This window comes from Oryctolagus cuniculus, chromosome 10 (genome assembly GCF_964237555.1).
Source record: "Oryctolagus cuniculus chromosome 10, mOryCun1.1, whole genome shotgun sequence".
Taxonomy (NCBI): Eukaryota; Metazoa; Chordata; class Mammalia; order Lagomorpha; family Leporidae; genus Oryctolagus; species Oryctolagus cuniculus.
Window position 1 is genome coordinate 73,627,065 of NC_091441.1, and position 144,179 is coordinate 73,771,243.

The following is a 144,179-nucleotide window of genomic DNA, read 5'->3' on the forward strand; positions in this document are numbered from 1 at the left end:
TAAAAAAAATCACTATTCCAGAAGAAAATTGTGAGGTCAAAATAGGCATTTTGAATGAAGAAATGGCTGTAAGCATGTGTAGAAAATATGGAACATGATTGTTTTGCACTGTTTTCATTAGTGTCAATCAAGTGGTGCTTGGAATGCTAATTCAATAAGCACTGTATAATGCTGAAGATATTGTTAAAGATTTCCAACACGAAGCTCATAAATCTTCAGTTCAATATTGCACATGAAATAATATTTATATGCTTTAGTTACTAAAAAGCTACTAAGTGTTTTAACTCTCCTTCAAGTTCACTCTCATTTGCTGTCACACACACTTGCTTTCTCTATGTCTGACTTTCTGTCTCTGGATAAATGCAATAAGTAGATTTGTTCTCCTTCAAATGTCATTATACATACATTTGTAATTTTTCATCTGTTAGTTGAAGAAAACAAAATGGCAGCACCTAAGCAGTTGGAAAAGTCAAACTTATTCCCTTTGTGAGTGGTGGCATTAGGTTGTCAGTTTGCTTCTCTTTCTCCCAGCTGGCACATGCCCCGGACACCCAGTCACCAATGGTATAACCATGTGGGGCCTTTTTTGGCCTTTCTTCAGATACCACTCATCAGTTCTCACACATATTTGTCAGAGCCTGCTTCCCAAACCTGTAAGAGTTCTTACCCCCGCCCCCATAGAAGTTCTTGATTCATCTTTAGCAGCTGCTGTCTTTTCCCTAATGATCCCCCAGAAAAATGGCATCTTCATTTTCTTAGTGTCCCCTGTTCTTGACAGAAATTTCTTCTCAAAAACTAACCAATTGGGGCTGGAACTGTGGCTCAGTGGGTTAACGCCCTGGCCTGAAGTGCTGGCATCCCATATGGGTGCTGGTTTGAGACCCGGCAGCTCCACTTCCAATCCAGCTCTCTGCGATGGCCTGGGAAAGCAGTAGAAGATGGCCCAGGTCCTTGGGCCCCTGCACCCGCGTGGGAGACCAAGAGGAAGCTCCTGGCTCCTGGCTTCAGATCGGCTCAGCTCAGGTCATTGCAGCCAATTGGGGGGTGAACCAGCAGGTTGAAGACCTCTCTCTCTCTCTCTGCCTTTCCTCTCTCTGTGTAACTCTGACTTTCAAATAAATAAATAAATCTTTAAAAAATACCTAACCAAAACACTTCTTCCTTTCATTTACCTTTTTATCTTTTTACGTAGAGGTACACAATTTAATAATGATGATTGTTTTGTACACAAAAATGATCTACACAAATAGTGATTTTAAAAATAAACTTACTATTTCAGAACAGTTTTAATTTATAAAACAAAAATGATGAAGTAGTATGAAGAGTTCCTGTATGACCTATATATAGCTTCTCCTATTGTTAACATATTTATTTATTTATTTAAAAATACTTATTTATTTATTTGAAAGGCAGAGTTACAGAGAGAGAGGGAGAGACAGGGAGAAAAGAGATTTTTCCATCCCCTGGTTCACTCTCCAAATACCATAATGGTCAGGGTTAGACCAAGACAAAGTCAGGAGCCTGGAACTCCCTCAAGGTCTCCCACGTGGGTGGCAGAGGCCAAAGACTTTGAGTCATCTGTGTCTTTCCCAGGTGCACTAGCAGGGAGCTGGATAGGAAGTATAGCAGCTGGTACTTGAACCAGTGCTTGTATGGGATGTCAACACCATAGGCGATGGCTTAACCCCCTGCACCACAGCACTGGCCCCCTGTTGTTAACATTTCATATGAGTGTGACATATTTTTTACAACCAACAAAGTACCCAGCTTCTTCTATTGTTAACATGTCGTATTAGTGATACATTTTCACAATCAATGAATCACCTCTTTTGCCAAAAATATATACAGCTATGCTTTAAGATTAGCTCTGAGTAACAATTTTGTAATAATTACATTCCATAACATGGAAATGTAAAGTTTCTACTGTTCCGTCCAAGGGATGGAGAGTTGTTCCCTAGTGACCTGAATTTTAAGGGTACTTTTTGCTAAAGTATTTTATGCTAAAGTATTTCCTTTGCCTCGCTGTTCCAATAATTAGTCTTTCTGACTCCAAAAAGTCCCTTCTTCATAAGGACTCCCTTGGCCACTCTATTTCAAACTAGTTCTCCAATATTCCCTGCAATAGCATTATCTTTATTCTTTTTGAAATAAAGGAATATTCTCATTTGTCATTATAAATGAGGTTGTTCAGTTATTTTCGATTTTCCCCAATAATTTTCACAATTATGAGGGCATGGAGCAAGATCTTTTGTTCCCTGCTGCATACATTATCAGCACCATCAGAATGTTTGAGACATAGAAGATACTCAGTAAACATTTGTTGGGTGAATGAATCACAAGAGTTAATGTCTTCACTCAACACTGCCTAAATCAAAGCCAGGAATTCTCAACCCTGGATATTTGAGAATAGATAGCAGAGCTTGGAAACAATGCCAAGGCTGTTCCAATCTACTCATTCATAATCTAAAGCTCTAAACTTGAGCATATATGCATTTTGAAAGGATCTTAAGTGTTTCTAGTGCATGACTAGGGCTAAGAACCGCTGGTTAAAATGTGTGTAAAATCAACTTACTGGCTGGAATACTTTGGACAACTAATTTTTATTTCTCTCTGTCTCCAGTTTCCTCACTGGTAACATGGAAATGGTAATAATTTAGTGTTGCTTACTCATAAACTATCATAGATCCAGCATCTAGCAGTTGAGTTCTTGGTATATTGCAGGCAGTCAGTGAGTATTAGTATCACTCATTCAATCAAAATTAATATGTATTTTCACCTCTAAACCTTTAATTTGCCATGATGTTTCTAGGGTGTATCTGGAAAATGAGCCAAATTCGTTAAAAGAAGATTTTAGATACTTACTATAGAGTGTGAGGTTCTAAGAAGACTCCAGGAAGGGAGAATGGGAACAGTAAGGTTTATCAGCTGCTGTACTTAGTGCCAGAGTACTAGTACCAGGTTTGCCCTGGGGTTTAGACTACTCGTGTTAATTCATTTACTACCTCAAATCTTGACCTCCCCAACATGGAAATTTGGCAGTAACAAGATCAGATTCAGTTAAACTTTACTTTTCTTATAACTTTTTATGATCACGTTTATTTTGCAAAGTGCTAGAGGTAGATGTGTGTGCCCTTACTCAGAGGGCATCTCTTCTTGCTCTGAGTATGATGTTTCTTGGCTGTGAGAATGTGATGGGCTCTTCAGAGGAAAGATTAATTATGTTACCGAACACCAGGTGCCTGAACAGTCCTAGCCTGAGCACTTGAAAGAGTGCTCTGGGAAGGTTGTTGATGAGTCCTTGGTCACAGCCCACATCTCTTTAGTACTTAAGGATTGGCACACCTTCATACTAAATATTGACTAATTTAGCAATAAAATAAGCTTGAGGAAAAATATCCTGGCCTGCCACAGCCTATTAAAAAATCTTTTCAGGAAGAACAATCATAATGAGGAGGAACCTTGTGGGTGACCATTTATTAACTGGGGTGAACTATTTACTGGAGCCCACAGCATTTCCTTATCTTCTTCAGCATCATGTCAACTGACTTTGCCAGTAATACAACCTGACTGGTCACCTTTGCAACCTGTCCAAGCACGCCTTCAGCAGAATTCAGGCCATACAGTGGTCAAATACTAAGTCCGAAGACTCATGAAACAATGTTATTGAATTACTCACAAGGAAGCCTTTTGGATCGCCCCCCCCAATATAAGTGCAACAGGTATTTTATTATTTTATTCTTTATAGACTTACAGATGGTTAGGCTTTATAGTGCAGCAGGTAAAGCCGGCACTTGCAACCCTGGCATCTCATATTGGAATTCTATCCTGGCTGCTTTGCAACAAATCAAGCTTCATGCTAACAAACCCAGGAAGGAGGCAGAAGGTGGTCCAAGTGTTTGGACCCCTGCCACTCATGTGGGAGACATGGATGGAGTTCCAGGCTCCTGGCTTTGGCCTGGCCCTGCTCTGGGTTTTGTGGAGTGAGCCAGTAGATCTCTCTCTCTCTCTCTGTCACTCTGCCTTTCAAATAAGTAACTAAAACAAATCTTAAAAAACTGTAAAAAAAAAAAAGGAGGAAATAAAGAAAAGTATCTTTCAGGTAACAGTGCTTGTCATTGACTCTTATTGGTATCATGTTTTCAAATTCTATTAGGAATAGAGATTCTTTCTAGTTAATCTTTAACCCAGAAGAACAGTATAAAGGGGTGAATTTGAAGTAAAACTGATGTGGGTTAGGCAGGTAGTAAGCTTAGGCCTGCTGAGCTGGAAGTCACAAGCTCCTACATAATTCTATCCTCTTACATGGCAATTAAATATCCCTTTTTCCTGGGATGCATCTGCTTCATCTGGGACCCAAGTGGGTGGGGATGCCATGAAAATATGGATATTCTGCTCCATGTGGAAATTGTGGCGGTGCCATATAATTCCCAAGTGGCTTCACACCTGTAGAAGTACCACCCCTGACCACATAAAGGGGCCAACAAAGGGGAGAGGCTCTGGCGCGCTCTCTCTCTCTTCTCTCTCTCTCTCTCTCCCTCCCTTCTCTCTCTCTCTCCCTCCCTCCCTCTCTCCACAGCTGGAGGTGTACCTAGGACCTAGGCACCCTCTCTGTCTTCTCTCTCCCACTTCTCCTTCTTTCAGTTAATCTTCTGGCCCCCCGTCCATCATGATGGGTATTTCTCTGTGTGAGACAATCCATGTTCACATTTGTATGTGTGCTCACTTCCTCACTTTTTGAATAAAATTTGTTGTCACTTTTCGCATCTTGTACTTTACATGTGTCTGCATTTAGTGTGCTTTTCTGGGTGCAAGACAAGAGCCTGGGGTGAAATTCGCACACTCCAAGCCCACATCAAAATCATAGACTGTTTCAAATAAATAGAGACTTGTAGATAATTCAGTGCAAGTCTCTCATTTGACAGTTGTGGAAACTGAGGCCTACAGAGGGGAAGAGACTTGCTCAGTGTCACATAGCAAGTCAGAGTGGATTCGTTAGGTCCCTAGCTTCTTTTTGGTGAAATCCTGTGCTGATAGTCAGATGAGTGTCAAATTCTCCTCAGCAAATATGACTTCTTTATGTTCTGAAAGATATGACAATAAACTTGAATTGAGCCATGACTTCCTTATAAAAATTTCCAGAAAGTTTTCATGGCCATAAATAACATAAAATTAGAGAAGATAATCCTTGTTTCCTATTTATCTTTTTATTTTAGAATAATGAATCATCTCTATTCTGTCTACTTTAATACAGTTAATATTTTGCCTAGACAGAATTTTTATTCTTTTTTATTCCAAGAATTTTTTTTGTCTGCTTCACTTAGTTAAAACCTAGGCTTCACTACTAAACTTTGCTAGGTAGAGTTCTTTTTTTAAGATTTATTTTATTTATTTGAAAGACAGAGTTACAGAAAGAGAAAGAGACAGAGAGAGGTCTTCCATCTGCTCGTTCACTCTCCAGATGGCCACAATGGCCGGAGCTGCACCGACTCGAAGCCAAGAACCAGGAGCTTCACCCCATGTGGATGCAGGGGCCCAGGGACTTGGGCCGTCTTCTACCTCTTTCCCAGGCCATAGCAGAGAGCTGGATAGGAAGTAGACCAGCCAGGACTAGAACTGGCACCCATATGGGATGCCGGCACTCCAGGCCAGGGCTTTAACCCACTGCCACAGGTAGAGATCTAAAATGACTCCATGAATTTGTCCTGTGTGATTCCTTTCTCTTTTTTAAAATTTTTCTAAAAAAGATTTACTTATTTGAGAGGCAGAGTTACAGAGAAAGGGAGAGACAGAGAGAAAGGTTTTCCATTCACTGGTTCATTCCCCAAATGGCCGGCACAATGGCCAGAGCTGTGCCAATCCAAAGCCAGGAGCCAGGAGCCAGGAGCCAGGAGCTTCTTCCACATCTCCCACACAGGTGGGATCTTCCAGTAGACCATCTTCCACGGCTTTCCCAGGCCACAACAGAGAGCTGGATCCGAAGTGGAACAGCTGGGTCTTGAACCAGTGCCCATATGGGATACTGACACTGCAGGCAGAGGCGCAGGCAGAGGCTTTACCCACCATTCTGCAGCACTGGCCCCAATTTCTTCCCCTTTGAGTGCAGGTAGAAACTATGAATATGTTATCACCTCCATAATTAGGTTATGTTATGTGACACAATCGACTTTAAGTAAGGACTGATACACAAGTCCTGTAAGAACAGAGAATTTTATTCACTTGGCAACAGAAGAGAAAATGAGAGACCGAAGTTTACGGGGAATTTAATGTACAGGTGGTAGCTTAAAGATGGAGGGGCATCATGGCGAATGGCCCTCAGGAGTGATCTCTTGCTGATAACCAGTAAGAAAATGAGGACTTCAGGTCTACAACTACAAAGAAGTCAATTCCATCAATAATGTTGAATTTGGAAATGGATTCTTCTCCCAGAACTTCCATGTAAGAGCCCAGCCTGGTTGCCACCTTGATATTGGTATTGTAAGACCTTGAGCAGAGAATGCACCTTGCATCTTGTCAGCACTCTGGGCCTACAGACCAGTCAGGTAGAAAAATGGGTGTTCTAACTTGCTAATATTGTGGCAATTTGTTGTGCCACAATAAAAACCAAAACACACACACACAAAAAAACCACAAAAGACAAACCATTTTCCTCTTGTGCCTCGGCATCTTTTTGTCTAACACAATGAAAGTTACACTGCTATGAAGTTTTAGTTGTGAAGGCTGGCCTCCTAAGTAATAGGAGACCTGTGTTATGAATTTTGGTAGTATTACTAATGATGAGTCAGAGTCTCCCAGGCTTGTGAAAATCCTTTTGACACACAAATGAACAGTGAGAGTATAAGTTGGCCCAAGATGGAATTTCACACAATGTGATCTTAAGATACCCTGGTCATACGCCTGACATTATAGCTAAGTTTTAAAACTGGGGCTCAGAGAAGGACAAGAAGATTCCTATGGATTCACACTAGCTGTAAATGGGAAATTTCTGAGTAATTATGTGACCCAGCTGAACTTGGGTCTGCTACCCCAGCATATAGCAGGCCAAATACTGATGCCAGGGAAAGTAAAAGTAGGCATTTATTATTCAAAGTTGCAGGCAAGGAGAATAGGTAGCTGATGTTTAAGGTCTTACATTTTTCGCTGGCCATTACAGGTTTCAAAAAGTGATAGTAGAGGCCAGCGCTGTAGCATAGTAGGTTAAGCCTGTCCTGGCTGCTTCTCTTCTGATCCAGCTCTCTGCTTATGACGTGGGAGACCAGTGGAAGATGACCCAAGTGCTTGTGCCCCAGCACTCAAGTGGGAGACCTGGAGGAAGCTCCTGGCTGCTGGCTTTGGATCAGTCCAGCTCCAGCTGTTGCAGCCATTTGAGGAGTGCACCGGAAGATGGAAGAACTCTCTCTGTCTCTCCCTCTTTCAGTCTGTAACTGCCTCGCAAGTAAATAAATAAAAAATCTTTAAGAAGTGAGAGTATGGGTTAGGTTGTGTGGTTCACTCATGGACATTTTTCTGATTGGCTGATGGTGTTGAGGTGACCAGGAGATAGTTTGGGAGTCTCAATCGTCAATATTTTGTCTGTGTGCCTGGGTCAGCACCTTCTATCTGGTGGAACTCTCTGAAAAACTACTCAAGGACAGGTGTTAAGATAAGGGGAGCTCAGGGTCCTCCAATCTTAGAGTTATGTCTGAGAAAATGGTCAAGGCTGCTTTTTTTATTTTTTTTGACAGGCAGAGTGGACAGTGAGAGAGAGAGACAGAGAGAAAGGTCTTCCTTTGCTATTGGTTCACCCTCCAATGGCTGCCGCGGCCGGCGCGCTGCGGCCGGCGCACCGCGCTGATCCGATGGCAGGAGCCAGGAGCCAGGAGCCAGGTGCTTTTCCTGGTCTCCCATGGGGTGCAGGGCCCAAGCACCTGGGCCATCCTCCACTGCACTCCCTGGCCACAGCAGAGAGCTGGCCTGGAAGAGGGGCAACCGGGACAGAATCCGGCGCCCCAACCGGGACTAGAACCCGGTGTGCTGCTAGGCGGAGGATTAGCCTAGTGAGCTGCGGCGCCAGCCGGTCAAGGCTGCTTTTGCTCAATTCACCTTTTCTTTTTTTCTGGAAGCACCCATTTCCCAACCATTTACTACTAATCCAATTCCCACATTCTGAATTAGCTCCTTCTTGAGGAAATAGGGTTTTGTTCCTGAAGAGACAGACAGAGAGAGAAGGAGAGACAGAGAAAGAAATCTTCCACCTGCTGTTTCACTCCCCAAATGGCAACAATGGCCAGGACTGGACCAGGCAAAAGCCAGGATCCTAGAACTCTGTGTCTCTCATATGGATAGAAGAGGCTCAAGCACTTGAACCATCTTCTGTTGCTTTCCCAGGTGCATTAGCATGGAGCTGGATTGGAAGCAGAGCAGTTGGGACCTGAACTGGTGCTTTGATATGAATGCCAGCATTACAAGTGTTGGTTTAATCTGCTGTGCCATGATGCCAGAACAATCTCCACCTTCTTAGCTTTCATAACATTGGCATTATTTTAACAGAACGGTCTGCTTACATTGCACAATACGTGCCTTGATTTGAGTTTGTCATATTTTCCCTCTGGTTGGTTCAGGTCGTGCTTATTTGTCAGGAATGCTGCTTCTGGGCCCCTTGGTGTAGCACAACAGATGGAACTGGAAATTTACCTCATTATCTGTGACGTTAACTTTGACCATTTGGTTAACCAATATTCATGAGCCTTCTCAATAGTTAGAATGCAATTCTCCCTTCTGTAATAAACATGCACTTTTCGTGGGCAGATCTGTTGAGTCCACCAGATGCTGTGCTCCCCCCTCCTCTTCATAGAATTATTTATTGGTTTTGAAGACAGAGTGGCACAGAGATCTTCCATCTTCTGGTTCACTCTCCAAATGCCTGCAGCAGCCGGAGCAGTGCTCGAACTCCTCTCCAGTTCTTGGGCCTGTCTATAAAGAGAAAGCCACTTCATCTCTCTTAACAGACACCAACTCCTGGCTAAAAACAGCCTAGCCTGAAACAGGTGGTGGTGAACAAGGGGGATTGGTGGCCATGGCACGTCGACAGGGGGATGGCTCTCTTCACATGCATTCAGCTGGTCCTCAAGACACCCTGTCCCACGGGCTTCCACTTCTCAATTCCTCTGTGCCTCGGTGGGATGACTTCCAAAGACAGTTGGGGCCCTTTCCCCACTCACCCCAGACACATCCAAAATCACCCTCCCTACGGCTCCAGGGGCTCCCCCATTTCTGGGTGTGTTCATACGCATCATTTCTTGGGGAGGCAGGAAATTAGGGTCTTTGGTTTCCAGTGCCTTCCTGCCACCCACTCTCTCCTGCTCCGTCAGCCCCACAGCCTAAAAGTTCTGTTTGGAAGGGGAAGGGCACCCACGCTCCAGGTATACCATTGGTTTTCCGGCGCGGCGCCCCCCACCCTGCCCCGGCGCCACCCGTTCCCATTGGTCTAGTCAGTCCTTGCTAGGGGAGACAGAGCACAAACCAGCGCCATGGGACCCCCCACCGTCTCCACCCGCGCTGCCAAGTGTAACTGATATTGCAACCCACAAGCCCGTCTTGCCTCAGGAGGGCTCGGTAGACCCCTGGTTCCTCTTCCCGAGCCCCTCCCACCGCCGGCTCAGGAGTGCTCGCCCTTCCCCCTGGGGGGCTTCCCCTGTCCGAGAAACGGCTGAGGTGGCGCTCGGAGCTGCAGGCGGGCAACCTTCTCTGCATCTGCCTGGGCGCGACCTTGCCCTTCCTCGTGGTTTCCAGGCGCGCTTCGGCAGCGGGAAAGAGAGAAGCGCACGGAATTGAGCGGGCGCCAACGCGCCAGCGCCGGCTCTGCCGTTCCTCCGAGCCCGTCCCCGCCTCCCGCTTACCAGCTCCCCAGCCTCACCTCAGTTCCGCGACCCTGCTGCACGCAGGGCCCAGCGGCTGAGAGCCCGAGTGCTCTCTGCAGCGTAGGTGGCGGCCGGGGTGGCCACTGAGCAGCCAGGCATTTTGCCCACTGAGAGCCACAGTCCCTGGCCGCCATCGCTGCTGCCATTGCTCCTGGAAGCGGAGACCGTGGGACATCCTACTGAAGTAGGCAGGCATACAGGTTAAAATCCACTAGGTTTGTGAGCTGGAAGAGCACGCCTTCGCCACGCCCCGGTGTGACCTCACGCCCTACCTGACACCTTTGCCACGCCCCGGTGTGACCTCATGCCCCTACCGGGCCACACCTGGGTGGGTGCCCACCAGCCAATCAGGTTAATTAACCACTCCCCTTTGGAAGTGGGTTAAAAGCCTGGGACATGGTGTGTCTGCCTTCTCTGCCTTGGCTTCTTGCCAGGAGATGGCTGGCTGTAAGAACCCGCCATAGGGTTCCTGGCCTAGATGCTCCTCCACATGGCTGGTTCCTGCTGCTCTGTATGAACCCAGATTTACCTCTCTCTCTTAGATAAAGCTCTCACTCTCCTATGCATCTTTCACACTAAATAAAGCTGAAAATGTACCATGCTGCCTCGTTTATTTATGCTGGTATTTAGAATTCTTCTCTAAATTATTGGGCAAGAATCCTCACAGGCTTATTAGTATTGGGGATTTATTAATATGCATATGGTGATATCATATGGCACCCCAAATTTTGATAGCACCCCAGATGGGACTTCTGGGGAACATTAAGGGACCACATTTTCGTATAGATTTTAAGGGGTCATTGCAATATCACTACGGCGTGGGCGAAAGTGAGTCTGAGCGGCAGCGGGGAAGTTGGTGGCCTGCGCAGAGGTCCGCGGGTAGGACGCCTCCTGAGGTGTTGAGCAGGTTTCCGGGTGGAGCTGGATGCAGGCTGGTGGGTGCCCAGAGCCCAAGCTGCGGACCTGAGCCCTGGGCCTGTCACGCCTCACAGGGAAAGTGATCCCTGAAGCAAACAGGGATCTGCTGTCCGTTTCGGGCAGGTGGATGCGGACGGTTGGGGCACCCATGAAGACTGCGACTTGTGTGGGGAATTCTGTTTCTGCAGGAAACTGTCCCCGGTTTCTTTTCCCCCCTCCACGTCTAGGCCCCCCCCCCCAGCCACGTTTTGCCGCACTGGGGGCTCTTTTACAAAAGGAGGCACTGTTGGCCTTTTAGCCAGGAGAAGATGAAGCTAAAAGCGAGATTGTCTGTTACAGTGGAGCTGGGGTGCCATGGGAAAGAGAGGCCTAAAGCTGGCCAGTGCCAGCAATAGCCACCATGCAAGGGGCTCACAATGTGCTGGCTCTGACCATATGCCACTTGCTTGCAACCCACCTTCCAGTGGTTGCCAATAGTGGGTCCTTTAGAGGATTTTGGCAAGGTGGACTTCAGTCAGTCTGGGGGCCACATGCAGGTGACTTTTTGCTCTGGGCCTGGAGTTCCTGGAAAAGAAACCCTCAAGACAAGACAGAAGATCAAGATGTTTGTAGGAGAAACAAATGACCTTGCAGGGAGGCTGTCCCACTCCCACAATTCCCTGAGTGAGTTTTAGTAGGGGGTTGGTTTTCTGTCACAAAGGCAAGGATACCCTAAGCTGATAGAAGGAGGCTTGCAGACACCTAGGACTTAGCATTTGCATCCAAGGTATTGTGTAGGGACTTGGTTTTAGTGGGCCAAGAAGTGGTTCTGGGAGAGGTAGGTGTTACTGAGACTGACCATCCATGGTGAGGCACTGACCATGGGGCTCCATGTGGGATCCCTGGGGATGGCCTAACCCAGATCTAGGCATGACCTGTGTGGCTCATGTGCCTGAAACAGGAGCCACTCTGGGCCTCAGCAGCTTTCTCAGCAGCTTGCTGTTTTTGCTGACTTCTAGGAGTAAGGTATGTGGGGATTAGCACCAGACCTGGCCTTGCTCAGAGGGGGAGGAAGTGATGTCACTGTGCTGGACTCCACATGCAGCTTGTGGCCAGCCAGGACTCCCAGGCTGTGATCCCTAAGCTCAGGGTCTGCCTGGAACCCAGTATCTGCTCCAGTGACTGTACTGAGGACAGGGGTACAGGGGCTAGGAGCCTGGGCTTCAGGGGTGTGGCTGTCCCTGTGTCCTTTCATCTAGGCGTCTATTTTCCTTTTGTCCAGGATAAGAAGGCACAGTTAGAGAGGCAGTCCCGTCCCCCACACTAGGCTTTTCTCCCATCCTGTCCCACAGATCAGATCCCATCTCAGGGTCCTTCTCACAGCAGGGGAGGTGGGCAGCAGAGAACACAGCTGGGGGCTCACTCTCTTTGAGGCTCTGCCACTGGTGTGCTGCTCGCTGTCTTCCACATTCAGATCAGCACAGCAGGGCCTGGGGGTGCTCTGTTTTAGGCCGGGAGATGGGGTGGCAAATGAACACAGTTTACTCTTTTTATGAAGGTGAAGTCCATGTGACAAAAAAATCATTCATTCTCAAATGGACAGTGTAGTGATATTGAGCAGGTGCTCTGTCTGTGTGGCTCCAACACATTCCTGCTATCCCAGAAAGAAATCCTATGCTCAGACACAGTCACTCCCAACCTCCCCCAGCTCCTGGCCACTGCCCTGCCTTGTCTGTGGATTTGCTTATAGAGCTCACTCTTAAAGGTACCTGTGTGTCTGGGTTTTGTCACTGAGCACAGTACTCCCGTGGCTCATCGCTGTAGCAAGTGTCTGTCCAGCACGCCTTTGTAAGGTGCACCTTGCTCCACTGTGTGGATGTACCTCGTTTACTTAGCCACTCATCTGTTGAGGGGCATTTGAGTGGCTTTCACCCTTTGACTGCTGTGGAGAGTGTTGCTGTTGGCTTTCCTGTGCATGCATCTGGGTTCTTTCAGATGCATGTTTGGGAGGGAAGTTGCTAGGAACAAGGTGTTTTGTTGGAATTTCTAAGAATGGTTTTCACAAATGGCAGACTCCTCTACATCCTTACCTACCATTCATGAGAGTCGAGAGTTCCATTCCTCCTCATCCTAACCAACATGTGTTCTTTTCTTTTTTTCCTTTGTTTTAAATTCTGACCATGCCTGTGGGCACATGGTGGTGTCTTGCAGTGGGCTAGGTTGGCCTTTCCTGGGTGACTGGCATCTTTTCCTGTGCTCACTGTCCAGGTGTGCATCTTGTTGGAAGTCTCTTCAAGCCCTTTGCCTGAGTTTGAATTCAGTGGCTGTCTTGTCATTGGGTTTTCTTGATGTCCTATCTCACCCAAGTGTGACTGAGAAGCAGCTTCAACCAATGGAGTCTCTGTCAGTGTCTGGGTCCCTGGTCCCTGGTGAGGAAAATGAGGTTCTTCTGAAGTCCTTGGATGGGAACTGAGTCCTCTCAGTTGCTGGGAGCCTGAGGACATTCTCAGAAGACTGGGACTCTAAGGTTACACAAATGCCACCATCCCAGAAGTGATGGCATCACAGAGATGAGTGACTGGTACCCACCAGACAAGGTGGACCTGTGGGAACCCAGGGCTGCCCTCTCTTGTTGACCCTTGGTCCAGACTCTAAAACTGACTGGCACATCTGCTGTGATTGCACAGCCTTGGTCCTGGGCAGCAGCCGCCTCTCCTATGAGCTGGCTCTGGAGGCTGGCACAGGGCAGAAGGCCTTGACAGAGGTGTGGCAGGAAGACAAGAAGTCTCCAGCAGATCTGATTCCTGGATTGGGGGAATGACAAAGAGCTGAACTCCCTTAGCAGATGCTCTGTACCCACGCTACCCAAGCATGGCTTCCCAGGAGGGGGTCCTTTCCCACTCACAGCTGGGTACAGAACTAGAGAGATCAAGCACTGAGCCTGGCCACAGTGCAGAGGTGGAGGTTGTGCATCTGGCCTGCCTGGCCCATCTTCCCATTGCTCTGTGTCTCACTGCAGTCTCTCCTTTGTGTCTCAGCTTTCATCTTGCCTAATTACTGGGGGCCTTGTTGTCCTAATCCTGTTCCAGCCCAGAGAATGGGCTGACAAGTGCCCTGTTATGAACTGTAAGACCGTGGATGTATGTGTCTGTTTTTCCTGCCTTGTCCAGGCTCAACCAAAATGTTTGTTCCCTTTGCTGCTCAAGGAAGTGCTCAGGACTCAATCACTGAGACTTCTACCCAGGCAGGTGGGTCTATGAGGAATGGATGCTGGTTCTTTCCGTAGGATACTCCTCAGGATCCTGGGGGGCTGCTGTGAACAGGGACAGGGAGAACAGAAGTCCCCTTTTTGGGCACCTCAATCCTGTGCCAGGACTGAGGACACTGATTTGGGGAGCCCAGCCTCAGGGACAGACTATACATTCAGGGCACAGGGAGCCTGCCAGAGCCCTATCTTCCTAACTCCCTTACAGCCAGTGAGCCTACCTCTGGCTCATAGGCCAGGCTTCTGGAAGATGTACCTTGATGCTGGCTGCACCTTGCACTTAGAGTTGCCACCACCACCACTCCTTGTTATGTGGCCCTGACAGCTCATGAGCGCTCTGGGCTCAGCTCCTGCACCCTTGACACTGACCTAGTGAAAGTGGCCTTGGAGGTTAAGATGGTGAATGAGGTAGAGCAGGCCTGTGCTGGGAGGAGTGTTGGTTTACCTTGCCCTCTTGACAAGGGCCCAAGAACTAAGAGCAAAGGCCAGAGAAGTCTGGTTGAGGCAGGAGTTTTCCCAGGCAGCAGATAGGGCTCAGGCAGGTGGAAGGGATTGGCTTTTGTTCATTATGGAGTATCTTTGCATGGTTTTAAGAATTTTTGTCTATTTACCCATCTTTTAAAGAAATCCTTACTTAGTTTTTTTGTGGACAGGTACAGCTGATTAAACTGAACATCCTAACCACTTTTCAAGGTACAGTTCAGTAGCCTTAATCACATTTACAGTGTTGTGCAACCCTCACCACCACCCATCCACAGAACTCTTGCATCTTCCCAATCAGAAACTCTGTCCCCATCAAAGGATAACTCTCCATCTCCTACTCCCAGCCCAGTACCCACCATTCTACTTCCTGTCTCTGTGAACCTGATGACTCTAGAAGTGCAACTATACTGGATCTATCTTTTTGTGATTGGCATACTTCACTCAGCATGTTCTCCTTAAGGTTCATCCATGTTGAAGAATGTACCTTTGGGGACTAGCTTTTCAGTTGTGCAGGCAAAATTTACACAAGTTGCAATGCATATCTCATAGCTCTACAATGTTGACAGAGGACATGGCCATGTGGCTTTAGCCTATCAGGGTGAGACCATGACATTGCCCAGGAGGCTCCCCTCTGCCCTTCCCAGTCTGCCACTCCCACCTAAAATCAGTCTGGAGTCATGCAGTGCATACTCTCCCCTGCCCGGCCTCTTCCCCCTGATGTGGCATCTGTGAGACCCGTTGGGTTGCTGTGTGTCAAAGTCCTTCCTTTTTTCCTTGCAGTGTAGGTTCCAGGTATGAATGCACCACACTTTGATCATCAGTGTCCCATGAAGAATGCTGCGTTTTTTCTGGCTCTAGGCTGCTGTGAATGATTCCACCACGTGGATTAAGTCATTTCATTGATGCATGTTTTCATGTCTCTGGGAAGCAGAGTGGATTTGCCAGCTCAGATGGTACAGTGTGTTTAGATACAGAGTGATTGCTAGATTGGGGGTTAGAAATTAGCCTATGTGTATGAGAGGGGTCCAAGGAAAACAAAGCATCCTTGGAAGCGGCCTAGTATCTTACACTACTAAGTCCTACCCATACCCAGATAACTTTGCAGGTGGTCACAGCTTTCCCCCAAGGAAGGCACCCTAGGGGAATCTCCTCTACTGGTGCCAAGCGGGCTACCCAGTGTGATAACACTGGATAATAAAACCTTGGGAGGAATTTTATCTGTTTCACATCCAGCAAACCTTTTGTCCTGGAGAAGAGGGAGAAAGGGAAGGAGAAACTGCAGAAAGAACTGGACCCCATCCCCTTATAAGCCTCAGTCTGAATACAGACTGTGCACTCAGCTCTCAGCTTTTTCTTGAGTCACTCACCTGGTATGTCAAATGTATTCTTTGCATTAAACCACATAACCTTGTTAGCCCCAGTCTGAATGAGTGGGCAATGTCTCTTGGATTCTGTCAGGAGAAGTGACCATCTGTTCTGATGGCTGCTCTACTGCATTAAACCTTGCTACCTCACTCACCACTCCTCTCTGTCTCATGTCTGAATTGTTTCTTGAGCGAAGACAAGAACCTGTTCCACCCATCTCCGTTAACATGATAGATTTCACAGAACATGCAGTCTTGGTTTTCTCAGCACAGCGATGGTGGCCTGCCCTGCCTAGGTGATGGTTCAGAAGCCTGGCGAGCTCCTGACTCAGGCGAGGTTCAGGTGCTCATCAAACTCAGGCGACTGAGAATGATTTTGCAATGGATTGGTACTGCCTCCCTCTATTTCCTCTGTGTTTCTTTTCTGCTTCACAGCAATGCATTTCCAGTCAGCACAAATAACTGTGTTCATGTTCCTAGGATGAGACAGGGGAATTCTACAGAGATCGAAAGGTTGAATCTGTCTTTTTGTTAAAGAAGAAAGCATTATCCCTACCCACTCTCCTTCACTTTCTGCCTCCTGCAGGTCCTCTGGGCCTCTGCTTCTTGGGGGTATTTGGAGAAGCTGTATAAGGAGAGGGGCAGTAGTGGGCTGAGGATGCTACAGGCCCCAGCCCTGGAGATGCCACCCTCCTGTTGGGAGGAGGAGGAAGGGGAGGAGCACAGACTGATGCTCATGGCACCTTTCTGGGGAGGAGTGTTCTTTGAGCTGAATGTGAATGACAAGAGAGGTGGCCAGCTGGGGAGAGAATTCCAGGCCACAGGCCCTTCAGCAATGTGGGGTGATCAGCTGGAGAGCCAGGCCTGGAGGGGGAAAGGCCCTGGAGCTCCTGCCCTCCACCTGCCCTAATCCTGGCAGGTGTGGCTGAAGCCCCAGGAGCTGGCTTCTCTCCTGCAGGCAGCAGCTTCCGCCTGTACAATATCTTGCTGGGGCCCACGCCCCTGCAGGAAGGTGAGTGCTACTGGCCAAGCATTGCCCCTTGTCCTTGTCCTGCTCCTCTTTCTCAGCTTGCTGCTCCCTGGCACCAGGAAGTCTGCATCCCGGAGATGCCTCTCTTCCACATCCACAACAGGTCCCAGGTACCTTCCACCAGTTCAGCTGCTGCCCTCACAGTTCCTCTGCTCTGATGGGTGTGATTGACAGGCTCCCAGAAGGTGAGTGTGGCTTGTGGGTTGTTGCTTGGGTCCTGCTGTGTGCCCTTGAGAACATCCCTGCCTTCTGTGAATACTCCCAAAATATGTCGTGTGCCCTGATGCCCAGTTGATGTTTTGCGAGCTACAGATGTAACAGTGAACAAAACAGGCTGGCATTCTGTCTACCTGGAGCTTCCACTCCTGAGGGCAGGGTCCACCCAGGCATGAGGGATATTGATGGCTCTGGAAGGAGTCAGGTGGGAAGAAACCTGTGGGATGAGGAGAGGTGGAAACCGTGTCTTCAGTTGGGTGGTCCAGCAAAGTGCCTGAGCCAAGGTGGACATCCCAGGCAGGTGGACATCCTCTCAGGTGGCCCTGAGTGACTGGGATTCAATGAGCCAAAGCTGAGAGGAAGTTCCTGGAGAGGGCATGGATCTGGGGATGACTCCCGGGGATTCACCCTGAGGGATGTGGAGAGCCATGGAATGCTTTGGGGAGAGGGTGTGACAGAAACCCTTTATTTATTTTTTTTAACTTTTATTTAATGAATATAAATTTCCAAAGTATGGCTAATGGATTACAATGGCTTCCCCCCATACCGTCCCTCCCACCCGCAACCCTCCCCTTTCCCACTCCCTCTCCCCTTCCATTCACATCAAGATTCATTTTCGATTCTCTTAATATACAGAAGATCAGAAGATGGCGGAATAGTGAGGGCGCGCACCGATAGTCCGGGAAAATTTAGTTTAATAAAAGGGGAGTTACGGTAGCCGCAGAAAATAGAACCAAAAAAAAAAAAAATTGCAGGGGAAACCCTTCTGGATGGAGCAGCCGTGAATCGGAGGACCTACTGGGAGAACAAGGTCGCCCACCGCGCGGAAGCCAAGTCGCGGGACCGAGCCGCAGAAGCCCCAGGGTCTGCGCGCCAGTGCTCCAAGGGGAGTGCATGCCACACAGACAACAGCGGGGAGACTTGGGACGCTCAGGGCTCCGAGTCCACACATCGGCGCTGGAAGGGGAGGTGAGCTCAATAACCCGAGACATTGGTGGGGAAACGGGGGTCAGAATCGAGAGGGGGGCCGGAAAATGCAGCAAACTCACTACCGGAAAGAAGGAAAAAAAAAAGCTTCGGGGTTTCTCTTCCCCCTAACCTTGCAAAGGTTACAAGGCTGCAAGGCTTGAAGAATTCCCAAGAGACAAAGAGCAGGCCTCCTCTCTGGATTTACATATCAATGGGGGAGAGTTAAGGAACTGAGTCACTACAATTCAGTAGCCTAGGCAACCCAGTGGGAGTCCAGAGGAGCCAAAGACTGGAAGCTAAATACCATCAATTCTGCACAGCCCTGCCCTGTGGTGTTACTTACCCCCTGAATAAATAAAATAAATAAATAAATAAAAAGAGAGGTTTACCACGAATAACCTGAGGGTGTCACCTTTGCACACCCTTAACCAGGAAGAACCAGGCAGAGCTCTCAGGCCGCACCCATCTCAAGCCTCCAAGGCTCCTCCAACAGCAGGCAGTCCACTTAACACAGACACAGTATAAAAAAAAAAAAAAAGAAAAAAAAAAACGCACAGTGACGCAAGAAGAATTAACTATGCCGAGTAACAAACACAGAAATAGAGGGAGCAAGATCAACAATGACACTATGATGCCTCCAAATAAGCAAAACACCCCAAGCCAAGAGTATGAAGATGATGAGATAGAAGAAATGCAAGATACGGATTTCAAAAAATTTATGATAAGAACATTTAGAAGTTTTCAAAAGCAAATCCTTGAACTACAGAAATCCTTAATGGACAAGATTGAAAATCTCTCTCGTGAAAATGAAGTTTTAAGGAAGAGTCAAAATGAAACTCAGAAACTAGTAGAACAGGAAAGTGTAATAGTCAAGAGAAATCAAAATGAAATGAAGAGCTCAATAGATCAAATGACAAACACATTAGAAAGCCTTAAAAACAGAATGGGTGAAGCAGAAGAGAGAATATCGGACTTAGAAGATAGAGCACAGGAAAACATACAGTCAAACCAAAGAAAAGAAGAGGAAATTAGAAACCTAAAAAATATTGTTGGGAATCTACAGGATACTATTAAAAAAACCAACATTCGAGTTCTAGGAGTTCCTGAAGGCATGGAGAGAGAGAAAGGATTGGAAGGCCTTTTTAGTGAGATACTAGCAGAGAACTTTCCAGGTTTGGAGAAGGACAGAGATATCCTAGTACAGGAAGCTCATAGAACCCCCAATAAACATGACCAAAAGAGATCCTCACCACGACACGTGGTAATTAAACTTACCACAGTGAAACATAAAGAAAAGATCCTAAAATGTGCAAGAGAGAAACGTCAGATTACTCTCAGAGGATCTCCAATCAGACTCACAGCTGACTTCTCATCAGAAACCCTACAAGCTAGGAGGGAATGGCGAGACATAGCACAGGTGCTAAGAGAGAAAAATTGCCAGCCCAGAATATTATATCCTGCCAAGCTCTCATTTGTGAAAGAAGGTGAAATAAAGACCTTTCATAGCAAACAGAAATTGAAAGACTTTGTGGCCACTCGTCCGGCCCTGCAAAAGATACTTAAAGATGTGCTACACTCAGAAACACAGAAACACGGCCATCAATATGAAAGAAGGGAAAGGAAGAACACCTACCAGTAAAAGAGCATGGGAAGCTCAAAGCATATGCTAGAAAATATTTCCGGGAAAATGGCAGGGCAAAGTCACTACGTATCAATAGTCACATTGAACATTAATGGTCTGAATTCTTCAGTTAAAAGACACCGTTTGGCTGACTGGCTCACAGAACACAACCCAACTATTTGTTGCCTACAAGAAACACATCTCTCTAACAAAGAGGCATGCAGACTGAAAGTGAAAGGTTGGAAAAAGATATTCCATGCCAACAGAAACCAAAAAAAAGCAGGTGTAGCCATATTAATATCAGACAAAATAAACTTTAATACAAAAACTGTTAAGAGAGACAAAGAGGGACACTATATAATGATTAAGGGTTCAATTCAACAGGAAGATGTAACTATTATAAATGTATATGCACCTAATTACAGGGCACCGGTCTATTTAAAAGATATGTTAAGGGACTTAAAGGGAGATTTAGATTCCAATACAATAGTACTGGGGGACTTCAATACTCCACTCTCAGAAATAGACAGATCATCCGGACAGAAGATCAACAAGGAAACAGCAGATTTAATTGACACTATTGCCCAAATGGATCTAACAGATATCTACAGAACTTTCAACCCTACATCTACAGACTTCACATTCTTCTCAGCAGCGCATGGAACCTTCTCTAGGATTGATCACATACTAGGCCATAAAACAAGTCTCAGCAAATTTAAAAGAATTAGAATCATACCATGCAGCTTCTCAGACCACAGTGGGATGAAGCTGGAAATTAGCAACTCAGGAAACCCCAGAAAGTATGCAAACACATGGAGACTGAACAACATGCTCCTGAATGAACACTGGGTCATTCAAGAAATCAAAAGAGAAATCAAAAACTTTCTGGAAGTAAATGAAGACAACAACACAACATATCAAAACTTATGGGATACAGCAAAAGCAGTATTGAGAGGCAAATTTATAGCAATAGGTGCCTATATCAAGAAATTGGAAAGGTACCAAATAAATGAGCTTTCAGCGCACCTCAAGGACCTAGAAAAACTGCAGCAAACCAAACCCAAATCTAGTAGGAGAAGAGAAATAATTAAAACCAGAGAAGAAATTAACAGGATTGAATCCAAAAAAACATTACAAAAAATCAGCCAAGCGAGAAGCTGGTTTTTTGAAAAAATAAACAAAATTGACACCCCATTGGCCCAACTAACTAAAAAAAGAAGAGAAAAGACCCAAATCAATAAAATCAGAGATGAAAAAGGAAATGTAACAACAGACACCACAGAAATAAAAAGAATCATCAGAAATTACTACAAGGACCTGTATGCCAGCAAACAGGAAAACCTATCAGAAATGGATAGATTCCTGGACACATGCAATCTACCAAAATTGAACCATGAAGACATCGAAAACCTAAATAGACCCATAACTGAAACAGAAATTGAAACAGTAATAAAGGCCCTCCCAACAAAGAAAAGCCCAGGACCAGATGGATTCACTGCTGAATTCTACCAGACATTTAAAGAAGAACTAATCCCATTTCTTCTCAAACTATTCAGAACAATCGAAAAAGAGGGAATCCTCCCAAATTCTTTCTATGAAGCCAGCATCACCTTAATCCCTAAGCCAGAGAAAGATGCAGCACTGAAAGAAAACTATAGACCAATATCCCTGATGAACATAGATGCAAAAATCCTCAATAAAATTCTGGCCAATAGAATACAACAACACATCAGGAAAATCATCCACCCAGACCAAGTGGGATTCATCCCTGGTATGCAGGGATGGTTCAACATTCGCAAATCAATCAATGTGATTCACCACATTAACAGACTGCAGAAGAAAAACCATATGGTTATCTCAATTGATGCAGAGAAAGCATTTGATAAAATTCAACACCCTTTCATGATGAAAACTCTAAGCAAATTGGGTATAGAAGGAACATTCCTCAATATAATCAAAGCAATTTATAAAAAACCCACAGCCAGCATCCTATTGAATGGGGAAAAGTTGGAAGCATTTCCACTGAAATCTGGCACCAGGCAGGGATGCCCACTCTCACCACTGCTATTTAACATAGTTCTGGAAGTTTTAGCCAGAGCCATCAGACAAGAAAAAGAAATCAAAGGAATACAAATCAAGAAGGAAGAAGTCAAACTATCCCTCTTTGCAGACGATATGATTCTGTACTTAGAGGATCCAAAGAACTCTACTAAGAGACTATTGGAACTCATAGAGGAGTTTGGCAAAGTGGCAGGATATAAAATCAATGCACAAAAATCAACAGCCTTTGTATACACAAGTAATGCCATGACTGAGAAAGAACTGCTAAGATCAATCCCATTCACAATAGCTACAAAAACAATCAAATACCTTGGAATAAACTTAACCAAGGACGTTAAAGATCTCTACGATGAAAATTACAAAACCTTAAAGAAAGAAATAGAAGAGGATACCAAAAAATGGAAAAATCTTCCATGCTCATGGATTGGAAGAATCAACATCATCAAAATGTCCATTCTCCCAAAAGCAATTTATAGATTCAACGCAATCCCAATCAAGATACCAAAGACATTCTTCGCAGATCTAGAAAAAATGATGCTGAAATTCATATGGAGGCACAAGAGACCTCGAATAGCTAAAGCAATCTTGTACAACAAAAACAAAGCCGGAGGCATCACAATACCAGACTTCAGGACATACTACAGGGCAGTTGTAATCAAAACAGCATGGTACTGGTACAGAAACAGATGGATAGACCAATGGAACAGAATTGAAACACCAGAAATCAATCCAAACATCTACAGCCAACTTATATTTGATCAAGGATCTAAAACTAATTCCTGGAGCAAGGACAGTCTATTCTGTCGCTCCCCCTCTTCGTGGAGGAACGACACAGGACCCTGCGCTGTTCTTTCGTCTGCTCGGCCCTCCCCGGGTTTGCTGCTGGTTCTTCCCGGGTTGGCTACTATCCCTTCCACCTCCGTGGAAGGGCGGTTCCCCCTGGCCGCATTCCCCACTTCCGCAGGGGAGCGGCACACCGCCGGCCGGCTTTCTTGGGGGCTGCACGGGTTCCCTTAGATGTTCCCCATAGATGTTCCTTGGTGCATGCCGTCTCTCTCCTCCTTTATAGTCCTCCTCTGCCAATCCTAACTCGGCTGCCCACACGCCGAGTACGCTGCTCTCCAATCAGGAGCAAGTCCTACAGTTTATCAGTTGAACTGGAGGCAGCTGTGCGGAAGCTGTTTACTTCTCTCCCAACGCCACATTGTGGGAGAGCAGATGCATAGAATAAGTCTTAATTCCAGTAACAGTCTAGTCCGAGCTGCTCCCCACAGAGAGCAGATGCATAGAATAAGTCTTAATTCCAGTAACTTAGTCTAGTCCGAGCTGCTCCCCACAGATCCCCCTTTCTTTTTATTTTTTTGGCGTTGATATGCGCCTGTCTTCGGTGCCCCGCGGCACACACTCTGCTCTACTTGCTAGAGTTGCCACAGGCTCTTACAAGTCCTATCAATCAGGCAAACCGAATCCGGGTCCTCTCTTCGCCATGTTGTGAGGAGGTTTTTAGGCGCTGATGCGTGCCTGTGTTCGGTGCCCTGCAGCGCATGCTTTGCTCTGCCTGCAGGGGCTTACAAAACCTAGCAATCAGGCAAACCGAATCCAAGCCTTCTCAGCGCTGTGTTGTGGGGAGGCCTTATTGATGTTAATTCGTGCCTGTCTTCGGTGACCTGCGGCGCATAAGCTGCTAGCCGCCCAGGTGCTCATCACCTCACTTAATCAGGCAGACCGAATCCAAGCTCTCACATTGCAGTGTTGTAGGGAGGCCTTTCTATTTCTCTATTTCTCTATCTCCGGGCATTCCTATTTCTCCCATTTTACTTCTATCTTCCAGCATTCCTATTTCTCTTTTACTTCTAAACTTCTGTTTCTCTTATCCCTGCGGCTTTCCGGCGGCGCTCGCCCCGAGGCTGCTTCTCGGCACCTCGCCCCGCGGCAGCTTCACGGCTCTGCGCGGCTTCCCGGCGCCTCGCCCCGCCGGCGCCCGCCCCGCGGCGGCTTCACGGCTCTGCGCGGCTTCCCGGCGCCTCGCCCCGCCGGCGGGTTCCCGGCTCTGCGCGCACGCTCCGCGGTCTCCACGCACTTCGCGCCCGCACCACGGCCTTGCGCCAGCCTCGCGTTTCCTATCTGTTCACGCCCCGTGCTCTCTCTGCACGTGGCGGCTTCCGCGAATGTTTCCGCCACTACCGGCATTCAGTCCAAGTTCCCCGGACTAACCTGGCGAATCCTGGCAGCCCACGTCTCTGCCTCTGGTTCCAGATCTTCGCCTCTTGCTCCCTGGGGTGACTTGAAGAATTCCAAGATGGCTTGGCCTGCACTCGCGGCTTCATCCTCCCTAACATTTTTCTCTACCCGGTGTGTTTCCCTAAGTTTTCTTCCAACAATATTTCTCCCTCATTTCTCCTGGCCTCTCCCCACAGTCCGTATCCAAGTCTAAGTTTCTTATAGGTTTCACTTTCACTTTCAACCTGCAGTCCGTATCTGAGTCTAAGTTTCTTCTTGCTTTCACTTTAAATCCTAACTTCTTTCCCACAGTCCATATCCGAGTCCAAGCCTCCTCCAGGTTTCACTTTCGCTTTCAATCTCCTAGCTTCCCCGCCATAGTCCGCATCCGAGTCTATGAAAGCTTTCACTTTCGCTTTCAATCCTAACTTCTTTCCCACAGTCCATATCCGAGTCTATGCCTAGGCTTTCAATAGCTTCTTCCGGCACCTAGGCTCTTTGCTAGTCTCTCTCTCCGGTATTTTCCCACTTCTTCCCGTTTCTTCCCTCCTAAGTTTCCTATCCGTCCTAGGTTTCCTATCCGAGTCACGGCACCACTATGTCGCTCCCCCTCTTCGTGGAGGAACGACACAGGACCCTGCGCTGTTCTTTCGTCTGCTCGGCCCTCCCCGGGTTTGCTGCTGGTTCTTCCCGGGTTGGCTACTATCCCTTCCACCTCCGTGGAAGGGCGGTTCCCCCTGGCCGCATTCCCCACTTCCGCAGGGGAGCGGCACACCGCCGGCCGGCTTTCTTGGGGGCTGCACGGGTTCCCTTAGATGTTCCCCATAGATGTTCCTTGGTGCATGCCGTCTCTCTCCTCCTTTATAGTCCTCCTCTGCCAATCCTAACTCGGCTGCCCACACGCCGAGTACGCTGCTCTCCAATCAGGAGCAAGTCCTACAGTTTATCAGTTGAACTGGAGGCAGCTGTGCGGAAGCTGTTTACTTCTCTCCCAACGCCACATTGTGGGAGAGCAGATGCATAGAATAAGTCTTAATTCCAGTAACAGTCTAGTCCGAGCTGCTCCCCACAGAGAGCAGATGCATAGAATAAGTCTTAATTCCAGTAACTTAGTCTAGTCCGAGCTGCTCCCCACATATTCAATAAATGGTGCTGGGAGAACTGGATTTCCACGTGCAGAAGCATGAAGCAAGACCCCTACCTTACACCTTACACAAAAATCCACTCAACGTGGATTAAAGACCTAAATCTACGTCCTGACACCATTAAGTTATTAGAGAACATTGGAGAAACCCTTCAAGATATTGGCACAGGCAAAGAATTTCTGGAAAAGACCCGGGAGGCACAGACAGTCAAAGCCAAAATCAACTATTGGGATTGCATCAAATTGAGAAGTTTCTGTACTGCAAAAGAAACAGTCAGGAGAGTGAAGAGACAACCGACAGAATGGGAAAAAATATTTGCAAACTATGCAACAGATAAAGGGTTAATAACCAGAATCTACAAAGAGATCAAGAAACTCCACAAAAACAAAACCAACAACCCACTTAAGAGATGGGCCAAGGACTTCAATAGATATTTTTCAAAAGAGGAAATCCAAATGGCCAACAGGCACATGAAAAAATGTTCAAGGTCACTAGCAATCAGGGAAATGCAAATCAAAAGCACAATGAGGTTTCACCTCACCCCGGTTAGAATGGCTCACATACAGAAATCTACCAACAACAGATGCTGGCGAGGATGTGGGGAAAAAGGGACACTAACCCACTGTTGGTGGGAATGCAAACTGGTCAAGCCACTATGGAAATCAGTCTAGAGATTCCTCAGAAACCTGAATATAACCCTACCGTTCGACCCAGCCATCCCACTCCTTGGAATTTACCCAAAGGAGTTTAAATTGATAAACAAAAAAGCGGTCTGCACCCTAATGTTTATTGCAGCACAATTCACAATAGCCAAGACCTGGAACCAACCTAAATGCCCATCAATGGTAGACTGGATAAAGAAATTATGGGATATGTATTCTTTAGAATACTATACTGCAGTAAGAAACAACGAAATCCAGTCATTTGCAACAAAATGGAGGAATCTGGAACACATCATGCTGAGTGAAGTAAGCCAGTCCCAAAGGGACAAATACCATATGTTCTCCCTGATCGGTGACAACTGACTGAACACCAAAAAGGAAACCTCCTGAAGTGAAATGGACACTATGAGAAATGGTGACTTGATCAGCATAGCCCTGACTGCTAATGGACAACTTAATACATTATCCCTCTTAGTAGTTTTTTTTTTGTCTGTTCTACTTAATATGACTGGTTTAATTCTGTAATTATCACACAGTTATTCTTAAGTGTTGAAAATTAACTGAAATGTGATCCCTGTTAAACATAAGAGTGGGAATAAGAGAGGGAAGAGATGTATAATTTGGGGCATGCTCGGGCTGACTTGCCCCAATTGGTAGAGTTGGAAACATACCAGGGGATTCCAATTCAATCCCATCAAGGTGGCATGTGCCAATGCCATCTCACCAGTCCAAGTGATCAATTTCAGTTCACAATTGATCATAATGAAAGGACTAAGAGTCAAAGGGAGCACATAAACAAGTCTAGTATCTGCTAACACTAACCGATAGAATAAATAAAGGGGAGAGTGATCCAACATGGGAAGTGAGATACTCAGCAGACTCATAGAATGGCGGATGTCCTAAATAGCACTCTGGCCTCAGAATCAGCCCTAAAGCCATTCGGCTCTGGCTGAAAAGCCCATGAGACTATTTCAGGCATGGAAAGCCAAGACACTCTGGCAAAAGATCTCTGTGAGTGAGATCCCAGTGGAAAGAACAGGTCTTCAAAGAGGGAGGTGCCTTTCTCTGAAGGGAGGAGAGAACCTCCACTTTCACTATGACCGTGTCTAAACAAGATAAGAGTCGGAGAACTCAAGGGGCTTCCATAGCCTTGGAAACTCATGACTGGTGCATAGGGAGATTACTGATGCCATAAACAGGAGTGTCAATTGGTAAAGTCAACAACAGGAGTTACTGTGCACTTACTCCTCATGTAGGATCTCTGTCCTTAATGTGCTGTACACTGAGGCTTAATGCTATAACGAGTACTCAAACAGTATATTTCACTTTGTGTTTCTATGGGGGTGCAAACTGTTGAAATCTTTACTTAATGTACACTAAACTGATCTTCTGTAAAAAAAAAAAAAAGAAATTATCAATTCCCAACTTGACTCTCACTGGGATTAAACATGACAATAGGTCTGATCTGATTTCATCATCATTTTAAAAAAATCATCTATTATTTTTCACTTTATGTTTCTGTGTGGGAGCAAACTGTTGAAATCCTTACTTAAGGTATACTAAGCTGATCTTCTGTATATTAAGATAATCGAAAATGTATCTTGATGTGAATGGAAGGGGAGAGGGAGTGGGAAAGGGGAGGGTTGTGGGTGGGAGGGACGGTATGGGGGGGGAAGCCATTGTAACCCATGAGTCGTACTTTGGAAATTTATATTCATTAAATAAAAGATAAAAAAAAATAAGATAAAATTTCAAATATGTAAAAAAAAATATACAGAAGATCAGCTTAGTATACATTAAGTAAAGATTTCAACAGTTTGCTCCCACATAGAAACATAAAGTGAAAAATAATAGATGATTTTTTAAATGATGATGAAATCAGATCAGACCTATTGTCATGTTTAATCCCAGTGAGAGTCAAGTTGGGAATTGATAATTTCTTTTTTATTTCTTTTTTTTTTTTTTTTTTTACAGAAGATCAGTTTAAAATACATTAAGTAAAGATTTCAACAGTTTGCACCCACATAGAAACACAAAGTGAAATATACTGTTTGAGTACTCGTTATAGCATTAAATCTCAATGTACAGCACATTAAGGACAGAGATCCTACATGAGGAGTAAGTGCACAGTAACTCCTGTTGTTGACTTTACCAATTGACACTCCTGTCTATGGCATCAGTAATCTCCCTATGCTCCAGTCATGAGTTTCCAAGGCTATGGAAGCCTTTTGAGTTCACCGACTCTTATCTTGTTTAGACAAGGTCATAGTGAAAGTGGAGGTTCTCTCCTCCCTTCAGAGAAAGGTACCTCCTTCTTTGAAGACCTGTTCTTTCCACTGGGATCTCACTCACAGAGATCTTTCATTTAGGTTTTGATTTTTTTTTTTTTGGCAGAGTGTCTTGGCTTTCCATGCCTGAAATACTCTCATGGGCTTTTCAGCCAGAGCCGAATGGCTTTAGGGCTGATTCTGAGGCCAGAGTGCTGTTTAGGACATCTGCCATTCTATGAGTCTGCTGAGTATCTTGCTTCCCATGTTGGATCACTCTCCCCTTTATTTATTCTATCGGTTAGTATTAGCAGGTACTAGACTTGTTTATGTGCTCCCTTTGACTCTTAGTCCTTTCATTATGATCAATTGTGAACTGAAATTGATCACTTGGACTAGTGAGATGGCATTGGTACCTGCCACCTTGATGGGATTAAATTGGAGTCCCCTGGTATGTTTCTAACTCTACCATTTGGGGCAAGTCAGCTTGAGCATGTCCCAAATTGTACATCTCTTCCATCTCTTTTTCCCACTCTTATGTTTAACAGGGATCACATTTCAGTTAAATTTCAACACTTAAAAATAACTGTGTATTAATTACAGAATTAAACCAGTCATATTAAGTAGAACAGACAAAAAAACCAAAAAAAACTACTAAGAGGGATAATGTATTAAGTTGTTCATTAACAGTCAGGGCTATGCTGATCAAGTCACCATTTCTCATAGTGTCCTTTTCATTTCAACAGGTTTCCTTTTTGGTGTTCAGTCAGTTGTCACCAATCAGGGAGGACATATGGTATTTGTCCCTTTGGGACTGGCTTATTTCACTCAGCATGATGTGTTCCAGATTCCTCCACTTTGTTGCAAATGACTGGATTTCGTTGTTTCTTACTGCAGTATAGTATTCTAAAGAGTACATATCTCATAATTTCTTTATCCAGTCTACCGTTGATGTGCATTAATTTGGTTCCAGGTCTTGGCTATTGTGAATTGTGCTGCAATAAACATTAGGGTGCAGACCACTTTTTTGTTTGCCAATTTAAATTCCTTTGGGTAAATCCCAAGGAGTGGGATGGCTGGGTCGAATTATATAAGTATATAAGTATAAGTTATATATAAGTATATATATAAGTATATAAGTATATAAGTTCCATGCCTAAAACCAGATTTCATTTTTTAACTGCTGTGTAGTATTCATACTGTGCATATCGCATAATTTCTTCATCCAGTCTTCAGTTGACAAGTATTTGGGTTGAATCTATGTCTTAGCTATTGTGAATTTTTTTTAAAGATTTATTTATTTATTTGAAAGGTAGAGTTACAGAGAGGCAGAGGCAGAGAGAGAAGTCTTGCATCTGCTCGTTCACTCCCCAGATGGCTGCAACAGGTGGAGCTGTGCCAATCCAAAGCCAGGAGCCAGAAGCTTCTTCCAGATCTCCCACATGGGTGCAGGGGCCTAAGGACTTGGGCCATCTTCTACTGCTTTCCCAGGCCATAAGCAGAGCACTGGGTTGGAAGTGGAGCAGCTGAGACTTGAACCGGGACCCATATGGTATGCTGACACTGCAGATGGCAGCTTTGTCTGCTATACCACAGTGCTGGCCCCTTGACCCATCTTTAAGATGATCAGCTAGAGGACTGTGTTCAATGTGGTTATGTTGTGGCCTGGATATATTCTAATGTATTCCAAGCTCTTGCCTCACAGAAACAGGATTTCTAAGTGCAGACCTTTACATAGGTGTGCAAATAGGGCCAGGATTTAATTAACAGCGAGAGAAAACATACATTCATGCATGAATGTGGGCCCCCCCCCACCTTACAGAGAAACACCCACCATGAATGGGCCAAGAATGCCCACATGTGAGGGGGAGAGAGAAAAAACCTGGGTAACAGCTCTAACTGGAGGTCCATGACTGTCTTCGGCCTCTTTTGAGTTTGGGGGTAGTGCATCTACATGTGTGATGCCACTCCATAAATTTCACATGGACCCTAATTTTCATGGTGTTCCCGGCTTCTAGGTTCTGGATGAAACAGGTGCATCCTGGGAAAGGGGGTGCTTTGATTGACAGGTAAAGGGATGGTGTTATGCCTGGGCTTGCAACAACTTCCAGGCCACTCAGACCTAAACTAATGACCTGTGACAACATATCCATTTGGGGTTGTCCCAAGGAGACAGGAGGCTGTAGGAGAGGCCCCTGAGTGGGAGGCTGGGATTGGGGTGAGACTGGAGGCCCAAGGGACTGTGAGAAGCAGATCTGCAGGATTTTATATGGGGTGTCCAGGGAAGGAGTGACCAAATGTAGCTCCAAGAATTTTGCCTGACCAACAGCAGCGGCAGAGTGCCTCCTGCATCCGCAGGAAGGCGATTGAAGGGGTACTGTTAAGGTTAAGGTGCCTCCCCAGGCATAACTCCCTTGTGATACCTGCTTCTGAAGGGAGGGCTGTGGAGTCACCTGGATCTCCTGTGGTAGGCTGTGGGGTCTTCGACATGCAACCTTCCCTTTTCTGAGTCATTTCTGGAGGGCTGAAGCTGAGTGTGCAGGGGCTTCTGGCCACTCTCAGTGCTGTGAGTCACTACATGTAGACCTTTCATCATTTCATCCTCTGGGAAGAAAACTGAGGCACGAGAAGGCAGGTGATGTGGGGCAGGTATGCACGCACACCAGATGGCCGGAAATGTCTGTGTGTAGTTGATGCACTCCATGTGCATCAGGTTTGGTGTTAAGTGGGAGAGTGGGGCTTTATTTCTCATATTCCTTCTGTTGAGCGCAGATTGCTCCCCTAATTGACCAAGCCCCTACATTATATTTCAAAGCCTGTCAGTGGCTGGAGCTGGCTCTGAGGGCCGTCAGCCTTGCTCAATTGCAGCCCCCTCCCCATATAAGCCCATTCCAGGTAGAAGCTGGGAGCGGGGTTAGTTGGCCCAGCAGCACCGGGAGCAATGCAGTGGACTCCTGCATGGAGCACTGGGCTACCTTTGTGGCACACAGCACTGCAACCAGTGTGGGGCGTCCTAGCCCTGACCACAACTCCTCCCAGGCCAACCCTCCTGGTGGGCCCCTGAGAGAGGCAGATTTCCCTGTCCCTACCCATGGTCAGTGGGGGATGTGAGAGTGGGCCTTTCTGCTATGTTCTGCATGTCCTAGGGATGAGTATGCACTGGGCCTTGAATCTGAGCAGTGGCTGAATGCACCATGCACCATGTCTGCAGATGCATGTGAGGAGGAAGGTGATCATACCCTTCACCCTGACCTTGCATGACAAGGTGCAGTGACACTGCTGGTGTCCTGATTGAGTTCAGTTGGAAGATGTCTGTCTTCTCATGAACCAGCTTGTCTATCTGTCCTCCATGTTTTTTTTTTTTTTTATCTGCTTGCTTCCAGGTTGGGTGAGGAGCACCTAGCTGGCCTGACTTGGGAGGCTGAGAGTCCTGGGCACCCACCTGTATGTAGCCAGGTGGATGGGCCAAAGGGAATGTGTTGAGAGTGGACCTGTGCCACTGCCTGGGTGGGGCTACATCTACCAGGAGGGGACTGCTTTCTCTTGCAGAATGCCCCTCCCTGGAGCACTATTGAAGCCCTTTGAGAGGATTTGGAATTGGAGAGAGTTAGCCTCTAGCCTACAGGTGCAATGGAATGGTGGGAAGCCCCATGCAGTGCTTTGCTTTTTCCTGCTTCTCTGGGTTCACAAGGTGCTGTTTTGGTGGGGGTGAGTAGAGAAGGGGGAAAGCATGCCTGTGTGGAAAGACCCCATGAGCCTGGCTGGGCAGTCTTGGCATGACTGCAGGGGCCTGGTGACCAGAGGCCTGGGCTGCCCCATGGATTTGCTCACAGCCCCTCCAGCGTGGTGTGCAGATGGTGCTTAGGAGAGAGTGATCTGCTGCACACCTGCAATTGGTTCCAGGCTTTGCCATCTGTCTCTGTGTGCCTGTGAGCTAACCTCAGGGGAGATTAGTGGTGCTCATGCTGTTCCATGGGGACCTGGGTGAGTCCTGTTAGCACAGTGCCTGGGCATTTGCTCTGATTCTCCTTAGGAAGCCTGCACACCTATTGCACAGTCTGGATCCAGGATCTGCTTGTCTCCAGAACCATTCTTAGAGTACACACCAGAATCCCTGTGCATTATGCCAGGTCTTGCATCCCCCTCTGTGTCCTACAGGGCACTGTGGTGGCCACACTGTGTGTCTTCATTGCAGATGTGGTGCTGGTGGCTGGGGAGCTCATCAGCTGGTTCTTAAACACGTTGCTCCCTGGGGACACATGGCCTTCTCACCCAAGAAGACATTGGCCCTGGTCAGTAGCTGCCATGAGCAGGTGACTTTGCGTGACTATGGTAAGTGGGGTAGACCCCATGTGCCCACTTGGTGTGGCTCCTGCAGCCCAGGCTGCCTCCCCTGCACCTCTGCCCAGCCTTTTCTGTATCTCTGCTGGGCTTGTCCTCAGCTGGCCTGGTGGGCTTTTGTAGTCTGTTTTCTCCTGAGCTGACCATGGCAGACCCTAGCAGGGGCCTCGCTGCTGCCCAGTGTCTACTACACCAGCCTTATAGTTGATTGCAAACATGTCCAAGGCCTTCCCTGGGGACCAGGACAGGGCTCCATGCCTGCCCAGGCTGACCACACTACGCTTAACCTGCTTGGGTGCCCCAGAGGGGGCCTGAATGTAGGGGCTGCTGCCCATGCCAGCACTTCTACTACATCAGTCTTTTTTTTTTTTTAAAGATTTATTTATTATTTGTTTGAAAGTCATAGTTACACAGAGAGAGGAGAGGCAGAGAGAGGTAGAGAGGTCTCCTATCCACCTGTTCACTCCCCAGCTGGCCACAACAGCTGGAGCTGCACCAATCCAAAGCCAGGAGCCAGGAGCTTCTTCCAGGTCTCCCACACGGGTGCAGGTGCCCAAGGACTTAGGCCATCTTCTACTGCTTGCCCAGGCCATATCAGAGAGCTGGATCAGAAGTGGAGCAGCTGGGTCTTGAACTGGTGCCCACATGGTATGCCGGCACTGCAGATGGCAGCTTTCCCTGCTACACCACAGCGCCAGCCCCTCCTATACCAGTCTTGTCAGACATCTCCTTCCGATTGAACTCCACCAGGACACTAATGTCCTGCTGCTCCCAGCATACACCCATCATCAAGGCTTTGCTCCGTGGCAGCAATGCCTGCTTGTTGGGCAATTTCCATCTCTGCCTGGCACCCCATCTCCCCACATTGGTGCTCCCATTTCTTGAAACTATCTGTGCTTGAATCCGCTTCTGGGAGAATCCAGGATCAGGGAACCTTTACTCTGTTCAGCCTGGCCTGGTCCCCTGTGACCCTCAGTCTCCCTAGGCCAGCAGGGCCCTGCATGCCTGAAAGGAGGTGCCTACTCTCCTGTCTTTGTGGATTCTCCCCCATCATTCTGTTCCTGCTGACTGAAACTCAGAGCCACAGCCCATGCAAGTGCATAGAAACAGAAGCTCCAGGCCTGGCCATAGAGTCCTGGGCACACTGAGCTGCTGCTGTGCAGGAGCCCTGCTGATTCCTGGGGACCTTGAAGGCTATTGTACGGGTCTCAGGGCCCGGGCCACAGAGAAGTTCCTCCTTGTGCCCACATATTAGCCATGGGTTCATACACACACATACATGCTGCACACACAATACACACACTACCTACCCATGCCACACATATTAACACACATACTGTACAACACACAGGCCACACACATTGCATACACATACATACACTGAATGCATCCCCCCTACATACATCACATATAAATAACTGAAACATATCACATGCGTCTCCTCACATACACACATTATAGACATACATATCACATTCCTTGTATGTAAACTAAACCCATAAATGATTCTTTTCTACATACACCACACATATGACATACTGCACATGTCCCCTATACACACACATTGTGCACACACCACAATCTTACACACACGGGTGCACATACCACACCCACATCCTGTGGGTACTGCAAACATGTCCTATTCACATACCTGTACACACAGCACACATGGTGTAGAGACCCCATGTACACTTCATACTAACACACTTAAGCTATGCACATACCTCATATCCACATGAGGAGCACCTGACACATTGGTCGACATGCCTGCATGTACACTGTTTGCATCATCACCTGACTGTCAGCTGTGAAGGGCTGTTGTGGCATCCAGCTCAGCCTGGTGTCAACACTAACACATCAGCTGTCTAACACATCAGTGTCTGAGTACCATGTGTGTGGCAGCAGGTGCAGGACTGTGCATCTGGGACGAGGTGGGCTGTGCTTGGGGGAGTAGCCTGGTCCACAGCAGCTAGGTCATGACCACCCTGACCCATGGGTGGTTCTCAGGGGGCAGCCCCCAATCTGGAAGAGTAATGCCACACAGGAGGCCGGGCCGCTGAATCACTGGGACCTCCAGGGCTGGAGCCGGCACCCTCCCCCTGCCCTTCAGCCTGCACTTCCCAGTGCCTACTCCTTCTCCCTGACCAGGAGGGTCACCAGTGTGCCCAGATGAGCCCATTACCTGACAGTGGCAGGTGCTGCCCCTCCCAGGCTGCCCAGGTGTCAGCCCCTGGGACTCGGAGGCACTGGGAGAGCTCACAGCTGATAGTGCTGGGCCCTCTTTTTGGTCTTTTTTTTTTTTTTTTTTTTGACAGGCAGAGTGTACAGTGAGAGAGAAAGAGACAGAGAGAAAGGCCTTCCTTTGCCGTTGGTTCACCCTCCAATGGCTGCCGCGGCCGGCGCACCGCACTGATGTGATGGCAGGAGCCAGGTGCTTATCCTGGTCTCCCATGCAGGTGCAGGGCCCAAGCACTTGGGCCATCCTCCACTGTACTCCCTGGCCACAGCAGAGAGCTGGCCTGGAAGAGGGGCAACCGGGACAGAATCCAGCGCCCCGACTGAGACTAGAACCTGGTGTGCCGGCACCGCAAGGCGGAGGATTACCCTATTGAGCCACGGCGCTAGCCTTCTTGGTATCTTGAAAACACTTTATGCATTGAAATGAGAGCAACCCTGGGTAAATCTACACTTGCGACTTAGAACAGTGTTCTGGTGGATGCTGAGTGTAAGAGCACTTTGCAGAGATGTGAGCCTCCCATAACTCTGCTTGTGCAAAAAGCAAATCTTCTCCAATGGGAACTGCACAAGGCTGTGAACTCTGAAAGTGGCGCCTGGCGAGCACCTTCTTTATGTGCGGGTGCATCCAAATAAGCATCTTTTACTTCCATTTTCCACCAACTATGTGTGGAGTCCTCTCTGATTTGTCATCGGAATGTGCTGATGAGAAGTGGGAACACAAGAGGGAGAAATGTTCATTAAAGAAAGGAAGGAATGTGGAGTGATGCCCATTTTAGGGCAAATGCTTTTCTCAGGCACTTTTTAGTTTCCTTGCAATTCCTGCCTGCTGGCTTGAAGATACTGCTAGAGTGCTATGTGGCTCCCTCCTCTTCAGAGTGCTGTGTTTACGGCGCCCTCTGTTGGTCACAGTGGTTTTCCTGTTCCTGCAGCTGGTTCCATGCCCATGCCACATTCAGGCTCCCTGATCTGCAGCTCACCCTCAGCATTTGATCAGGAGTGATCAGTGATGGGAGTGACAAGGTACCAGGGCTGGGTGGGAAGGAGGATCACTGGGAGTAAGTCCTCTGCATGTCAGACTCAGGAGATGGCATGGCTTTGAATATGCTGTGTCTTCACCCCGTCCCTGTTTTCAAAGCTGAGGATTAAGGATAGGGATTTGGGACAGTTTGGAAATCCATGAGAAGGTAGACATGAGCATGCTTTGTAGGGGAAAGTGAGGCGGGCTGGGAAGCTGCTGTTCCTGTGGTGTCAGATGTGGGCTGGAAGGGGTCTGGATTTGCCCTTGGCCTGTACACGCCCTGCCCTAGCTTTGAGCACTCGTGGAGATCCAGATTTCAAGCTACTGCAGTTAGAACTTGTAATTTGAATGCCTGAGATGTGGATGGTTCAAATGGCCGGCCCTGGGCCTGGCATCCTCAGGGAGGAGAAGTGGCCTCTTCTCTGCCCAGGAGTGGTCCCCACTGCATTGCACAGCCATTGAGAGGTGAATCAGAGGAATTCAGTCACTCCTGTGCCTACAGGCATGAGCCAGTGAGAGGTGAGAGAGCTCAGCACCTCCCCAAAGGGTGTGCCTGTGCTGCTGCTGCCCTTAAACCTACCTCAGGATCCCATGTTCCTTTGAACTACAGCTCCTAACAGCATTGGTGGCTGGTGATGTGATTACCCAAGCAGAACTGTGCCCAGAACTGGGCAGGGCAGGTCTGGGGCAGGTAGGTAAGTGTGTAGGTTTGGAGGGGATGAAATATGGGCACTCAAAGTGTTGCCATCCATAGGACAAGTCAGGGACTGTTCCAAAAGTTGGTCCTGCTAAGGTGCTTGCTGTGCCCCTCCTAGACTGGGAACCTCTGAGTGGAGAATTTTCAGTTCAGTGGTGTCCACATTCAGTGTCAGCTGCTGCACCCTGGGAGTGGTCACCTCAGCCAAGGACCCTGCTTGTGAATCAAATGCTGCCCCTATGGTGGCCCGGGGTGTGCCAAGGTCTGGTATCAGGTGGTGGGTGCTAACCAGTAGACCTCTTGACAGGCACAGGCCCTGCTGCTTTTTGCAGTGGAGGGGACAAGTAAGTCCTTGGGCCTGTGGAGGGATGTGGGGCCTGGGGGCTTCCCTCTGCCCTCCCCTCCCACTTGAATGAGAACAGCAGTGCATATGGCATAGTCTGGCTGGAAAGATAGCATGGGCAGAGCATAAGCCAACCAGGTAGTTTGATTGTGAGGTTGGATCATGTTCCTGCCTTTCTCTGGGGCTTATGTGTGATTTCAGCAGATGCAGGTGATGGTCAAGCCGACAAGAGTGGGGTTGTGATGGTTCAGCCTGGGGGTCCATTTGTTCAGACCCTGGCTGCCCAGATACTGGCTGAGCACTCGTTCTGAGTGTGTCCATGGGGAGCTGCAGGGAAACACTGGGGGGATTCCAGGCCCTGTCTGGTCTCATCTGAGCTCCTTACTGGGTCCCACTCGCCACCTAAGTTCTCTTCTTCAGTTTGCCTATCTGAGCCTGCTTACAGACATTGTGCCCTTTGTCATCTCTCAGTTGGGGTCAAAGTCATTTAAACATATCCTGGGGCAGCTGCCCAGGGCATGGAGGGTGACTGGGGATAGAGGAGCCCAGCTCCGGTTGGGGAGGGGGGGTCGCTGGCTGGCCTGGCTCTGGGGGTCCTTGGCACTTGTAGTGGATGCCACCTCCCCCTGACCCTGAGCACATGGGGACTCTTGGCCCTCAGACCTCACACTTTGTTTCCTGTCTCTTGCCATTGAGTGGGTGACTTGCATGGGGGAGACACTTTGTGATAATTGAGCAACTTGTTTGAGCCTGGCAGCTCTTGGCTCCTACTCTCTGCAGACCACAAGGAGTTGGGATACAATGTGCAACCTCAGTATCGTTATTGCTTGCAGTGCCATGCAACCCAGCACCAAAGCATTAGGGGGCTTTCTGGTCTTCACTTGGTTGTTATTTGTTGGGCGTCTACCTTGTGATTGAGAGTTTCCAGGACACAGAGACTAGGAAGAACTCCCTCTGCCTGTGACCTTCAGGCCATGCTGGAATTAAGCACAAAAAATGGTGACTACACATGGAAAGGGCTAAGGAGCCTAAGACAGAACAAATAGGGGGCTGGTGTTGAGGTATAGTGGATAAAGCCACTATGTGAGTCACGGGCATCCCATATGGGCATTGGCTTGAGTTCCAGCTGCTCCACTTCCAACCCAGCTCCCTGCTATTGGCCTGGGGAAAGCAATGGATGGTGGCCCAAGTACTTGGGCCCCTGCTACACATGTTGGAGACCCGGATGAAGCTCCTGGCTCCTGACTTTGGCCTGGGTCAGCCCTGGCTGTTACAACCATTTGGAGAGTGAAGAAGTGGATGGAATACCTCTCTCTGTGTCTCCCTCTCTCTGTAACTCTGATTTTCAGGTAGATAAATAAATCTTTTACAAAAAGAACAAATGCAATGGCTGTGCAGTTTTAGGGGGTACACGGGAGGCCTCCCCACTCCCACCTCTGAGAAGATTCTTAGAGGGAGCAGCAGGTGATGTGTGGAGAGCTCAAGCTGTGGAAGAGGAGATGGTGATGATGGGACCCAGCCTGGGTTCATGGCTTGGGATGAGGAAGCTGATGGTGCATTGGTGGCAGTCAGTGCAGGATGTGCCTGGCTTCAGGGCAAGATCACTCTTCCTTATCCAGCCTGGGCAGTGCTGGCTTGGGGTCCCAAGCAGATGATCTTCGGTGACCCAGTGCCCTCCCCACACTGTCTCAGCAGGATTCACTGGTGTCCCACATGAAGCTGACGGCATAACTTGGTGGATGTGGGTTGATGGGGTCCCTGAGCCACGTGGGTCCTGTGCTGGGGTGAGGTTAAAGGTCAGAGGGCAAGAGAAGAAGTATACTAGTGAAGGGGAAACTGTACGCAGGAAAGCAGTGTCCTGGGTACCATGTGGGAGTCGGTGCTAAAGTGCCCCTGGGTGAGGTCTGAGCCACTGTCCCCAGGAGGAGTGGGCTTCAGAGACCCTTGGGCTCTTCCATGTGTGATGAGCAGGTGATGTCTCTTCGGCCCAGAGGGACACATACCTGGACCCAGGGAGTCTGAGGTCCTCACAGCCAGGATCGGGGGTGAAAGAGCAGGGGAGGGTGCATCCTGGGGTCTTGGGAAAGGGAGGGAGGGGCTGCAGTGACACCTGTACCCCGAGTCCCCTCTGCTTCATCTCTAGTGGCTTTGGCAGATGGCAGAGGTTGAGATGACAACAGGAGGGCCCCCACCTGGCATGCTGAGGGTCAGAAGCAGCATCTCAGAGTGAGTCTACTCCATGCCCTACCCCCATGCTGTGCTTTTTCAACCCCAGGCCTGGTCAGCAGAGCCTGGTCAGCTAGCTGCCATGGGATCTTCAGCAAAGTTTGGCTCCTTGGAGCTTCCTGGCTCCATCATCATGGAGGCCTCATCACTGCAGTGCCCTGGAGGGCTGCTGTGAGCAGGATGGGAGATCTAGAGGGTGTGTAGATTCCCGCCCAGCCAAGCACACCCTGCACTGCCTACCACTTGGGACCCACCTGGCTAGGGACATGCTTCCCCACACTGTGCCCTTGACCATCCCTCCTTCCCCTACACCCCAGAATTTCCCAGGGAATTGGAGAAGTTGGGGACAACCTGTTACTATTCTGATGCTTGCTGTATGCCGTGGAGTAGCATGTATGACTGCAACCTGTGTGCCTCCTGGGCAGATCAGGGAATACACACTCCCAATGCACATGCAGTGATCATACAGGCACACCTGGAGAGCAAAGAGCAGGAACCGGGTGGAACCTATGTGGGAGCCAGAATTCCCTTCCACTGGGATCTCACTGCCCCTGCAGGAGCTGGAGTGGCCCAGTTGCTGCTGATGACAGTGAGGCCTTGTGTCCCCTAGGTGTGGGTGTCCTGAGCCCAGCAGCCCCGGAGCTCCACCTACTTTGTGTGCTCCTGCCACACTCACCCTGGCTGGGTCATGGTTCTCAGCATTGTCATTAGCTGTTACCTGAGAAATCAGTCATTTATCTCTTATCCATTGGACTCCCTTCAGGACAAGGTCCTTGTTCCTTCTCCGGCCTGGGCGTTGCTGGTTTGCAGTCCCAAGCAGATGATCTTCAGTCACCCAGTGCCCTCCCCACTGTCCCAACCAGGGGAGGTGTGGGACAGGACACACTCAGAGAGGAACTTCAGGAAGCCAGGGGAGGCATGTGCAGAGCTCACTATATAACTTTAATTCAAAATGATAGGCTTAAAAAGTTGATGCAAAATATATTTGCAGAGGGAGAAAAGGAGAAGTAGAGGGCTTCAGGTGTTTGCAATTTTGATCTATGGTGACAGCTGGTTCTGGCACACCTGGGTCCATAGCACATCTGCCATAGACATGCCTTCCTCACATGGGCCTTGGAGAGATCACAAGATGTGCCTCTAGGGTTTTTTCTTTTAAGATTTTATTTACTTATTTGAGAGGCAGAGTCACAGACAGAGAGGGAGAGACAGAGAGAAAGGTCTTCCATCTGCTGTTTCACTCTCCAAATGGCTGCAATGGCCAGAGCTGGGCCTATCCGAAGCCAGGAGCGAGGAGCTTCTTCTGGGTCTTCCATGCTGGTGCAGGGATCCAAGCACTTGGGCCATCTTCCTCTGCTTTATCACACCATAAGCAGAGAGCTGGATTAGAAGAGGAGCAGCTGGGGCATGAGCTGGTGCCCATATGGTACCTGCTACATCACAGCACTGGCCTTAGGGGTTTTATTAGTGTTTTTTTTAATGTTTATTAACATTTTTGTTTATTTGAAAGGCAGAGTGAGAGAACAAGAGAGATATATATCTTCCAACTACTGTTTTATTGCTCACATGCTCACAAGAGCTGGGGTTGGGCAAGGCCAAAGCCAGGAGCCAGGAACTCCATCAAGGTCTCCTGCATGGGTGGCAGGGGTTTAAATACTTGAGCCATCATCTGCTGCTCCCAGAGTGTGCATTAGCAGGAAACTGGATTGAAAACAGGCAGGACCTGTGAGATGCAGGTGTCCCAAGTGGAGGCTTAACCTGCTGTGACCTACTACCTGTACCTCTAGCAGATTTTTGTCAGTTCAGAGGCATGAGAAAGAACCCTGACTTCAGGCCCTGCTGACCTGGGAGGGTGCCATTGTGACAGGGCTAGAAGAGCTCCATGATGTCGCTGTTGCCAAGCACCCTTCCTCCTTGCTCTGTAGTGTGTAGAGGACACTGGTTTTCTAGTGACCTACTAGTGTTCCTTTCCTAGGCAAGAGGCACATTATGCAGAGGCAGATGGATTCAGGACAGAGGTGACTGGGCTGCTGTCTTCTTGTCCTGCTTATGTGGGGACAGGGGCTCATGGGTGGGTGGTGCTGGTGCTGATGGTGATGCCAGCTGAGTACTCAGCAGTGCCCATTGTGAGTGCCTGCATAGTCATTTTGTTCCTTCCTCACCATGACCCTTTGGGGTGGGTGAAAATATGCCCTTTGTGTCTGTCCAGGAGCTGTGTCCTTGAAACATGTTCTGATTGGCACTGACCACAGGTGAGGTAGCCGGGCCTTCTGTGAACACACCAGAGACAAGGATACACTTGCTAGGTTGGAGTGGGGAGCCCCTGCCCTCCAGCAGTCAGAGACACTCTAGGATGCCTGGATTTCAAGCCAGGTAAGGAGAGCTCTTCCTGTGAGCTGGGAGGAGGGCCAGGGGCTGCCTCTGCCTGGCTGTCACCCTCCTTGCTGTCCACCTGGCTTTGGGGTTGTGTCCCCTTCTCATCAGATGGATGGGAGTAACTGTTATGTTTGTGGGGCCATGCATGTTAGGCCCCTTTCAACTAAGCAGGAGTCTCAATACCAAAGAATGAAAGAGGAAGTGCTGTATAAGAATCTCAGCATCTATTAAGGCAACTTAACATTCGTGCTTCCAGACCTGAGTGGCGAGTAGTCTGGGCATAGCTGCTGAAAGGCGTTCTGTGTATTCTATTGCAAAACAGAAGAAGAAACAGGGCTTTGCACTTTCCCACATCCTAGAGGAACTAGGGCTGGAACTTGAATACGGCATTTGTTCCTGCTTTCCAGTATAGCCCCCTGGGCATCTTGTGGCTGCCCCCAGTCAGTAAGGCCCCCGAGAGCAAATAAACTTTATGACTGGAAAGTGGCTCCTGGGTCCCATACTGGGAAGAGCATTGGGGCCTGGCATGGAGGAGTCAGGCCTCAAATCTATTCCCACAGTTGCCCCAGCGCAGGGGACATGGGAGCTGATTGTTTTTATTATACATGACCTACAGCGTAGCTTAATTTTCTCAATACCCAGTTAGAGTTCACCTCTCTCAAATGCCTTGTCATCTCTGAGCCATTCTGATTGGAAGCTGGGTTTTTTGTTGGGTAGCTGGGGGTAAGATGAGTGTTGGGGACACTGAATGGGAGTGATAGGAGTCTCAGATTGGGATGAAGGCAAGTACCCAGCAGATGTACCCCTGTGTGACTGAGAGGCCTTTGTCAGGGTTGGAGACACAGAGGGATGCTCTTCAGAACCCTGTGCCTCAGAGAAACCCCTTCAGAGGGGAGAGGAGGCCGAGAAGAGAGGTTTAACCCAGGCCCACATGAGGAGGAGCCCAGACAGGTAGGAATAGTGCCTTCCAGGAGAGCCACTCACTACCCCTGTGAGAGTTCTGCCATTTAAAAAAAATTATTTTTGAGGCCAGAACTCTGGCGTAGCGGGTAAAGCTGTTGCCTGCAGTGCTGACATCCCATATGGGTGCTGGTTTGAGTCCTAGCTGCTACACTCCTGATCCAACTCCCTGCTAATGTGCCTGGGAAAGCAGTGGGAGACCCAGAAGAGGCTCTGGGCTCTTGACTTCAGATCTACTCAGCTCCAACCATCATGGCCATTTGGGGAGGGGAATGAACCAGCAGATGGAAGACCTCTCTCTCTCTCTCTGCCTCTGCCTTTGCCTCTCTGTAGCTCTGCCTTTCAAATAGATAAATAAATCTTTAAAAATTTATTTTAATTTTATCTGAATGAGAGAGTGAGCAAGAGTGACTGAGAGGAAAGATGCTCCCAACATCCAGGGCTAGGCTAGTCCAAAGCCAGGAGCTTGGAACTCAGTCCAGATCTAGGTCTCCCACATGGGTGGCAGGGACCCAACTACTTCAGTCATCATGTTTCCTTCCAGGGTGTGTGCGCGAGGAAGCTGGGTCAGAATCAGAGAAGCTGGGACTCGAATCAGTTACTTCAGTAGGGTATGTGGGCATCAACCCCTCCTTTCTTGTACAAGGAGATGACAACCCTACTTCATTAAGAGGGGCTCTGAGCCAGCTCAGCCTGGGGTGACCTCATGACTGCCCTGGTCCCTGGAGTGTATAGCTTGACACTGCTGACCTCTGCAGCACACTGTGGAGATGTACTGGCCTCCATCTAATTTGCTTGTTGCCAGAGCCTGGAGCTTCCAGACCAAATGTCCAATGATAGCCACCCTGCTCTAAAGAATACAAGATAGAAGAGTGCAGGAGCCCAGGGTCCTGGTGTGTCACACATATGTGTGATGAACCTTCCTAGGATCCCAGCCTGGTAGCTCACCAGCTGTCTCTGCCCAGTCTGCATGTCTGTGAGCAGAACCAACAATGCTGTACACTGAGATTAGCCAGCATTGCCTGTAGTGGGCCAGATAAAGAGTTGTAACCGTAGGCCACATCATTACAGGTATCACCAGTCAGTCTACTGTGGTGGCTAGAGCAGCCCTACTTAGTATGTAAACCAGTGGCAGGGGCCTGGCTGCATTCCAATGGACCTGTATTTACACAAATCCATGACACAGCTGGCCCCTGGATGCTGACTCCTTCTCAAACCTCTGGCTGTTGGCACAGTGAGGGTGACTGTGCAATGTTGGTGTGATCAGCAGTCCAGCACAGGGTGAGGCCAGGTAAACTGAGGCAACAGAGTGAGCCTCTCAAGTCAGAGAGGACAGAAAAGCACCTGTTGAACTGAATACCATGAAGCTTACAGTGGACTTGAAACTCCACTGCAGTTTTTGATTTAGGATTGGGAACAAAGTCCCAAGTGGCTTGAACACTAAAGATTCAGGTCTGCTAATTTCATCACACAAGTCCTGGATAGGGACCAAGAAGGATAGGTCATCCAGGAGGATAAGAGTGGTTCCATGTGTAAAAATCCAACCAATAATATCTATCCATTTTGACACACACATACTAAAAGCGTATATTGGGAGGTACTGCATACACATTTGTCAAGATTCAGCATCCATTCATGATATTGAGACAGCAAACCGGAGCTAGAAGGGAATATTCTCATCCTAATGAAGGGTATCTGTGAAAAACACTAAGGCTACATCATGCTAAGAGGTTGAATGCTCTCTCCACAAGATCTGGAACAAAACAAGAACGGTCCCTCTCAACACTTCCATCAACATCGTACTACAGGCCGGCGCCGTGGCTCAATAGGCTAATCCTCCGCCTTGCGGCGCCGGCACACCGGGTTCTAGTCCCTGTCGGGGCGCCGGATTCTGTCCCGGTTGCCCCTTTTCCAGGCCAGCTCTCTGCTGTGGCCAGGGAGTGCAGTGGAGGATGGCCCAAGTGCTTGGGCCCTGCACCCCATGGGAGACCAGGAGAAGTACCTGGCTCCTGCCATCGGATCAGCGCGGTGCGCTGGCTGCCGCGCAGGCCAAGGCGGCCATCGGAGGGTGAACCAACGGCAAAAGGAAGACCTTTCTCTCTGTCTCTCTCTCTCACTGTCCACTCTGCCTGTCAAAAACAAAACAAAACAAGCAAACAAAAAAACACATTGTACTACAAGTCCCAGCTGGTGCAATAAAGTAAGGAAATACATATAGTTTGGAAATGAAGAAAATCTTGGGCCAGTGCTGTGGCGTAGTGTGTTACAGCCACTTCCTGCAGTGTTGGCATCCCATATGGGCACTGGTTCAAGGCCAGCCTGCTCCACTTCTGATCCTGCTCTCTGCTATGGCATGGGAAAACAGTAGAAGATGGCCCAAGTCCTTGGGGCCCTGCACCCATGTGGGAAACAGGAAGAAGCTCCTGGCTCCTGGCTTTGGATTGGTGTAGTTCTGGCCGTTGTGGTTATTTGGGGAGTGAACCAGCGGATGGAAGACCTCTCTCTCTGTGTCTTTCCCTCTCTCTCTGTGTAACTCTGACTTTCAAATAAATAAACAAACAAATAAATAAATCTTTAAAAAAAAGAATCTTTTTAAAAATCTTTTTAAAAAAAAGAAATGAAGAAAATCAAATATTTATAGATGGCAAAATTGTGTATGTGAAAATACAAGTGTTTCAAAAAAAAAATACTCCATGCTTCTTTATTTCTGTTAAGCTAATTCCAAGTTGGTCACAGATCTAACCATAACTCTTAATGCATAAAAGTTATAGAAGAAAAGAGCAGATAACCTTTTATGAGTTTTTTGGATGAATATCAGAAACATAGTCCCCAAAGTAAAGAAACAGTCAAACATTTTCACTCTGTGAAAGATACTGAGGTGCCTTTGTGGCACAGTGTTTTGAGCCACTGCTTGTGATGCCAGCATCCTACATCTGAGTGTGAGTTCTGATCCAGCTCTCTGCTTACGCCCCTAGGAAAGCAGCAGGAGATGGCCTTAGTACTTGGGTCGCTGCCACCACAGGGGAGACCATGATAGAATTCCTGGCTCCTGGCTTTGGCCTGGCCCAGCCCTGGATGTTTCAGCCATTTGTTGAGTGAACTAGCAGATGGAAGCTCTCTTTCTCTGTCTCTCTGTCTCTCTCTCTCACTCTGCCTTTCAAATAAATAAATCTTTGAAAACAAGAAATACTGTAAGAGAATGAATTGAAAAGCCCCAGAGTGGTAGATACTTGTATAACATGTGTCCGATAGAGGACTGGTATCCAAAATGTTCAAGGAACTCTTAAAACTCAATAATAAGAGCACTTCTGATCCTCTCTCAAGCTGGGCACAAGATCTGAAGGGACATGTCTTCAAATAAACACATGAGAAGCTAGTTGCTGTTAAAACTTAACGAGATACCACTGTGTGCCTATTACTTGCAGGCCCCCTCGTCCCCTTTGCTGGCTAAAGTCTAATAAAATGTTTGCTTTAGAACATGTTTGGTTCCTGATGGTCCTCCTGTAAGGCCACAGGAACTGAAGCCTCCACCCTCAGCCAGAGGCCAAGATCACATGACTGGCCAATGCCCTGCATGGGCCAGGAGGGGGCTGGGAGAGGACCAGAAGGCTGGAGTACCCATTGCATTGGGACAGTTCAGGACAGACTGTGTAAGAGGTCTGTGGTCATATCTGTTGTCTCTTGGGCTAGCTGGTCTGCAGCATTCCACCTGCCCTTCTTTGCTGTTTCTCTTTCCTTCCTACCTGAAACCAGCACCAATGCTGCTGAACACAGGTCAAGAGGCAACCAAGGCCAATGGTGCTTGTGAGTGGCTGCAGTGGCTTATCTGGGAGGTCAGGGATCTGCCTTCCCTGGGGTCAGGAGAGCATTCGGGGTGCTGTTGCAGTGGGTTTAGCTTCCCCAGCTTATGTTGCTGTATCAGCACATGTAGAAGGTGTCCCCTCCACAAGTGTCACCCTGGGGTCCTCTTGGTGGGCAGCTTCTAGCCCCTAAAGCTCCCAGAATCCAAAGCCCCCTACCCCCAACTCCATTGTCTCAGAAAAGGGAGCCAGGATCTGCTTATCCAAAGTCCCCAGGGCTACCCCCAAGAAAGCCCACCCCTTCCTCAGCAACTCTCCTGTGGGTCTCAAAGGCCCAGGCCCCTTCGAAATTTTAGATCCTTTTTAGCACTGAACTACCCCATTTTCAGCTCCTGTCTGAGCTGCTGCCAGTGACATCCTCACTGATGGCATGGGGGTCCTTTGGTTCTCTCTGGAGAGGAATACTGAGGCTAGACTTTGGCTAGCTATGGGGTGGGGAGCCAGCTCTCCTCACTCAGCCTCTCTGATATATCCATATGGGGAGGCCACAGGTGTGGACATGTCCTAAGCCTGCTGCTTGGGTCTCTGGTGCCTGTGGCCAGATCACACCTGTTCCACTTCAGAACCATGGACGTCAGTCTGCCCCTGCTTTGTCCGCTCCTCGTGTGGGGGAAGGAGTGAGTGAGGTAGTGGGCAGGCACAGCTGCATCCAGAGCATGCGGAGAGTGGAGGGGGAAGCCCCTGTCCAAGTAGTGCTGGGCTCCCTCCTGTGCCCATGCCCTGAGACCAGATTGCACCTGGAGGCATGCGGGTAGCTCACCCATGCTGGAGGATGTACTCAGAGGACTTAGTGTTGATGGGAACGCATGCCAGAGCCCTTCCTGTCCATGGCCTGGAGCCATCCTCCCCTGGCTCTTGTGCTCAGGGTTTTCCAGCAGGCACTTGTCCCTGTCAATGACCACCTGCCTTTGGTGGGAACCCTGTGTGAGGACACAGCTCAGGGATCTCCCTCCGGAAATGGATAGTTTTTACAGCACCTCCCCGCCCCAGGGGGGTCCTAAGATGAGAGACTCCCTTTTTCCAGAGCAGCCAGGACACAGGCACATGCCACTGTGTGTGGCTTGGGACCAGACCTGACCCAGGCCCTACTGGTCGATGTTCTGCCACCGAGAACCTGTCCTGGGGCTACCTGGGCAGCAATCCATGGTCTAGGAAAGGGCATCTTGGCTCACCTGTGTGCTGCTTTCACACTCACTCACAGTGTCAGCTGGAGACTCAGGGCAGTGCTCCCTGGGCTCCTGACACACATGAACATGAGCTCATGTTTCTCATTGTCCCTCATGGGCTTGAGCTCAGTACCCTCCATGGCCTCCTGTGTGTGGGCATTTGTGTCTATGGGGATGTGTGCTGTGCTGTGTATGTATATATAAGTACAGCTTATGTGTGCTTGGTGTATGTATGAAGTATGTGCATTTAGTGTATATATGTGAATATGGGGGATGTGTGTGTATATAGGTTGTATGTGTAATGTGCACATGTGTTGTATGTGTGTGTATATGTATATGTTATGTATGGTGTATGTTTAGAGTGTTTATGGGCCTACACTCTATACGTGTGCTGTCTAGTGTGGGGGGTTGTGTGGTATGTATGTGTGCACAGTGTGTGTGGCAAGTGTATAGGTCTGATTGGTATATGTAGGAGCATAGTGTGTGTGGTGTACGTATGGATGTGTGTGTGTGTGTGTGTGTAGTGTTTGTGCTATATGTGTATGATGGATGTGTGTATGATGTGTGTGTCACCAGGGCACCTCTCTGTAGCCCCAGGCCCTGGCACATATATACTAAACTGCCATAGCACCCAGCAGCTCTGTGCCCCAGACTCCATGGCCAGCCCTGTATTTCCTGTATCTGTGCATCAGTGTGTGCCCTGCACACAAGGCTTGCTCAGTGGAGATGGGACGATTGAGTGGGGGTGTTGTGGTCTGTCTTACACAGAGTTCACAGAGATGGCAGGGGAGTTTTCTTCCCTTGGGCAGGTGGGAGCCTGGTTCTCTGAGAGACTGAGGAACACAGGGGACCAGGCCAGGCAGGATGGGGTGTGGTTCCCCCAGAAGCAGGTCAAAGTTCAGATGGTTTCTTTACACAGTGATTCCAGGAAACAGGGATAGGCTGGGAGGGAGGCCAGGGTGCCAGGCAGGGATGGAAGATGCCCATCACTGAGTGAGCACAGGGCCACCTGAAACATAGCCCCAAGGGTGGGACAGTTGTGTCAGGATCCCTGACTCCAGCTGTGGCTACTGTGCTGGAGCTTCTGGGATGGCAGCAGCACCTCCCCTCCAAGCCTTGCAGGGGCAGCTAAGCTTGTGAGCCTGGCACGGTCAGTGCAGATTCATGTGCAGTCCTGAAAGGGTCCAGTTTGGAGGCTTCATGCCAGAAGATCTTGTGCAGGGCTGCCCTTCTTGCTGGAATTCTGCACAGTTGCCCCCGTGAGGCTGTCATTCACTGGGGTCAAGCTCTCCTTGGGTGAGTGCTGCACGCAGAAGGCCACCAGGCTCAGGTAACCCCAGGGAGCAGATCTGACTCTTACCACCACACCAGTGTTGAAGACATGATGCAGAGGGTGTAGTGGGGGTGGGAGTGATGTGATCTGGTATGTCCCAAGGGCACTCAGCTGCGTGCTGTCACATTGGTTGTGGAGACAGGCTGACCTGGGATCAAGTCCCCATGGGGTCTTTGGCTCATCTTTGCAACAGATGTGATGGGCATCCACAGACTTCCCATAAAGAGAATCAGAGCAGACACCTGGCACTGTGCTGACACAGCTCCCTGTGGAGCACAATGAACACTCCCAGTCTCCCCTAAGGTCATGGTTACTCAGTGACAGAAGGCAGAGCTTGAATTCAAGCCTGGAGCAGCAGAACCCTATCCTTCAAGCATTTTCTGCACACCGGGCTCGAGGAGCTTGGGCAAGGCCACAGGGCACTTTGGAGGCGCCACCTGTCAGGGCCCCACAGTCACTCAAGTGTACCCAGTCAGGCTCACAGGTGCATGCTCTCCACTCTTCTCCATGAGCCTCGTTAGCAGAGTGCCCTCCTGACAGCTATCTCCCAACTCGGGGCAGTGGCACCAGTGAGCACCAGTGGCCTTGGGCCTATCCCAATGCTGGGTGTCCTCCTGAGTCAGTGCTGGGTGCTGATGAGTCTGCTTCCCCTCTGCACCCTGGAGACAGGCACAGAGCCAGCAGATGTCAGACAGGCGGACCTACAGGCAAGCGTCTCTTGCTTTACTGCATTCCTCCTGCTTGATGTCCCAGGAAATGGAGGGTGCTGTCATCCTTGTCATGCATGGTTACAGGAGAGGGCACCATTACCTCCTCCTTGTGAGCTCAGGGGCACCAGGTACATGGCCACCAGCCTGTGGTCCAGTGCCTGAGGCTTCGTTCTAGGCAGGGACAGCTCAGGCATGCTGAGGAACCACCACCCTGCTGAAAATTCCACTCCAGCCCCACCTGGGACTCTAAGTCCCCTAGCTCCCTCTAGTGGCTCAAGATGGAGATGCGGCAACCAAGTGAGTGGAAACAGACTTGTGTTTCAGAGCCACCTCCTAGGAAAGCTTTGGGCTGCCCCTGTGGGAAGCTAGGGCCCAAGCTCCTCACCTTATGACCCTGGCTGTACATGGCAAGATGGGGAAATTACTCTGCCCATGCTGGGCATAGCAGCCTACTTTATTTTTACAATATAGGCTTACCTCTCAGCCTGGTGGGGCTCAGGCCATTGTGAGAGCCCAGTGAGAACAGGGCTCTGGAGGAGTGAGTCAGGGATGGGAGCTACTGGGTACCCCATGGTGTTCTGGTCCACCCCATACACACCTGGCATCAGATTAACACATGGCCTTGACCCTGGCTCTGACCCTTTGTTCTGACCACTTTGTTCCCTGGACAATTCTACCAGGTCCAAGTCCTCATCAGGTACAAGGTCAACCTGCAGCCACCTAGAAGACAGGCTTTCCCTGGTAGCTGCTATTCTTCCATAAAGTTCCAGGTTCTCTGCTAAATCCAAACCCCAGGATGTTTCCAGCCATTCTGACTCTCTCACAACCTATAAATGTTTGTTAACCCCAAGAAAAAGGTATCTAGCTCTGATGTGGAGGGAGCCCCCAGACTCTTCACCTGAGAAAGGCCTATGGGTCCTAACTTATTTTTGACCACACACCTGCACACACAGGATTTGTGGGGAACCAATCCTAAGTTCAGCATGGGCAGCTGAGATGGAGGAGCTGGAGGGAGTGAGAGGGGTGAGGTGTATGGCACTGCAGGGGCTGCTTGTAAATGCAGATGCTGCTCCCTACCCCCTGACTCTGTGGTTCAAGTAGAGGTAGAGAGGGCAGGTGTCCTCCAGGATATAATCCAGTCTCTCAGGCAGCTGTGAGTTGTAGGTGCCATTGAGGGGCTGGCCCTGATAGGAGCTGGGCACCTCCCCAGTTATGTTCCACAGGGTGTGCACTAGAGCAGGGGCCAGGCAGCCTGTCTATGGACAGCTTCTCCCAGTACTCAGCCCAGACGACCTGCAGGAGGCAGGAAGTGAAGGAGGGTGGATGGGGATAACGGCTTCTTTATGAGCAAAATGCCATTGATTCAAGCTTCTCATCTCAGCAGACTCCCATCTCACTGTAGGAATGTGAACACAGTTATTTGTGCTGACTGTGAAGCAGAAAAGGAATTTGGAGGAAAGAAGTGGAGGCAGCACCAACCCAATACAAAATCATTCTCAGTCATCTGAGTTTGATGAGCACCTGAACCACGCCTGAGCTTAGGCTCCCCCAGGCTTCTGAAGCATCACTGCAGTACAGAACTTTCAAGGGCTTGAGGCACTTCTGGACAACAGGGCAGGCCACCATCGCTGTACTGCAAACCAAGACTGCCCGTTCTGTGAAAGTCATCTAAACACATTCTTACCACGCGACCTGGAAATTCCACTCTGCCTCCGAGAGACAGAAACTGAATCCACACAGCAGGATCATTCACAGCAACCTGGAGCCAGAAAATACCTCGGTGTCCTTTGCAGAGGGACCGAGGATCAAAGTGTGGTGCATCCACACCTGGAACCTCACAGCCAGGACAAGGGATGGACTTTGACACACAGCAGTCCCCAGGGATCTCACAGACTCCATACTAAGGGGAAGAGGCCCAGGAGGGGAGAATATGCATGGCAGGGGGTCAGGCTGATTTTAGGTGACAATGACACCTGCTTTTTGGTGATGATGATGGCTGGAGGAAATGGAAAGTCCCATACCCTGCCAGGGCGTGACTCACATGTAAACACTGGGCAGCCAAGATTCAGATGTCTCAATCTGTGCAGATTTTGCCTAAATAACTGAAAGGTTAAGTCCTTTGGGAATTGTGAGAAGATGGAATTGCAAAGAAGAAGGCGGGATGCTGGCTTCGGTGTGGCTGAACCCATGGAGGAACTTACCACACTGCCCTGCTGACTTTGCATATTGTCCAAAGTATTTCATCATAAAAGTTTTAATAAACGCAACAGTCCTCCCTTATCTGTAGCTTCAGTTAGAGTCAACCAATGTCTGAAAATGTTAAGTGGAAAAATCCCACAAATAATTTGTAACTTTTCAGCTGTGTCATGTTGAGCCACATGAAGAAATCTTGTGCAGTCATATTTCATTCTGCCTAGAACATAATCACCCTTTTGTCTAGTGCAGCCCTAATGTATGCCTAATCTACTTGTTAGTCACTTGATAGTATCTCAGTTATCAGATTCGCTGCTGCGATGTCATAGTGCTTCTATTCATGTAACTCTTATTTTACTTTAAATAACCCCAAGTGTAAGAGTAGTGAGGGGCCGGTGCCGCGGCTCAATAGGCTAATCCTCCGCCTTGCGGTGCTGGAACACTGGGTTCTAGTCCTGGTCGGGGCGCCGGATTCTGTCCTGGTTGCGCCTCTTCCAGGCTAGCTCTCTGCTGTGGCCAGGGAGTGCAGTGGAGGATGGCCCAAGTCCTTGGGCCCTGCACCCCGTGGGAGACCAGGAGAAGTACTTGGCTCCTGCCATCGGATCAGCGCGGTGCACCAGCCACAGTGCGCCGGCCACGGCAGCCATTGGAGGGTGAACCAACGGCAAAGGAAGACCTTTCTCTCTGTCTCTCTCACTGTCCACTCTGCCTGTCCAGATCGTTATGGTACTTCCTCAAGTGAGAAGATAAAAGAGCTAGCGCTGTGGCACAGTAGGTTAATCCTCCACCTGTGGTGCCGGCATTTCATCTGGCTGCTGGTTCTAGTCTTGGCTGCTCCACTTCGGATCCAGCTCTCTGTATGGCCTGGGAAAGCAGTGGAAGATGACCCACGACCCACATGCTTGGGCCCCTGTGGGAAACCCGAAACAAGCTCCTGGCTCCTGCCCAGCTCTGGCCGCAATGGCCATTTGGGGAGTGAACCAGTGGATGGATGGCCTTTCTCTCTGTCTTTCCCTCTCACTGTCTGTAACTCTACCTGTCAAAAAAGTAAATAAAATCTTTTTAAAAAATGTTCTTGACTCAAGGGAAGAAAATATGTGCCGAGGCTGCCAAGACCAATGGTGATAATGAATCTTTTCTCTGGAATCTTTTCTCTGTGGAAAGCTAAAGTAGCAAAAAGAAATTCATGCTAGTTTTGCTATGCCAGTTACATACTGCAGAAGTAATTACAGCCACACACACAGGGCTGTTTTCTGTATACAGTTTCAGGTATTTCCTCAAAGTTTTGCAGTATATACTCTGAGGATATGGGCACCGCTGCTTTAAGAATGTTTTGGAGTTCTTGTACACTGTTGGTAGGATTATAAAATGATGTATTTGTTGGGAAAAGCAGTTTATCAGTTCTTCAAAAAATTCAAAGTAGATCTTCTGGAAACTTCCAAAAAGGCCAAATAGAGGTGTTTAGCATTTGCCTCATCCTCTACAAGGAAAGAACCAAAACAAAGAAACTGCTGCATCTTTGGGATTTGGCATTTGGTGCAGTGGGTTCAAGTCCCAGCTCTGCTCCTTATTCTGGCTTTCTGCTAATGCACACCATGAGAAAGAGCAGGTGATGGTTTAAGTACTTAGGTCCCTGTCACCCATGTGGGAGACCTGGATTGAGTCTAGGCTTCTGGCTTCTGGTTGGCCCAGCTCTAGGTGTTTCAGGCATTTGTGGAATGAAAAAGTGGACAGTAGAACTCCTCTATTTCTCAAATAAAAAATGAAAATAACTTCATCTTCATATGAATGCCTGATGACAAGCACTGGGGCTCAATCATGAATAATGGAAACTTTTAGGGGCACATAGACCTGGAATGGCATCATGGGGAGAGACACAAAGCCAACCAGCAACTGAGACCCCAGAGCAGTCGCCATGGAGAATCCCCTTTCCCCTGAATGAGAGAGCCTCAGTAGATCCCATCTGCATGATTACCTTACCAGACAATGCTGGATGCAGGAGGCATCTACAGGCTCCACAGACCAAGAGCTTAGTAAGGAGAGCTCATGGCTGATAATTTTGATTCAGAGAAGGAACTCACCGTATATCTCCCATAACCTGCAGAGCACAGGCGAAAGAATCTGGAGAAAGGAGTCATTTTGACTCTACACTGCCCTAGAAGACAGAGGTCCCCATCTATCCCCATAACTAGGGCTCTATAGACATTTCACAATACATAAGACTGCAGACTTGTGCATCTAAGTAGAGTTAGTATACCAGTAAGCCTTGCACCCAAATGCATGCAGTGCACTGTACCACAGAGGACAGGAAGTGAAAAGCAGCAGAGGGATTGGGACCCCACGACCCTAGAGTTAGGAGCACTTTACCCTCAGATATGGGCCCATCCTTCAACTCCCTCTCCTCCTCTGACACCAAGGGCATTTGTCACTGCCACTGTGAATCACACAGTGCAGTAGATGTGATGCAGCTCCACCTACTCACTGCTGCTTTGAACTGTGCATGCTCTCAGGACTGTGAATATGCCTGGCCTGCTTCTGGGGCTTTGGGTTCTCACAAAGTCAGCAGCCAAGGGGCTGTGTGCCCTACCTATTCTGGCATCAGAATGGATGCACGGCTTTGGAACCTGGCCAAGACAGTTATCAGGGGTCTGCATGCTCTCCTCATCTCAGTACAAAACCATGCCTTGTGGCTTCAGGCCCTCACCACCCATATGGGCTGCTACACTACTGATCCAGTTCTCTGCTATGGCTTGGGAAAGCAGTAGAAGATGGCCCAAGTCCTTGGGCCCCTAAACCCATGTGGGAGACCAAGGGGGAGCTCCTGGCTCCTGGCTTCGGATCATTGCAGCTCCGCTGTTGCGGCCATCTGGGGCGTAAACCATCGGGTGGAAGACCTCTCCCTCTGTCTCGGCCTCTCTTCTCTCTGTGTAACTCTGACTTTCAAATAAATAAATAAATCTTAAAAAAAAAACTATATACTTAAAACAAATGGACCTAACACATTTACAGAACATTTTATCCAACAGCTGAAGAGTACAGATTATTGTTATAATCACATTGAATATTCTCAAGGATAGATCATATACTAGACCACAAAACAAGTCTAAGCAGATTAAAAAAATGAAATCATTTTATGTATCTTTTCTGATCACATTGGAATAGAAATCAACAACAAAAGGGACTTTAGCAATTATACAAATACAGACTGAAGAACTGAAGAGCATGCTCCTGAATGAGACTGGGTTATTGAAGAAATCAAAATCAAACTAGTGAAAATAGAAACATAACATCCCTAAACTTACAGGATGCAGAAAAGGCAGTACTAAGAAGGAAGTGTATAGCAATAAGTACAGACATCAATAAAAGAAAGAAATTATGTAAACAAGATAATGATGCACTTCAAGGACCTAAAACAATTGGAAGAAACCAAATTCAAATTCTATGGAAAGAAAGAAATAATAAAAATTAGTGCAAAGGGCAGCATTGTTGTGCAGTGAGGTTTAAACCACTGTTGGAGATGCTGGCATCTGATATAAGAGTGCCTGTTCAAGTCCCAGCTGCTCTGCTTCTGATCCAGCTTCCTGCTAATGTGCATATGGAGGCTGTTCATTATGGTCCAAGTGCTTGGGTTTTTCCACCCATGTGGGAGACATGGAGTTCTTGGCTCCTGGCTTTGGCCTGGCCCAGACCTGGCTGTTGTGGTCATTTGGGGAATTAACCAGTGTAGGGAAGAGTCTCTCTATCTTCCCCCAACTCTGTCTTTGAGAAAAATAAATAATCTTTAAAATTTTAGTGTGGAATCAAATTAAGTCAAAACTAAGAAAACAACAGAAAGCATTAATGATATCAAGAGTTGGATTATTGAAAATAGAAAATTGATAATACTTTGACTAGGCAGCTAAGAAAAGAGAAAAAATCAAATTAATAAAAATCAGAGATGAAAAAGAAAATATGGTAACTGCTGTTATACAAATACAAAGGATCATCAGGGACTATTATGAGCAACTGAGTGTGGGACATTGAAAAACTTGTGTGAAATGGATAAATTTCTAGATACATATAACTTTCCCAGATTGAACCATGAAGACATAGAAAGTCTGAAAACTTCAAGAACTAACACTAATTCTTTTCACACTATTTCAAAATTTAAAATTAGGAAACTCTTCTATATGGCTAGCACTATCTTGATTCACACACACACAAAAAAAATTACTGACCAGTATCCCTGATGAATAAAGATGCAAAAAAGCTCACTAGGCTAATCCTCCACCTGCGGCACCAGCACCCCGAGTTCTAGTCCCGGTTGGGGCGCCAGATTCTGTCCCGGTTGATCCTCTTCCAGTCCAGCTCTCTGCTGTGGCCTGGGAAGGCAGTGGAGGATGGCCCAAATACTTGGGCCCTGTACCCACATGGGAGACCAGGGGGAAGAAACTGGCTCCTGGCTTCAGATCGGCGCAGCGCGCCGGCCACAGCACAGTGGCCATAGCTGCCATTTGGGGGGTGAACCAATGGAAAAGGAAGACCTTTCTCTCTGTCTCTCTCTCTCTCTCAATGTCTAACTCTGCCTGTCCAAAAAAAAAAAAATTCTCAACAAAATACTAGCAAATAAAATCCAACAGCAAATCAGCAAATTAAAAGAGCATTCACCCTGACCATGGGGACTTATCTCAGGTGTAGAATGATAGTCAAACATGTGTAAATCAATAAATGTAATATATCACATCAACAGAATGACAGACAAAAAATCATATGATCATCTTGATAGATGCAGAAAATACATTTAATAAAATTCAACATTCATTCATTAAAAACGTTGAACAAATTATGTATATAAAGAATATATTGGGGCCAGTGCTGTGGCGCAGTAGATTAATCCTCTGCCTGTGGTGCCAGTATGCCATATGTGCGCTGGTTCTAGTCCCGACTGCTCCTCTTTCGATCCAGCTTTCTTATATGGCCTGGGAAAACAGTAGATAATGGCACAAGTCCTTGGGCCCCTGCACCCTTATGGGAGTCCTGAAAGAAGTTCCTGGCTACTGGCTTCGGATTGGTGCAGCTCCAGCCATTGTGGCCATTTGGGGAGTAAACCAGTGGATGAAAGACCTTTCTCTCTGTCTCTCCCTCTCACTATCTGTAACTATACCTCTCAAATAAATAAATAAAGTAAAAAAAATACCTCCACATAATAAAAGCTATTTATATATGACAAACCTACAATCAAAATCATATTGAACAGTAAAAAATGAAAGCCCTTCCTTTAAGATCTGGAACCAAAGATGTGAACTTTCACTACTTTTATTAAATTTAGTTTTAACCAGAAAAACTAGGTACTAGAAATAAATTAAAAGGCATGTAAATAGGACAGAAAAAAATCCCACTATCTCTCTGTAGCTGATATGAATCCTTAAATTTTTTTTATTTAAAAATTTGACAGACATAAAAATTACATATTTTTGTATGTGATGTTTTGCTACATGTATCCATTGTGTTATGTCCAAAGTACTTATATTTCTCTTTTCAAGAATTTAATGTTTCTTTATAGTGAAAGCATCTGAAAAATCTTCACCGAGAAACTATTAGAATTGATAAAGTAAAGTTGTAGGATACAAAATCAATACACAAAAGTCAGTAGCATTTTTGTAAACCAGTAATATTTTTTTTAAAAAATGTTTACTTATTTGAAAAGCAAAGAGAAAGAGAGAGAAATATCTTCCATCCACTGGTTCATTCCCCAAATGACCACTATGACTGAGGCTGGGACAGGCCAAAGCCAGGAGCCAGGAGCTTCATCTGGGTCTCCCATGTGGGTGCAGTGGCTCAAGGATTTGGACCATTTTCTACTGCCTTCCCAGGTGCATTAGCAGGAAGCAGCTAGGACTTGGACTGACACCTATATGAGATGCCAGCATCACACGCAGTGGCTTAACCCACTATGTCACAATGCTGGTCCCTTAAACTTGTTGAGAAATAAGTTATAAGGACAATCTTCATCACAATAGCTACAACCTATATATAATGCCCTGAAATCCATTTAACCAAGAAAGTAAAAAATGTTTACCATGAAAATTTTAGAAAAACTTATGAAAAAAATTGAACAAGACACACAAAAAAATGGAAAGGCCTCCTTGTTCATGGATTGGAAAAAAGTAATATCATTAAAAATTAACAGATTCTATACAATACCCATCAAAATACAATTGAATCCCCCAAATTATAAAATGAATTTTTGCCAGCGCCGCAGCTCAATAGGCTAATCCTCCGCCTTGCGGCATCGGCACACCAGGTTCTAGTCCCGGTTGGGGCGCCGGATTCTGTCCCGGTTGCCCCTCTTCCAGGCCAGCTCTCTGCTGTGGCCAGGGAGTGCAGTGGAGGATGGCCCAAGTGCTTGGGCCCTGCACCCCATGGGAGACCAGGAGAAGCACTTGGCTCCTGGCTCCTGGCTCCTGCCTTCAGATAGGCGCGGTGCGCCGGCGGCAGTGCGCCGGCCGTGGTGGCCATTGGAGGGTGAACCAACGGCAAAAGGAAGACCTTTGTCTCTGTTTCTCTCTCTCACTGTCCACTCTGCCTGTCAAAAAAATAAAAAAAAAAAAAGAAAATGAATTTCTAAAATGTTTTTGGAAACATCAGTATAAGCAAATATCCAAAGCAATCTTGAATAAAATAACAGATGGACGCATAACAACGTTAAATTTAAAGACACATTAAGGAACTACTGTAACTACAATAATACAGTGCTAGTATAAAAACAGGCACATAAACTAATGGAACAGAAGAAAAACCTCAGAAATGAATCCACATGTACACAGCCAACTGATTTTTTTTTCTTACAAAGGAATCAAAACCATACCTTGAGGAAAAGTCTCTTCAATAAATAATGTTGGAAGAATTGGATTACACATATACATAGTAATGAATATGACCTCTACCACTCATTCAATACAAGTTCAATTCAAAATGGATCAAAGATCTAAATGTAAAACCTGAAACTATGAAACTGTATTAATAAAACATAGGGAAACACTTGAAGACATTGCAATAAGCAGTAACTTTTTGGGTAAGATCCCCAAAACACAGGTAACAGTAGCAAAAAATAGACAAATTGGATTTTACCAAACCAACATGCTTCTGCAAAGTAAAGGAAACAGTCAACAGAGTGAAGAGACAACCAACAGGATGACAGAAAATATTTTCAAACTATTCGTTTGACAAAGGATTAATATTCAGAATATGTAAGGAACTTGAAAATCTCCACAAAAATATCAACCAATCCAGTTACGAAATGGGCGAAGGATCTGAATATACAGTATATATTGAATATACAGAAGAAAAAAAATGTCAACAAATATGGGAAACAATGCTCACTAGCCATCATGGAAATTCAAATCAAAATCATAATAAGGTATCATCTCAATTCAGTTAAAATGGCTATTATATAAAAGAAAAGGGGGGAAGGCAGCAGCACTGTGGTGTATAAGCTAAGCCTGTGCCTTGGTACTGGCATCCCATTTGGGTACTGGTTATGTCCCAGGTGCTCCTCTTCTGATCCAGCTCCTTGGTCATGGCCTGGGAAAGCAGTGGAAGGTGGCCTGAGTTCTTGGGCCCTTGCACCCATGTGGGAGACCTAGAAGAGGCTCCTGGCTTCAGATAAGCTTAGAGGATAGAAAACCTTTCTCTTTGTCTCTCCCTCTCTCTGCGTGTAACTCTCTCAAATAAATAAATAAATAAATAAATAAATCTTAAAAAAAAGGCAAGGGGGATAAAATGACAGTGACCACCTTCCCAGAGAGGTACAAATTTGAATGGCTGTTCACTCACAAATTCACCTTCACAAGAGTTACAGAAGCCAGGTAAGAGAATACAGTGCCTGGTTTTTGTAAAATGATAAGAAAAATCACATTGAAGAAAGCAGGAGGAAAGAGTTACCCACATCACTAGTTCCCCAACTCCAAGTAGTGCAGCATGGAGAGATATGCCTTCTTACTGGGGGAGGGAAAGAGGGTTGAATTAGTAAGATTTGAATTCTGGTGTCAGGTCCACTGCAATAAAACCCAATCATATAGGACCCCACAGTACCTATACTTGCAAGACCTATTCTTGTAAATAGAGTATATGGACTGCTCCATAGCTACCTGGCCAGGAGACCTCTCCACCCCATCCCAGCCTTTGGTAAAAAGCAGAGGAAGATTCTAGCCACCAAGGTGTAAGGCAGGAAAGGGAGCTTAGAACATTGCCTTGGAGCTCAGAATGAGGACCACCATCATGAGACCTAGCATGTGATAAATCCCAAAATCTTTTCTCTTAGACCATTGCACATAGAACTTTTAGACTTGCCCCATCATCAGGTAAGGAATTCTACTCTGTTGGAATAGATTCATTTTGGCAAGTTTCATCACTAGCCTCAAGTTAACTGGCATGTACCCTCAAGCCTATGTAAGGCTCAGTGACTGTTGAACTCTGGTGTAACCCTGCCTAGCATTCTGGATGGTCAAAGAGTTGTCTTTATTGCCATCCTTCAACCTTGGGCAGACAGCAAGGAACCACAGGACTGTATCTTGAGACCTAATGCTGGGCTGATAAAATCCAATGCTGGGTGGATTCTAATAGTCCCTATTCCCAGGTCAGTGCCTACGTCTGGAGTCTTTTGACTTGCCCCAGTGTCATGCAGAGACATGAGCTCAGGTAGGATGCATGGGCTTGTTTGGGCAAGTATCACCAGCAACCTCTTGGGCCTGGTGTGCACCTCTAAGATTGCACATAGCCCAATGACTGTGACACCCAGGTGTAACCCACTTAGTGCTTGACTGGGCCGCTGAGGAGATGTCTCTACAACTTTGTACAGAGAGCAATGGTCCACAGGACTCTTTTAGGACTCAATTCCAGGCTGATAAAATGCAACAGTGAGCAGAACCTAACTTCCTGTTCCCACATCAGTGCTTGTAGATGGAGTCTCTGGACCTGATTTGCTGAAAAGTGAAATTAAGTGGAGTTCCTTGGCCCCAGTTGATCAGCCTTATACTCCACTCAGCATGACTGATGGCTGGCAGGAGTGGCACTGAGGCTTTATCAGAAGCAGACATATCATAGCAAAGTAGGATTTTGTCCTTTCCCAAGCTGTGCTGGTTTCAATAGGCTGTGGATTCTGGGTGTGATCTAGTATCATGGCAGTGGTGACAAGGGAGTTAAGTATCAGTGCATAACACACCCCCAGGAAAAGCTTATAAGGATAGTTTACTTTTTAGGCATTTTCCCACAATATTTTTCCTTTTGTTAAAAAAGATTTATTTATTTATTTATTGAAAGAGTTACCCACAGAGCAAACTGTTGAAATCTTTACTTAATGTATGCTAAACTGATCTTCTGTATATAAAGAGAATCGAAAATGAATCTTGATGTGAATGGAAGGGGAGAGGGAGTGGGAAAGGGGAGGGTTGCGGGTGGGAGGGACATTATGGGGGGGAAGCCATTGTAATCCATAAGCTGTACTTTGGAAATTTATATTCATTAAATAAAAGTTAAAAAAAAAGAGTTACCCACAGAGAAGGAGGGAGGGAAAAGGAGGGAGGGGGAGAGAGAGAGAAAGTGTTTCTTCTGTTTGTTCACTCTCCAGATAGCCACATGGTCATGGTTGGGCCAGGCTGAAGCCATGAGAGTTAGGAGCCTCTTCCTGGTTTCATACGTGGGTTGTGCTATCTTCTGTTGCTTTTTCTAGGCCACTAACAGGGAGCTGGATTGGTAGTGCAGTGGCTGGGACATGAACCAGCACCCATGTGGGATGCTGGCACTGCAGGCAGCAACTTTACCTACTATGCCACAATGCCTGCCTCTCCCACCATTCTTTCCAAATAGCATATCAACTATGCAATTGGCACAAATATGAGCTTGGAGAGTATTGTAAGAATGGGACAGAAAAATACCCTAACAGTAGCAAACCTTCACTTTAAGCACTATTTAGGGCTAGAATAGAAATGTCTATAGGCTCAGAGAAAATAAACAGACTAAGAATTTCTGAAAGAACAGCAACAAAACTAATTCTTCAATGTACAGACATCATCAAACATCCAATATCAACAACTTCCAGAGACCCATGACCTCACATAATTAACAAAGTAAGGTGTAAGAAACCAATCATGTACAATGGAGTTGAAATTTTAAGTCTGAGTGGAAGACATCAAAATATTTATTTTAATGAAATACAACACATTTCAAGAGTAAATGAATGATTCAGTACTCTCACAGATGACAGAAATGTAGAAGTAATTAAAATAAATAAAATAAATACTTCAACTGAAAAGTCCATTTAGCAAAAGCAATGCTATAGAAATCATCAGTAGTAGAATAGATCACACAAAAGAAGAACCAGTGAGCTCAAAGCCGTCTTATTTGAAAACACACAGTTGGAGCCTCTCCTTTCTATTTTCTCTGTTTTTTTTTTTTTTAATATTTTTAAATAAACTGGAAAATCTTAACATCATGAAATCTGACTAAAGGTAGCGCTTTTGTAGTTGTTAACCATTTAGGCAAAATTTTCTAGTATCTGAAAATTGTCAAAGACAGGTGTCTAAAAGCTACTGTTGGCCCAAAGGAACATTTTGGTGCCCTCCCTCCATTTTTTAAAGATAAGGGAAAATATATATATATATGTGTGTGTGTGTGTGTGTGTGTGTGTGTATGTAGGGAGAAATATACCCCTGTTGACCATTTTTAAAAGGCTCCTAATTGGGAATGGTGATTTAACCAATTTTAAAGATTAATGGAGAAATTGTGGGAGGGAAGGACAATATAGCTATGAAGATTATATAAGTGTGCAATGAACATATTTGCTTAAAACAGAATCGAGAGGATTAAAGAAAGATTTTGGAAATTATGGGGCAGTGCGAAAAGAGCAAGTGTCCAAATTGTGATTCAAGAGGGACTTGAGAATGTCAAGAGGGCTTTACATATTCAAAGAGATAATGAAAGAAAACTTCCCACATCCAGAGAAAGTTCAATTAAACAGGAATATCAAAGATCATCAGTCATATTTAAGGAAACCAATTCTACTTCAAATTGTAATAAATCTCTTCAAGTTTAAAGATTAAGTGAGAAAAGAAAAGAAAGAATACAAAAAGGGATCCTGATTCATCTGACTGCAGAGTTTTCATCAGAAACCTTACAGGTCAGGAGAGAGTGGGAAGAAACATTCACAACACTGAAGAAAAAATTTTCCATTCAAGAATATTGTTGGGGGGGGGTGCTGGCGCTGTGGCATAGAGAGTAAAGCTGCTGCTTGCAGTACTGACATCCCATATGGATGCCAGTTGGAATTCCAGCTGCTCCACTTCTGAGCCAGCTCTCTGCAATGGCCTGGGGAAGCAGTAGAAGATGGCCCAAGTCCTTGGGCCCCTGCACCTGTGTGGAAGACCTGGAAGAAGCTCCTGGTTCCTGGCTTCAGATCTGCACAACTCTGGGCACTGAGTCCATCTAGGGAGTGAACCAGTGGATGGAAGACTCTCTCTCTCTCTCTCTCTCTCTCTCTCTCTGGATCTGCCTCTCTGTAACTCTGCCTTTCAAATAATTAAATAAATTTTAAAGAAAGGAATATTATACACAGAAAAACTACTCTTCATATATAAGTAAGAACTTCCAAGACAAACCAAAGCTGAGAGAATTTATTCTCAACAGTCCTGTCTTGCACTAAATGCTAAAGGGAGTTCTTCAAACAGAAAAGAAACACTAATGCATAAGAAGAAAACATCAGAAGGTATACACCTTGCCAGTAAGAGTAACTATATATAGATACAGAATGCTCTAATATTGTAAACATGGGGCATAATCCATTCATAACTTTAGTGTGAAGACTTAAAGTAAGAACTACATCAAATGCTAAGATACAAGCAGTATGGAAAAAAGTAAAATCAGACACAAAAATTCAAAATGTGGGGATGAATAGAGTGAAAGTATAGAGTTCATCATTAGTAATTCTTTTTTGTTTCATCTTATTTATTTTCCCATTTTCAAAACAGCATTTATTGACTTATTTATTTGAAAGGCAGAACACACACACACACACACACACACAGAGAGAGAGAGAGAGAGAGAGAGAGAGAGAGAGATTGGGTCAACCTGAATCAGGAACCAGGAATTCCATCCAGAATCCTAATAATTGGGTAATCAGCTGCCTCCTAGGTGCAATAGCAGAAATTTGGATTGGAAGTGGAGATGGGAATTGATACCAGGTATTCCAAAATAGAATGTGGGTGGCCCAAGTGGTGGCTACACTTACTATATTACAATCTCCACCTCTTTTTTTCCTATCTTTATAATTAATAAAAGTAAGTTGCTATGATTTCAAGATAGCTAATAAAACTGAGAGAACAAATAAATGAAATCGCAACAAAAATTAAAAAATCAATGAAACAAAGAGCTGGTTCTATGATGATAAGCCCTTAGCTAGTCTAAGAAAAAAGAAAGGAAGATTCAAATGCACAAAACCAGAGATGAAAAGGGAGAGATTACTACTGATACCCCCAGAAATATAAAGGATTGTTAGAGATATCATGAGCAATTACAGGGCAGCAAATTTGACCACCCAGAAGAAATAAGAAAATTCTTGTTAATACAATTGGGAAGGAAAAAGAATGAATCAAATCCTTGGGCTCCTGTCACATATGTGGGAAATCAGGAAGGAATTCCTGGCTCTGAGATTTGACCTAGGATGGACATGGATGTTGTGGCCCATGCTCTGGGACTACAACTGCTGGTGCTGGAGTAAATTATCTCCTGCAGGATATTGAAAGTCACATCTACATTCTTCTGCTTCAGACTGGTGGCTGCTAGTCCACAGTTTATAGCATAACAGACATTTTCCTGTGACACCTGCCAAGGACTCTACTACATCCTGCAGCCCAAGGACTCTGGCTGTTATAGGGCCATATCTGTTGTTACAAGCTGCAACATCATGCAGGTGAACACATAGGGTCAAGAATGGGGCCCTCCAGCAGGCACATGAAAAAATGCTCAGGGTCACTAGCCATCAGGAAAAGGCAAATAAAAATCATAATGAGGTCTCACCTCACCCCAGTTAGAATGGTTTTCATACAGAAATCAGCAAACAGCAAATACTGGCAAGGATGTGGGGGACAATCCACTAATCCCTAATCCCCTGTTGGTGGGAATGTAAACTGGTACAGCCACTGTGGAAGATGGTATGGAGATACCTCTGAAATCTGAATATAGACCTACCATATGATCCAATCATCCCACTCCTAGGAATTTACCCAAAGGAAACGAAATCAGCAGATGAAAGAATTTTCTGTACCACCATGTTGCAGCTCAATTCACAATAGCTAATATATGGGATCAATCCAGATGCCCATAAACTGAAGATTGGATAAAGAAATTATGGTATATGTACACTATGGAATACTACACAGCAATCAAAAAATGAAATCCTGTCATTTGCAATAAAATGGATGCAATTGGAAAGCTTTATACTTAGTGAAATAAGCCAGTCCCCCCAAAAAGACGGCACCGCAGCTCACTAGCCTAATCCTCCACCTTGCGGCGCCAGCACACCGGGTTCTAGTCCCGGTCGGTGCTCCGGATTCTGTCCCGGTTGCCCCTCTTCCAGGCCAGCTCTCTGCTGTGGCCAGGGAGTGCAGTGGAGGATGGCCCAAGTGCTTGGGCCCTGCACCCCATGGGAGACCAAGAGAAGCACCTGGCTCCTGCCATCGGATCAGCATGGTGCGCCGGCCGCAGCGCGCTGGCCACGGCGGCCATTGGAGGGTGAACCAACGGCAAAGGAAGACCTTTCTCTCTGTCTCTCTCTCACTGTCCACTCTGCCTATCAAAAAAAAAAAAAAAAAGACATATACCATATGTAGAGAAGCAGACGAGTAAGTGCCACGTCAGTAGCGAGAGAGCAGAGCCCAAGCCAGGGAAGCAGCTTAGGCAGGGCATGGGGAAGGCGTCTGGGAGGTTTTTCTCTAGGGTCGTCAGCCCAAGCGGGGCTGAAGGCAATGAGAGCATGAGCATGCATTGTTCTGGAAGGGAGCAGTTGGAATAGAGGCCCTGAGTATCCTCAGGATGTCCAGGAGGCCAGGAGAGAGGCCAGTGCAGAGGGAAGTGAGGCTGAATCCCTGCAGGGCTTGGGGAGCTGGGCTGTTCCCCTGAACGGATGGCAGCCACTGGAAGATCTTGTGTTTTAAATGGATGGCATGGCAGGTGGCCAGTAAGCAGCTATGCAGCATCTGAGCAAGAGGCTTGGCTCAGGTCACACAGGAGGCAGTGTAGTGAAGAGGGGCAGGACAAGGTGGGACAGTTCTTGAAAGCAGAGCCAACAGCATTTACCCTTGGATGGATTGAGAGGTGGGGGACTTGAGGGCCCCATGATTCCTCACCGGGTTTTAGTCCAGAAGCTGCCAAAAGGCCAGAGTTGCCTCTTGCATATGTGTGCAACAGGGTGGGTGCTGGGGGCTGGGGCAAGGGCTTGCTAAGCTTGAGGTGCCTTGTGGACGTCTGGGTGGAGAGGTGGGCTGGGACGCCCTCAGGCATTTTTAAGAGATGTGTGACTGAACAACCCTTGTCTTGACTGTTAAGGAACAATTTTTTTTTCCCTCATACAATTTGTTGAACTCTTTACTTAGTATAGAGTTAATCTTATGTGTATAAAATTAATTGAAAATAGGTCTTGGTAAAAAATAAGAATGGGAGTAGGATAGGGAGGAGATAGAAGGGTGGGAGTGCATGTGGGAGGGTGGGTAGGGTGGGAAGAACCACTATGTTCCTTAATTTGTATTTATGAAATTCACAAAGTATGTATGCCTTCAATAAAAAATTTAATTATTAAACAAAGAATAGAGCCCTGGGGCTGGTGCTGTAGTGTAGCAGCAGCACAGGCAGTGGCTTTAGCTTGCTAGACCACAATGCTAGCCCAAGAAAGAGGAACTCTTATACACTGGTTGGAGTGTATATTAGTAGTCACTAAGGAAAACAGTATGGAGTTCTCTTAAAAACTAGACACAGAACTTCCATATGATCCAGCAATCCCACTACTGGGTATGGATCAAAAGACGTGAACTTGGGCAGTGCTGTGGTGTAGCGGATAAAGCTGCTGCCTGCAGTGCCAGCATCCCATATCAGCACCAGTTCGAGTCCTGGCTGCTCCACTTCCGATCCAGCTTTCTTCTATGGCCTGGGAAAGCAGTGGAAAATGGCCTAAGTGCTTGGGTCCTTCCACCCACTTGGGAGACCTGGAAGAAGCTCCAGGCTCCTGGCTTCGGATTGGCACAGCTCTGGCCGTTGCAGCCAATTGGGAAGTGAACCAGCGATAGAAGGCCTCTCTCTCTCTCTGCCTCTCCTTCTTTCTCTGTGTAACTCTGACTTTCAAATAAATAAATAAATCTTTAAAAAAAACAACATGAACTCATTGTGTCAAAGAGATATACCTGCTTTACTATGTTTATTGTAGCACTATTCAGAATAGCTGATATATGGAATCAGTCAAGGTGTCCATCATCAGATGAAAGGATAAAGAAAATGTGGTACAGATACACAGCAGAATACCATGTATCCGTGAAAAAGAATAAAATCCTGTTCTTTATAGCAAAATAAATGTACCTGGAGGAAATTATATTGAGTGAAATACCCCAGACACAGACAAATACTGCGTGTTCTCACGCATATGTGGGAACTTAAAAAAAAATCTCAATTTAAGGGCCAGCATTGTGGCATAGCTGGTTAAGTTACTGCCTGAGATGCCGACATTCCATATCAACATCACTTCGTGTCCCAGCTGCTCCATTTCTTCTTCTTTTTTTTTTTTGACAGGCAGAGTTAGACAGTGAGAGAGACAGAGAGAAAGGTCTTCCTTCCATTGGTTCACCCCGCAAATGGCCGCTACGGCTGGCGTGCTGCGCCAATCCAAAGCCAGGAGCCAGGTGCTTTCTCCTGGTCTCCCATGCAGGTGCAGGGCCCAAGCTCCACTTCTTATTGAGCTTTCAGCTAATGGCTTGAGAAAAGCAGTGGAAGATGGCCCAAATGCTTGGGCCCTTGATATCCACATGGGAGACCTGGAAGAAACTTTTGGCTCCTTGCTTTGGCCTGGCCCAGCACTGGCCATTGAGGCCATCTAGAAAGTGAATCAGAAGATGGAAGATCTCTTTCTGTCTCTCACTCTCTCTTTGTAACTCTGACTTTCAAATAAATAAATACGTCTTTTTAAAAATAAACTTAATCTGAACCTAGAATATTGCTTAATAGAGATTGGGAGGGGTGAGAAGAATAGAGTTTGTGCAAAAAAACAGGGGAAGTGGTGTGATTCTTTAATTGTGTCAAATATATTAATATGATATGTTAATAGCATAATATTTTAATTGAATAAAAAAGATGAATTGTGTACTGTTTTGCTAGTGAATTTATAGTTTTATAAAACTGTGACTTCTGTAATATTTTTAATATTGCCATTTGCTATGAACCTTCACAAAATTTTGCATATAGATCCGTTAAAAGCAGTGTACAGAGCCCTTAAAAATATGAATCATTGGCTGGCATTGTGACGAAGTGGGTAAAGGCCTTAGCTGGGCTGATTCGAAGCCAGGAACCAAGAGCTCCTTCCAGGTCTCCCACATGGATGCAGGGTCCCAAGGACTTGGGCCATTTTCTACTGCTTTCCCCGGCCAATAGCAGAGAGATGGATCCAGAGTGGGGACAGCCGGGACTCGAACTGGCACCCATATGGGATGCAGTCGGCGGCTTTGTCTACTGCACTATCATACCAGCCCCAGTTCTCTGTTCTCTGTTGATTATATTTCTGTTCAGGTATTATGTGTCTCCATGATTCAATCTTGTTAAGGTGTACATGTCAAGGAATTTTTCCACTTTTAAAAATTTTCAAATTAGTTATCATGTAGGTATTGATATGAATCTACAATTATCCTTTATATTTCTTTGCTATCTATTGTAATTTTTTTTTCATCTGATTTTCTACACTTGAGTCTGTTTTCTTAGTTTAACTAAAGGGTTGTCAATTTGGTTTATGTTTCCAAAAAATGATCTCTTTACCCCTTTGTCACTTTGTGTTTTAGTCTATTTCATTCATGTCTGCTCTTATTTTCATTATTTCTTTCCTTGTAATAATTTGGGGCCAGATTCTTATTTTATCATTCATTTGAGGTACAACAAAATGTTGTTTGAAATTTTTCTGTTTTCTTAATGTAGGTAGTTGTTGGTATAAACTGTTTTTGCTATACCATTTAAGTTTTTATATGTTATTTTTTCATTTGCATTTGTTTCTCATTAATAAATAAATAAATATTTAAGAAAGGGAAACATTTAAATTTCCTTCTTAGTTCCTTTGATTCATTGAATGTTCACGTGTAAATTGCTTACCAGTTTCTAGTTTTATTGCATTGTGCTCATAAAAATGTTCAGTATAATTTATATATTCCTTAAATTTGTTGAGACTTTTTTATGACATGCTATGTATTCAATCCTATGCTGTTGGGAAGAATGTGCATCCCTCAGCTGTTGGTATACTATTCTCTAGGTATCAATTAGGTCCTGTTGGTCTAGGATACAATTTAACACTGCTATTTTTGTATGCATGATCACTGCAGTGTCCAAAGTCCATTGTTAAATTCACCTGTTATTGCCACTGGAGTCTATCACTCATTTGTGTCTATGAATGTATCTTTTTAAAAAAGATTCATTTATTTATTTGAAAAGCAGAGTTACAAGAGAGATAAGGTGAGAAAGAAACAGACACAGAGAGAGATCTTCTATCTCTTGGTTCACTCCCCAAATGGTTTCAACAGCCAGGATGAGGCCGGGCTGAAGCTAGGAGTCAGAAGCTTCTTCTGGGTCTCCCATGTGGGTACAGGGATCCAAGCACCTGGGCCATCCTCCACTGTTTTCCCAGGCACATTAGACTGGAAGTGGAGCAGCTGGGAAAAGAACCTGTGTCCATATAGGATGCTGGTGCTGCAGGCCACAGCTTTATCACACTGAACCACAGCACAGCCCCAAATATTTCTTTTATATATTTGGGTACTCCTACATTGTGAACATATGCATTTATAATTGTTACATCCTCTTAATGAATTTCCTCTTTTATAATTATATAATGACCTTACTTGCCTATTTTTGCTGGTTTTGCTGTAAAACTTATGTTATCTGATTTAAGTAAAGCTACTCCTTTTTTTTTTTTTTTTAAACAGGCAGAGTGGACAGTGAGAGAGAGACACAGAGAGAAAGGTCTTTCTTTACCGTTGGTTCACCCTCCAATGGCCACTGCGGCCGGCATGCTGCGGCCGGCGCACCGCGCTGATCCGAAGGCAGGAGCCAGGTGCTTTTCCTGGTCTCCCATGCGGGTGCAGGGCCCAAGGACTTGGGCCATCCTTCACTACCTTCCTGGGCCATAGCAGAGAGCTGGCCTGGAAGAGGGGCAACCGGGTCAGAATCTGGCGCCCCGATTGACTGGGACTAGAACCCCGGGGTGCTGGCGTCCCAGGCGGAGGATTAGCCTAGTGAGCTGCTGCGCTGGCCTCTCCTTTTTTTTTTTTTTTTTTTTTTTTTTTTACTCTACTTGCTTTGAGTCTTATTCCATATAGTTGGGTCTGTTTTTTTAAAAAATTCATTCAACTACTATATCCCATAATTATGTAATTTAATTCATTAACCTTTAAGGTAGTTAGTAATTGGTAAAGTCTTATTACTGCTATTTTGACACCCACTTTCTAGATTTAGTGTAGCTCTGTTATTTCTTTCTACCTCCCTATATTTTTATTTTGTAGCTAAACAATTTTCTTAGTAGTACTTTTACATTTCTGGTTTATTATGTTTAGTGTGTTCATTATATATTTATGTGTTGTGGTTACCATGAGTTTTACAAAACATTTTTAAGTTGTAACAAACACTTTGAAATTATAACAGCTTCACATTGATGATAACTACAGCAAAAGGAAAAAATGAGAGAAAAAGACTAATGAAAACTACATTTTTCACTCCATTCCTTCCCACATTTTGAATTTTTGTTGTTCTATTTTATGTTTCTATATTGTCCATCTCTTAACATATGAATGTTTTTGTTTTCAATTATTTCATTTTTAATCAATACATTCAAGATGTGAATAATGTGTGTACTATATTTACAACTTTAGAGCACCCTGAATTTGTACAGCTAATCTTATCAGTGATATTAATGTCTTCTGATATTCTTGTTAGTGTATCAATCATTCAATCTGAAGAATTACTTTTGAAAAAGTTGGTGATAACATACCTTTTTTTTTTCTTTTTTTTCTGGGAATGGATTTATCTTCCCTTTATGTCTAAAGAATAGCTTTGCTGGGTGTGGTATTCTTGGTTGGCAGGATTTTTGTCCCTTTAGTATTGTAAAAATCATCCCACATTGTTATGGACTGTTAAGATTCTGCTGAGGATTGTGATGTAAGACGAAGTGAAACACAGTTAAATGTTTTTTTGCCTCATTTATCTTGCAGCAGTGAGAATCCTCTTTATGTTTAACCTTAGTGACTGTAATCATAATGTGTTGGTGTAGACTTAATTGAATTGAATCTGGCTGGTGATCTTTGACGTTCCTTTACTTATATCCTTCTGCAGTTAGGAGATGTTTTTAATTATTACCTCATTGAATACTTTTTCAAACCTTCTTGAGCCACAATAATTAAAATATTTGCTTTTTAAGTGACATCTCAAAGCTGCCATGTTTATTACTTTTCATTTTGTATTTTTCTCCTGCAACTGTTTATTTTCAAATAGTCTGCATTTGAGACATCTAATATTTTCAATTTAAGTTATTCTGCCGTTAACTCATTCTAGCACATTTTAAATTTCACTTAGTGTATTTTTCAGCTGAAGAGTTTCTGTTTGATTGTTGACATTATTTCCATGTCTTTGTAAGTGTGTCGTTTGAGTATTGTAGAATTCGTGTTATCTTAAATGTCACTGAGTTTCCTTACAGCAGCTACTTCTAATTCTCTGAGAGTTCACAGGTAACAGTTGTTATCTGGTCAACCTCTGGAATTTTATTTTTTCCATTAGATGAGGTCATACTTCCATGTAAGTCCTTGACACTTGTTGGCAGGCAACATCTGCTCTGCATTGAAGGATTAGCTATTTATCCCAGTCTTTGCTACCTGGCTTTGTTGGTGCCTGTCCTCTCAGAAATTCAGTCATCTGAATATCTCCTCTGAATCAGTGAACATCTCTTCCATTTCAGTACTAGATTGAGCTCCAGGACTAGGTTTGTTGTGAGTTGATTGTTGGTTCTTTGCCACCGTTTCAGCATGAGCTGGTGTCTCAAGTCCCCGTTTGTCCTAACTCTGCAGTAGGTATATTGCTCCAAATGAACCTATTAAGTTCCTAAGAAGAGTAGTCTACCCTCACAGTCCACTACTTGCTGCCAGGGTAGACCAGTACAGGAACAGAACCAAGTCTCACAGCACTATGTTTCCTGTTGTGGATATGCAGTCTGAGGGCTCAGCTATCAGACACAGGTGAGGCTGGCTGAGACATAGGTTTTGGTTCTGGGTAGGTCCACTGGTTTTGTCCGTAGGCACTGGCCTAGGGATAAGGACCATTAGAATCCATTCAGTGTTAGGGTTTACTTGTACAATAATGAGTCTCAAGACACAGTAGGACAGCTTTCCTGTCCTACTGTTCTGAAGCTGGAGTCTTACACTCCAGTGTACGGTGGAAGTAGTCTTTTAAATACCAATATTGACACTAAGTTGGGTTGTAACTTGATCTCATAGTTGCAGGAAATCCTGTAATTGTGTACCAGGCCCATATACGGCAGGCAGTGATGCAGGCTCAAATGCAAGTTCATCTTACTGTGACAGTTTTTGACCTGATGCTGGAGAAGGCATAGAGTTTTTTTTTTTTCTTAGATTTTGTTTATTTGAGAGTTAGAGTTATAAACAGTGAGAGGGAGAGACAGAGAGAAAGGTCTTCCTTCTGTTGGTTCACTCCCTAGATAGCCGCAACGGCCGGAGCTGCGCCGATCTGAAGCCAGGAGCCAGGTGCTTCTTCTCAGTCACCCATGTGGGTACAGGGGCCCGAGCACTTGGGCCATCTTCTACTGCTTTCCCAGGCTATAGCAGAGAGCTGGATTGGAAGAGGAGCAGCTGGGACTAGAACCAGCCACCATATAGGATGCTGGCTCAGCAGGCAGAGGATTAACCTAGTGTGCCACTGCACCGGCCCTCTTTCTTTTTTTTAAACAATTTTATTTAAGGTATACAAATTTCATATATACAGATTTAGGAACAAAGTGACACTTCCCACCCTACCCTCTCACCTGCCACACTCCCACCCTTCTTCCTCCTCCCTCTCCAAACCCTACACTGAGTAAAGAGTTCAACAAATAGTATGAAGATAAAAAACACTGTTCTTCAACAAGAGACAGGGCTATAAACAACCATCAGATCTCAAAATGTGAATTTTGCTCCTATGCATTGCATTTTAGGTACTCTATTAGTTACCACAGATCAGGGAAAACATATGGTATTTGTGTTTTTGGGACTGGCTTATTTCACTAAATATAATGATTTCTAGTGGCATCCATTTGTTACAAAAGACAGGATTTCATTTTTTTGAACATTTATTTATTTGAAAGGCAGAGTTACAGACAGGCAGAGGCAGAGAGAGAGAGAGAGAGAGAGAGAGAGAGAGGTCTTCCATCTGCTAGTTCACTCTCTAGATGGCCACAATGGCTGGAGTTGCTCTGATCTGAAGCTGGAGCCAGGAGCCAGGAGCCAGGAGCCAGGAGCCAGGAGCCAGGAGCCAGGAGCCAGGAGCCAAGAGTGAGAAGTTTCTTCTGGGTCTCCCATGCAGGTGTAGGGGCTCAAGGGCTTGGGCCATCTTCCATTGCTTTCCCAGGCCATAGTGGAGAGCTGGATCAGAAGTGGAGCAGCCAGGACTTGAACTGGCACCCATATGGGATGCTGGCCACTGCAGGCAGTGGCCTCACCTGCTTCACCACAGCCCCGGCCCCAGGATTTCATTTTTTTAAATTGCTGAATAACATGCTGTAGTGTACATATGCCATAATTATATTATCCAGTCCTCAGTTGGACATCTGGGTTGATTCCATAGCTTAGCTATTGTGAATTGAAGTGCAATAAACATGGGAGTACAGATAATACTTTCATATGCTGATTTCATATTCCTTGGGTAAATTCCCAGGAGTGGGATGGCTGGGTCATATGGTAGATCTGTTTTCAGCTTTCTGAGGTATCTCCAGACTATCTTCCACAACAGCTGCACCAGCTTACATGGATTAGGGTACCTTTTCTCCCAAGTCCTTGCTAGCCTTTGTTGTTTGTTGATTTCTGTATGAGAGCCATTTTACCTGGGGTTAGGTGAAATCTCATTGTGGTTTTAATTTGCATTCCCTGATGGATCACGAGCCATTTTTCAAGTGTCTGTTGGTCATTTGAATTTCTTCTTTTGAAAAATGCCTGTTTAAGTCCTTTGCTCATTTCTTAACTGGGTTGTTTGTTTTGTTGTTGTTGAATTTCTTGAACTCTATAGATTCTGGATATTAATCCTTTACCAGTTGCATAGTTTGCAAATGGTTTCTCCCATTCTGTCGGTTGCCTCTTCACTTTTCTGAATGTTTCTTTTGCAGTGCAGAAGCTTCTCAGCTTGATGTAATCCCATTTATCAATTTTGGCTTTGATTGCCAATGCTTCTGGGGTCTTTTCCAAGAAGTCTTTGCCTATGTTTTTAAAATAAACAATAAAATTGTAAATTGTGTTAAGAAATGTTTGTAAGTAGCCATGGGAGAAGAATTAATCACATATTTCAACAGTTTGGTACAGAGTTCAATTAACTGGAAAAACAATGTGCAAGGCATTATTTAACAGGCATACTGTGATTCATGCCTATATATGCAGTGCTAAGAAGTGGTCAGGAAGAGACTTGGACAAAGATACCATAACACAGTTTATAGCTTGGTTAAAAGTGAAATTCACTAGGATAACAGTATACAGTGCATCTTTTAAGAAGCATGCTTTGATTCATGCTTTCAAGGAGTCTCTGTATACTGCTTATAATGGACAGACCAAGAAATTATTGTAAAGGGTCCTGGAGAAAAGCCTTCCTTACAGAGTTCACAGCTTGATAAAGAGTTCAATCCACTGGGATAAAAAGTGTCTGATATGTCTTTTAAGCAACTGCTCATATTCATATTTCCATATGCTGTCTGTATACTTCTTATAATGGCTTACATATGCAATGCTATAAAATCATTCTAAAAGCCCATGGAATAATAGTTCAGTGCACAGTTCACAGAAGGTGAAAAGGTCAGCTCAGTGGGAAATCACTGTACACAATGTATCCTACAAAAATATTTAATTCATATATTGAGAGCACTTTGTATACTACCTATATTGGGCCTATGTTTGTGTACACAATGCTAAGAAATGGTTGCAAAGGGTCATGGAAAAAGAGTTCATTACAAAATTCAGTTTGATCAAAAGTTTAATTCAATCAAACAAAGCAGGCTCTGATTCAGTTCTCAAGAGGTATACTACTGCTTATATTGGGCTGATATATCAAAGGCAAAGAAGTTGCCATAATTGGCTATGGGAAGAAGGACTCTATTAAAGAATCCACAATTTGGTAAATAATTCAATTCACTGAAAAGATATACCAATAATGGAGCTAATAAATATTTTATTTATTGTGTATTTAATATATATCAATGTTTTTTAAAGTGCTATGTGTAAATTATCTTACAGAAACTTCACAATACCTTTATGAGATATGCACACTAATTCTGTTTTGAAACTGGGACATGATCCACATTGACACATCTTGTAAGTGAAAAAATTGATAGGAAAACAGAGTGCTGACTCTGAACCACATAACTCTCCTTCTTTCCCCAAGTCCATTGGGAACTAGAATAAGAAAAAGATGTTATATTACACTCTCTACTAGTTGTGTCACAGGACAAAGAGGTCCAGGGCAGAGCTGATACAGCTGAATGCTATTCTCTCTGGGCTAGATGAAAGGTATTTGTGATCACAGTTCTCATCTTCATGAACGAAGAGGGAAAGAGGGGAGCAGCAAAGAAGATTCTTGGGGAATAAATGAAGATAATAAATGGCTTCTACCTTCATGCTCTGGCCCTGTAACAAACATATTAGATAGCTTCCATGACACCTTACAAAAGTCATTAGCTGTCCCCATGGACTTACCGCTAAGGGTAAAGCTAAAATCTTGCCATGGGATTCCAAATTCCATTAAGCTGAGTGGTACTAATGCCATCTTACATGTTAAAGGGATTATTTTAAATGTGTAACTGATCATATAGATAGAAATAAGTGTCAAAGGGATAACATAAACAATAAGAATAGATAGAATTATAAAGGAAAGAATTATCCAACATGGGAAGCAGGCCACACAGCAGACTCATAGATTGACAAACACCCTAAACAACACTCTGACATCAGAATCGGCCTTAATACACTTGGATCTGGCTGAAAAGACCATGAGAGCATTTCATGGAAATCCAAGACACTGTGGCAAAAAATGATCTATGTGAAGAATCTCTGTGAGTGAGATCCCAGTGGAAAGAAAGGGCCATCAAAGAAGGATGCACTTTTCTCTGAAGGGAGGAGAGAACTTCCAATTTGGTTATGGCCCTGTCTAAATATTGATGGGGTTTGTGGACTCAAAAGGCTTCCATAGCCTTGGAAGCTCATGACAAGAGCCTTGGGTAATCATTGACGTCATAAATAAGAATGTCAATTGCTAAATCAACAACAAGAGTCACTGTGCACTTACTCTCCATGTAGGACCTCTGTCCTCAATGAGTTGTACTATGAGAATTAACGGTAAAACTTGTCTTCAAACAGTACTTTATACTTTATGTGTCTGTATGGGTGCAAATTGTTGAAGTCTTTACTTAGTATAGAGTTGGTCTTCTGTATATAAAGATAATTAAAAATGAATCTTGATGAAGAATGGGATGGGAGAGGGAGTAGGAGGTGGTATGGGAGTCATGGTGGGAGGGTGGGTATAGGGGGAAGAACCGCCATATTCCTAAAGCTGTACCTATGAAATTTATTTATTTATTTATTAAATAAAAGCTTTCTAAAAAATAAATTTATGGAAAGACATTAAAAAAGTCAAGAGCTATAAGTCATATTTTCTTTTTCTTTAAAAATATTTATTTATTTATTTGAAAGGCAAAGTTTACAGAGAGAAAGAGGAAGAGACACAAAGAGAGAGACTCCATCTGCTGGTTCACCCTCAAATGGCTGCAATGGCTTGGAGCTGGGCTGGTCTGTAGCCAGGAGCCAGGAGCTTTTTCCAGGTATCCCACATGAATGCAGGGGCTCAAGGACTTGGACCATCTTCTACTGCTTTTCCAGCCTCATTAGCATGGAACTGGATTGGAAGTGGAACAGCTAGTTTCTCAAATGGGCACCCATTTAGGATGCTGACATCCCAAGCAGTGGCTTTAACTGCCACGCCGGCCCCATAAATCATCTTTTCAAGGTCTAAATAAAATGTCTTCCAAGGCACATCCAATTTCACCACAAGGTGAAGAGCATGATTGAGCATGAATTGGCACCAAATTCAAAACAGATATGCAACTTTTCAGTAGCCACTTAAATCAAGAAATTATTTCAAGTAATGTTTTGAGGATTTTGGCCAGAATAGAAAGCAAAGCAATCCAAAATGAAAAGAAATGAAATTGTCTGCTTCTTTACAATCATACTTGTGAAATTCTGGCAGATGATTCAACTAGAATGGAAGAATATACCTGGCCTTACAAGTGTTACTAAAATAATACAGAATTTAGCCACTGGGATTCGTTCATTGTCTTGAGGATCTCTTTAACACCAGGATGCTTTCTAGATTCTGGGAGTAAAATATTGAACAACAGAGATAAATTCTCTGGTTTTATGAGATTATACTATAGTGGACAGGAAATAAGTCAATGATGAAACAAAATATATGGTGGGCACTCGTAGTTACAAGATGGACATCAATGAATACAGAGAAGTGATAGATAATGCATGAAGGCTTCATGTAAATTGAGGTTTTAGAGGTGGGGTTATGTGAAGAGGTGACATTGTAAGTGGGGTTTGAATAGGAGGATGGAATCAGTCTGGGAAGCTCTGAAAGACCAGTATTCCAGGCAAAGGTTTGAGGGCAAGAAACAGAGGCAAGAGTGACTAGAATTTAATGGGAAAAGAGTGCAGTTCAGTAGGTGAAGTTGTGGACTAGACAGGGTTAGACTATGCTTTGACACACAAGTCCAGACTCACTGTTTGCATTTGAATTTAGGTACAATACCTAACCACTGCAGAGTTTGAATAGGGTAGCTACACAATTTATTGTCCACATCAGGTAGCTTTTGCAAAGAAAGGTATCTTTTTAAATTAATATATTAAGGCACTAGACATAAACTTGGAAGTGGGACATATGGCTACCCTATTTTGAAATACGTGAGCCATGATATAATTGCAATTTTTAAGCAATTATTTTGAATGTCGAGTTCTCAATGAGTTTGGGAAAATAAGAATGTAAGCAGAAGAATAAAGAGGCTTTTTGATTAGCATAGAAGTGAAAGGCTGGGAGCTTTGACAAGTGCAGTAGAAGTGATGGTTTTATTTTATTAAATAAAGACATACAAGTCAGATGAGTAATATAATTATGTAGAGGCCATAAACTTGTTAATGGGAAGCAGGAAGCTCTTAGAGATGAGTGAGAGAAGAGTGCAATGAAAAATGACTCCCAGTTTTCTGGCTTGGACAGGTGCAATTACCATTTTCTGTGATCTGGGTTAGACATCCGGGGCAGATGGAAAAGGCAGCTCAATTTTGCTCATGAGAAGATAGTGATACCATTAGATACCCAATGTGAGAGAGATGTCAGTTGGCATATATGTTTGAAATTCAGGGGAAACATGACTGGAGGTATATATGAGGACTCTTCAGAGCAGTTTTGGAAAATGCATTTTATTAAACCAATTCTGAATGGGTTTCAAAAAAGTTCTGCCACAAAATAAACATCTTTCAATCTCATCTGCCACAGATTTTTGAAGCATCATTGTATCTGGAGCTCACAGTTCAATAGTGCTCTTGCAGGTGCCTCGTTTTTGCCTTATTTACTGATCTTCAGGATTCATAAACAAATTGTAAAGGTCAAAGTCGTGCTTCATACACAATTCCACAGAACCTGAAACTCCAATGGTCAAATCTAAAATGACTTTATGTGTGTTTTTAATTCAGCTTTTCAGATCCAAGTGCCAGTAAGCTTATTTGACATGGGTCATGGTGGGGCATGGAATCTGCTTTGCAAGGGAGTTCCCCAGGGATTCTGATGTCCTGTAAGTTTGTGAAGGCCTGCGTTTGTTGTTGCCACTACATTGTATGCACAGAGAAGCAGGAAATTCTGCTGCCCATGCTGCAGTTTCTGATGAGGGTGGCGTGGAGGAGGGAGGTACGGTGTATTGTATCTCCCTTTAGTGCCTTAATTGCATCATCATTGCTATAACTGTCTAAATCTCTATAAAATTTTTGTGACTGCTTTTGTTTTAACCTCAGCCCAGTGCAATGTAATACTGGGATTTTCCAAGTTGGCAGGAAGAAGAGCAACAGTATCAGCTTAAAAAATTTATGTGGACTCTGCTGACAGATTTAGATTCACAGGTTATCTTCAGAATCTTTATGTTTTAAAGATTATTTATTTGAATGGCAGAGCTCAGAGTGGGAGGGAGAGAGGAAGAGAGAGAGGGGTCTTCCATCCATTGGTTCACTCCCCAGAGTTGCACTGATCTGAAGCCAGGAGCTTCTTCTGAGTCTCCCACATGGGTGCAGGGGCCCAAGGACTTGGACCATCTTCTACTGCTTTCCCAGGCCATAGCAGAGAGCTTTATCGGAAGTGGAGCAGCTGAGACTAGAACCGGCGCCCATATGGGATACCGGCGGCAGCTTTACCCGCTAAGCCACAGCACCAGCCTCCAGAATCTTTACTTTTAACAAGCATCTTGGATGTTTCTGAGACTCTGATTACCCAAGTGATTCAGCACAAACTACTGTTCTGAGTTTCTCTCCACAGGAATGCTTCCAATCACTTTGTTCTTCAGCTTCTATTATTTGAATATGTTCATGTATGGCATTTGTTTTATTTTATGTGACAACTTCATTTGTTCTTTTTAAGAATTTTTGTAATTTTTTTATTTGAGAGACATAGGAGACAAATGCAGAGAAAGAGGTAGAGGTAGAGAATGAGAAAGAGCAAGAGGAAGAGGAGAGAAAAAGAGAGAGTGAGCACTCAAATCTGCTGATTCATTCCTCAAACGCCCACCGTGGCCAGGACTGGCTGAAGCTGAAGCTACAATCAGGAATGCGACCTATGTCTCCCGTGTAGGCAGCAGGAACTCAACTGCTGGGATCATTACTCTGCTTCTCAGAGTCTGCACTGGCAAGACATTGGAATCAGGAGCTAGAGATAGGACTTAAACTCAGGTGCTCTAATGTGGGATGCAGGTATCTTAGCCATGGGGCCAAATACCAAATTATTGGTTTCTTTCCTAAGGTTAAAGAAAGGGACTAATGAGACTGAAGAGCCAAACTGTGCAGTAAATTTCTGAAATTTAAAGAAAATCAAAATTCACTTTTGTTTCATGGAAACCTTATTATATAAAGAATTCTGTTTTCCTTAGCCTTAAAATGTCTTTTCCCCAGGTGTGCAGATGTGGAAAGGATTTTCTCAAATGAAATGTGCAACTGAAAATATTTTTCAGCACCTTTTCATAAGTCCACTTCTGATCCAGTTTTCTGCTGATGTGCTTCCAGGAAGGCATCAGGTGGTGGATCATATATTTGGTTACCTTCCACCGACGTGTGAAATCTGAATTGAGTTCTTGGCTCTGAGTTTCAGGTTGGTCCAGCCCAGGCTGTTGTGGGTAATTAAGCCAAGAATCAAAAGATGGAAACTTTCTCTGAGTCTGCCTGCTTTTAAATGAATGAATGAATATCTAAGTTATTTTACTTTTCTATTTATATTTTAGGTACTGAACAATTTTGAATTATTTGATGTTTATATTACTGATCTGTTTCTTGTAAAGGGAATAAAATAGATAATTGTAATTTCCATTTTATAAGCAAGGCTCTAAGAAAGTAAATGATTTGTCCAAAGTTTTGCACAATAAGTGCTGGATCAAGGGCTTAAACTCAGTCTTCTTTAACTCTAAATCTGACTGTCATCCAAAATACCTGAGGAGGAGCCAGTATTGTGGCACAGAGGTTAAAGCCACTACCTGCAATGCAAGCATCCCATTTGAGCACTGGATCAAGTCCCAGCTGTTCCACTTTCAATCCGTCTCCCTGCTCATGTGCATGCGAAATCTTCAGAATATGGCTTGGATTCTTGGGCCCCCAGTACCCATGTGGGAGATTTGGATGGAGTTCCAGGCTCTGGCTTAGGCCTGGCTCATCTTTGGCTTTTGCAGTCATTTAGGTGGTGAACTAGCAGATGGAATCTCTCTCTTTCTTTCTCTCTCTTTCTCTCTCTCTCTCTCTTTTCCCCTCCCTTTGTAACTCTTCCTATCAAATAAGTTAAAAATTAAATGTTTAAAAAAATAAAAAAATACCATACCTGAGAAGTCTCATCAAAATATAACATGAGCAATATTTTCCCTGACATTTTAAATCACTTTCTTCCCTTTGCTCTCTAACTATTCCTGATAAGCTTACATACAGCCTTATAAGAGCCCTCCTGAGTCTATCAACTTATTTGTCAATAACATTTCCACCTATTTTCATGACACTTTGATTCAAGAGACAAAACAAACAAACAAACAAACAAAAACCCACCTCAAATTGCCTTAAGTAGAAATAGGGAGCAGAGAGAGATTTATTTTCTTACATAAATGAGAACTATAGTAATGGAAAATCTTCATGTATTGATGGATCCAGGACATCAGACAATTTCAGCAAGACTAGGTCTCTCTCTAGTGATGGACATGGGACAGGTTTAGGATCCCCTGCTAGAGAGACCTCCAGAGCCTCCAAACTTCATAATCAAATCTTCAATGCCTCCCACAGTATTCCAGCAGAGATGGACGGTTTACCTTGGGTAAACTCTGAATCCGTAGCCCTGTGGAGAGGGTTGCCTTGCTTTGAAAACTTAAGCCTCCCTCCTAAGCTTGCCCATATGTTGGAGATTCCACCCTATCCAAACACACTGGGAGAAAGTAAGAGCTGGAGATTGCAGAGGCAAATTTATCAAGTGTTTACTATACTCAGAACGAAAAAAACACTTGGCTTAATTTTCTTCTCAGCATTTCTTGAGAGCAAAACAACCTCATTCTGTTTTATCAATCTGAAAAGAATTTAGGAATTTTAATATTTTTTAGGATCAGTAGGCTTCCAACTGACAGTAGTTGGTGTGGAAGTGAATAAACTTACTTTCCAATTAAGTTTATGTCCATTTAAATAGATGAAAGTGATGGAATAGCTGAAACTCAGAAAGTTTTGGAACATCTCAAAAGCTCTAATGCTTTGAACTTAAACTATTAAAGTCAGTCATTATAATGAATTTATTACAGTGTGGTGCTTATACACGTCCAGCGTCAGACAGAGTCCAGATTTATGGGCAATCATACAATATGTATGAGCTATAAAAACTGTTATGCTATTGCAGTAAATTTCAAGAAAATAAAAAAGTCTGACAAAGAGGATACTATACTAAAAATGCTCTTCTGGCTTATGATCAACATCTTGTAGTTGCTCTAACTATCAACTATGTATTTGTGTTTAGATGTTCACAAAAGCATACTGAGACACTAATAGTAGTCTTTAGAAAACGTGTTGAAAAGAAAGCAAGCTTTTAGTTCAGAGGGGATTAAGTCAGAGTCAATTTTTCATTTCAGACATGAAGGTTTCAATAGAATCAAGTCTTAGAACCATCACAACAACAACAAAACATCAGTCCTAAGTGAAAGCGCATCTTGATTAGTCAGCTGAATGGCAGAGAGGAAACACAAGAATCAGAACCACATTTAAAAATTATAATGGCCAGAGAACCAAGACTATTAGAAAATAGGCATACATTTTTAAGTATTAGGAATTTCTACTGTCCACAAAAGACAGGAAAATTGAGAGTGAAATAAAATCAAAGGAATGCTGTCACCACAAATTTATTGCTGAGTAAGTCATCACACTTGAAATGTAAAATCAATTTATGCCTTCATAAAATATGATTTCCTAGACCACTAACAAGTAAAGTTGAAATCAAGTAAGTGCCTAAAAGAAATCTCATAGGTACATTTGCAATTATTTTTATAGCTGGCTAGGAAATAATTTTTAAAAGGAAAGGGTCACCATAAGAATGGCTAGTTTTAACACTCATATTCACAAGCATGTAATGCTTTCAGTGTGAAAAAGCTTTTCACTGATAAATGTGTAAAAGTTTACATTATACATAAGTACTCATATGATTAAATGGTATACAAACATATATGCAATTAATACTAAATGGTAGAGGTGGCTAAATATTCAGGCAGTAGCTCTATTTTCTTCATTCTTTTCTTCCTTCCACATTTCTTCTCTCATTCATTCCTCGTTCCTCCCTTACTTGTTCTTTCCAATTTTTTAGAAGTTTCAAAAAGATTTATTTATTTGAAAGGCAATTGTGTGTGTATGTGTGTGTGTGTGGGGGGGGGAGACAGAGAGAGAGAGAGAGAGTTGCCTGGACACGAATTGGAGCTCCAACATGGGATACCAGCATTGTACCACATTCATGTTCACCCATTGTACCTCTCCCTGTTTTTAAGCATTTGTTCAACAAATATATATTGAAACTTTGCCTGAAGAATAAACCAAATGATGCATTACTTAATAGTAACATATTTATTAATTTGCAAAGTGTCTTGATGTATATGATTTTTTTCTACTCACAGAAAAATGTTATTACATATGTTTGGAGAATAAAAGTAGCCAGAGTATTAAGTTCGGCATATTTTCTAACTTTTTAATTTTTAAAAAGATTCATTTATTTATTTGAAAGGCAGAGTTACAGAGAGGCAGAGGAAGAGAGGGAAAAGTCTTCCATCCACTGGTTCATTCTCCAAATGGCCACAATAGCCAGAGCTTGGCCAATCCAAAGCTAGGACCCAGGAGCTTCTTCTGGATCTCCTACATGGGAGACAAGCACTTGGGCCATCTTCTACTACTTTCCCAGGCCATAGCGGAGAGCTGGATCAGAAGTGGAGCAGTCGGTAAACTGTGGTGTAGCAGATAAAGCTGCCGCCTGCAGTGCCAGAGCCGGTTTGAGTTGGCCCAGCTGTTGTGGCCATTTGGGGAGTAAACCAGTGGGTGAAAGACTTCTCTCTCTCTCTCTCTCTGCCTCTGCCTCTGCCTCTCTGTAACTCTGCCTTTTAAATAAATAAGTAAATCTTCAGAAAAAAAATAGTGGATTAAATCCTCTCATTACCTGGTTAATGCCACTCTTAGGATTGTTGGTTACTATTCTCACCCTGTTTTATATGCTACAGTGTCTGTTTAAGAGTTTACAGCAGGTGAGAATGGAACCAACCAATGTCTTCAGCAACCAGGAGGTCAACTAAATGCTGCTACAGGGGTATACTCAGTTCCCCACACAGGAGACAGTGGCTTGAGACATTGCCCCGTGCCAACGAAGAGTACCTCGTCACCCCATGTCAGCAGGAAGTTGCTCTAAAGATAGATCGTTATCCCTCTACCCTTCCTGGACTTTTGGGACTAATGTAATTCCATGTAACTCCTGCTTTATAAAAAACAAAAGGGGGGAATATTAGGAAAATGGTGCAGTTTTATCTACGGCGCGATCTATACCTTGACACTATCCTAGGCTCTAGCCCCTGCCGCCATTGCTGGAAGCCAGGTGGTCACATGGCCCAACCCCTGGTGTCAAGCTCCACCCCCATCCTAATGGGATTCGCTGCTCCTACTTCCCTGCCTGCCCCCTGGCAAAGTTGTAAAAGGAGCCGTTCCTGAACATGTGGCTCTTCTCTCCTCTCTAGCCTCCTCTTGTCTCTCTCTCGGCTCCTCTTGTCTTCTTTCTCCTCTCGATCTCTAATCTCTGCTCTTCCCCTCTCTGTTGCTCCCCTCTCTCTTCTTCTCTCTCCTCTCTCCTTTCTCTCCTCACTCTCTCTTTTTCCTTCCTTGCCCATTCCCTCTAGTCTGCTGGGTTTTCTCCAATAAACCCTTTCCCTTAAAAAAAAAAAAAAAAAAGAAAAAAATAATGGAGCAGCCAGGACTCAAACCACACTCATATGGGTGCAGGCACTGCAGGCAGTGGCTCTACCTGCTATGCCATAGCACTGATCCCTAATTTTTCATTTTGAAATAACTTCATACCTACCAGATCAACTTCAGTGCTGGTGTTGTGACACAGCAATTTAAACTACTTGTGATATTGCATCCTATATCAGAATGCTGGTTCAAGATCCAGCTACTCGCCTTCCAATCCAGCTTCCTGCTAATACACGTGGGAAAATGGCAGAAGATGGCTCAAGCACTTGGGTGCCTGCCACTCTCATGGGAGACCCTGATGGAGTTTCTGGGTTCTAGATTGGACTCCAGCCAGTGTAGCCATTTGGAGAGTGAACCAGTGGATTGAGATTCATTCTCTCCCTCTCACTCTCTCTGTGTGCTTGTGTGTGTGCTTGTGCGTGTGTCTTCCTCTCTGTAACTCTGCCTTTCAAAGAAATAAATCAATCTTTAAAAAAGGAACTATAACAGTTTTACAAAATGTTGTGATACAAAGAATTCTACTGTACTTTTGACCCAGTTTCAGGTATCATTACTGATACACCAACATTTTATCACATTTATTTTCTACTTTCTTGTGAAATATTAGAGAATAAGTTGTTCCAGGATTCCACATTCTTCTTCTTTTTTTAACCGATTTATTTGAAAGAGTTACAGAGAGGCATAGGCAGAGAAAGAGGCAGAGAGAGAGAGGGAGAGAGAGAGAGAGAGTCTTCCATCTGCTGTTCACTCCTCAGATGGCCACAACAGCTGGAGCTGTGCTGATCTGAAGCCAGGAGCCAGGATCTAGGAGCTTCTTCCGGGTCTCCCATGTGGGTGCAGGGGCCAAAGGACTTGGACCATCTTCCACTGCTTTCCCAGGCCATTAGCCGGGAGCTGGATCAGAAGTGGAGCAGCGGGAACTCGAACTGCTGCTCATATGGGATGCCAGCACCGCAGGCAGCAGCTTTACCCACTATGTCACAGCTCCAGCTCCCCCATTATTCTTAAATATCTCAGTATATGTTTCTTAGAAGTAGGAAATGCTCTCATATAATCATAGCACAATCATTAAAACAAAGAAATTAACATTGAAACATCATTAGTATCTAATATAGACATTATTCAAATCAAATTACAAATTCAAATTTTCCCAATTATTTCACTAATGTTTACAGAAAAAGAAAAAAGTCACACCAAGGATCTCATCCAAAGTCTCACATTACCCTTAGTTATACTTTATACTTCTTTTTATTTGAAGTAGTTTCTCAGACTGACTTTACATCTTATCAAGCTGACATTACTGAGGAATAAAGGGTGCAAACTGTCCATCAGGTTTGTTTGACATATATTCCCTCTGCTAGCATCAGGTTATATTTTTTGGTGCAAGACCTCAAAGAGATGCTGTGTCTTTCTCAGTGCATTATCAGAGCGTACAGTAGTGGTGATTTTAACTTTGATCATTTAAGATGGTAACTGCCAGATTTATATACTACAAAGCTACTATTTTTCTCTTTTCAACTTAAAACGTATCTTTTGAGATAAATACTCTATTATCAGAATTTTACTGGTAGTTCTAGTGACAGTTTTTGACTCTGCCAGAAGTGATATTTAATGTAGTATATACCAAATGTGATATTCTAATTCCATCATTACTCCTACATTTATTAGGTTACATGCTACTGTATGGAAGAATTATACTCCATCCATTGCATCCATTTGTATTAATGTTGACTTATTAATCATTATTTTATTATATATTCCATTACCAGCATTATTTCTTCTAATGTTCAAATTTTCAAAGAGCAAACAGATTTGAACCATTTGTATTGTAAATGAACACCATACCTGCACTGAAAGGATAGGGGAAGGAATTAACTTAAGTAGTTTTTGAGCACAGTATTTTTTTTTTAAGACTTGTTTATTTATTTGAAAGTCAAAGTTACAGAGAGGTAAAGGCGGAGAGAGAAAGAGATCTTCTATCCACTGGTTCACTCACTAATGTATGCAATGGCTGGAGCTGCACCGATCCAAAGCCAAGAGCCAGAAGCTTCTTTCAGGTCTCCCATGAGGATGAGTACAGTATTTTAATTATAAATTCTTATGTTAAAGACCAAAAAAACTTAAAGCAAGTATTGAACTCTAAATATTTTCCCACTGTTATGTGAATTAATAATGAAATTATCTTGTATGATTCTAGTTAAACATATACAGCTTTGAAATGCAGGCATCACACAAAATTGAAATCTTATTAGCCACATCGTCTGATTCTGCGCATAATGTGTAAAGATCACAATCTGAAATATAACCAGATAGCCAGTGGAGAATACATGGGATACAATTAAGTAATCTCAATAGCATAGCTCTCACTGTAAATGGTTGTTTTGCAATCTTGTTCTTTCTTTTTTTCTTATACATGTGTACATGAATATCCAAGGCAACTTTTGTGTTTTTTTTTGTGTGTTTTTTAATTTATTTTATTTACTTGAGAGGCAGAGTTAGAGAGAGAGAGAGAGAGAGAGAATCTTCTATTCTCTGGTTCATTCCGCAAATGGTGGCAATGGCCAGGGCTTGGCCAAACAAAAGCCAGGAACCAGGAGCTTCTTCTGGGTCTCCCATATGGGTGCAGGGGCTTAAGCAATTGATCCATCTTCTGCTGTTTTTACAGACTGTTAGCAACAAGCTGCATTGAAAGTGGAACAGCTGGAACGGGGGACCCACATGGGATGGTGGCACCACAGGCAAGCGGCTCTATCTGCTATGCCACACCACAGGTCACTTGCAGTCTTATTCTATACTTTAGAGCATTTTGTTACCATGAATTGGATGGTAAATCTGATGACCGGATAACTACACTACTGTGTTCTGATGACAAACAGGTTTTTATCTGTAGAATTATAAACCGGGAAGCTCCTTGTGCAGAGACAAGCTAGGCTTTCCAAATAAGCACGTCTCTTTGGATCTCCAAATTAGGTTTATTGAGTCCTTCAAAATCTTGAACAGTGAGTAAATCATCCTTAACACCATCAACATATTGAGAACCTACTCTTAGCCAGTCATCATCTTAAAAAGCTTTGCCAGATGGATTGGATTAATCCATAGGACATAATTCAAATGTGAATATTAATATATATTGAGATGTTTAACCAAAACACAATATTTCTAAAAGATTTATTTATTTATCTATTTGAAAGGCAGAGTTATGGAGAGGCAGAGGCAGAGAGAGAGAGAGAGAGAGGTCTTCCATCCACTGGTTAATTCCCCAATTGGCTGCAACAGCCGGAGTTGCACCGATCTGAAGCCAGGAACCAGGAGCTTCTTCCAGGTCTCCCACGAGGGTGTAGGGGCCCAAGGACTTGGGCTGTCTTCTACTGCTTTCCCAGGTCATAGCAGAGAGCTGGATCGGAAGTGGAGCAGCTGGGACTTGAACCGGCATCCATTTGGGAATGCCACCACTGCAGGGGGCAGCTTTACCTACTATGCCACAGTGCCGGCCCTCACAATTCATTTTATTTTTTTAAGATTTATTTAGAGAGGTCTTCCATCCACTGGTTCACCCCCCAGATGGCCGAAATGGCCAGAGTTGCACCGATCCAAAGCCAGGAGCCAGGAGCTTCTTCTGGGTCTCCCATGTGGGTGCAGGGGCCCAAGGACTTGGGCCATCTTCTACTGCTTTCCCAGGCCATAGGTGGGAACTGGATCAGAAGAGGAGCGGCTGGGACTAGAACTGGCACCCATATAGGATGCCGGCGCTTCAGGCCAAGGTGTTAACCCGCCGTGCCACAGCACTGGCCCCACCACAATTCACTTTTAATTCAATAGTTACATATTCACAACTGGAGAATAAATAGAGTATATCTATTATTATTATTTGAATCTTAATATAATTATACAATAATATAATATTTATTATTATAATTCCCTCATATTCCCAATAGGTTATTTTTATTCAAGAATAATTTGGTAATAATTTTAATCCTGACACTGTAATCCTGGATAAATTTTAAAGAATAATATTCAATAACTATGGGGTGAATATGTCACTGCCATAAATAATTTTTTCTTTTATGTAATCATCTTCACTGCCTTTTGATCAATTAAAAAGTAGAGACAAACATTTAATGCACAATTTCACTGCTAGGCATTTGCTCCAAAATAGACACAAAATTGTAATTATATTGTTAGTTTATGAATTAACAAAAGTACTTTTTATTTCCAAAAACAAAAATTTATGGAAAAAACTCTGTCTATCAAGAGTAAAATGCTTAAATAAAATATGGTACAATCACATACTGAGACATATGGCTTCTGCTAAAATGAATGAAGTAGATCTTTTATTTCATTATGAACAGCTGTTGAAACATAATATCAATGAAAAAAGTAAAGGGCAAAGAAAGTACTTAATTCTAGCATTAGTATGTAAAGAAAATTTCTATAATGTAAATGTACATAATAAATATTGCAAATATGTATACATGCACACATGTATACACACACTATATTTGGTTATTTTCCCACAGAGATAGATTCACCAAAACATTTTCAGATTTTTTATCTTCTTTGGAGAAGAGAATTAGGGAAGGACTTAATCCTTTTTCATTGCTGGGTCCAGCACTGAGCCCGGCATAAAGAAGAACACTTAGATTGTTGAAATCTTTACTTAGTATAGAGTTGGTCTTCTGTGTACAAAGTTAATGGGAGAGGGAGGAAGAGGAGGAGGGTGGAAGTGTGGGTGAGAGGGGAGGTATGGTGGGAAGAACTATGTTCCTAAAGTTGTATGAACTCTGTATTCTTTAAAAAATAAGTTAAAAAAGAAGGCATTTAACTAATTCTATGTTGAGTGAAGGAAAGTTAGAACAGTGAAAGAAACCAACTGATGACAAAACCAAGATGTAGCATATGTAGGAATTATTTGAGAAGAATTTTTTTAAAAAAGATATATTTATTTGCTTGAAAGGCAGAGTGTGTGAGAGAGCTTGATATTCCTTTCACTGGTTCATTTTTAAAGGATTTATTTATTTATTTGAAAGGCAGAGTTACAGAGAAGCAGATGAAGAGAGAAAGAGAGAGAGAGTTCTTCCAATTGATGGTTCATTCCCCTGATGGCCACAATGGCTGCAGCTGGGCCAATCCAGAGCCAGGAGCCATGAGCTTCTTCCAGGTCTCCCATGAGAGTAAGGGCCCAAGGACTTGGGCCATTTTCTACTGCTTTCCCAGGCCATCGCAGAGAGCTAGATTGGAGGTGGAGCAGCCGGGACTTGAACAGGCACCCCTATGGGATGCTGGCACAGCAGCTGGCAGTTTTACCTGCTATGCCACAATGCCAGCCCCTTAGTTCACTTCTTAAATGGCCACTACAACTCAAGAGACTTCCATAGTCTTGGCAGCTAATGTCTAGAGCCTTGGGTGATCACTGACATCATAAATAAGAGTGTTAATTGTTAAATCAACAACAAGAGCCACTGTGCACTTGCTCCCCATGTAGGACCTCTGTCCTTAATGTGTTGTACTTTGAGAATTAATGGTAAAACTAGTCTTCAAATAGTACTTTATGCTTTGTGTTTCTGTGTCGGTGCAAACTGTTGAAATCTTTACTTAGTATAGAGTTGATCTTCTGTATATAATGATAATTAAAAATGAATCTTAATGAAGAATGGGATGGGAGACGGATTAGGACGTGGGATGGTTTGGGGGTGGGAGGGCGGCTATGGGGGAAAGAACCACTATAATTCAAAAGTTGTACTTATGAGATTTACATTTATTAAATAAAAGCTTTCTATATAAAAAATGGACACAACAGCCTGGGCTGGACCAGGCTCAAGCTAGGAACCAGGAACTCCCTCCAGGTCTCCTATATAGGTTGCATGGGGCCCAGGTACTTGGGCCATCTTCTACGTCTTTCCTAGGTGCATCAGCAGGGAGCTGGACTAGACACAGGAACTCTAACCAGCACCTCATATGGGATGCTGTTGTCACAGGCGGTGGCATAACCCACTGCCAGCCCCTTGAGAAGCATTTTTAAAATGGTCATGATAAAAATAAGACAATTGTGTTTTATCTTGAAGTATAAAAAAAGTTAAATGTCCTAGCAAAAAGCAGAAGTTATAAAAATACCAAAGAAAAATTAGATAACTGAAAAATACAGAATCTGATATAAAAGCTTCACTGTATGGAATCAATAGAGAGGAGATGAAAATGGAGAGGTTCAGTGAACTGGAAAACGGATCAATGGAATGTACAAGTAGCCAATGTGAACAACAGAGAAGAAGTAGAATTTTTAAAAATGAAGAGAGCCTTGGGAACTTGTGGGACAATAACAAATTATCTAAAATTTCTGTCACAGGGGTTGAAGAAGAGGAGAAAGAATGTGAAGCTATGAAAATATTCAAAGAATAAATACTGTAACTTCTCGAAACTTGGCAAAAGAAACTTACAGAGTCAAGAAATTTGACCACTTTGAAATAGGGTAAACCAAAGGATAGCAGGATTAAAACACTTTACAAGTAAACTTGTGAAAACTGAAGACAATGAAAAAACTTTAATAACTGTCAGTGAGAAGCAATGTACTATGTACAGAGGAAGCAATTCAGATGATAGTGCATTTCTCATGTGAAATCATTGAGAGCACAACATTCTTCATGAGCTGAAAAAAAATAACTGTCAATTGCAAATCTTATATTGTGGAACTAACCTTTAGAAAGGAAGGGGAGATAAAGATATTCTCAGATGAACTCAGACATTGTCACTGTCATAACTAACCCTAAAGAATGAAGCTACTCAAACAGAAAATAAAGGTAACAGAGATCAGGAACTTCAGAAAGCAAATTAGAACAATGCACAGGGTAAAAGTTAAAATAAACATAATGGACTATCCTTGAGTTTCATTAATCATGTTTTACAATTAAGGTAAAAATGATATCATCCTTCAAAATAGTGTTTAATATATGTAAATATGTAAGATGTTTAAAATTAAGTGAGGTTAAAGGAGCTAATGTTTCCATAATTCACTTCAAGAGCTAAAATTTGGGGGTTGTGGCACAGCAGGTTAAGAGTGGCATACCAGGTTAAGCTGCCTCCTGCAATATCAACATCCCATATAGGTGCCAGTTCCAGTCCCGGCTACACCACTTCTGATCCAGCTCCCTGCTGATGGCCTGGGAAAGCAATGGAGGATGGCCCAGGTGCTTGGGCCCCTGCCACTCACATGGGAATCCTGGAAGGAACTCCTGGCTCTTGGATTTGATCTGCCCAGCCCTGAGCTTTGTGGCCATTTGGGGAGTGAACCAGAGGATGAAAGATCTCTCTCTCTGTCTCTGTCTCTACCTCTCTCTCTCTCTGTAAAATCACCTTTCAAAAAATAAAAAAAGAGCTAAAATGTTTATATAAGTAGGCTGATTCAATATTTGAAAGTCCTTCTATGTGATTAATCATATCAATAGATTTAAGAAGAAAATCATTAGATCCTATCAGTTGATACAGGAAAAGCATTTGACAGCTTGACATCTATTTATAATAAAAACTCTTAAGAAAATAGGACTAAGTAATAATTTCATACCATTGATTCAGAGCTTTTGTTTGAATTCTTTCAGGTTCGTATAGCAGAATAACATAGGCCAAGTTGCTTATCAACAATAGGAAACCATTCCTCATGATTCTGGAGGCCAAGGAAGTCTAAGATCAAGGTGCCGGCACAGTCGGTGTTTGATGAGGGTCTGCTTCCTGCTTAATAGATGCTGTCTTCTTGCTGTGTTCTCACAGGCAAAAAGGAGCATGAGTCCTCTGAAGCCTTTTATAAGAGTATTAATCCTGTTCCTGGGGGGGGTGTGTCTGCCTTCTTGACCTAATCACCTACCTGAGGATTCATACTGCAATGTCATAATCTTCTGGGTTAGAATTTTAATGCATAATTTTTGGGGGGATACAAATGGTTTATGGTAGCATCTATTAAAAATTCTACAGCTGACATACCTATTGGTGAAAGACTGAATGCTTCACCACTGAGAATGAACACAAAGTAAGGCATATGTACTATAAAGAAACAAATAAGTCTATCTCTACTTGCAAATGGCATGAATTTCTCTGTAGTAAATTCCAGGTAATCTACAAGTCTCCTAAAGTAATAATGAATGAATATAAGATCAACACAGACACAAAAGTCTATCCCATTTCCAGGTACTAAGAATGAACATGCAGAAAACAAAATTAAAAACACAATACCATGTAAAATTACTCAAAGAATGAGAAGGAGGCATTTAGATACACACTTAAGAAAATACATACAGGATCTGTACACTGAAAAGTAAAATACTGACATGTGACTCAGCAAAGTTTAGATCAATGATGGATTGCATATATAACAGTAGTCTCATAAGATTATATTGCCTAGTGATGGCATAGCAATCTGACTTTATGTAAGCAGATTTTCTGATGTTTATACAATGACAAAAGTGCCCTAGTAATGCATGAACTAGAATGTATTTCCACTGTAAGGTGACACATGGCTTTAAGCTGACTAAATAAATCAAAGAAGAACTAAAAAATGTGAAGAAATATCTTATTCATGTAATGGGATATTCAATATGATAAAGTTGTCAATTCTTCACCAATTGTCTATCTACTGCTTAATGCAATTCCCATGAAAAATCCCAGGAAAGATTTTTATACACATAGAAAACTTATTTAAAATTCATATGAAAAGTCATAGATCAAATCTAGCACAAACAATCCTGTCAAAGAAAAACAGTGAGGAAGGAAATACTCTGTAAATATTGTTTCACCTCAGGGGCAAGCATTTTGCACAGCTGTTAAGACATCACTTCGGATACCCACATCTCATATCAAGAGTACCTGGTTTCTAGTCCCAACAACACTTTGGGTTCCAGCTTTCCACATGGTCTTAAATTAGTAGATGGTAAAGAAATTATGATATTTCCATACCATAAACTACTACTTTTCATAAAAGAAAGAACTATTGTTCTCTACAAGAAAATTATAATGTATTGACATTTTCAGATTTGATGATGATTGCTTATAGCCTTTGTCTTGACTGTTGAGGAACAGTGTTTTTTTCTTCATACTATTTGTTGAACTGTTTACTTAACATAGGGTTGATCTTATGAGTATAAAGTTAAATAAAAATAGATCTTTGTAAAAAATAAGCATGTGAATAGGAGATGGGGGAGGAAGAAGAGTAGGAGCATGGGCGGGTGGGAGGGAAGGTAGGGTGGAAAGTATAACTATGTTCCTGAACCTGTACATAGGAAATACAAGAACTTTGTACAAGTATCCAATGTGAACAACAGAGAAGAAATAGAATTTTTAAAAATGAAGAGAGCCTTGGGAACTTGTGGAGCAATAACACATGATCTAAAATTTCTGTCACAGGGGTTGAAGAAGAGGAGAAAGAATATGAAGCTATGAAAATATCTTCCTTTTTTAAAATAAGAAGATAATCTCAAAAAGGCTCTAACTTCTTTACATAAAACTCATGAAATACTATAATTAAGAAGACAAAGAACAGATTAATGATTTCTAAGAGTTAAGGTTGGGAATGAGGAGTGCATGAGTATGATTCTAAAGGTGTATCAACAAGGGAGTCTTGAGGTAATGGTACAGTTAAGTGTCTTGATTGTGACACAGGTTAGATGAAGAACAGGCAATAAAATCACATGTAGCAGTGTATGTGTATGTGTGTGTACAAATGCATGTGCACACATACACACACATGGATTATTGATAAATTCTGATAAGCCCTGTGAGTTGTATCAGTGCCAATTTCCTGATATTGTACTATAGTTATGTAAGCTATTAACATTGGAGGAGGCTGGGTGAAGGACGAAGATGATCTTTGTTCAAAATGTTTCAACATATGCAAGTGAATAAATGTGATACATCACATTAACAAATTGAAGAATAAAAACCGTATGATTATCTCAATAGATACAGAGAAAGAATTTGATAAAGTACAACATCTGTTCTCATAATAAAATTCTTAAGCAAATTGGGTGTAGAAGGAACATTCCTCAAGATATTCAAGACAATATATGACAAACCTACAGCCAGCATCATACTGAGTGGGGAAAAGTTGGAAGCATTTCTACTAAGATCTTGAAAGGCACAGTGACAGAGAGAGAGAGAGAGTGAGTGAGATAGATGTCCCATCTACTGGTTTACTCTCCAAATGGCCACAACAGCTGGGGTTGGGCCAGACTGAAACCAGGAGCCTGGAACACCATCCTGGTCTCCCACAAGAGTGTCAGGGGCCCATGCACTTGGTACATCTTCTGCTGCTTTCCCAGGCACACTTGCATGGAGATTTTGGGAAGCAGAACAGCTGTGACTCAAATAATCAATTCTATATGGGATAGTTGGCCTGCAGAGCCACAGCACCAGCCCCTAATATTTTATCTTGTTCTTAAATTAATACCTGGTGTGGTCATTGATCTCTTGAACTAGAAACATGCTGTACTCGTTAGCTTTACAATCTAATATTTTCACAATTTTTTGGGGGAAAAGCTTAAATTTATGATATCTTAATGAGGCCCAAGCAGCACTACATTTCAAATTGACAAGCATGAATTTGAATGCCCGTGTCTACTGCTCCCTGGTGTTCAGACCCGTCTGGAGGGTACAGCATTGCCCATGGCCCATGGAATCCTCCAGCAGGCCTCCCTCTACTCGGATTTTGTAGGGCAGCGGCAGGCCCTGCTTTCCTTTCTCAGCCTTTCCTTGAACGACCATAAGCAGTCCAGGAAGGCAATCATGGCGGTCAGACTTGTTCAGGAAAAGATTCTGGCCCTCGTCAGAGTACAAAGGCAGCGTGACTGAATTAGCTGTGGAAGACTTCCGATAGGAGTGGTCTGCGCAGGGACGAGCTAGTGCTTCTGGAACTCCAGGCCAATTGTTTTGGAGAGGGTGAGGATCAGCAAGGCCACCTGTCCCCAGGCAGCATTGGTCTCACGCCAGTCCACAGGGCTGCTGGGAAGGCAGCCCCCACCGGAGGTTGTTGGTGACGCCCATGGAGCCCTCCTCCCAGATCTCAAACGTGACTTGGCAGGTGCTGGTTTTCTTGTGCCTGTGCCCCTGCACCTGGGCGTACCGCAGCTGATTCTCCACACTCCCCAGCTGGCCACACAGCTCCACCTGCTGCCCCTGCAGCGCACAGCTCTCAATGCGGAACTGCAACTCCTGCTGTTCCACTTCTTGGGTCTCTGCCTCGGCCTCCTGGAGAGCCGCAGCTCTTGCACCGCCTTGGTCCACGTCCTCCAGCTCCAGGGCCTGCTCTCCGTGGTCTCATGCTCCACCTGCAGCTCCCAGACTCCGGGCAGCGTTTGTAGTTCTGGGTGTCAAGTTCGGCAAGGGTGAGCTGGGAGTCCAATGCTCCAGGAGGTTGTCGGTACACCCCTCACACAGTGGATGCTCCACATCTTTAATCCTGGAGAGGACGTCAAAGATCAATGTAGTGGCCTCCTGGATGCTGCTCAAGGTTCTCACGGAGTAAACCCTCCCGATCAGTGTGAAACAGCTGCTGTCCTCCAATGTCCTGCCATCACCAGGAAGGGCTCTTCTATGGGCAGCCACCTGTGGCTTTTCACTCCGTCTCACCCTCGCGGAGGAGGCATCTCCCTCCTGGCTTTCTCCTGGATTCCCTTGTGTCAGTGTCTCCTGTGGCTCACTCGGTTTCCGTGGCTGGCTATAGCGCTGGTAGATGAATATAGAAGACATGGCAAAGGAGGTCTTGACTTTTCAGAGGCTAGGCTTCGTCTGGCTCCCCCGTTACTTGTCCTTTGATAGTTCTTAAGTTCTTCCTTGAAGAGTGATTCTTTTTAAAATGCCCCTCCACTTCTCTTCCAGGCACATTGGCAGGGAGCTGAATCAGAAGTGGAGCAGCAAGGACTCAGACTACTGCCCACTTGGCATGGTGGTGTTAACAGACAGTGGCTTAACTTGCTAAGCCACAAGGATGATCCCAGAAAAATGCAACTTTATAATGGAGAACCTGATGATCATCATGTGTATCAAATTATCAAATTATCAACACCAACAGAGAAATAAGACACACTGATTCCTGACATGATTTAATTACTAGTACTTAATGTCATACATGTACCAGGCCAAAATCTTTAGCTTCACATGAATTTTGAGAAATCTTTCGGAATTTTGGAAGGAGGAAAATTCCACTCAATGGAAGACATCACCACCACCAACAAATCAAAATGAGGTTGGATTGGTAAAAGCAGTCGTGTATCAAAAAACAAATAAAAACTATTGCTCTAGATTAAAAGTGATGAAGATATAAATAAAAAAAAACCTCACACATTTTAGAACCAATTGTGAAATGAATTTTGAAAAGAAACAGCCATAAAAGCCATTGGGGACAATTGGACAGGTCCGAGTCCTGGCTGCTCCACCTCTGATTCAGCTCCCTGCCAATGTGCCTGGAAGAGAAGTGGAGGGGCATAACACTTGTGTTAGATGACATTATTTTATTATTGTTAATTTCCTGAGATGTAATAATAGTACTGTGGTCATAGGAAAGAATATCTTCCTTAGCAGATACATACCAAACTATTTGCAGATAAAAGCCTTAGTGCTTGCAAAATACTTTCTTATGGCTTAGCAGACAAACAAAATGTGATTATAGATAGATAAATGCACAGAGAAGGTAGATTAGTAATCATGAATCAAGAGAAAGGATAGTCTGTGTTATGAAAATATTTCAACATTTCTGTAAATTTGAAAAATTTTTAACCAGAGAATTTTGGGACAAAAGGATGAATTTTTAAAATGCTTATGTTGGATATGAAAGTATATTTATTAAGTAGTATTTTTCTCTTTTATAAATTATGCACAATTAGAATTTTCTCATTTCTTTTCTGTGTGGCATTTTACTTCAAATAAATTATGTTCTATGAGAATTTTTAAATTAATAAAGTAGACCAGTGTAAAAATGTTTTGATATGTATTTTTTCCAACATAATTTTAAAAACAGTATTTGTGTCTAATGTTTGGACACATCCATTTGTAATTTTTCTAGAAGTTTAGAATTGGTTACTGTATTAGTTTTTTTTTGTTATTTTAACAAATATCTGGGATGGCTGGCATAGTGGTACAGTGGTTAAGTGGCTGCCTGAGGTGCTGACATCCCATATCAGAATGCGGGTTAGACTCCTGGCTGATCTGCTTCCATTCCAGCTACTTGCTGATGCAACCAGGAAAGCAGTGAAAGAGGACCCAAGTATTTGGGCCCCCGCCACCCGTGTGGGAGACAGGATGGAGTTCCAGGCTCTTGCCTTGTGCTTGCCTCAGCCCTGGGCTGCTGTGGCCATTTGGGGGAGTGACCCAGCAGATGATCTTTCTCTCTCTGTCTCTGGTGTTACTCTGCCTTTCAAATAAATAAATAAATCTTCAAAGAACACACAACTACCTGAGAGGAGTTACTTATGAGGCAAAGTGGTTTATTTTGGCTCATGGTTTTGGGATCTCACAGTTAAAGGTCAGACAGCTCCTGTCACCTGGCATCTGATGAGAATGGCGGATGCAGCTTGTGTCCAGGAGGATCACATGGTCAGTCAGGAAGTAGAGTGGGAGGCAAGGCTGAGTGCTGCAGGTATAATCAATCCTAATGAAAGAATACCTTCTGATGGTGAGTGCCCAAGGACCCCAGGACCCAAGGCCCTCCCTTGCACCCCAGAATTGGGTTAAGTCTCTTTCCTTTCCCAGTAACACTACCCTGAAGCCAACCATTCCACATGTGGGCCTTTGGGGGACAGCAAAGTTAATAGATCAACTACAGAACTTACCTTAGATCTCCTGTTTTTATACCCTTTGACGTCAACCACCTTAATTTGGACAGTTCACATTACATACATATATTGAAATATACTACCTCAGAAATATGTACAATTAGTAGATTCTAATCAAAACATTTTTAATGTTTAAAGGATAGAAAAAGTTAGCTAACCTGATTTGATCTTTATACATTGTTTACATGTATTGAAGTACTAAAAAGTATGCCACAAAAGGGCACAATGAATTTTGTTTTTTTAAATTATTTTATTTTTAAATATTTATTTATTTGAAAGTCAGAATTCGACAGAGAGGAGAGGCAGAGAGTGGGAGAGGTCTTCCATCCGATGGTTCACTCTCCTGTTGGCTGTAATGGCTGGAGCTGTGCCGATCTGAAGCCAGAAGCTAGGAGCTTCCCCCAGGTCTCTCTCATGTGGATGCAGGGTCCCAAGGACTTGGGCCATCTTCTACTGCTTTCCCAGGCCATAGCAGAGAGCTGCATCAGAAGAGGAGCAGCAGGGACTAGAAATGGCGCCCATATGGGATTCTGGTGCTTCAGGCCAGGGTGTTAACCCACTGTGCCACAGCGCTGGCCCCTTTTTATTTTTTTAATTAAAAAAATATTTATTTGAGAACCAGAGGGATAGAGAACACTCCCATCCACTGATTGATTCACTCCCTAAATACCTGCAATAGCTGGGGCCAGGAAGGCCAAAGCTAGGAGTCAGGAACTCAGTCCAAGTCTCCTGTGTGAGTGTCAGAGACCCAACTACTTGACCCATCACCAGGGTCTGCATTAGTAGAGTCAGGACTTGAACCCTCACACTAAAATATAGGATATGAGCACCTTAATTAGTGTCTCCATCCTTAGGCCAAAGACCCAAACCTAAAGTCAAACATTTTGAAATGCTCATTAAAATATGAAATATTTGTATTTTCTAACTTGGAATAATCAGAATATATATATATATATATAAATTATATAGAAAATATAAACAAATGGATATGTGATGAATGCCTAAAACTAAAATTAAAAAAAGCAAAGTAAGTCAGTCTTAAGGAAAATTCCAACAAGATCCCAACCCAGGAATGTTCTAGGTATTTTTCAAAACTATAGCCTTGTGTAGAACAATTTTTTTTTAATACCAGGCAAAATTGTGACAAATGTAAAGCACAGAAGCTGTGAAAATCAGCAGTATTCCATGGTAGATCAGATACCTTTGTCTCCCATAGTCTCCATACTGAGCTGTGCAACAAAAATACCAAAGGAGCTTATGAAGTATGCAGAATGCTGGGCTTTATACCTGTGACCTCAGACTTTTTGGGTTACATTCCAAGGAAGATGTTTAGTCTTAAAGCTCTTCTGGATAACTCCAAGGGACATCTTACCATGGAAACCACTAAACAAATTACCATCACAAGACTGAAATGGTTTCGCTTGAAAGGGCTTAGTTATGCATCTTTAAATATTTCATTAAGATAGGAAGTATGCATAGTTTTTGACTGATAATACAATAGTGTGTCTATTATACTTAAAAATTAAATAACTAAGGGGCTGGTACTGTGGCAACACGGGTTAAGTTGTGGCCTGCATTGCTGGCATCTCTTAAGGATTCTGGTTTGAGTCCCAGCTTCTGCACTTTTAATCCAGTTCCCTGCTAATGCGTCCCAAGAAAGTAGCAGCAGATGACCCAAGTGCTTGGGATCCTATCACCCACGTGGGACACCCAGCTGAAGCTCCCTGTTCTTGGATTCTGGCTTCAGCTTGGCCCAGCCCTGGCTATTGCTGCTATTTGGGAAATGAACCAGCAGATGGAAGATCTCTCTCTGTGCCTCTTCCTTTCTCTCTCTGTAACTCTTTCAAATAAATAAATAAATCTTTAAAAATTGAATAACTACTTTTGAATTATGCTTTTCCATCTTACAATCTGATGCAAGACAAACAATTTTATTTCCCAAAGCTCCTTTTTCAAAGGGGAGATAACCATGAGAAAACTATGTCCATGAGTCAAAGAAACAACAGGGAGTTATGTTACTACATTCATGCTGTGGGAAACAGTAGGTTTTGAAAAATGATTTACTTATTTATTTGAAAGGTAGAGCTACACACACACACACAGAGGACAGAGAGAGAGAGAGAGAGAGAGAGAGAGAGAGACAGCGAGACAGAGAGAGGGAAATCTATCTGCTAGTTCACTCTCCAAATGGCTGCAATGGCCTGGGCTGGGTCAGGCTGCTTTCCTAGGTATATTTTTTAAGGATTTTTTAAACTTTTATTTAATAAATATAAATTTCCAAAGTACAACTTTTGAATTATAGTGGCTTCTCCCCCACCCAGAACCTCCCTCCCACCCGCCACCATCCCATCTCCCACTCCCTCTCCCATTCCTTTTTTTTTTTTATCACGATTCATTTTCTTTTTCTTTTTTTTTAAACCAAACTATATTTACTGTGTACAGTAGGAAAGGACAACAGTTATGTACAAATTGGGGAGTAAACACAACAGAGCCAACAAACACCCCACTGAGCCCGAACAGTGAAACAGGAAATGAGAACACCTTCAGCAAGATTTCAAGCAAGCCATAGAGGTGGACTCCTTCGGCTGACTATAAAAAAGGCAGAGAAGGCCACCAGCAGCAATGGTCCTTCTAGAAGGACAACAGGCAGAACTATGAACATTTTAATTGGTACACATCCCAAAACACATTCACAGAACTGAAACCCCCTACTAATGCATAAATTCAGTACGTGTTTGAAAGCAGCATAGCACAGATCCATAGAGGTCCTCTTCCCATGGGTTACAGAGGTAACCACCCTCAGAAGTGGCTCTTTACACAATAACAAACTGGAAAGTCAGCAATACTTAACCTTACTTTTTCCTATAGAGACCGTAATTGTTCATCAGAGCAAATACTAGAAGAAATCTGAGACCACAATACTATTAACAAAGGAGAAAGGTGGTAATGACTTTCTTCCATGTTAATAAAAGGGAAAAAGCCAATTTTGGTGTGCCAGGCTCTGCCCATGTACAAATCACTAGGTGCTGAGCGAGCTGGGGCTGCTGGGCCTTGCACCCAAGGGGCCACACTCAACAGGGCAGAGAGCGCTTGGGCCATTTTACTAAAGGACTTGTTTGTTTTTACGTTTTTACTTTTTAAGACGCGTTCCAGATTTTCCTTCCACATTACCAAACTTGACAAGGCTTCAATGTCCAGTATCGAGCATTTCAACAACCCGTGCCTACAAGTGGTGAGTGAGGTCCTGTCTTCCACCCCCAACCGCGAGTTATGGACAGGATCAAGGCAAGCCTGGCACAGGGGAGCCAAGGCCCATCCTCGAGAACCCACACTCAGGCCACAGGTTTGGGGAGCAGACGAGGGGACAAATAAAAATGAAAAACCCCAAAAACTCATCTTACCTAAACAAAGCTAACAGTTCTGATTGGCCCCATTTCAGTCATGGATTCGTCCCTGCAGAGAGAGTTTGAGGCAGAGAGGAAGTCACTTCGCTGCATGTCCTTGAGCTTCTGCAGACTCCTTTGTGACTGCACGGTCTCGGGGTCACTATTCAACAGCAAACGCAAGGATAGAAAACAGGCCACGCCCCGGCAAGCGGCTGGTCACACTGCCGGTCTGCTGCTGGAACACATCGATGGTGTCCTCGTCGTCCATCTCCAGCTGCGCAGGTGTGTCCACTTCATTAATTGGTTGCCCATGGAACCTGCCTCATGATGAAGGCAGTAGGCCTTCATCAGCTTGCTCAGCGGAGTGTGCCTCTTGATCTTGAAATGCACCACGGAGCTGTCCTGCCCGGCCACTTTCAGGTTGATGTGGTCATTCTCGGTCTTCACACCCCCCTTGGGCTTCTCCTCGGACACGGCTGTGTGTGGTTGCAGCAGCGGCGGCGGCAGCGCAAGCGGGGCAGTCGCTCTCCTGACGATTCATTTTCAATTATCTTTATATACATAAGATCAACTTAGTATATACTAAGTAAATATTTCAACAGACTGCACCCACACAGACACACAAAGTATAGAGTACTGTTTGAGTAGCAGTTTTACCGTTAATTCGCATAGTACAACACATTAAGGACAGAGGTCCTACAAGGGGAGCAGATGCACAGTGACTTCCGTTGTTGATTTAACAATTGACACTCATTCCTAGGCATATTAGCAGGGAGCTGGATCAGATACGAAACAGCTGGGACTCAGATCAGAGCACATATGGGATGCCAGCACAGCAAGAAGCAGCTTAACCTGCTGTGTCACAACACCAGCCCTGACAGTAATTTTTAAGACTTTATATATAAGGAAATGGTTTGGGTATGTTGTGCCCAGATCGCCGGATCCCCGAATGCAGCCAGAGACTTGAACACACCGAAATGCAAGAGCAAGGTTTATTTCAGAAGTATAAGCTGTAGCAGGGACCCGGTCTACTCAACTGCGCAGCGGAGGGCAGAGGAAGGCCCCAAGCTGTGCCTGGGAGCCTCTTTTAAAGCCGGGTTACGTCATCGAGGGGTGTGGGGTAACAGTGGATTGGCTGGGGTCACCTCTGGTACTTCCTGGTTCAACACGGTTGTTCCCGATTGGGTCAGACCCAAGGGATTTCCTTATATGGTAAACGCTAGCAAGCTGTTCCGTTGTAACTTTCAGTTTCCCCAGAGTGAGGCCGCTTTTAAGGGAAGTGGGGTCTGCCTCTCCAAATGGAGGCAGTTTTTCGAAACATAGTTACTACGGCCCTTAAGGTAAGTACACGACTATGTAGAATAGGTGTGCACAATGCTATGACATACAAGGAATCAATATTTAAATCTGCTTGTAGAATTGGACACATATAAATGTATTTTTTTGACTGTCTTCTGCTACTTTCACTTTGGTGTAATCTTAAAGCATGTTCATAGCTGGCGCTGTGGCTCACTAGACTAATCCTCCGCCTTGCGGCGCCTGCACACTGGGTTCTAGTCCCAGTCGGGGTGCCAGATTCTGTCCCGGTTGCCCCTCTTCCAGGCCAGCTCTCTGCTGTGGCCAGGAAGTGCAGTGGAGGATGGCCCAAGTCCTTGGGCCCTGCACCCCATAGGAGACCAGGAGAAGCACCTGGCTCCTGCCATCAGATAAGCGTGGTGCGCTGGTGGCGGCGGCCATTGGAGGGTGAAAAAAAATAATTAAAAAAAAATAAAATTCTTTTAAAAAAAGAAAATAAAAAGCATGTTCATGTCCACTTCTTCATGATTTTTTTTTTTTTTTTGACAGGCAGAGTGGACAGTGAGAGAGAGAGACAGAGAGAAAGGTCTTCCTTTGCAGTTGGTTCACCGCCGCCACCGGCATGCTGTGGCCGGCGCACAGCGCTGATCCAATGGCAGGAGCCAGGTACTTATTCTGGTCTCCCATGGGGTGCAGGGCCCAAGCACTTGGGCCATCCTCCACTGCATTCCCTGGCCACAGCAGAGAGCTGGCCTGGAAGAGGGGCAACCAGGACAGAATCCGGCGCCCCGACCGGGACTAGAACCCGGTGTGCCGGCGCCGCAAGGCAGAGGATTAGTCTAGTGAGCCGCGGCGCCGGCCCATGATTTATTTTCAGAAAGTCCTTAATGGATAGTATCACAAAAATGAGTTGGGTTTCACTTGCCAAATTAGCTGGTTCAAACTGACCTTTTTGGGTTTGCATTGCGCTTTACTCCAGGTGAATGAACTCTTCATTTTAAAAAATAAATAGTAGTAATTTGGATATATTTAAGGAGATTTTAGTGGTGAATTAAATGCAGTATTCTGCTTTTCAAGGGAATGCTTTTAATATTAGCCTAAATATCACTGCTTTAAATACTAAAGCTGAGGCTGGGGCTGTGACATAGCGGGTAAAGCTGCTGCCTGCAGTGCTGGCATCCCATATGGGTGCTGCTTCAAGTCCTGGCTGCTCCACTTCTAATCCAGCTCTTTTTCATGGCCTGGGAAAGCAGTGGAGGGTGGCCTGAGTCTTTGGGCCCCTGCATGCATGTGGGAGACCCTGAAAAAGCTCTTGGCTTCAGATAAACTCAGCTCCAGCTGTTGGGGCCATTTGGGTAGTGAACTAGTGGATGGAAGATTTCTCTCTCTCTGCCTCTGCCTCTCTGTAGCTTTGCCTTTCAAATAAAATAAATCAATCTTTAAAAAATAAATACTAAAGCCATCTACATCTTTTTAGAAATAATTTTGCCAGAATATTTTTCTATATTACTACTCCAATTCCCCACATTTTGAGTTATAAAAGAATTCCTATGCAATTAGCTTCCAGGCCTGCACAAATGTTGAGTAAAACAAATCAAATTCTCTGTATTCTCAATGCATTTGTTAAAGAGCCATCAAAATCCTAGGAATTGAAATTTTAACTTTCAGGAAAGCTGGAGGTCTTAGGAAAATAATCAAGCATATATGGATGTAAGATATGCTCCATTTTGTAAGTAAGCACATTCTTTTTTTTTCTTAACTTTTATTTAATGAATATAAATTTCCAAAGTACAGCTTATGGATTACAATGGCTTCCCCCCATAACGTCCCTCCCACCCGCAACCCTCCCCTTTCCCACTCCCTCTCCCCTTCCATTCACATCATGATTCATTTTCGATTCTCTTTATATACAGAAGATCAGTTTAGCATACATTAAGTAAAGATTTCAACAGTTTGCTCCCACACAGAAACATAAAGTGAAAAATACTGTTTGAGTACTAGTTATAGCATTAAATCTCAATGTACAGCACACTAAGGACAAAGATCCTACATGAGGAGTAAGTGCACAGTGACTCCTGTTGTTGACTTAACAAATTGACACTCTTGTTTATAGCATCAGTAATCAACCTAGGCTCTTGTCATGAGCTGCCAAAGCTATGGAAGCCCCCTGAGTTCACTGACTCTGATAATTTTTAGACAAGGTCATGGTCAAAGTGGAAGTTCTCTCCTCCCGTCAGAGAAAGGTACCTCCTTCTTTGATGACTTGTTCTTTCCACTGGGATCTCACTCGCGGAGATCTTTCATTTAGGTGTTTTTTTTTTTTTTTCCAGAGTGTCTTGGCTTTCCATGCCTGAAATAGTCTCATGGGCTTTTTAGCCGGATCCGCATGCCTTAAGGGCTGATTCTGAGGCCAGAGTGCTGTTTAGGATATCTGCCATTCTATGGGTCTGCTGTGTATCTCACTTCCCATGTTGGATCATTCTCTCCCTTTTTGATTCTATCAGCTAGTATTTGCAGACACTAGTCTTGTTTATGTGATCCCTTTGGTTCTTAGTCCTATCATTATGATCAATTGTGAACAGAAATTGATCGCTGGGACTAGTGAGATGGCATTGGTACATGCCACCTTGATGGGATTGAATTAGAATCCCCTGGTATGTTTCTAACTCTACCGTTTGAGGTAAGTCAGAGTAAGCACATTCTTTGAACAATCAGATACAAATGAAAATAATGTGTGAAAACATGCATTTAGAACTGAGTGCCATTACTCATTAAATTAAAAAAGTTGAACGTGTGCTTAAAGGTTAGGTAGTGAGAAATTGATTAATATTTTAAATACTATGTAACACTATTTTGATAATCCAATAATTCTTGCACAAATATAGATAGAAGTGAAATTTCCTGTTTGGTGAGATGTTTTCTTTATCCCTTTGTCCACTGCAACACACAGAAAGGCATAGACAGTCTCATCGGTGAGCCCTATGATGTATGTACCTCATCTTAACAGATGCCTTGCCAACCAGAAATTAAGAGAAGACTTCATTTCTTTTCAATGATATAAAGTTACCCAGTTTGTCACAAAACTGGATGTAACCTTTTATGAGACATACTAAATCTCTCTTGGTGTTTTGTTACATGCTTATTTCTTTGCCATCATAACTTCTTAGAATTCACACTCGTCTCTTTATGGTTAAAACAAAAACTCTGGGGCTGTACTTAGTAAGCTAGTTTAAAGCAATACACTGAAGTCTGATGAAAGAAATCTGAATATCTTTGATACATCAAAATTACATTGAATGCCAATTTCCTCTATGAAAATGCAAATACTACAATCATTTGTATTATCCTCTTTCTTTAAAAGTTTAATGATTATCAACATTTAAAATTTTTAGAAGATTTTTCCTTAGACTATTAGATACATTGGGATAAAAAGAAAGAACAAAGAGAATGCATTTCCCTGAAAAGATCAGTATTGATAAAAGTGCCAGATTTCTATTTCAGTACTTTACCCTAAAAAATGACACGGAACAATATTTGTGTCAATCTTTAACTTGCTCTATGCCTGTTTTCTTTCAAGGATCAGAGTGCTTTTAAGATACTTAGAATATTACTTGCTGAATTGTTTATTTGGTGGAGTGTTAAGTTTGTGATTATGAAATAAATGGAAAGGATAACATTGCAAAAATTAAAAGAAAAATAAGAGAGGAAGGAGGAGTAAGGGTAGGATGGGAAATATCATTATGTTCTTAAAAATGTATATATGAAATAAGTGAAATTTTCTCCCTTTATGTAAATTAAATTGTTTTTAATAAAGATTCTCAATTCTTTTTTTTTTTTTTTTTTTGACAGGCGGAGTAGACAGACAGAGAGAAAGGTCTTCCTTTACTGGTGTTCACCCCTCAATGGCCGCTGCAGCCAGCATGCTGTGCTGATCCAAAGCCAGGAGCCAGGTTCTTCTCCTGGTCTCCCATGTGGGTGCAGGGCACAAGGACTGGGGCCATCCTCCACTGCCTTCCCAGGCCACAGCAGAGAGCTGGCCTGGAAGAGGGGCAACCAGGACTGTGGGGAGCAACTCGGACTAGACTAAGTTACTGGAATTAAGACTTATTCTATGCATCTGCTCTCCCACAATATGGTGCTGAGAAGGGAGAAACAGCTTCTACACAGCTGCCTCCAGTTCAACCAATAAACTGTAGGACTTACTCCTGATTGGAGGAGAGCAGCGTACTCGGCGTGTGGGTAGCAGAGTTGGGATTGGTGGAAGAGGACTATAAAGGAGGAGAGAGACAACATGCACGAGGAACATCTAAGGGGAACATCTATCTGAAGGAACACCTGTGCAGCCCCCGAGAGAGCCGGCCGGCTGTGTGCCGCTCCCCTGCGGAAGTGGGGAAAGTGGCCAGGGGGAACCGCCCTTCCATGGAGGTGGAAGGGACGGCAGCCAACCCGGGAAGAACCAGCAGCAAACCCGGGGAGGGCCGAGCAGACGAAAGAACAGCGCAGGGTCCTGTGTCGTTCCTCCACGAAGACGGGGAGCGACACAGGACAGAAGCCGGCGCCCTGACCGGGACTAGAACCCGGTGTGCCGGCACTGCAGGCGGAAGATTAGCCTATTGAGCCACGGTGCCGGCCAAGAATCTCAATTCTTAAGTAGACTCAAGGGGGTCAAATAGCTCTGAAGTGAATTCATGATTCTGCTACGTGAGCTCTCCAATCCCTTACCGCAATTTCTCTAGTCTTTGTTAAATGGTTGATGAAAACAGAAACATGTTCTTTATTGTAGGTTCTGCCACCATACTTACACAATAAGCTGTGTATTGAAAATTTAAGAAGAGCTTCTATAGGTGGGCTTCTAGAAAGGTATTTTCGTATGGAGAAGTTAATTCTCAGGGAGTGTATTTGTCAGGATTCTCCAGGGAAATAGAAATAGGATCAATAGGAGATCGATAGATATGAGAGTGTTTAAAAAAGTCATGATAAAATGTAATTAAAAGGTGATGCACTTTCCATAAATTTTTCAAGAACTTTAGAGTGTGTGTACATATACTATGTATGCTTATGTATCCTATTGATAATTATATAAAGACAGTTCTTATAAAGAATAAATTACAGAGAATTGCCTCACATGATTGCAGAGGCTGAGAATTCCCAAGATCTGCAGTCAGCAAGCTGTGACCCAGAAGAACCAATGTAGTTCCAGTCCAAATCCTAAGGCCTGAAAACCAGGATAGTCAATGGTGTAAGTTTAAGTACAAGTCTGAATCAAATGGCAAAAAAACCAATAACCCATATCAAAGCCAGGAAGAAAGAGATCTGTCAGTCATCTTTTTTGTACTATTCAGGACCATAACAGATTGGATGAGATACATCTGGGGAGAGCAATTTGCTTTATTCAGTCTATTCATTTCAACATAACCTAAAAATATCCTCACAGAGGTGTGGGCATGTGGTGTCCAGTAAAGTTAACATAAAAATGACCATTGTGGGAAGCATGTGTGATAGTAGAGAAGATAAATATATGATGACAGAGGTTTTAAGAGTTCATGCATCTGGCCGGCGCCATGGCTCACTAGGCTAATCCTCCACCCGTGGCGCCAGCACCCCAGGTTCCAGTCCCGGTTGGGGCGCCAGATTCTGTCCCAGTTGCTCCTTTTCCAGCCCAGCTCTCTGCTGTGGCCCAGGAGTGCAGTGGAGGATGGCCCAGGTCCTTGGGCCCTGCACCCACATGGGAGACCAGGAGGAAGCCATAGCGGCCACTTTGGGGGTGAACCAATGGAAAAAGGAAGACCTTTCTTTCTGTGCTCTCTCTCACTCTCTAACTCTGCCTGTCCAAAACAAACAAACAAACAAAAAACAACAAAAAAACCTTGAAAATCAAGTCTCTTCGCTATTTACTAGCTATAAAACTTTAGTCAGCTAGCCCATTTAAATCCTAGTTTCCTAATCTATAAATGGGGTTAATTATACCCAGAAAACTTCACTGAGGATTAAATAAGATGAAGTTTGCAAAATAGTAGAGAACCTGCATGTATCTGCTAGTGACAGCTGCGTGAAACAGTTCAGAAATAAACAGAGATGACTAGGAAGCTTTCCTTTGTCAATTTTATCTAAGGTTTTGATCAAGTTAGTTAATCTAAATTTTCATTTCCTTTCATAATAAAATTACTGTTATAGGTTTTATGACTGAAATGAGATATTTCTGTCAAAGTTCATATTCTGTTTTTTGCTTAATGGTGGTTGTTGTTGTCTTTGATTTTGGGTCATTACAAATAAGGCTGCTGGAGATATTTGAGTACAAGTCTTTGTGTACACATATGTTCTTTTTTCTCTAGGGTGGAGACTGAGTTCATATTGGCGGTAGGGTAAATGTACAGTTAACAGCTTAAGAAACTGCCAAACTCTTTTCCAAAAAAAAGTTGTAAAATTTAACATTCCCAACAGCAATGTATAGGAGGTCCAAGGGTTCTAAATCTTTTACAACACTTCATGCAATCAGTCTTTTAAATTTTAGTCAGAAAGTGAGTATGCAGCGGCAACTCTCGCATTCTTGACCCGCATGTACGTGTAGACTAAAGATTCTGGACTTCTTCCCATGTGTTTCTCTTCCATTCATATATCTTTTTATTTTTTGTGCAATATTTTAAATGTGCTATTTTTCTTCTTGTGTTGGGTTATAAAAGTTGTTTTTACATTCTGTACACAGGCCCTTTATCAAAATGGTTTGCAAATATTTTCTGTGACCCTGTGGTTTGCTTTTTAATTTTGTGAACAATACTTCTGGAGAGTAAAAGCTTGCATTTTGATGAATTTCCAAGTTATCAATAGTTTTATTTGGTTGTTCATTCCTTTTGTGCCACATGTAAAATCTCTGATCTACTTAATTTTAAAGCTCTTATGTTAATTCAGGCTTCCTATCCATTACTTACATTTTTTACATATTATTTGACATAAGGGTCTCAGTCCATTTTGCTTTATATGTATATTCATTTGTTCCAGCAGCATTTCTGGATAGACAACCTTTTCCTCAATGAATTTCTTTGACAATTTTGTTGAAAATCAATTGAGCATATTTGTGAGTCTGTTTTTGGACTCTTTTATAAATCTATTCTGCAAACATAACAATTTGTAGATTAATAGATATTTTTGCTTTAGTTTTCTCTGTTATAAAATTTTATAGAATTGTATAGCATGCACTATAAGCTCTTTCATTCCCAATTTCTTTCACTTTGCATTATGCATATGAGAGTTCTGTAATTGCTTACTAGTTTTGATGTCTCCTAAAGGCTGATTTGTTAAAAGGCTTGACCCAAGCATCATGCTATATGGTGTATAGGAGGTGAGTTTAGTGGGAAGGAAATCTTGAGTTATTAGGGGGATGTACTCAGAAGTTAGTCCTCATGATATACTTGGTTATAAAATCCAAGAGAAGTGTGCTTTCTGCTTTCTGGTTCACCGTGTGATCCTCCCTCCACAGGCATTCCATCACCTACCACCCTCAGACCAATGGGGCCACCTAATCTTGGACATGTACTTCCAAAACCATGAGTCCAAATAAACTTCCTTCATAAATAGCTTCTCTCATGTGTTTTACTTGTAAGGAAACCTGACTAACATAGAAAATTGGTCCCAAGGAGTGGGCCTGTTACTAACTTTACCTGAAGATGTGGAGGAGCCTTTGGAGTTAGTTTACTATAAATTGTTACAAGTGCTTGGAGGAGAAAGAAGAGCATAATAGGTGACTCTGGTAAGTACTGAGGATACATGGATGTCAATAAAAACATGGGTGTTAAAGGAAATGCTATGAGGTTTCAGATGGAAATGAAAATCTACTGGAAATTGGAAAAAAGTCCATCTTGCTACACTATGGCAAAGAACTTGACTGTGTTGTGTCCCTGTCCTGATAGGTTATGGGAAGCTGGACTTATAGCTAATGAATCTGCTTGGTAGGGGAGATTTCAAGGCAGCAAAACATTCAGGCTGTAGCATTGGTGTAATTGGCTTCTGTTAGTAAATTTCACAGTTAAGACTCAGGAGTAAAAGGAGCATAGTGGAAATATTTGCAAAATACACAACTTGGGCAGAGGGAGTTAAGAAAAAGTGTGAGATGGAGTGCAGTGGAATTATCTTTGCAGAGGGAAAAAGTAGTCATGTGATAATGGAAAGACAATGGAAGAAAGACTATAAAGGCATTTCAGAGGTCTTTGAGCTCGACCCTCCCAAATCACAGTCCCATCTGAGGCCTAGCAGAACAGAATTATTTTAAAAATCTTCCAGGGAAGAATCCTTTCAAGAAAGACCTGAGCAGTTTCCTGCATCTCTGGATTCTACCTTGCCATAAAAATGCTTGGAGCCACTGCAAATCTGCTTCAGTCAGGCCCAGGTGCACCTCATGTTGGTGGCAGAACTAGATATCATCCACATGGTTCACTCCCTAAATGGCTCAATAGGTAGGACTGGGCCAGTCCCAAACCAGGAGCCTGAAACTCCATCTAGGTGTCTCATGTGGGTGGCTGGGGCCCAAGCAATTGGGTCATCTTCCACTGCTTTCCAGACACATTAACAGGGCTGGATTGGAAGCTGAGCAGCCAGGATATCAATGAATGCTCATAAGGGATGCCACGTCACAGACAACAGCTTAATTTGGTGCATCACATGCCAGCCCTTCAGAATTTTAAACAATTATTAATTTTTATTTTTATTTTAATTTTACTATTTATAATTAATTTTAAACAATTATTCTTACATAAATTTAATACATAAATGTAAACACCTCCATATAATTTCTGAACATTTGAAGCTATGATTACATAAATTCTTGCAAAATTTTTAAAGTAAATGATTTGGCAACCATATTTTTCTAGCTGTGTTTTGTGGATAATAGGCAAAATTTAGGGATAATAAGGACAAATCACACATTTAAAAATTGCCTAAAGCTAAAATTTTTCTGTAGGTTTTCATGTATATATATACTAACTGATAAAATTCCCATAGTACACTGTTCATTTTTTTTTAACTTTTATTTAATGAATATGAATTTCCAAAGTACGACTTATGGATTATAATGGCCTCCCCCCCATACTGTCCCTCCCACCCACAACCCTCCCCTTTCCCACTCCCTCTCCCCTTCCATTCACATCAAGATTCATTTTCAATTATCTTAATATACAGAAGATCAGCTTAGTATACATTAAGTAAGGATTTCAACAGTTTGCTCCCACACAGAAACATAAAGTGAAAAATAATAGATGATTTTTTTTTAAATGATGATGAAATCAGTTCAGACCTATTGTCATGTTTAATCCCAGTGAGAGTCAAGTTGGGAATTGATAATTTCTTTCTTTTTTTTTTTTTTTTTTTACAGAAGATCAGTTTAGCATGCATTAAGTAAAGATTTAAACAGTTTGCACCCCCATAGAAACACAAAGTGAAATATATTGTTTGAGTACTCGTTATAGCATTAAATCTCAATACACAGCACATTAAGGACAGAGATCCTACATGAGGAGTAAGTGCACAGTGACTCCTGTTGTTGACTTTACCAATTGACACTCCTGTCTATGGCATCAGTAATCTCCCTATGCTCCAGTCATGAGTTTCCAAGGCTATGGAAGCCCTCTGAGTTCTCCGACTCTTATCTTGTTTAGACAAGGTCATAGTCAAAGTGGAGGTTCTCTCCTCCCTTCAGAGAAAGGTACCTCCTTCTTTGAAGACCTGTTCTTTCCACTGGGATCTCACTCACAGAGATCTTTTTGCCAGAGTGTCTTGGCTTTCCATGCCTGAAATACTCTCATGGGCTTTTCAGCCAGATCCGAATGCCTTTAGGGCTGATTCTGAGGCCAGAGTGCTATTTAGGACATCTGCCATTCTATGAGTCTGCTGAGTATCTCACTTCCCATGTTGGATCACTCTCCCCTTTATTTATTCTATCGGTTAGTGTTAGCAGGTACTAGACTTGTTTATGTGCTCCCTTTGACTCTTAGTCCTTTCATTATGATCAATTGTGAACTGAAATTGATCACTTGGACTGGTGAGATGGCATTGGTACATGCCACCTTGATAGGATTAAATTGGAGTCCCCTGGTATGTTTCTAACTCTACCATTTGGGGCAAGTCAGCTTGAGCATGTCCCAAATTGTACATCTCTTCCCTCTCTTATTCCCACTCTTATGTTTAACAGGGATCACATTTCAGTTAAATTTCAACACTTAAGAATAACTGTGTATTAATTACAGAATTAAACCAGTCATATTAAGTAGAACAGACAAAAAAAAAAACCTACTAAGAGGGATAATGTATTAAGTTGTTCATTAACAGTCAGGGCTATGCTGATCAAGTCACCGTTTCTCATAGTGTCCATTTCACTTCAGGAGGTTTCCTTTTTGGTGTTCAGTCAGTTGTCACCGATCAGGGAGAACATATGTTATTTGTCCCTTTGGGATTGGCTTACTTCACTCAGCATGATGTGTTCCAGATTCCTCCATTTTGTTGCAAATGACTGGATTTCGTTGTTTCTTACTGCGGTATAGTATTCTAAAGAATACATATCCCATAATTTCTTTATCCAGTCTACCGTTGATGGGCATTTAGGTTGGTTCCAGGTCTTGGCTATTGTGAATTGTGCTGCAATAAACATTAGGGTGCAGACCGCTTTTTTGTTTGCCAATTTAAATTCCTTTGGGTAAATTCCAAGGAGTGGGATGGCTGGGTCGAACGGTAGGGTTATCTTCAGGTTTCTGAGGAATCTCCAGACTGACTTCCATAGTGGCTTGACCAGTTTGCATTCCCACCAACAGTGGGTTAGTGTCCCTTTTTCCCCACATCCTCGCCAGCATCTGTTGTTGGTAGATTTCTGTATGTGAGCCATTCTAACCGGGGTGAGGTGAAACCTCATTGTGCTTTTGATTTGCATTTCCCTGATTGCTAGCGACCTTGAACATTTTTTCATGTGTCTGTTGGCCATTTGGATTTCCTCTTTTGAAAAATGTCTGTTGAGATCCTCGGCCCACATCTTAAGTGGGTTGTTGGTTTTGTTTTTGTGGAGTTTCTTGATCTCTTTGTAGATTCTGGTTATTAACCCTTTATCTGTTGCATAGTTTGCAAATATTTTTTCCCATTCTGTCGGTTGTCTCTTCACTCTCCTGACTGTTTCTTTTGCAGTACAGAAACTTCTCAATTTGATGCAATCCCAATAGTTGATTTTGGCTTTGACTGCCTGTGCCTCCCGGGTCTTTTCCAGAAATTCTTTGCCTGTGCCAATATCTTGAAGGGTTTCTCCAATGTTCTCTAGTAACTTGATGGTGTCAGGACGTAGATTTAGGTTTTTAATCCACGTTGAGTGGATTTTTGTGTAAGGTGTAAGGTAGGGGTCTTGCTTCATGCTTCTGCACGTGGAAATCCAGTTTTCCCAGCACCATTTGTTGAATAGACTGTCCTTGCTCCAGGATGCTCATTTTGTTTTAAATGTTCTTATTTCTTTTTAAATATTCAAAGTATTTTGTGTGCTACTTTAAATTGTACTTTTGCAATGATCTTGCATCTTCAGAACATCCTATACTATTTCTGTTTCAATCCTATTCTTTGTAACTACTTCAAATTATTTTCTGCATTCCTCAATTTCACTTCTAGGGTTGTAGGTCAATTCAAGTTGTCCTTTTAAATTTCTTTGCTATCTTGCTCCGTTTCTTTTTCCATACAATAGATGAGCGTTTGGTCTTTCTTTTTTTAATGCAAATATCAGACTTTAACATTCTTGTTCCCATTTCAATTTCTGAAGCTCAGTTACTTCATTTCTCTTACTTCTGAGAATGTCTTTTTGTATTCTGCTAACCTATTTTCCATATTCAATTTTTTGTAAGCAGTGTATGGTGATTATTTTTAAATTATATTAATTTTTCATTGAAATAACTGCATCCTGGATTTTCAGTGTGCCAATAGAACCTGTATAGTCCATTCAAAGTTGTTCAGTTCCTAGAGTGAGGTCACTCATTATCTGAGACTGTTTCAGATGACTGAATCACGTCATCATGGTCACCTGTAGAATCCGCCCCCCCTTTTAATTCCATTACAGGCTTTCTTCCATCCCATGTGTGTCACTTAAACTGTTGTTGTCATTCACTTGCCATAGACTACCAGTTAGCGATTTGAACTTCTCAAATACTGATGTAATACCAGAGTATTTGGAGGTGCATGCTTCATTTTCAACCTTCTTTACTGAAGGTTGCTCTATCCATAGTCTTCATTCTCCTTACTAGGAAATTGCTGGGACCCATGTTGTGGTGTAATGGGTAGAGCTGTTGCCTGCAATGTTGGCAGTCCCAGCTGCTCCACTTCTGATCCAGCTCCCTGTTAATGTCCTGGGAAAGCGGTGGAAGATGGCTTAAATGGACTTCTACTACCCATGTGGGAGACCTGGAGAAGCTCCTGACTCGTGTCTTACACCTGGCCCAGCCCTGGCAACTGTGGCCATCTGGGGAGTGAACCAATAGATGGAGGATCTCTATCTTTTCCCCTCTCTCTCTGTAACTCGGATCTTCAATTACATAAATAAATCTTTTTAAAAAAGGAAATTGCTGATTATCAGTATTTCAACTCTCTCTGTTGAATTAATTCATCAGTGTTACTGTCATCAACAGCAGCATCACACAGGTTTTCTGATATCAAGGTTTTGTTATTTTTGTGCTTCTATCTTTCCTGCAACTGTGGCTGGTTATTTTCACTTCCATCATGATTTTGTACTCTTTCTTGAATTTCAACACTAAGTCAGTAGCTGGTAGAGAACTCACATTTTCTAATTCAAGTTCCACACCTCCATAGTTATCAGCAAGTAATTATCATCTAATGACTTCTTGAATATGCCTTCTATTTTTTTTAATAAGTATCTGATCAGGAAATTTATACCTCCCTCTTTCCTACTGCTTTATTTGGAACAGAGTCCTTCATTTTAACAATAGATTCCAAGTAGGGTGTCTGTGGAGACTCTTCTATTAATTTAAAGTTTTTCCTCTTTGATCTGGAACCACAGATCGATCAGCAGAATTCTGCAAAGTATGTTCAGAAACACTCTCTGAATCCCTAGGTAATTCTTTATCCTCTCTTAATCCTAATGAAGACATCATAGCCTTCCTATTATTTTTGTGGACTCCATCACCCAAAGTCAGTTTGCCATTATTTCTGCTCTTATGGGGCACTTTCAATAATGTCAACATCCTTCTTATTTTTCCTTATAACTGATTTTGCCACTCCTTCCTCAGTATCAAAATTGAAGTCTTCCTCATTTGATTTAGGCCATGGGTCATAAAACCCAGGTATGCTACAGTGCCTGTTGTTGTCTCCTCCCTTTACTCACTTTTCCTGAGCAACAAGAGATGCTGTACTCCAGTTACTTCACTCACATTGGCAGCTTTGTGGATCTTCTTGAGATCTTTGTCCTGGATGTGGCACTGACTGTGATTTTCTCCTATTTGCTATTATCACGCCAGATGAAGAAGTTCAAGAGACACTTGCTGTTCTGAAAAGCGACGATACCTTCTTCGTGGCTGCAACAACGGGTGACTCTTGCCAGTCTTGGAAGCTTGAAGTACATGAGTAACCAGTCTCCTCACAATGTCCCAATACAGAGGTTTGGCAGGCTTCCAACCCCTTAGCTCACAATTACATACCCATGCAACACTGTTAAACACAGTGCACAGGCGCTTCTCTAGAGGCCAGTTACTGGCATTGTGCACCCATTCCTACTTCTCTGTCGATTGATTATCCCTTTTGAAATGTAAATATGTGCTCTTTGCCCATCTTGCCATATTATCTTTTGGAAGCATAAATTGATTTTATTTTAAAGGGGCTTATATAATTTGAGTCTTTTGGGAATTTTGGACTTCAGACTTTTGAATCAATTTTAAACTAAAAGTAAGGTTTTGTGGAATGGAATGAATGCATTTTCCATTGTGAGAGGGACATGAACTTCAGGGACCAGCAACAAAATGCTACGGTTTTGCTATCAGTTTGGATGCATCTTTAAGGCCCATGTGTTAAAGGCTTAGCTCCAGAGTAGTGTTATTGGAAGAAGGTGGAAAGTTAATCCAGTTTTGGTGTCTAGGAGGTGGGCCTAGTGGGAGGTCCTTGCATGCATTCAGCAGGTAGTTCTCCTGAGAGGCTTGGTTACAAAAAGTCAAATGGACCATGTTCCCTTTCTCTGCTTCCTGGATATCAATGTGATCCTCCTTTTGCTTGCATCCAACCATCCATCAACCTCATCAGACCAATGACACGACCTCATCTTTGATTGTGAAACTGCAAACTGTGGGTCAAAATAAACCTTATTCTCAGGTATGTTAGCTGTAGTAACGAAAAGCTGATTACCACAGAGGGCAATGTCCATAATTGTTGTACCTGTAGTTAGTTCTCTTAAGTTTCTGAATATATAGCAAATTGCTTACTAGTTACAGAATATTTAGTAATCTCTTTCATTTTCAAATTTTTCCCATAGTCGGGTAGTACTAATGCTATCTTACTATTTAAAGTGATCATTTTAAGTGTGTAATTGATCATATAGATAGGAATAAGTGTCAAAGGGATCACATAAAAGACCAAGTTCTGCTAATAACAATAGATAGAATTAAAAAGGAGAGAATGATCCAACAGGGGAAGCAGGCCACACAGCAGACTCATAGAATGACAAATGCCCTTAACAGCACTCTGGCCTCAGAATCAGCCTTTTAGGCATTTAGATCTGACTAAAAATCCCATGAGAGCATTTCAGGCATGGAAAGCCAAGACACTGTGGCAAAAATGACCTACATGAAGGATCTCTGTGAGTGAGATCCTAGTGGAAAGAAAAGGCCATCAAAGGAGGTACCTTTCTCTGAAGGGAGGAGAGAAGTTCCACTTTGCTTATGGCCCTGTCTAAATACTGATAGCGTTTGTGGACTCAAAAGGCTTCGATATAATTGGAATCTCATGACAAGAGCCTTGAGTGATCACTGATGTCATAAATAAGAGTGTCAATTGTTAAATCAACAACAGGAGTCACTGGGCAATTGCCCCCCCCCCCCGAGTTGTACTAGGAGAATTAATGGTAAAACTTGTCTTCAGACAATCCTTCATACTTTGTGAGTCTGTGTGGGTACAAACTGTTGAAATCTTTACAAGTATAGAGTTGGTCTTCTGTATGTAAAGATAATTAAAAATGAATCTTAATGAAGAATGTGATGGGAGAAAGAGTAGGAGGTGAGATGAGAGAGGGGGTGGGAGGGCAGGTATGGGGGGAAGAACTGCTATATTCCTAAAGCTGTACCTATGAAATTTATATTTATTAAATAAAAGCATTCTAAAAAAGAGAAAGTGGCAAAACAAGTTTTAGAGTTCCTAGAAACTGTATTAGAGGAAATATACTCAGAAGTTTACTAATAATGAAAAAAGTATTGTTGAACAGTAGTAAACACCTGATTTGAACTGAATAGCATGAATCTGCAGTGAATTCTGTCTTTAAGGCACTGTGTGTGTTTTCAGTGAAAACTTGGTTAACGAGTGAGAATAAAATATATTGACTGCAAGAATGAGAATATTGGCAAACTACCATTTTGACACTTTTTTATTCCTTGTGACAATCAGATGTCCCATAGGTTATTGTTTTCTTGTCTGAAAAGCCCCTTTAGCATTTCTAGTAGTGCAGATCTGTGATAATGAAAACTCTCAACTTTTTGTTGGGCTGAAAATGTTTTTCCACCACTCCTTTTTGAAAATTATGTTGACTTTTTTCTAAAACCCTTCTAGATTAATAGCTATTTTTCAATTCTTTAAATATGACTCTCCATTATTTTCTGGACTGCATAGTTTCTGATGAAATGTTTTCATTCATTTTTCAAAAATTAATTTTAGATTTGCAAAGCAAAAATTTTGAAGTAGTAAAGCAGAGTTCCCATGTAACACTAGCCCCATTTCCCATACAACATCTTATGTTACTATATTTGTCACAACTAATGAATCACACCCAACTTCCCCTAATTTTCATTCTTTTGTTATATAAGTTCCTCTTATTCCACCCACCCCTCTCTTCCTCTAATAATCAACATTCTGTGTTCATATTGAGAGTATTTTTTTTTAATTTTAGCTCCTACATATAAGGCAGAATATGTGATATTTGTCTTTCTATAATGATTTATTTCACTCAACGTGATGTCTTCCTGTTCCATCCATTTGACTGAAAATGACAGATTTCATTCTTTTTTTATGGATAGTATTCCATATACAACATTTTCTATATATGTCCATCTTATGATGGTTACATTGTTTGATTCCATATCTTGGGTATTGTGAATAGTGCAGCTATAAACATAGTAAAGCAAATATCTCTTTTATATAGTGAACTTATGTCTTCTGGTTGTATACCCAGTAGTAGGATTGCTGGATCATATGGCAGCTCCATTTCTAGTTTTCTTAAAAGAAATATCAATACTGTTACCCACAATGGCTGCACTGATTTACATTCCTACTTTGTCATTTCATCATGTCTTTTATACCTTGTTGCTTTACAGAATTTTTCTTTTTGGTTATTTATATTATATATATCTTGGTGTCCTGTTCTTTGTTACTTCTGCTTGAGTTTGTGACATTCTTAGATCTGTGGTTTTCATTTCATCATATTTGAACATTTTTTTAATCATTATTTTCCCTTGTGTTTTATTTCTGCTCATTTTGCTACTTCTGGTTAATGATTCATTTATTAGACATATCAATGTTGCTTCACAGCTCCCTGAAGCTCTATATTTATTTTTGATCAATTCTTTTTTCTTGGTGTTTTCGATTGGATATTTTATTTCTCCAGAACTTGAATTTCATTGATCTATCCTTTTATTAATCACATCAGGTATGATTTTAAAATTTTTCACATTGAATCATTCATTTCTAGGGCTAGTTTTTATGTCTTGTATTCTTCTTCATAGAAGTCATATTTCTCCGAATACTTTACCACATTTTAACATTTAAAATAATTGTTTCAAGGCTGATGAATAGACTTCTATCAATTGGGTCTATTTCTGTAGATTGTTCTTTTGCATGTCTGCTACTTTTTAATTTAATATTGACTATTTTATATTATTGGTGTTGGATTTTGTTCTATTACTTTAACAAGTGTTGGATAGTTTTTCCACATACATGCTTATTTGAGCATAAATTTGGCATTTTGAGGCTTTCTTTTCTGTCACATATGGCAAAGCCAGAATATACTTCAATCTGGTACTAATTTTAACTTGATACAAGGTGTGACTCTTCAGAAAATTTGTCAGGTTTTCTTTATCAGTATTATTCATTGCTCTGTCTGTTTGAAGGCTTTTCTACTTTGGCAGAAATTCAACTATTCCCAGCTCTCTGTGAGTTCTGTCAATTGTTTACCCTGTTTCCAAGGTGTTTGTCACTTGGTCTTTACAAGTTTCATTCCAATCCAATGATATTGTCAGACTTTGGGCCACTCTTCACACCGTGGCCTTATAGTTGCCTTCACATGATTAGCTGGGTCAATGATAGGGCTCATATCATTTGACTTTCTTCTCCCAGTCAACATAGACATCCACTAATTATTGTCTGATCTTAGAAAATTAATGTTTGATTTATTCCTTTTCAGTTTTCTAGTTTATTGTAATAAAATGCTAATTCTGTTGCAATTAGTTCTTAGGCAGATACAAAAGTGTTGCAAGTACTTTTCAATGGAACCCTTAAAATTATGAAAGTTAAAACATGAATTTCTATCTTTATTGTTTTCTTTCTCTTCCCTATTCAGTGGGAATTGACATTATGAATGTGATGCATAAAAAAAAAACACTTCAATTTTTTAATAAGATGAGAAATGAAATGATTTTATTGGAAGATCAGTAATTTTTTTCTTTTTATTTTTTTAAATTTTTGTTTAATAAATATAAATTTCCAAAGTACAACTTTTGGATTATAGCAGCTTTTTCCCCCCATAACCACCCTCCCACCCACAACCATCCCATGGAAGATCATTAGATTTAAACACAGTATTAGATTAGAAGATTGTGTCAACATAAATTAAATGGTAAAGAAATAAGTAAATATTTTGAACAAGAACAACTCAAAAATAAGAACTATCTGTGGGGATTCCAAGATGGTGGATTAAAGAATGGCATTCTGTGCTAGGCTAAGGATAAACAGTGAAAATGAAAATGTAGAAAGTACACTCACAGCAGAATTGGATAGAAAATTGCACTGGAAATGCTACAAGAGGAGGAGGAACACTGTGGATCTGTGTAGAGGGGGTGGGCTTGTAGCACTAACATGAATGCATCTGCAGCAGCTGAGAGCCAGAGCAGGTGGCAGTTTGTAGACAGAAGTGAGCCTGGACTGCAGCAACCCATGGTGATACAGCCGCAGGGAGAGCATGGTATGAGTCTGGACTAAAGCCCTGGAGGCTAGCAGTTGCTAGCAGTTGCTGGTGGAAGTAGAGGGGGCTTGTTTATCTTGCCCCTACTTTCCCACAACAGCACTGGATGCCAAGCTGAGAAAGTTGGGTGCCATTTTGTGTTTGGGTGGTGGAAGCCTTTCTGCACATGCACATCAACTGGCTGAGACAGGACGCCTTCTTGGCAGTACTGGCAGCAGTGGCAGGCAGGGAACAACATTCAACCAGTGGCTCTTGTGAACATGTACGATCTAGAGATTCTACTGGAGGGAACAAAATGCAGCCCCCACAGATTTTGAGCCTGGCTGGGAGGTGGCTGGGCAGCCATGTAGGATGGTGAAGCACCCACAACCTCTCAGGATCAAGACACCTAGGTGGAGTTGTCTCAGGGAACATCTGCCTCTCTGTTGACTGGACAGGTTGGCAGGGCAGAGAGAATCCTCTGGATCTGGTGACTGTGAGAGTATTGTGTGCTAAGACCATGGGGACTTGGTGGTTACATTAAAAGGTACAGAGTGTAGGTGGGTATTCAGATCTACCACACCTAACTAAGGTGTTACCCTGGATACTTGCCCCACCCTGGATTGCTGACTAGAGCTCCTTGGCCACACCCACCATACAACCTCTTGATATTTGCTGAAAGTGCAGACATTCCACTAAGCCACAGAGACAGCTCAAAGATAAAAGCTATCAAAGGAAAAAAACAAACAAAAAAAAAAAACACAAAAATTAACTCTACAAATGCCTAAAAACAAATGCAGAAATTCAGGAAACAAGAATAAGAAAGACACTATGACCCCTCCTCTAAAGGAACCCAACAGCTTTTCAATATTATATAAAGAGATGTAGAGATTGAGGAAATGCCAGAAATGGATGTCTTTTTTTTAATTACTCCCCCCAAGAAATCTTTAATTTAAGGAACACAGACTTAATGCATTTCATAAGTACAATTTTAGGAAGATAGTGATTCATCCCACTGTACCTGCCCTCCCACCCACTCTTCCAACACTCCTCCTCCTCCTCCCATTCCAAGTCCCATTCTCCACCAAGATCCATTTCTGATTAACTTAATACACAGAAGAGCAACTCTATACTAAATAGTTAACAATTTGCACAGTAAAAAAACCCAAAATCAAAAAACAAAACAAAACAAAAAATTGTTCCTCAACAGTTGAGACAAAGGTTGTTCAAAGTCATTGCATTTTCAAGTTAATTTCTTTTTTTTCCTAGAAATTTAATTAACTTTAATGAAGCACCCAAGAATTATATACCTTTTGTGAGCACTTAGACATAATTAAGGACACTTTAAGGACAGAGGTCCAGCATGGCAAGTGAGTGCATAGTGACTCTTGTTAATTTAACAATTAACACTCTTATGTATGATGTCAGTGATCATTTGAGGCTCTTGACATGAGCTGCCTAGGCTATGGAACCCTTTTGAATCCACAAACTCTGTTGATATTTAGCTAAGACCATAAGCAAAGCAGAAGTTCTCTGCTCCCTTCAGAGAAAAGTACCTCCTTATTTTTTTTTTTTTTTTTGACAGGCAGAGTTAGACAGTTCACCCCCCAAATGGCCAGTATGGCTGGCATGCTGCGCCAATCTGAAGCCAGGAGCCAGGTGCTTCCTCCTGTTCTCCCATTCAAGCGCAGAGCCCAAGCACTTGGTCCATCTTCCACTGCCTTCCCGGGCCACAGCAGAGAGCTGGACTGGGAGAGGAGCAACTGGCACAGAACCGGTGCCCCAACTGGAACTAGAACCAACCCGGAGTACCAGTGCCACAGGTGGAGGATTAGCCTAGTGAGCCACCTCGCCGGCCAGTACCTCCTTCTTTGATGACCACTTCTTTCCACTGGGTCTCACCCACTGAGATCCTTCATGTAGGACATTTTTGCCTCAGTGTCTTGGCTTTCCATGCCTTAAATGCTCTCATGGCCTTTTCAGTCAGACCAGGATGACTTAAGGGCTGATTATGAGGTCAGAGTGCTACTTAAAGTTATTGTCATTCTATGAGTTGCTGTGTGGAGTGCTACCCATGTTGGAGCATCACTCCTTTTTAATTTTATTTATTATTATTACCAGATGCTTAATACTAACCATTTGATCACTTTAACACTTAAGATGGTATTTAAAAAAAAGATGGTATTTTTTACCACCAGCTTAATGGGATTTGGGGTCCCATAGCAAGTTTTTAAACTGTACCCTTAGAAGTAAGTCTGTAGGAATGTATGCATAACTATACAGCTTTATAGCTACAAAATTCATACACTTCATAATTATAAATTTAGGAACATGGTGATTCTTCCCATGATGGCCAGCTTCCAACACATACTCCCAAACCCTATTCTTCCTACCTTATTCTCACTCTTATTTTTTTACTGTGATCTATTTTCAGTTGACTTTATACATATATGTTTAACTCTGTGTTAAGTAGAGATCAACAAACATTCTAAAAAAAAACATTCCTCATCAGTCAAGACAAGGGCTCAAGTCATTGCTTCTCAAAGTGTCAATTTCAGTTCTACAGGTTGCCTTTTATGTGCTCTGTTAATTAAAATGGGCCACAGATAACATGTGGTATTTGTCCCTTTTGGATTGGATTATTTCACTAAGTATGATGTTTTCCAGATTCATCCATTTTGTTATAAATGACAAGATTTCATTTTTTGCCACCGTGTAGTACTCCATAGTGTACATATCCTAAAATTTCTTTATCTAGTCTTCAATTGACAAACATTTGGATTGATTCCATGTCTTAGCTATTGTGGATTGAGCTGCAATAAACATGGGAGTGCAGAAAACTCTTTCATATGCTGATTTCATTTCCCCTTAGTAAATTCCCAGGATTGGGATGGCTGAGTCATATGGTAGGTCTATTTTCAGATTTCTGAGGTATAGCCATTCATTTTTTCACAGGGGCTGTACCAGTTTACATTCCCACCAACAATGGTTTTGGGTACTTTTTCCCCTGCATCCTCTCCAGTATTGATTGTTTTTTGACTTTTGTATGAAAGCCATTCTAACTGGGTGAAGTCAAACCTCATTTTAGTTTTGGTTTGCATTTTCCTGATGGCTAGTGATCCTGAACATTTTTTCTTGTCTCTGTTGGCAATTTAGATTTCTTCTTTTGAAAAATGTCTTTTAGTTCTTGACCTATTTCTTCACTGCGTTGCTCATTTTGTTGTTGTGGAGCTTCTTGATCTCTTTCTATGTGCTGGTTATTAATCCTTTAATAGTTGAATAGTTTGAAAATAATTTCTCCTATTCTGTCAACTGCCTTTTCACTTTCCTGTTTCTTTTGCAGTACAGAAGCTACTCAATTTGATGTAATCCCATTTGTATTATGGCTTTGATTGTTAGTGTCTCTGTGATCTTTTTCAAGAATTCTTTGCCTATGCCAATATCTTGCAGGATTTTCCCAATGTTCTCTAGTAATTGCATGGTGTTGGGTCATAGATTTAGGTCTTTATGCCATTTTGAGTGGATTTTTGGGTGAGGTGTATGTAGGGTTCTTGCTCCATACTTCTACCTATAGAAATCCAGTTTTCCAAGCACCACTTTTTTATAGAAAACTTTTATTTAATAAATATAAATTTTGAATGTACAACTTTTGGATTATAGTGCTTCTTCCCCCCCAACCACTCTCACACCCCCACACAATCCCATCTCCTACTCCTACCATCACATTCTTCATTAAGATTCATTTTTAATTATCTTTATATACAGAAGATAAACTCTATACTAAGTGAAGATTTCAACAGTTTAAACCCACACAGACACAAAAAGTATAAAGTACTGTTTTACCGTTAATTCTCATAGTAAAACACATTAGGAACAGACATCCTACATGGGGAGCAAGTGTATGGTGACTCCTGTTGTTGATTTAACAACTGACACTCTTATTTATGATGTCAGTAATCACCTGAGGCTATTGTTATGAGCTGCCAAGGCTATGGAAGCCTTTTGAGTTCACAAACACCGACGTATTTAGACAGGGCCATAAGTAAAGTGGAAGTTCTCTCTTCCATTCAGAGAAAGGCACCTCCTTCTTTGATGTCCCCTTCTTTCCACTGGGATCTCACTCAAAGAGCTCTTTCTTTTTTTTAAGATTTATTCATTCAAAAGTCAGTGTTACACAGAGAGAGGAGAGGCAGAGAGAGGTCTTCCATCCAATGGTTTACCCCCTAACTTGCCACAACAGCTGGAGCTGTGTAATTCTGAAGCCAGGAGCCAGGAGTTTCTTCCAGGTCTCCCACGTGGATGCAGGGGGCCAAGTATTTGGGCCATCTTCCATTGCTTTCCCAGGCCATAGGATAGAGCTGGATCAGAAGTGGAGCATCCAGGTTTTGAACTGGTGCCCATATGGGATGCTGGCGCTTCAGGCCAGGGCATTAACCCGCTGTGCCACAGTGCTGGCCCCACAGAGATCTTCCATTTAGGTCATTTTTTTTGCCAGTGTCTTGGTTTTCCATGCCTGAAACACTCTCATGGCACCACTTCTTAAAGAGACTGTCCTTTCTAAAGGGATTGATTTTAGCTCCTTTGTCAAATATAAGTTGGTTGTAGATGCTTGGATTGATTTATGGCATTTTATTCTGTTACATTGGAGTATCCATCTGTTTTTGTACAAGTACCATGTTATTCTGATTATAACTGCTATGTAGTATGCCTTGAAATCTGGTATTGTGATGCCATCAGATTTTTTTTTATTGTATAAGATTGCTTTAGTAAGTAAAGGTCTTCTGTGCCTCCATATGAATTTCAGCATTTTTTCTAGATCTGAGAAGAATGTCTTGGTATTATGATTGGTATTGCATTGAATCTGTAAGTTGCTTACGGAAGAGTGGACAATTTGATGATATTGATTCTTCCAATTCATGAACATGGAAAATTCTTCCAATTTTTTGTCTTCTGCTATTTCTTCCTTTAATGTTTTATAATTCTCATCACAGAGATCTTTGATATCTTGGTTAAGTTTATTCCAAGGTAATTTTTTGTAGAAATTGTGAATGGGATTGATCTTAGAAGCTCAATATCAGCCTTTACATTGTCCATGTATACAATGCAGTTGATTTTTTGTATTGATTTTTATATCCTGCTACTTTACCAAATCCTTCTATAAGTTTTAATAGTCTCTTGGTGGAGTCTTTTGGATCCACTATACATAAAAGCATGTCATCTGCAAATAGGGATAGTTTGACTTTCTCCTTTCCAATTATATGCCTTTAATTTATTTTTCTGGCCTAATGGCTCTGGCCAAAACTTCCACTATTATATTGAATAGCAATGGTGATAGTGGGCATCCCTGTCTGGTACCGATCTCAGAGGTAATACATCCAACTTTTCCCCATTCAGTATGATGCTGGATGTGGGTTTGTCTTAAATTGTCTGGATTGTGTTGAGGAATGTTCCTTCTATACCCAGTTTTCTTAGAGTTCTCATCATGAAAGGGTGTTATATTTTATCAAATGCTTTCTCTGCATTTCTCAAAATGCATACAATTTTTCTTCTACAGTTTGTTAATGTGGTATATCACATTGATAGATCTGTGAATGTTGAACCACCCCCACATACCAGGAATAAATCCCACTTGGTCTGGATGGATGATCTTTCTGATGTGTTGTTGAAATATATTGGATAGAATTTTGTTTAGGATTTTTGCATCTGTGTTCATCAGGGAAATTGGTCAGTAATTCTCTTTCTCTGCTGCATCTTTTTCAGGTTGAGAAATTAAGGTGATGCTGGCTTCATAGAATTTGGGAGGATTCCCTTTCTTTCAATTGTTTTGAATAGCTTGAGAAGAATTAGAGTTAGTTTTTTTAAATGTCTGTTATAATTCAGCAGTGAATCCATCCGGTCCTGGGCTTTTCTTTGTTGGTAGGGCCTTTATTACTGATTCAATCTCTGACTTGGTTATGGCTCTGTTTAGGTTTTCTATGTCTTCATGGTTCAATTTAGGCAGGTTGTATGTATCCAGGAATCTATTCATTTCTGTTAGATTTCCCAGTTTGTTGGCATACAACTCTTTGTATTAATTTCTGATGATTCTTTTTATTTCTGTGGTGTCTTTTTTTAAGATTTATTTATTTATTTGAAAGTCAGAGTTACACAGAGATAGGAGAGTCAGAGAGTCAGAGAGAGAGAGAGAGAGAGAGAGAGAGAGAGAGAGAGAGGTCTTCCATCCACTGGTTCACTCCCCAATTGGCTGCAATGGCCGGAGTTGCGCTAATCTGAAGCCAAGAGCCAGGAGCCAGGAGCTTCTGGGACTAGAACTGGCACCCATATGGGATGCCAGTGTCACAGGTGGAGGATTAACCTATTGCGCCACAGCACTAGCCCTTATACATTCTAAGTCTTAAGAGAAAAAAAAATTGTCAACCCAGAATATACTGTAGCCTGCAAAACTCTCATTTATGAATGAAGATGAAATAAATATCTTTTACAACAAATAGAAATTGAAAGAATTTGTCAGATTCAAAGAATTTGAAGAAATCAAAAGAGAAAAAAATTCTTTAAATGTGTGAAAACAGCACTACTTCATATCCAAACTTACTGATAAAGCAAAAGCAGTGTAAATTGGAAAGGTACAAAATAAATGAGCTATCAATTCATCTCAAGATCCCAGGAAAACAACAAACTAAATCCCAAATTATTAGGAAGAAAGAAATATTTAAAATTAGAGAAGAAATAAACAAAATTGAAACAAAAAAAGTACATAAGATCGGTGAAATGAAGAGTTGGTTTTTTGAAAAAAATAAAATTGATACACCATTGGCCCAACTAACCAAAGAAAGAGTGAAAAGACTCAATAAAATCAGAGATGGAAAAGGAAATGTAACAACAGATACCACAGAAATAAAAAGAATCATCAGAAATTACTACAAAGAGCAATGTGCCAACAAATTGGAAAACCCAGAAGAAATGGAAAGATTTCTGGAAACATAAAATCTACCAAAATTGAGTCATGAATACAAGACATAGAAAACCTAAACAGACCAATAACTGAGATGAAAATTGAATCAGTAATATAAAACCTTCCCAACAAAGTAAAGGCTTAAACTAGAAGGATCCACTGCTGAATTCTACCAGACATTAAAGAAGAACTAATTCCAGGGGTGCTGGTGTGGTAGCACAGTGGATTAAAGCAGTGGCCTGCAGTGCCCACATCTCATATGGGTGTAAGTTCAGGTACTAGCTGCTCTACTTCCAATCCAGCTCTTTGCTAATGCACCTGAGAAAACAGTGGAGGATTACCCAAGTCATTGTGACTCTGTATACACATGGGAGACCCAGAAGAAGCTCCTGGCTCCTGGCTTTGAATAGGCTCATCTCCAGCCAATGTAACCTTTTGAGGAGTGAATCAGTGGATGGAAAGCCTCTCTCTCTGTCTCTACTTTTCTTGGTAACTCAAATAAATAAAATAAATCTTAAAAAAAGAGAACAACTAATTCCAATTCTTCTCAAGTTATTCAAAACAATTGAAAGGGAGGGAATCTTCCCAAACTGCTTCAATGAAGTGTGCATCACTTTAATTCTTAAGACAGAAAAACATGTAACAGAGAAAGAGAAATATGGACCAATATCCCTGATGAACATGATTGCAAAAATCATCAACAAAATACTATCTAACTGAGGCCAACATCACAGCAGAAAGATTGTTCACCCAGACCAAGTGGGATTTATCTCTGGTATGGAGGGATAGTTCAACATTCACAAATCAATATATGTGATAAATCACATTAACAAACTGAAGAACAAAAATCATATGATTATCTCAATAGATGCAGAGAAAGCATTTGATAAAATACAAAATCCTTTCATGATGAAAACTTTAAGCAAATTGGATATAGAAGGAACATTCCCCAACACAATAAAGGGAATTTATTACAAACCACAGCCAGCATCTTATTGAATGGGAAAAAGCTTGAAGCATTCCCTCTAAGATCTAGAACCAGACAAGGATGCCCACTGTCACTTTTTCTATTCAATATAGTCCTGGAAGTTTTAGCCACAGTAATTAAGCAAGAAAATAAATCAAAGGGACACAAACTAAAGGATGATTCTATATCTATAGGAGATTCAAAAGACTCAATTGATAGACTATTAGAACTCATAAAAGAGTTTGATAAAATGGGAGGATATAAAATCAATATGGAAAAATCAATAGCTGTTGTATACACAGATAGTAATGTCTGAAAATGAACTTTTCAGATCAGTCCTATTTACAACCAGCTCCAAAAAGAATCCAATACCTTGAAATAAATTTAACTAAGGACGTCAAAAATCTCTACAATGAAAGTTACAAGACACTAAAGAAAGAAATATAAGACAGTAAAAAAATGGAAAAATTTTCCAGGTTCATGTGTTGAAAGAATCAACATCATCAAAATGTCCATACTAACAAAAGAAATTTATAGATTCAATGTAATCCCAATCAAAATACCAATGACATTCTTTGTAGATCTGAAAAATGATGCTAAAAATTCATATGGAAAGATAAGAGACCCCCAAATAGTTAAAGCAATCTTTTACAACAAAAAGAAAGCTGGTGACATCACTTTACTTGATTTCAAGATACACAACAGGGCAATTATAATCAAAATAGCCTTATTTTAGTACAAAACAGATGGATAGACAAAAGGAACAGAATAGAAACTCCAGATATCAATCCAGGCATCTACAACCAACTTTATATTTGACAAAGGAGTTAATATCAATTCCTGAGGCAAGGCAGTCTTTTTAACAAATGGCACTGGGGAAACTGGATCTCCACATGTGGAAGTTGAAACTAGACCCCTACATTACACCTTACACAAAAATCCACTCAAAATTGATCAAAGACCTACATCTGTGACCTGATACAACCAAATTATTTGAGACTTTGGGGAAATTCTGCAAATGCAACACATTGGCATAGGCAAAGACTTCTTGGAAAAGACCCTAGAAGCACAAGGAATCAAATCCAAAATTGACAAAGGATATCACATCAAGCTGAAAATCTCCTGCACTACAAAAGAAACAATCAGGACAGTGAAGAGGCAACTGACAGAATAGGAGAAAATACTTGCAAACTATGCAACTGATAAGGATTTGTATACATAATCTATAAAGTGTTCAAGAAATTCAACAACAACAAAACAAACGAGAAGACATTTTTCAAAAGAGGAAATTCAAATGACCAACAGACACTTGAATAAATACTCAGTATCACTAGCCATCAGAGAAATGCAAATCAAAATCACAATGAGATTTCACCTCACCCTGGTTAGAATGGCTCTCATACAGAAATCAACAACAACCAATGCTGGCAAATATGTGGGGCAAAAGGTACTTTAACCCACTGTTGAGAATGTAAGCTGGTGCAGCCATTGTGGAAAATGGTATGGAGATACCTCAGAAAGCTGAAAATATATCTACAATAAACCCAGCAATCCAGCTTCTGAGAATTTACCGAAATCAAAAAAAGAAATAAGTGTATGAGTTACCTATAACTCCATGTTAATTTTAGCACAATTCACAATTGCTAAGATATTGAATCAACCCAGATGACCATCAACTGTTGACTGGATAAAGAAATTATGGTATATAAACACTATACAGTACTACTCAGCTGTAAACAAAATCTTACCTTTTCAATAAGATGGATGCAACTGGAAACTATTATACTTAGGGAAACAAACCAGTCCCAAAATGACAGATATTATGTTTTCCCCTGATCTGAGGTAACTAATAGAGTACCTGAAATGCAATGCATTGGAGAGAAATAGACATTTTGGGAGTCAATGATTGTTTATAGCCCTTGTCTCTTCCATTGAGTAACAGCATTTTTTTTTCTCTTCATATTATTGTTGAACTCTTTTAATTAGAATAGGGTTAACTATGGTATCACTAAGTATACTGAAAACAGATCTTTGTAAAAATTAACAGTGGGAATGTGAGAAGGAGAGGGGGAGAAGTTTTGGAGCGTGTGTGGGAATGAGGGTCAGGGAGGAAGTGTCACTATCTTACGTCTGTATATATGAAATACATGAAACTTGTATAGCTTAAATAAATTGAAAAAAGAACTATCTGGTAACAAGGAAATTGAGGTAATGAGGTACTCACTGGTAGGAAGTAAAAATAACTCAATAATGTAAAGTAGTGAATATAACAATCAAGTACTGGCTGGTGCCGTGGCTCAATAGGCTAATCCTCTGCCTTGTGGCGCCGGCATACTGGGTTCTAGTCCCGGTCAGGGCACCGAATTCTGTCCCAGTTGCCCCTCTTCCAGGCCAGCCCTCTGCTATGGCCCAGGAGTGCAGTGGAGGATGGCCCAAGTGCTTGGGCCCTGCACCCCATGGGAGACCAGGAGAAGCACCTGGCTCCTGGCTTTGGATCAGCGCGTTGCACCAGCTGCAGCGCGCTGGCCGCAGTGGCCATTGGAGGGTGAACCAACAGCAAAGGAAGACCTTTCTCTCTGTCTCTCTCTCTCTCACTGTCCACTCTGCCTATCAAAAATAAAAAAAAAGAATCAAGTACTACCCATAAAGCTGAAATTGAGCATCCATAAAAGAACACTCCCTCTCAATTCTACCATACATGGCTGTGAGAGCTGGAACTTGGAGTAGAATAGTGTTGGCTCATTGAATGGCACAGGAATTGGCAGAAACTTGTCTGGAATTTGCCAGACATTCTCCCACTACAGTGGCAGTGAAACCTGTTCACAAGAATGTGTCTCACTGGGGACAATGCAATATTAAATCTGGTAAGTGGAGGCACTGGCACAGGGAGAACGTGCTGTCCACTAGGTGATGCTTACCACCATACATTGTATCTGAATGTGCTTCAGTATTTGATAAGCAGAACTAGGAGACAAACCCTGGTATTATGTCTATTAAGATTTTATCCATTTGGATAATATAAGTTGGTTTTAGATGTGTGGATTGATTTCTGGAGTTTCTATTCTGTTTCATTGGTCTACAACTCTGTCTTTGTGCCAGTACCAGGCTGTTTTTATTATAACTGCTCAGTAGTATGGGTATTGTGATGATCCGGCTTTGTCTTTGTATAAGATTGATTTAGCTATTTGAGGTCTCTTATGTTTCCATATGAATTTTAGAATCATTTTTTCTAGACCTACAAAGAATGTTGTTGGTATTTTGATTGGGATTGCATTGAATCTGTAGATTGCTTTCAGTTGTAGGGATACTTTGGTGACATTTATTCTTTCAATCCATGAACTTGGAAGATTTTCCCATTTTTAAATGTCTTCTATTTATTTTTTTAATGTTTTATAACTTTCATTGTAGGGATCTTTCACATCCTTGGTTAAATTCGTTCCAAGGTGTTTAATTTTTTGTAGCTGTTGTGAATGGGATCGATCTTATAAGTTCTTTGCTAGCCATCACATTGTGGCTACAAAGGCTATTGATTTTTCCCATTAATATTATCCTGCAACTTTATCAAATTCTTTTATGAGCTCCAATATTCTCTTTGTGGAGTCTTTGGTTCCCCTTTATAAAGAAATATGTCATCCACAAGTAGGGATAGTTTGACTTCCTTCTTTCTAATTTGTGTCCCTTTGATTGCCTTTTCTTTCCTAAAGGCTCTGCCTAAATGGTGAGAGTAGCCATCCTTGTGTGGTTCTAGATCTTAGTGGGAATGCTTCCAAGTTTTCCCCATTCAATAAGATGCTTGCTGTGAGTTTGTCATAAATTGCCTTGATTGTGTTGAGGAAAGCTCCTTATATACCCAATTCGCTTAAGGTGTTCTTCATGAAATGATATTGTATTTTATCAAATGCTTTCTCTCCATCTTCCCTATTAATCTAGGGAATTATATGGTTTTTTTCTTCAGTTTGTCAATGTTATGTATCACATTTATTGATTTGCAATTGTTAAACCATCCCATACATACTAGGGAGAAATATCACTTCATCTGGGTGAATTTTTTTTTTTTTTTTTTTTTTTTTTTTTTTTTTTTTTTTTTTTGCTGTGACATTAGCTTCAGTTAGCTAGTATTTTGGTGAAGATCTTTGCGTCTATGTTCATCAGAGATACTGGTCTATAGTTATCTTTCTATACTAAGTAAAGAGTTCAACAAATTGTATAGGGAAAAAAAAGCTGTTCCTCAACAGTCTAGACAAGGGCTGTTCAAAGTCATTGCATCTTGAAGTATTAATTTTACTTCTATAGATTACCTTTTAGGTGCTCTATTATTTATTTCAGATTAGGGGGAACATACAGCATTTGTCCTTTTGGGACAAATGTTTTTATGATTTAGGAATTAAGGTTATGTTGGCTTCATAGAAGAAGTTTGGGAGGATTCTCTTACTTTCAACTGTTTTGAAATACTGAGTTTTTAAGTTGCTGTTGTATTTGAGACATTAATCCTTTTTTAGAGAGGTCATTTGCATTATTTTCCCACTTTGTAGGATGTCTGTTCATTCTATTGATCATCCCCTTTGCTGTGCAAAAGCTTCTGAGTTTGATATCATCCCATTTATTTAGTTTAGTTTTGTTGTCCTTTGGGAGTCTTGTCCATGAAGTCATCCCATACATCAGTGTCTTGGAGTGTTTCCCCTACATTTTCTTCCAGCAAGATCATTGTTTCTAGTTTTAAATTTAGGTCTTTGATTCATTTTGAATTGATTTCTGTATGGATATAATGTCATTCTTCTATTGATAAACATGTAGCTTTGCTAGTACCATTTGTTGAAGAGATTATCCTTGCTTCACTATATGGTCTTAGCACTTATGTCAAAAATCAGTTGACTGTATACATAGATTAATTTCTGGTCTGTCTATTCTGTTCCATTGATCTATGTATCAGTTTTTATGCTAGTAGCAGGATATTTTAAATAGTATAGCTTTGAAATATGCTTTCAAATCAGGTATTGTGATACATACAGCTTGATTTTTGTTGCTAAGGATTATTTTTTCTTTTCAAGTCTTTTATGATTCTATATGAATTTTTGTATTGTGTTTTCTAACTCTGTAAAGAATGCCATTAGTGTTTTCATGGGTATTGCATGGAATCTCTGAATTTAAATTGCTTTATTTAGTGTGGACATTTTGATAATACTCAGTCTTTCCATCCTTTATAAAGGTGTATTTTTCCTTTTTTTGTGTCCTTGATTTTTTTTTCATCAGTGTTTGATAATTTTTATTGATGATATCCTTCACTTTTTTGGTTAAATTTTTCCTAAATATTTGATTTTTTTGGTGACTACTGTGAATGGAATTTTTTCTTGATTTCTCAGTCTGTGAGTTCATCATTAGTATGCAAAAAGCTACTTTTTTTGGTGTGTTTATTTTGTAACCTGCAACTGTACTGAGTTGGTTTGTCAATTCTTACAGCTTTTTGCTGGAGTGCTTAGATTTTTCCATGTACAACATCAGATCATCTGCAGACATGGATAATTTGACTTCCTGTTTTCCAATATTGATGCTTTTTGTTTCTTTTTTTCTCCGTAATTGTTCTTACACAAACTTAGTACTACATTGAATGAGAGTGGTGAATGCTGAAACCTTGGCTTGTTCTAGATCTGAAGATAAATGCTTTAAGTTTTCCGCCATTCAGTATAGTATTGTCTATTGTTATATGTGATATATAGCCTTTAAAAATTCTGAGGAATCTTCCTTCTATACCACACAAAGTATCTGTGCAATCCTCAGTTTGAGCATGGATCCCATTACAATGACCCACCCTGGATATTCAGGGAGCTCTGAGCCTCTGGTTTCAGACACTGTGATTGCCCGGAGACCCAACTACACCGTGAACCATATCATGTAGTCACAGAGTACCTGCAGTCTCAGCACGCAAGGATCCCATAATCACGGGGTGCAGAGGATTCACTCTGCCTACTAGCTTGTCCTGTCCACAGAGAGAAACTCACTTTTTTTTTTTACTGAGTTAGGAGGGTACCCTGCACCCCATTAGGGCTCCAGGTCATATTCAAAGACAGTGTGGTACATAAGGCTCTCTCTCAAAAATATCACCAGTGCATGCACTGCTGCAGTCTGCTCTCACCTTGCTCTCCAAAACTGATGTATCCTCCAGCTCTTGGCTGCAGAGATCGTGTGTTGTGTCTGTGCTCTTTGCTGCATGTTTGCACCTTGCACACTGATTCACGGTGTCCTTCTTCCTTCTGAATATTTTCAAGTGCAGATTTCTCTTCAATTCTCTCCTGGAAATGCACTTCCTCCACTTTTTTTTCTTGCTATTTCCCCCTCATCTAAAGCTGTAAATCTTGTCCCTATTCATCCATCTTGAAATTCCAATATACAGGTTTTTATGGCATCTTCCTCACCAAGCCCTGGATGAAGCTGAGAAAGAGGGCATTTTGATTGACAAGTAGAAGGATAGTGTTAGGTTTTAGGATTTTAAGGTTCCAAGAAAACAAGGAAGGAGCTAGATAGAGAGGACTTTGTTTTAGTGGGGAAAAATGTGGGGTAAAGACAGTGGGGATTTAGCCTGTCCAGAGTACAGGGGATTTGAAGTTAGGCTTCATACCATTTGAGCCATTTGCTTAAGAGTCCTTTCTTAAGCAGCTTTTGGAGGAGGTACAGAACAATATATAAACCTCTATAAGATGGGTGGTAAATGTGCAGAAAGTCTTCTTGATGAAGCTTTTAGTGCATTGTCTCAGCATTTTGGAAAGTCCAGGTGTGGCTTTCCTGAGCAATAAATATTTCATTAGGCATTAGATTATCTCTCTGTATCCAGTTTCATTGATCCTGGGGCTTCAGGCTCAGTGACCTAACAGGTTCTATTAGACCTCAGTGGCCTTAGAGGTCCTAACAGATAGAAATATGCATGGGGTAGGGACTTGTGGCCTTCAGGTACCTCTAGCTGAGCAGATCCTAAACTGCTAAGATTCTAGCTGCCTGCCTGACCCATATCAAAGGCTTAAACCACTGTACTAAATGCAGACCCATTAACTAGGACTTTGCAAAACAACCAGATATTATATTTTAAGTTGAATTTTCACATATTTTGTAACATTAATTCTACTGTGAAGTATATGCACTGTATAAGTTTTTCATAAGTTTACCAAAACACATAAAAACATTCATATAATTTTTGTTCATATCAGTGAAAAATTGAAAACATGTTAGAAAGAAGAATGGATAAATGAATTAAATATAGCCATGCAATGGAATATTATGCAACAGTGAAAATGAATAGAGGTTGATAAATCTTAGAGAATAAAAGTTATATGACTTCCAAAACTATGATAAATTAATCTGTAATAGGTAGGAAAAGCAATTAAAATAAAGTCTGTTTGAACCATTGTTGAGTGCCTGAATATGCTAGGATCTGAGTCATAAAGATTCTGGACAGCACAGAAGTTTATTGAGCTGAGTATGGCATTCTCCATTCTGCTTTTCTCCCATAGATCTTGTGCTAATTGTTGGAAAAGAACAAGAGACTGCTAAGTTGAGCAGATCAGAGTTGTTCTGATTCAGGAAGGACCCCAGAGCATCCAGTCTTATCAATGTTCTGGGGAGGCATATATTGAAGAGACAGTCTGCCAAGCTGGTCATCAAGAAAGCTGATTCTTGAAGAAAAGAAGATGGTTGTAAGCAAGATTGACACATAACAATGGCTTTCTCTTTGGGGTGTTTTTTTTTTTTGATTGTTATTAGTGTAAAAGGTTAAAAAGCTAAACAGAAACTTGGTGAAGCACAAATAATTTGTAAAGTTTCTCACTGCTAAAGAGACAAAAAATGTAGTTCAAGGTACACCAAGGAGGAGAAATCCTAAGTATGCAAAGCTCTTGTTTTGAATCCTGAAAAGCTTCAGTCTTTTAGGGGTTGGGAATAATAGGTTTGCTGGCCATGAAAGGACCACAAAATCATTTTTAATAAAATATTTATTGATTTATTTAAAGTCAGAGTTATACACAGAAGGAGAGCAGAGAGAGAAAGAGAGGAAGAGAGAAAGAGAGATATCTTCCATACACTGGTTTACTCCCCAGTTGGCCACAATGGCCAGAGCTGTGCCTATCCAAAGCCAGGAGCCAGGATCTTTCTCTGGGTCTTCCCATGCAGGTGCAGGGTCCCAAGGACTTAGGACATCTACTACTTCTTTTCCAAGCTATAGCAGAGAGCTGGATTGGAAGTTGAACAGCTGGTACTTGAACCAGTGCTCATATGAGATGCCAGAACTACAGGTGGGGCTTTATCCACTATGCCATAGTGCCAGCCCATCCCTATTTTTTTTAAAGAAAGCTTTTATTTAATGAACACAAATTTCACAGGTACAGCTTTAGGAATTTAGTGGTTCTTCCCCTCATATCCACCCTCCCACCTCCACTCCTGTCCCACATCCTACTCCCTCTCCCATCCCATTCTCCACTAAGATTTTTAATTAAATTTATATACAGAAGACCAATTCTATGCTAAGTAAAGATTTCCACAATTTACTTCCACACAGACACACAAAGTATAGAGTTTGCAAACAAGTTTTACAGTTAACTTTCATAATACAACTCATTAAGGACAGAGGTCCTACATGGGGAGTAACTGCACAGTGACTCCTGTTGTTGATTTAACAATTGACCCTCCTACTTATGATGTCATTGATCACCTGAGGCTATTGACATGATCTGCCAAGGCTACGGAAGACTTTTGAATCCACCAACTCTGTCAGTATTTAGACAGGGCCATAAGCAAAGTGGACGTTCTCTCGTTGTTTCAGAGAAGAGTATATCCTTTGATGGCTCCTTTTTTTTTCACTAGGGTCTCATTCATAGAGAGCATTCACGTAGATCCATTTTTGCCATAGTGTCTTGGTGTGCCTAAGGTGACACACCCAGCTTTGGCGTGGTAAATCTTCTCTTTTTTTAATCAGAAAGGAAATTTATTCTGCCCAGCTGAGCTCCTCTCCTCAAAGGAGATCAGCACGTGAGCGCAAGCCCCAGTGGGTATAATATTGATCTGCTCTGTCTGAAGGACCACACCAAGGATCTGTGCTGTCCTCAGTGTAAGTTCAGTTTCCCCAGCAATGTCTCTCACCAGGTAACCAGGAAACCCTGAGCATGTGGTGTCTCCCACTGTGACTGCTCAAAGTCCCAACCACACAGTGAATCCTCCCCCACACCCTCAGTTTTTTTTCACGCCCCAGTACAGAAGCCTAACACAGTTACAAGCTCCTAGCCCTATTATTTTTCCCCACCAGAGTCAGGAGTCTCCACTCTGCTAGTTGCTGGGAACAGACAAGAGCTGGTGCAACTGTTACATATGTCCAAAATGGTGCCCACCCTATTGGCTTGTTACAGGATGCTATTGTATAGTATTCGGGGAGAGAGAAACCTGTCCATTCAAACCTTTTTTTTTTCTCCTCTAGTTTGGCTGGGGCTCCAGGCTGGGTTCCTCTAGGTTCTTCCTGCTGCTTTTTTTGCCAGTGCCCTGGGCTGCTGGGGTCTGGTCTCACCTCACTTTCTAGTGCTGGTGTGTATGTTCCCAGCTTATAGAGTCCCAAGCCCTGGGCACTCACGCCTTTCACGTGGGTCCACTGTGTCCCTCTAATTTCTGTAGAGTTTCCTTTGCCATTTTCTCCCTAACTCTTCGCTGAGACTGTACTCTCCACTTTTTTTTTTAAGCTATCTTTTCCTGGGCTATAGCAGTAAGCTCCCACCCTACTCTGCCATCTTGGAACCCTCCCCCTCCCACAAAATCATTTGTTTCTGGCCCTGCCAAGGCAACTGCAAGTGGGGTTTTAATTTCAATAAATCTGTAGTATATTAATTTTAAGCTGATAATTTTATATTGCTAGTGTGGAAAATAGGCCACCTGAGACCACCTACCCACCAAAGGAAGGATTCATACATGAAGGTAGCAGAAAGTGAGGCATTTATTGACCAGCAGGTAGAAGTAAGCATCTGTCTCAGAAGTTTGGTTCCTTTTTACTTGTCATGCAAGCTTCCCTTCCCCCAGTTTGAACAACTTTGGGAGGAACAGTCTCAATACAACACGGGGGGTTGGGTGTTGCTGGGCAGTTAGGATGGGGTGGGGGATGTTACACTGTGGTTTCATAGTGGAAACTGTTAGGAAGTTAGAAATTAGCCTATGTGTGGATGAGGATCATAGGAAAAGAAGTTTAAAAAAATATAACAGCCTTGGAAATGTACCTTAGAAGCAGCTCAGTATTTCACACTACAAAATCCTGCCCATACCCCAGTAGCTCTGCAGGTGGTTCCATACCTCCATCAAATAAAGTTCTTCTCTCCTCCCTTGAATAATTTTTTCCAGGACCTGGTAGGCTATTCCATCTAATAACTTTGGGCAATAAAGCTTTTGCAGCCTTCTCCCAAGGAAGGCACTCTAGGGAAGCTTGGAAGGAATTTACCTAATTCACACTCAGCAATTCCTCTGTCCAGGAGAAGAAGGAGGGGAAGCAGAAATGGTGGGAAGAACCAGACCCCATTCTCTTAAAATCCTATCTCAATGTAAACCAGGCTCCCCCCCCCCCTCATTTTTTCTGGAGAGGGGCTCATCCATCCTGATGGATGCTATACCTCATTAAATCTTGATACCTGGCTTACCACTTCTCTCTTTCGTACATCTGAATTATTTCTTGAGTGAAGACATGAACCTATTCCAATCATCTCTACTAAGCGAGCTCATCAGTTGATCTATTTTTTTCCCCATTTAGTCCCCTTGAAGCTGGGGACTAGGCCCTAGCATCATGGCTGTACTTAGCTTCAGCTAAGTTCTTATGAAAATACACCATTGGGACACTTCTTTTTAAAATTTTATTTATTTACTTATTTATTTTCTTTTTTTTCAGGAAAACACAAACCATCTTATTATAATATATGGGCATAAATTAAATCTAAATAAATTTAATAATTTAAAAATTTTTAACTTTTATTTAGTAAATATAAATTTCCAAAGTACAGTTCATGGATTACAATGGCTTTGCCCCCCATAAAATTGCTCCCACTTGCACCTCTCCCATCTTCCACTCCTTCTCCCATTCCATTCACATCAAGATTCATTTTCAATTATCTTTATATACAGAAGATCAATTTAGTATATATTAAGTAAAGATTTCATCAGTTTGCACCCACACAGAAATACAAAGTGTAAAATACTGTTTCAATTCTAGTTATAGCATTATTTCACATTGGACAACATATTAAGGACAGATCCCACATGAGGAGTAAGTACACAGTGACTCCTGTTGTTGACTTAACAATTTGACACTCTTGTTTATGGTGTCAGTAATCTCCCTAGGCTCTAGTCATGAGTTGCCAAGGCTATGGAAGCCTTTGAGTTTGCCGACTTTGATCTTATTCAGACAGGGTCATAGTCAAAGTGGAAGTTCTCTCCTCCCTTCAGAGAAAGGTACCTGCTTCTTTGATGGCCCTGTTCTTTCCGCTGGGATCTCACTCAAAGAGATCTTTCATTTAGGGTTTTTTTTCCCAGAGTCTCTTGGCTTTCCATGCCTAAAATACTCTCATGGACTCTTCAGCCAGATCCGAATGCCTTAAGGGCTGATTCTGAGGCCAGCGTGCTATTTAGGACATCTGCCATTCATTGAGTCTGCTGTGTATCCCGCTTCCCATGTTGGATCGTTCTCTCCCTTTTTGATTCTATCAGTTAGTATTAGCAGACACTAGTCTTGTTTGTGTGATCCCTTTGACTCTTAGACCTATCAGTGTGATCAATTGTGAACTGAAATTGATCACTTGGACTAGTGAGATGGCATGCAACCTGGATGGGATTGTATTGGAATCCCCTGGCACATTTCTAACTCCACCATTTGGGGCAAGTCAGCTTGAGCATGTTCCCAAATTGTACAACTCCTCCATCTCTTATTCCCACTCTTATATTTAACAGGAATCACTTCTCAGTTAAATTTAAACACCTAAGAATAATTGTGTGTTAATTACAGAGTTCAACCAATAGTACTAGAACAAAAAAATACTTAAAGGCATAAAGTATTACACTGTACATCAATAGTCAGGCCAAGGGCTGATCAAGTCACTGTTTCTCATAGTGTCCATTTCACTTCAACAAGTTTCCCGTTTGGTGCTCAGTTAGTTGTCGCTGATCACGGAGAACATATGATATTTGTCCCTTTGGGACTGGCTTAATTCACTCAGCATGATGTTTTCCAGATTCCTCCATCTTGTTGCAAATGATCGGGTTTCATTGTTTTTGACTGCTGTATAGTATTCTATAGAGTACATGTCCCATAATTTCTTTATCCAGTCTACTGTTGATGGGCATTTCGGTTGGTTCCAGGTCTTAGCTATTGTGAATTGAGCTGCAATAAACATTAAGGTGCAGACAGCTTTTTTTTTTTTTTTTTGCCAATTTCATTTCCTTTGCGTAAATTCCAAGGAGTGGGATGGCTGGGTTATGGTAGGGTTATATTTAGGTTTCTGAGGAATCTCCAGACTGACTTCCATAGTGGCTTAACCAGTTTGCATTCCCACCAACAGTGGGTTAGTGTCCCTTTATCCCCACCTCCTCGCCAGCATCTGTTGTTGGTAGATTTCTGAATGTGAGCCATTCTAACCGGGGTGAGGTGAAACCTCATTGTGGTTTTGATTTGCATTTCCCTGATTGCTAGTGATCGTGAACATTTTTTCATGTGTCTGTTGGCAATTTGGATTTCCTCTTTTGAAAAATGTCTGTTGAGGTCCTTGTCCCATCTCTTAAGTGGGTTGTTTGTTTTGATGTTGTGGAGTTTCTTGATTTCTTTGTAGATTCTGGTTATTAACCCTTTATCTGTTGCATGGTTTACGAATATTTTTTCCCATTCTGTCAGTTGTCTCTTGACTTTCCTGTTTCTTTTGAAGTACAGAAAATGCTTAATTTGATGCAATCCCAAATGTTAATTTTGGCTTTGACTGCCTGTGCTTCCGGGGTCTTTTCCAAGAAGTCTTTGCCTGTGAATATATCTTACAGGGTTTCTCCAATGTTCTCCAATAATTTGATGGTGTCAGGTCATAGATTTTAGTCTTTAATCCATGTTGAGTGCATTTTTGTGTAAGGTGAAAGGTAGGGGTCTTGCTTCCTGCTTCTGCATGTGGAAATCCAGTTTTCCCAGCACCATTTATTGAATAGGCTGTCTTTGTTCCAGGGGTTGGTTTTGGATCCTTGATCATATATAAGTTGGCTGCAGATGTTTGGATTGATTTCTGGTGTTTCTATTCTGTTCCATTGGTCTATCCATCTGTTTCTGTACCAGAATCATCCTGTTTTGATGACAACTGCCCTATAGTATGTCCTGAAATCTGGTATTGTGATGCCTCCGGCTTTGTTTTTGTTGTACAAGATTGTTTTAGCTATTCCAGGTCTCCTGTGTCTCCATATGAATTTCAGCATCTTTTTTTCCAGATCTGAGAAGAATGTCTTTGGTATTTTGATTGGTATTGCACTGAATCTACAAGTTGCTTTTGGGGATATGGACATTTTGATGATATTGATTCTTCCAATCCATGAGCATGGAATATTTTTCCATTTTTTGGTATCCTCTTCTATTTCTTTTTTTAAGGTTTTGTAATTTTCATCGTAGAGATCTCTAACGTCCTTGGTTAAGTTTATTCCAAGGTATTTGATTGTTTTTGTAGCTATTGTGAATGGGATTGATCTTAGAAGTTCTTTCTCAGCTGTGGCATTGCTTGTGTATACAAAGGCTGTTGATTTTTGTGCACTGATTTTATATCCTGCTACTTTGCCAAACTCTTCTATGAGTTCCAATAGTCTCTCTCTCTCTCTCTCTCTCTCTCTCTCTCTCTTTTTTTTGACAGGCAGAGTGGACAGTGAGAGAGAGAGACGGAGAGAAAGGTCTTCCTTTTGCCGTTGGTTCACCCTCCAATGGCTGCTGTGGCCAGCGTGCTGTGGCCGTCGCACCACGCTGATGCGATGGCAGGGGCCAGGTGCTTCTCCTAGTCTATCATGGGGTGCAGGGCCCAAGTACTTGGGCCATCCTCCACTGCACTCCCTGGCCACAGCAGAGAGCTGGCCTGGAAGAGGGGCAACCGGGACAGAATCCAGCACCCCGACTGGGACTAGAACCTGGTATGCTGGCGCACCAAGGCAGAGGATTAGCCTAGTGAGCCGCGGCGCCAGCTCCAATAGTCTCTTAGTAGAGTTCTCTGGGTCCCCTAGATAAAGAATCCTATCATTTGCAAAGAGGGATAGTTTGAGCTTTTCCTTCCCAATTTGTATCCCTTTAATTTCTTTTTCTTGCCTAATAGCTCTGGCTAAAACTTCCAGAACTATATTGAATAGCAGGGGTGAGAGTGGGCATCCCTGTCTGGTACCAGATCTCAGTGGAAATGCTTCCAACTTTTCCCCATTCAATAGGATGTTGGCTGTGGGTTTTTCATAGATTGCTTTGATTGTATTGAGAAATGTTCCTTCCATACCCAGTTTGCTTTGAGTTTTCATCATGAAAGGGTATTGTATTTTATCAAATGCTTTCTCTGTATCTATTGAGATAATCATATGGTTTTTCTTCTGCAGTCTGTT

The 144,179-nt window shown here is 42.9% G+C and overlaps 1 long non-coding RNA gene and 1 pseudogene across 4 annotated transcripts; one reads left to right on the forward strand and one right to left on the reverse strand.

Annotated features, from left to right (window-relative positions):
• Window positions 1–40,858: 40,858 nt before the first annotated feature.
• Window positions 40,859–97,621, forward strand: LOC103349260 (uncharacterized). Of its 4 annotated transcripts, XR_007921529.2 has the most exons (5): window positions 40,859–40,974; window positions 41,166–41,329; window positions 87,477–87,582; window positions 92,398–92,490; window positions 94,193–97,621. It is a non-coding gene; the product is annotated as an uncharacterized lncRNA (long non-coding RNA). The 4 variants fall into 4 exon arrangements; XR_007921526.2 differs by lacking the exon at window positions 94,193–97,621 and having other exon boundaries at window positions 92,398–93,982; XR_007921530.2 differs by lacking the exons at window positions 92,398–92,490; window positions 94,193–97,621 and adding an exon at window positions 91,152–92,309.
• A 4,440-nt stretch (window positions 97,622–102,061) lies between these two features.
• Window positions 102,062–103,106, reverse strand: LOC127492485 (small ubiquitin-related modifier 3 pseudogene; annotated as a pseudogene).
• Window positions 103,107–144,179: the final 41,073 nt, after the last annotated feature.